Source organism: Leguminivora glycinivorella, chromosome 22 (genome assembly GCF_023078275.1).
Source record: "Leguminivora glycinivorella isolate SPB_JAAS2020 chromosome 22, LegGlyc_1.1, whole genome shotgun sequence".
NCBI classification, from domain to species: Eukaryota; Metazoa; Arthropoda; class Insecta; order Lepidoptera; family Tortricidae; genus Leguminivora; species Leguminivora glycinivorella.
Window position 1 is genome coordinate 7,672,351 of NC_062992.1, and position 118,636 is coordinate 7,790,986.

General features: G+C 38.4%; 3 protein-coding genes across 4 annotated transcripts in view; 1 reads left to right on the forward strand and 2 right to left on the reverse strand.

Annotated features, from left to right (window-relative positions):
* Positions 1–21,862, reverse strand: part of LOC125238000 (facilitated trehalose transporter Tret1-2 homolog) — a 23,899-nt gene extending 2,037 nt beyond the window's left edge. The window contains exons 1-6 of the mRNA XM_048145269.1: positions 21,555–21,862; positions 17,375–17,586; positions 15,622–15,795; positions 7,507–7,656; positions 5,624–5,756; positions 2,741–2,958 (exon numbers count right to left, since the gene is read on the reverse strand). Of these exons, the coding sequence (XP_048001226.1) occupies positions 2,741–2,958; positions 5,624–5,756; positions 7,507–7,656; positions 15,622–15,795; positions 17,375–17,586; positions 21,555–21,618 (951 nt within the window). The 5' untranslated portion in view covers positions 21,619–21,862. The remainder of the gene's footprint in view (positions 1–2,740; positions 2,959–5,623; positions 5,757–7,506; positions 7,657–15,621; positions 15,796–17,374; positions 17,587–21,554) is intronic.
* Positions 21,863–49,180: 27,318 nt separating this feature from the next.
* Positions 49,181–73,504, forward strand: LOC125237827 (facilitated trehalose transporter Tret1-2 homolog). The gene is made up of 9 exons (XM_048145025.1): positions 49,181–49,269; positions 65,687–65,913; positions 66,257–66,323; positions 66,588–66,844; positions 67,947–68,079; positions 69,928–70,061; positions 70,791–70,886; positions 71,902–72,081; positions 72,436–73,504. The coding sequence occupies exons 1-9, from the start codon at positions 49,197–49,199 to the stop codon at positions 72,736–72,738; spliced, it is 1,470 nt and encodes a 489-aa protein (XP_048000982.1). The 5' UTR covers positions 49,181–49,196; the 3' UTR covers positions 72,739–73,504.
* A 3,299-nt stretch (positions 73,505–76,803) lies between these two features.
* Positions 76,804–104,236, reverse strand: LOC125237768 (mannose-1-phosphate guanyltransferase alpha-A). 2 transcript variants are annotated; one of them, XM_048144944.1, is made up of 9 exons: positions 104,075–104,236; positions 103,386–103,584; positions 101,318–101,486; positions 98,549–98,760; positions 95,388–95,484; positions 92,705–92,863; positions 91,739–91,859; positions 79,178–79,321; positions 76,804–78,326 (listed from the first exon to the last, which is right to left on the reverse strand). In XM_048144944.1, the coding sequence occupies exons 1-9, from the start codon at positions 104,142–104,144 to the stop codon at positions 78,226–78,228; spliced, it is 1,272 nt and encodes a 423-aa protein (XP_048000901.1). In that variant the 5' UTR covers positions 104,145–104,236; the 3' UTR covers positions 76,804–78,225. The 2 variants fall into 2 exon arrangements, with proteins under 2 accessions (XP_048000901.1, XP_048000902.1); XM_048144945.1 differs by having other exon boundaries at positions 104,026–104,129.
* Positions 104,237–118,636: the final 14,400 nt, after the last annotated feature.

A 118,636-nucleotide genomic window follows, 5' to 3' on the forward strand; every position in this document is an offset into this window, starting at 1 on the left:
GGTATAAAGTAAATGAATTGACCGTGACGTCATTCCTCAGTATTTCATAGTAATTTCATATTAGCAAATCGTTTTGACAGTTCTTAAAAAGAAGCTGATTTCACTAGTAGGAAACTAGCCTATTCCAATAAGGCCTAGTTTACCCTTTGTCAAAGCGGACCCCAGGCTCCCATGAGCCGTGGCAAAATGCCGGGATAACGCAAGGAGGATGATGAGTCTGGTATGTCAGATTTGAAAATCAAGGATCTCCTACAATCATTTTGACTTACGTGATGACTTTTTATTTACTTACTCTGCTGAAGAAATTTTCAATCTTCAGCTGAGTTTTGAGACGCAACTATAGGTAAGAGTGAGTGGCAAATATCTACATCTCTTTCTTGAATATACATCTGTTTCAAAACTTGCAGCAATAACTTGCACGTCTAAATGCGGCTTCACTTAATGCAGTGACTAAAGCATATATGTAACTAGGTTTTTCCCGCGGCTTCGCTCGCGTTAGAAAAAGAAAAAAGTAGCCTATGGCACTCTCCATCCCTTCAACTATCTCCACTTAAAAAAAAAACCGGTCAAGTGCGAGTCGGACACGCTCACCGAGGGTTCCGTACAAACTTTCAATAGTTGAATCATCAAAATGTTATTCATAGAACTCTACAGATTTGACTAAATCCCTCAAGACTCAATTAATATTTCAATCAAGTAATATTTCAATATACAATTTTATTGTTAGACAACGTCCAAATAAAATCAAGACTATTCGACTTCAATAGTTTACGACTTACGACATGTCGCAAGGACGCTCCTGAACCGACCTCATTATATCAGGAAAAACGCGATGTAGGAAATGAGCGTTCAACGTACAGCGACATCTATCGGCAAATTGAGTAAACTAATGCGCGCGAGCTAGTATGGAGGATGATTTTTATGGAATACCTAATTGTTTATTGCGTGAACCGATTTTAACCATTTTGCCTCTATTTGAAAGCAGGTAATTTCATTGTTATTTTGTTAAAAAATACAGGTACAATAAACACCCGCAAGGGTGTTGAAATTGAAAATGTAAATCTGAAAGGTTTTTTATAAATAAAAAAAAAAGTTTTCAAGATACGTGTACGATTTTATTTTTCCTGTAATATTCATTATAATAGCCATGTTTGGTGATAAAATTTCATAAATTTATGTTGGTAAACTTCGGAGATTAAGGGGGGGGGACGGTATTTTTTTTTACATTTTCCTTCAAAAAACATTTTTTTTCCACAACAAAAAAATTATAAAAAATAGTTTTGATATGTACAGTTTGAGCTCTTTCTAACGATACCCCACTTGACCTAGTTACTTGAAATTTTCAGTTTGCCCCCCTTTCATTTTGGCTATTTTCTATCATTTATATTAATTAATTAAAAAAAAAATCTTTCAACTTGTAGAGGTTCACAATGTTTATAACTATTCCAAATTTCATATCGATAGCATAAGTAGTTCTCGAGATATTTAACAATGTGACAGACGGACAGACAGACGGACAGAGTCGCACCATAAGGGTTCCTGTTGTACCTTTTTGGTACGGAACCCTAAAAATCACATCAATTCGTCGCTCCGTTTTGCCGTGAAAGGCGGACAAACAAACAGACACACAAACTTTCCCATTTATAATATTAGTATGGATGGGTGCTTGTATGTAGGTATCTGTATGCCGTATTGTGTCGTGTTACGTATTAATAGAAACTGGTTTTATATACATAGGTATTTCAGGTTTTATACATTTGGTAGCGAGCACATTTGTCCGATCAACCAACCATGACAAATGTTGTATAAATGTATGAAACTGATTGCGTCACAACACAACGCGACAGATACATGTGCAGACAGACGGCTTTATTGTATGCAGTGGGTCCCACACTGTTCCTGCCCTAGTAACAACTTCGGACGCATAGTTTTGGATTAGTCGGTAGTGACCCTGCCTGCTAAGCCGCGGTCCTGGGTTCGAATCCCGGTAAGGGCATTTATTTGTGTGATGAGCACAGATATTTGTTCCTGAGTCATGGATGTTTTCTATGTATATAAGTATGTATTTATCTATTTTATGTATATCGTCGCTTAGCACCCATAGTACAAGCTTTGCTTAGTTTGGGGCTAAGTTGATCTGTGTAAGGTGTCCCCAATATTATATTATTATATTATAGTTCTTGAGAGCGAAGCATGAGACCCTCTGCATCGTAAGTAATAAATAATGTGGTTAGGATTAGGATCCGACACTGTTCCCGCCCAGGAGCCGATTTTCGAATCTCGGCCATTCGATTTCGTGAGACCTGATTTAGATGGCGTGCGAACTCGCATGCGATTTCAGTTACATTGCGGGCTGCTGAGATCACATACAATTTTGCACAGCCATCAAATACCGCAATGTAATAAAACTCGTATGAGAGTTCTCGACAGAATCACCATCACCACAGAACCATCAACACCATCAGAAGAAACTCTAACAGAATCGAAAACGAGTGGTCATTTACCACTAGTTTTAAAATTACTAGCCATCCTTTTTCAAAAATAACATAACGTCGTTTTCCACAGACTTTCGAACGGCGAATTCGTGCGTTACACATTCAAAAATCGATCCCCTGGTGAAGACTTTCGAAGCGTAGTTCTTGAGAGTGAAACATGAGACTGCATCGTAACTAGTGCAGCATAGTGACAGACACTAGTAAGGTTTTTTTTATCGACTTGACACTAGTGAATACTGTCTTACCTTTCTCCCAAACTTCTCAATAGACACTGTAGTAAAGAACGATCCAGCCAACTGTAGGAAACCCATAAGTAGCGTCAGCAGGTTAGGGTCCCACACCGTTCCAGCCCTCGTGAAGACTTCAGATGCGTAGTTCATGAGCGCGAAGCATCCAGAGAGGGTCTGCAGAGCCATCAGCATGAGGGTCACTCGGAGAGCGGAGAAGGTGGCCTTGTCGCGAACTGGGAAAATAAGGGATAGTTAGAAGTGAAGAGATAGCCAGGTTTTCCCAAGGGTCTGCAGTGGGGCCATTAGGTTTTATGGCCTTCAATAGTTCTTACAATAGGTACAATACACTTTTCATCACACTCGCACACTAAATGTGCTATTGCACGCAGGCGGAGCGTGAGTTATAGAAAAATCGTTCTCCTTAGGGAGTTAAGAAATTTCTAGTACTGTATTGAACTCTTTCTTACCTTTTCGCACATTTTTTATAATGCAAGTGTGATGAAAAACATTGTGTGTAGCTCGGAAAGTATGAATACTACTAACTCGAGTCTTTAAATCGCTCCGGCAAGCCGTCGCGATTTAACTTACTCTCGTTAGTAATATTCAACTTTCTCCCCTTGTTGCACAATGTACTATTATAGCACACCTCACATAGTTAACAATTAATGCAAAAGAAGCACGAAACAAAAAACAATTAATCAGTCGGTCTTATCGCTTCCAGACAACCTTTGGGAATCTTCAAAAGAGTAGTGACATACTTTTGGTGACTATACTTACTATCAGACGAGCATAGCTGGGCATTAACTCGTTAATCCGTTAATCGTTAATTAACGAAGTTAACATTTTGGTTAACGGATTAACTTTTAAGTTAACTTTAAAAAATGTTAACGGATTCGTTAACTTCCGTTAAATTTATTCGAGTCCGTTAATCGTTAATCCAGTTCCGCATGCGCCGAGTAAAACTTGCTCTGACCGCTACTGTAAAAGCCCGGAGTAAGGCGAAACCTAGGATTTTCACGTAAATTCACAGTGTACAGACAAGTTGGTGCCTTTGGATCACTTGTTCGAGACCTGCTAAAGTTTATTAGTCCTACTGCACCCATCACTAACTGCGAAATAGAATGTAAATCATCAGGCATGACACACAAATCGCGCAACCGACGTATCAAGCCAAAGTGCAGAGTTCGGCGGGCCGCGCTATCTACCAAGTTACCACAACTTCGATTAAGGAACCTAGGCACCATGACTGCGACCGCATGATTGACCCAATAAAACATATAAAACCTAGAATTTACCGAACCAACGTCGATATAAGTCCAAAGAGAACAATATTTATTAACATTTTGGTTTTACCAATTGGCAGCTGGGATTTTTTAAGAGATTTTGGCGAACTCCGGGCCTTTTATTAAACTTACGCAAATACTAAATAGTTGAGTAGAGTTTTTTTATAGCGATTAACGGATTATCGATTAACTTTAACTTCCGTTAAATTTGTTGAAATGTATCGCTTTAACGATTAACGAAGTTAACTTTTAAAGTAACGGATTAGCGATTATCGAAGTTAACTATTTGATTAACGGTGCCCAGCTATGCAGACGAGCCGTATGCCCATTTGCCACCGACAAGTAATTAGTATCATAAAAAACTATTTCTAAGAGACAAGGATAACATATTTACAAAGTTACAATTATATTTGGTGTTATTAATTAGTCATTCGTTTGACCTACTCACCGATCAAAAAAATATTTGGAAAAGATTTTAGAAATAGACGCTTTCGCCTAGAATTAAGATCATGGTTTGTATACTGACAACTATAGATCCTTAAATGTTTGAAAATATAACATAAGCGTTGTTATTATTACAATACCTAACTAAAGTACGTAGGCATAATACCTAGGTACTTAGTTTAAGAACTACAGATTAGCGTATGTTTTATCTAACGCCTATATTTCCGAGATTTTACCTATCTCAATACACACAGAAATATTATTCTTGCTGTAAAAGCCTCAAGGCGATTCAACTCAGATTCCTATTAAAACAAGGCTCACTTTGCCGTAAACTGTAATTTACAACGGATGGATGTAATTATAATTCAGTGTAATTTCATAATTATCAGCAAATAATCGTTGGATTAATGTTCATGTGTCTACTTACTAGAAACTTAACGTAATTACTGAGTGTACTGAAGAAGTAGAACGTTGAACTTTGATTAATTGCAGTAAATCTTAATGTAGTCTGGGAGCCGATTTTTGAATGTCGACCATTCGATTTCGTGAATTTCGTTCAATAATATCTCCATTCTACTAACAGAATCGAAAAGAGTGGTCATTATATACCACTACATTTAAAATTACTAGCCGACCTTTTTTTTCAAAAATAGCATATTACTTGTGGTCGGCGCAGCATGTGTTCTTCCATACCTAGCTCTATCGGACGTCATCTCATCATTCATTTGCATTCGTTTCATATTATCTTTATCTCTCACACAGTCCATCCACCTTTTCTTCGGCTTTCCAATTCATCATCATCATCTTCCTTGCGTTATCCCGGCATTTTGCCACGGCTCATGGGAGCCTGGGGTCCGCATTTTTGACAACTAATCCCAAAATTTGGCGTAGGCACTAGTTTTTACGAAAGCATGTGCCATCTGACCTTCCAACCCGAAGGGTAAACTAGACCTTATTGGAATTAGTCCGGTTTCCTCACGATATTTTTCCTTCACCGAAAAGCGACTGGCAAATTGGCAAATATGAAATGACATTTCGCACATAAATTCCGAAAAACTCATTGGTGCGAGCCGGGCTTCGAACCCGCGACCTCCGGAACGAAAGTCGCACGTACTTACCGCTAGGCTACCAGCGCTTCTTCGGCTTTCCAATTACCCCTCATAATACTTACTAATACTGCAGAGCGTGACCCTGGGCTCATCATCGAACCGCCTGTGCTCCTCCTTGAGTTTGTGCACTTCATCAAGGACGGACGCTTCTCCTCTGTTGAGGCTCCGAAGCCACGCTATCGTCTGGGTTGCTTTCTGAAAAAATCACTCATTGGAAAAAATACATCATGTTTTTTTTTATAATCAGGGGGGCGATTTTTGAATCTCGCATACGGGCTTTTGTCACTAAAATACCGGTTGAAAACGGTGACTTGCTTATTATTTTCAGTGACAATTTTCGGAATTCGAACGCGTGAGACTCAAAAATCGGCCCGCAGGATCAACGACGATATATATTACCTACCGGGACTGACATTCTCGTACAAAAAACCTCAGAGGTACCTCTGAAATGGCCCACAATCCCGAACAAAATCTCATTATTGACATGACATAATAATTTTAGAATTCGTAGAAAAATAAACCTTTGAAAAGACACTCTTGCCTATAGCAGGGGCGGCTCACTCCGCCATTCTATCGCAGCGCTACAAGTACATGCCGCTTCAGTGGTGACGACCTTCGGGCGGCGCAATAGAATTCAATGTCGGCTGCTCGCGTGCGGTCCGTTTGTTAATGTAGGTAAAAATTTTGAATGGCGGCGTTTTGTAAACATCAAAGGAGTGAGCCTTCTATACTTGTACTATTGTACATATATTCTGTGCCTATAGTACCACAGAACTAAATGTATAGTACCTATTATTAATAGGTACTACTTTTTTCTGTTACAAATTGCATACATCAAAATTGGCGGTAATCCTTATTGCAAGCAAGCTATGAAGGAAATAGACTAGTCGGTAACTATACGAGAGGCGATTACTAATTGTAAATAAACAACGATAATATATCTAAAAAGGAACCTAGTTACCATGTGATAAGGTATTCAATAGCCCAGTCAGTGAATCTTCCTTTTAGAATTTTTAATCTCTATTTATAGCGTATTGCAAAAGCACTAGACGTGGAATTGCATAAACTTACTTGTAAAGTAGCTATTATGACTATTATGAGTAATTAATACATGTAAAACATGTCTTTTTTCAAACATAATACGAAATATTGATGTTATGTGCCTTATAAGACGACCGGTCTGTCTCATGCAGTCGGTAGTGACCCTGCCTGCTAAGCCGCGGTCCTGTGGGTTCGAATCCCGGTAAGGGCATTTATTTGTGTGATGAGCACAGATATTTGTTCCTGAGTCATGGCTGTTTTCTATGTATATATGTATGTTATCTATTTAAGTATGTATATCGTCGCTTAGCACCCGATAGTACAAGCTTTGCTTAGTTTGGGGCTAAGTTGATCTGTGTAAGGTGTCCCCAATATTTATTTATTTATTTATAATTGGGCGTGAAGTATGACGTTTTAGGAGCGGCTAGGACAAGAGGTCGATAACGGAATTTCATACATTTCTTGCAGGAAGCCGGGTTACAGATAATTATTTGTGACATAACATCTAGGTATATAGCCATAAAAAAAACTAAGGGGCTTTACAGACGGGCCGACTGCAACTGGTACAATACTGCCTCGGTAATAGGCTCCCCACAGACAGTCTTAAAAATTCATAATCTTAAAAAAAACTTGTATGCAATCTGACAGTTCAAACTGACACTGACAAGACACTGACAGATCTGAACTGTCAGATTGCATACAAGTTTTTTTTAAGATTATGAATTTTTAAGACTGTCTGTGGGGAGCCATACTGGGTCGGTTTGATTTTTGTGCGTTTTGTTACAATTTTTTTAAATTTATTCTTTCATTTTCTGTTTTTTTTTTATGCTTCTGTGTGGGATTGTCAATGATTTGATGATATGAATTTATCGTCCCATACAAAATTTATATTTGGCGTCTTTACCTTCTCTCTCCCCCGCTTGAGCAAGTAGTTGGGCGACTCCGGCATGAAGGCGAACAGTAGCGCATGGAGGCCCGCCACGGCCAGGTAGACCGCCTGGTTGTGTGTGTACGGCAGCCAGGTGCCCAGCCCGTAGACGAAGATCACGCCTAGCTTCAACAAATGCAGGTCCAAGTTAATTTTGAAAAATAATTAGTGACTCAGTTGTAAAAGGCTAGTTTCCTACTAGTCAAATCAGCTTCTTTTTACTGTCAAAACGATTTGCTAATATGGAATTACAATACTATGAAATACTGAGGAGTGACGTCACGGTCAATTCATTTACTTTATATCTTTCTCTTTGACTTATTAAATAGAAATTATGTTTTAACATAACTACTGTCCATATATTTCTTCTAATTATGTGGTGCTTTATTTCGTGCACTGCATAATAGTATTTTATGCAACAGGCGTTTAAAGGAGATCAAAAAAGACGAGTGGCGTGGGTAACAATTTGAGGCGAAGCCGAAAATTGTTATTAAGACGCCACGAGTATTTTTTGACTCAGTTAAACACCGTTGCATATAATACTTTTTCTACGACCATGCGCTTAGTTTTTAATAGTTTTCTTGAATAACTTTCGTGAAATTCACACTGTTTCCTGTATTTTGACGCAAAGGTTTGCACTGTCAGCTCAGCTGCCCAAAGCCTTCCCGCGCACGCGCGCTGTATCGTTATAAGGCGTTGCCATGGTTACAAAGCCAAACAATGCGTTTTCAGTTTTTTCGATACTGCGCGCATGCGCGGAAAGCCGGCGGACGCTGGCTTTGAGGAATAGACTTTTATGTAGGGTTTTAAAGATCTATACACGACCCTGTAAATGACGAATAACAGTTCGGGAGTAGAAAAAATATTTTTCCCCTCACTAGCTCGGAAACACGTGTTTTGTCCTTTGATACCAGCGGGTAAAAACGCATTTTATCCACTAGTGGGTAAAGTAATTTGACCTTGAATAAAGTCAAATTAACTGCTTTAAAATTGATAAAAGTAGGTGAATCTAGTAATAAAGATGATTTATCACCTGTGGAACTACTGGAAGCAGTGATAAACGCACTTTTTGCGTAGTGAGGGGAAAAGTTTTGTGTTACACTCGGGTGCAAATGTATTTTACTTCTCGTGTTTTATAAAACTCGCAAGTTCAGGATTCTATTCTCGAACCACTCGCTTCGCTCGTGGTTCAACTATAGAACCCTTTCACTTGCTCGTTTTTCAATTCCACACTCGGCGTTAAAATACAACTTTGCCCCCTTGTATTGAAATGAAACGAGTAGCCGTTGCAATGAGACTGATTTATTTTTTTAAAAAACATCACAGATAGTGACAACATCATGTGTAGGTTACACATATAGAAAACAGATGGCGCTAGTAGTAGTTAACTTAGATTATTCAGATACATATTTTAACACCTCCACTTATCAAAATAATCTAAGCACAGTTTCCAAAAAACAAACAAAATAAAAATTATATCTAACTATGCTAAACAATGCTCTGAATGCCCATTGCTTTTACAAAATAATTGTGCTTTACACTGCTCAAACCTTTAGTTAAAATGTCTGCGGGCATTTCAGATGTTGACAAATAAACAATTTTAACAAGATTGTTAGCGACAGCTTCTCGAACAAAATGATGACGAATATCTATATGTTTTGTCCTCTTATGGAACAAAGGATTTTCAGTCAACTTTTGAGCTCCTTGGCTGTCATTGTATATAACTATTTTATAGTCACATATGACAATTTCTGAAAGCAAATTTTTTAAATAAATTGCCTCCTTGACTGCTTCCGAAATAGCCATATACTCCGATTCAACCGAGCTTAAGGCCACTGTTTGCTGCTTTTTACATTCATAAGAAATCACAGAACCTGATAATTTAAAGCAGAAACCAGTGTATGATTTTCTGTCAATGTTATTTGAAGCCCAGTCAGCATCAACAAAACCTTCTAAATTTTTGTTATCATTTTTAAATATCAAGCCAAAAGATTTAGTTTTCTGCAAATATTTTAATATTCTTTTTGCATGTGACCAATGAACTGCTGAAAAGCTATTGTTAAACTGGCTCAAATAACTGACACTGTAACTAATGTCTGGACGAGTAAGTACAGATAGGTACATTAAACTTCCTATCAGCTGTTGATAAGGGTATTGTTTACAAACTTCCTCACATTTTTCTAGTTTTAAATTATTTTCTATTGGAGTATCCACAGAATTACAATTTGACATGTTAAATTTCATCAAAATTTGATTAACAAATTGCTCTTGATCTAATGAAATACTACCATCATCATACATTTTAACCCTCATACCTAAACATTTTTTCACCTGACCCAAATCCTTAATTTTAAAGTTTGACATTAAATTCTTTTTTAAGTCATCTGTCAACACTTTACTATTTGAGAATATGAAAAAATCATCTACAAATACAGTTATAATAATCTGCTCATTTTTTACACGCTTACTATACAAACAGGGTTCAAGCTTTGACTTCACATACCCTAAGCTCAACAAACAATCATTTACCCTTTTATTCCAAGCTCTAGCAGATTGTTTTAAGCCATATATAGCTCGCTTTAATTTGAGCACTGAATTTGATTTACAATTCAATTCTGGCGGCACTTGCATGTATACATCTTCATCAAGATAGCCATTTAAAAAAGCTGTTGTTACATCAAGATGGGTAATTTTAAAATTTAATTTAACACTTAAAGCAAATAACAGTCTTAGTGTTGAATATCTTAGAACTGGTGAGTATGTTTCTTTATAGTCCACACCTTCTTTCTGGGTAAAACCCTTTGCCACTAAACGAGCCCTAAATCTCACTTTGTTATCACTTTCAAGCTTTTTCTTAAACACCCACTTGCACTGTATCACTCTATCTGCTTCTTTAACATCAACAACTTCCCATGCTTGATTGTCTGCAAAAGCCTTGAGCTCTTCTTGCATAGCTTCTTGCCACATCTCTTTCTCTGGACCTTTGATAGCATCCTCATAAGTGATCTCTTCACCACATGTCTCGTCTACCACACATAGGTTTGAAAACCATATCTGTCTACTGGCTTTCTGACTCTCTTGCTATTCACTATGGGACTGTCTTCCGCTGACTGTGATACATCACTCTCATCTTGACATAAGGTGGAATCTGAGTCATCTGATGTCACTGTATCCGAAGGCAATGATTCCCCAACATAAGTCGAATCATTTGGGTCTATGAAGGTACTCTCTACTTCTGATTCCTCCTCCACTGGCTGTGGCTCTAGTTCCTCCACACTTTCCTGCATTACCATCTGAGCGGTGTCTGTCTCTTTTTCCATAATAAACACATCTCTGCTCGTAGTTATCTGCTGTGTTCTTGGGTTATATATCCTGTAACCCTTAACATTTTCTGGGAAACCAAGTAAAATATGTTTCTCTGCTTTCTTGTCCCATTTTAATCTTTTTTCCTTGGGAATGTGCACCATCACTGGACTGCCGAAGACCCTGACATGGCTCAGATCTGGTTTTCTTCCTGTCCACTTTTCAAATGGTGTCATATTTCCTAAGCCCGAGGCCGGCGACCTGTTCTTCAAGTACACTGCCGTATTCACTGCCTCTGCCCAGAACTTCTTCTCCAAATTAGCCTCAAACAGTAAACACCTTGCTTTTTCTGTGGCCGATCTCACATATCGCTCTGAGATTGCGTTTTGTTCTGGCGTGTAGGGGTTAGTTCTCTGATGAATGATACCTGCCGTCTTCAGATAACTTTGCATCTCTTGCGAACAATATTCACCGCCATTATCGGTCCGAAGCATCTTAATTTTATTTCCAGTTTGAGTTTCAGCCATGCTCCGAAATTCTTTAAAACATTGGAGAACTTGATTCTTCTCCTTTAGGAAATACACAAAGCACATACGGCTTGCATCGTCTATGAACAGTACAAAATATCTTGCCTGGCCAATTGATTTAGTCTCCATAGGTCCTGCCACATCGGAATGTACAACTTCTAATAAATTTTCTGACCTATGGTTGCCCAAAGGAAAAGGTAATCTCGCCTGTTTCCCTTCACAGCACACTTCACAATTAGACTTCTGCAAATCTGGCTTGTCTGTGTAAGATACACCAAGCACTGCACCATTCTTCATCTTCTCAAGGTCATTTGAGTTAATATGTCCCATTCTTTTATGCCACTGCCTTGAATCTGTTGTATGTATAGCTGCCGCTGCTATCACCTTCTCTGGCTTCACAGTATTTAGCCTGTAAACGCCGTTTTCCAAATCGGCTACACCAATTAGCACATTCTGTTGATTACGGATATAACACGCTCTTTTTCCAAATGAAACTGCGTTTCCGCTTTCTATCAACTTGCTTATTGATAGTAAATTTGTAGTGAGTTCTGGAATGCATAAAACATTTCGCACAGGTATATCCATCTGATAGTCGTTCACTTTTGTTGTGACTTGCGTTTCACCGGCACAAACAACTGGCATGGTCGTTTTGTTTGCAACAACTATGTCTCCTATCTCGTTTGCTTGTCGTGTGTGCAATAAGCTTTCTTTATTCGCTGTCATATGATAACTGGCCCCCGAATCCACGTACCAATCTTCTGTACTAAAGTTGCCGTTAAGAAATGCAACACTAAATGCACCAGCAACCTTTTTCTTCGTTTCTGGACATTGATTTTTATAATGAAAAGTATAGGAAATTAGCCTATTGTATGAAACATTGTGTTTTACACTCGGTGGCAAAATGTGTTGAACCTACGAGCCTTGAAAGCGTCGCAACGTTCAAGATGCCACTTTTCGAACTATTCGCTTTGCTCGTGGTTCAATATTGAGATCTTGCGCTTGCTCAATGTATACACGAGCGGCTAGACAATAACTTTGTCTCCTTGTAAAACAATAAAAATAAGAAGGTCAATGAACGAAATCTTATTGCTTAGGTAAGTATCTTCCTTATTTTTACGAGAATTGAGGGTCTCTCATAGGGTTGCAAAAAACGGTTTTTTTTCTGGCTTGAAAAAAAAAAAACATGAAAAAAAAACAGTTTTTTTTCTGGAGTAGTATGTTTTTTTTCTAAAGTACGAAATCTCAAAATTTGCAAAGTAGTTAATACTCCTATACGGGTTTTTAGACTTAGGCTCCCCACAGACAGTCTTAAAAATTCATAATCTTAAAAACCGGCCAAGAGCGTGTCAGGCCACGCTCAGTGTAGGGTTCCGTAGTTTTCCGTATTTTTCTCAAAAACTACTAAACCTATCAAGTTCAAAACAATTTTCCTAGAAAGTCTTTATAAAGTTCTACTTTTGTGATTTTTTTCATATTTTTTAAACATACGGTTCAAAAGTTAGAGGGGGGGGGACGCACTTTTTTTTCCTTTAGGAGCGATTATTTCCGAAAATACTAATATTATCAAAAAACCATCTTAGTAAACCCTTATTCATTTTTAAATACCTATCCAACAATATATCACACGTTGGGGTTGGAATGAAAAAAATATCAGCCCCCACTTTACATGTAGGGGGGGTACCCTAATAAAACATTTTTTTCCATTTTTTATTTTTGCACTTTGTCGGCGTGATTGAAATACATATTGGTACCAAATTTCAGCTTTCTAGTGCTAACGGTTACTGAGATTATCCGCGGACGGACGGACGGACGGACGGACGGACGGACGGACGGACAGACAGACATGGCGAAACTATAAGGGTTCCTAGTTGACTACGGAACCCTAAAAAAACTTGTATGCAATCTGACAGTTCAAACTGACACTGACAAGACACTGACAGATCTGAACTGTCAGATTGCATACAAGTTTTTTTTAAGATTATGAATTTTTAAGACTGTCTGTGGGGAGCCTTAATGTTAACTATTAAACGAATTTAATCAAATAACTTTGATTTCTGGTCTTATAAAAGTAACATTTACGAAATCTGTAGTTGGTAGTTATCACTATTTACTGTTGGCAACACCACCGCTACACGCAGCATCGGGGATTCCCCAATAAACGTTTGTATACTGAATGTTAATTGAATTAAAATGTACGTTATTGTTATTGAAACAGGTTACAACTTACGAAAAACCGTTTTTCACAATTCTGAAAAAAAAAAACATTTGTTTTTTTTTCTATTTACAACCCTAGTCTCTCAATTCACCACTAATGTATGTGTAGCTGAACAAATCAAAAGTGGACTTTTCTGGCCAAATTTTTTATTACGTACTTATATAGAAAAGAAAAGACTACTCGGGATCTGTTTTGTATGAACTTCTACAGATACTGGAGAATTTTAGGGAACCCGTAGGGAATCGAGTTGTATCAACGCCCCGTCACTGCTAGGTATATACCTAATGAAAAAATCACTTTCCGGACCGGTATTCAAAAGGTCGCACACTGGTTCGAGTCCTGCCGGCGCCTTGTGTATTAAATTGAATTCATATCGAATGCGTGTGAATGAGCCCCTTGAGTATATTTATTCAGCAAATAGACCTCAAGGTTGTCGGTTACCGAGATTCAATGAATCTCAATGTACTCGAGTGGTAATGATAGATCAGAAATGATACTGCGATTTGTCTACGGTTAACGGGAGTCAATAGATTAGATTAGATTAGATTTCTTTATTTCATGATAAAAATTACACTATAAATTTGTTACATGCCAAAGTTATGTTTATCTTCTCATCATGATCGTCAAAAATTACATTATGAATTGAAAATAATAAAATGAATAGTTTCTCCCAATAAGGATCGTCATTTACAAAGAGAAATACACAATGCACAATAAAATTAACAAATGAAATAAAATCAGAAATGAAATACACAAAGCACAATAAAATTAACAAATGAAATAAAATCCGAAGTCAGTGTAATCAAATGCATGCTATCACAAATTCAATTCCATGTACTCATTTACAGAGTACAGAGGGTTATCTAACAAAAGGTTTCTCAATTTGCGCTTAAATGCTTCGTCACATGGCTCATTCCTAAGATCGGCAGGTAAGTGTTCGAAGTAAGTAGGGCCGATGACACGCGGGTTCTTTTTTGAAAGTGCCATGCGACGGGGGACTGTTCTCAGACGGCCTGTAGCTCGAAGCTGTTTGCCCGGACAGGCAATGCGAGCAAATTGAGATATATTTTGCTTAACAAATAACAGTATATCAAACATATATTGTGAGTAGTGCGTCATTATACGTTGAGAAATAAAGAGCTCTCTGCATGGGTGCCTGTCTCTTACACCAGCAAGTATACGTATTGCGCGTTTCTGCATTATAAGTACTCTTATTGTATCTGATGAGTTTCCCCAGAGCAGTGATCCGTATGCCATGATAGAGTGGAAATGCGCAAAGTACACCTGCTTTAAGGCTTCTGCGGAGATAAGAGGCTTCAGCTTTCTCAACGCGAACGACGCACCACCCAATCGATCACAAAGATTGTCAACGTGGCACTTCCAATTCAGAGTGTTGTCTATCAGGAACCCTAAAAACTTACTCTGTTCACACATGGGCATCGGAAAATTAGTCATGCATGATGGTGGTTGTACCTTTCGACCGGAAAATAACATTATATTTGACTTAGAATAATTGAGTATGAGATCATTTGCTGAAAACCATGACTGCAATTGGTGGCAAGCATCATTAATTTTTAAAGCCAACTGGTCATATGTACTTGCACCAACTAATACATTCGTATCATCCGCAAACAATACAGGCAAGCCAGCTCCAATATTCGATGGTAGGTCGTTCACAAATAATAAAAACAAGGTATCAAGGTAAAAATCTTTCGGGTTATTCAGGCCCACGGCGTATATATATTATCTGGTTTTGCTTCAGAAAGTACTTATATACGTATACAATTCTGAGAGTCATTAGGTAGCAAGAGAGGCTAGCGGTCCTCTTTAGGAATCCTCAGCCACCATGATGAATAACTCAGCGGCAGACATGATAGCATTCTTCTTCTAAGTTTAGGGAGAGAGTTCTAGGGGTAAAAGTAGTAAAACCTACCTTGCTGACACTCGTAGTAAGGATGTCAGCAGGGTTACTATCCAGAAATCTATTCGGACTTTAGTTTTTAGCGTAGACCGCGTTCGTGCGAAGAGGTCTCTAAAAGTACGTACCTTGCAAACAGTCATAGTAAGGGAAGCCAGCGCTCCTCTCCAAGAATCCTCAGCTATCTCTTTCACATACACAGGAACGACCACGAAGCACCCCGCCGCAGCCACGCCGGCGAAGGCCCGAGCTGCGATCAGGAGGGGGGCGGAGAGAGTGGATAGTTTGATAGTCCATGATATCTGGGAATAAAGAATACTTAGGTTAGCAGAGGTCAAAAAATAATAGGTTAGGGCAGGGATCACCAATTACTTTCTTCCAGGAACCTGATTGTAACAAGACGACTATATCAGTCTGTTCCGGACGGCAGTACAACGAACGAAACGCGGTACATTAGGTCTGTCAGCGGGCTGCTAATTCTACCTATAAATGCGCGAGTAGATTAGAACTCCGTATCGATGACCGGACCGCGGTCCGTGGAGACCCTGGGTTAGGGAATGTTGCGCAAAACTGTATGAGGATCGTTCTAGCATAAACGGACACGGAGTTATATGGTTATGGTTCTATAACACTAGTACATATTCAAGAGACAAGGAGGCGATATTAAGCGCGCGAGCAAAAAGTGAGCGCGAATAAGAGAGGGTATAGGTAATTCTAATGATTAAAGCAATAGCAAAGGTCGGCAACGTATAAGTGGCTCCCCTGATGTCGCTTATGTCCATGGGCGGGGATGACCTGCTTCCCATCAGGCTCGTCTGCTCATTTGCTGCCTATTTCATAAAAAAAACGTGTCTTCTTGAGAGAAATCAGAAAAATCTAAATACAAAAGTGTACATTTTATACAGCCCAAAATCTGACTAAGCCTGAAAAAGAAGTTCATTAATTTCAATTACACGAGCAAGTGTGTTGAAAAACATACCTATTGCGTAGTTAGGTTTACAAAATGTAACAAGTGTTTTTCTTTCAATGTAAACAATCCAATAACATAGGTGACATTGTAATAATTATTGGAAAACAATATGATTATGCTAAGTAATTAATTCAATGCAAATATGTTAGTTGAATTAGACCTTGCATTGCATGTTGTCGCCTTATGTTCTTCGATAAGTGGTTATTATGCCAATATTTGTTGTCTGGATGTCCGAGCTTCGCACGGAATTCGAAAACTAGAAGATTCGCGTTTTCCGGGACCTAAAACTAAGCTTAAGCTACGAGTAGATCGATTTCTCTCCCCCGAATACGTCCAGATAACAAATTACAGCAAAATCGTTAGAGCTGTTTCCGAGACCGCCGGTGTATATAAATAAATACATATACAAGAATTGGTCGTTAAAAGGTATTATATTATTAAATAGGCAGATAAATACTTTTAGTAGTTTTAGTTACGTCAAATATATATGAAAATACATTATGCAATGCACTTCTAAGAACGTGTTGCCGACTGTAATATCATACCACACTCTATGGTATCCATAGAATTATCATTTCAGACTCGAATTAACGTAAATATATGTACCTACATTCAAAGTGTTATCGATAGAGTAGGTAACTAATAAAAGTATGCTTACCCCAATAGATGGCGCCGTCAGTCACTTGATATATCCTTCTCTTTCTGTTAACAGGGACTTACTTAAGACAGAAGAGACACGGTCATAGTACAGATCTTCCTTCCAAAGCGGTCACTAGAGTAGCTAAAGCACGGTATGCCGCATATAGCCGCTAGTCCGATAGCCGCCTTTTTGCCGCCGCTAACCAAGAGATGGCGCTGTGAGTCACGAGTATAGTTATTTCTATTAGTGTTAGTGTCCAGTAGAAACTTACACAAGACAGAAGAGACACGGTGATAATACAGATCTTCCTTCCAAAACGGTCGCTAGAGTAGCTAAAAAACGGTATGCCACATATAGCCGCCAGTGGTAGGGCCGCCGCTAGCCAAGAGATGTCGCTGTCTGTAACACCGTTGGCCTTGAGGTGGAGACGAGTGGGTGACAGCCAGCCGATTTGAATACCGTAGGTGAATGTTGGGATGGTGGCTGTGAACAATTAATTCAATGACAGTAAGTAAATAAAATATTATATCGGAAATTCTTGCACAGATTGACCGAGTCCCGCGATAAGCTCAAGAAGGTTTGTGTTGTGAGTACTCAGACAACGATACATATAATATACCTACAAAAACTTAAAAAAACATCAATAACTCATGAATATCTGAGCTCATCGCACAAATAAATGCCCTTACCGGGATTCGAACCCAGAACCACTGCTTGGCAGGCAGGTCACCAACCATTTTGTAACCCTGGCACTTGGAACTAGTTAAAATACTTGAGATTCCTAAAACTGGAGGCCGATTAATTAAATTTTGAGCGCAAGAATTGGTCAGTCAAAAATGCGGGAAAAAAGAAAAAATAGGTATATAAAATTAGCATATAACAATACGCCCATGAACGTTAAATAACTGCCTTGAGTCGATTTGAGTTCCCCATCAATTAAATGAAATCACAATTATATAATATTTCTAACACCGTAGCCGAATGGAATTTCTGCGACGCGAAACGCCACCGAAACGCCGCAGAAATGTAGTTTGCCTCTAGATAGCTACGAAAGAGATATTATCGTGAGCGTTTCGTGAACGTTAGTGCATTCGGTTACGCACACTGAATACGCTTCCAGATTCGATTAAATGCTACTCAGCTTGCCATATCGCGTCTCGTTTCTCATTTTACATCACATGTTGCAATATCTACTTCACGCAGTTCACGCTGTTTGTACTGTGGGCTAATGCTATTTTTATTAACCTGTTCAAATAGAAACTGCAACACAACAACATACATACATACATACAATCACGCTTGTATCCCATAAAGGGGTAGGTAGAACACATGAAACTACTAGTTCTATATTTGCGTTGAAAAAACTACAACCTCTGATATCAAGGAAGTCGCTTAAAAACGTCTATTTTTCACACTTTCACTCCTTGATGTCATACGGTACACTGATTTGGGGAAATTCAACAGATGCCAAGAGAGTATTGATTCTCCAAAAACGTGCCATCCGTTTACTGGCTGGGGTTGAACAAAGGTGCCACTGCAAAGAACTCTTTAAAAAGTATTCCATAATGACGCACTTTTCCCTATACATATTTCAAGTTTTGATGTTCGTAAGAAGAAACTTGTCTACGTTCAAACGTGTCGAAGTTATAGGCAAACAGATAAGATCGACGGGAAGACTGCGAACAGTGCCGCGTCGCATGGCACTTTCATGCAAGAATCCACGAGTGATAGGCCCTACCTATTACGAACGCCTACCCGCCGAATTAAGAACTGAAATCTCTGACGAAGCATTTGAACTTCAACTGAGGAACTTTTTATTGAAAAATCCATTATATTCGGTAGATGAATATATGGAATTAAAATTGTAATAATTTACTTGACATTTTGAACTATTATTATTACCAATTGCTCATAATTTCATTTTAATATGACGATCATTATGAGATACCTAACTATTAGACTTTTAATTTGACTTGTGCTATATTATTTATTTAGTTTTTAATGACGGTGGTTTTGAAAACCACATTTACAAATTGTTAATTTAATAATTTCTATTGTTTTTGAGTATTATTGACGTTATATTATTGTATCTTTGCATGCCAAATTATTATAATTGACGATCATAATGTAAATTCATATAGGTTAACGTAGAATAATTTATACTGTAATTTACCATTATGAAATAAATAAACTAAACTAAACTAAACTACTAAAGCTTCAGTGCCACTCTTGGCAAATAAGGGGTTGAAAGAAAAGGAAACTGTGACATTGCAGTGACAGGTTGCCAGCCTCTCACCTACGCCACAATTTAACCCATATCCCATAGTCGCCTTCTACGACACCCACGGGAAGAAAGGGGGTGTTGAAACACAACAAGTTTTTATTTAACAAGTTTCCGTTAACTTTAAGGAAACGTTCTGTAGGTCATCATCGTCATTCGCCTGCCCTTATCCCAGTCATTTGGGGTCGGCGCAGCATGTCTTTATCTTCCATATCTCTCTATCACCCGTCGTCACATCATTCATTTGTTTTCGTTTCATATCATCTTTCACACAGTCCATCCACCTTTTCCTCGGTTTTCCTCTCCCATTACTTCACTTGGTCTATTCTAGGCTCCAGAGGGTGTCACGACCCCCATGACCACCCCCCTGGATCCGCGCATGTCCTTGGCACTAGCGTCAAAGACTACCCGAAGAGAAGTGCTGATCGACGAGGGCCTCAACACTCCATGGTGGAGTATGTAAAAGAACCCCCCACATCCACCTTTCGTCCGTATCTTCTAGCCGAAGACCATAAGAAATGAGTATTTGTGGAGCATGCGCCGACGACCTCCGATCGCACAGGAAGTGGCTAAGCGGAAATGGATCGGTCATACCCTTCGAAAAGGAGCTACCAACAGCGCCAGTATCGCGTTTCAGTGGCGGCCTCAAGGAGGAAAGCGAGCCCGCAAACGCCCCGTACACACCTGGAGGCAGAGCGTAGAGAACGAGCTGCGGGGGTTCGGACTGAGTTGGAACGAGGCCAAGGCGGTGGCTCAAAATAGAAAGGCGTAGAAGGATCTTGTGGAGGCCCTATACACCTATGGGGTGCCCTAGGACAATCAACAACAACAATACATCCACCTTTGGGGGGTCACATTTCTCAAGGTGGCGATAGCTTTCGTAGTCTTTCAAGAAAGCTACATAGTTCTTTAAGAAGTCGGGGTTACTTAATAACTTCAGCTCCAACGACAAAAATCTCTTGAGAGCGATAGCTCGAGAGCCCGACAAGATAGATATATTAGAAGTAACGACAAATCTACCTTCTGTGCGACAAAAGTTAGAGAGAAGTATGCACAGCTGATCCTCCTTCGCCGAGAGATGGCGCTAAACACATTAATGCTCATTAGAGTAGGTACATATATTTCTAGCCCAATCTTTAGAGTTAAATGAGTAACATGAGATTATTTTAACCATTGAAAGTTTGTACGGAACCCACAGTAGGCGAGTCCGAATGGATTTTTTTAAATTTTATTTTCTCTGTGTTTGCTGATTATAATTTATTAATTTGTCACGCTTTTGATCTTGTTTTGATACTACCTTGATCGAACTTGCTAATTGTTAGATTCAGATTAAACTTGACGGTGATAGCTGTCAGGTTAAAAGTAAAAGAAAAAACCTCGACATAGTGGACCGATTTTCATGTCATGAAACATGGATGAACCAAAGAATAATAATTACTAAGAACACTCCCGACTAATTCAGCTTTCAAACAAAAAACCTATATCTAGATCGGTCCATCCGTTCGGGAGGTACGATGCCACAGACAGACACACACACAGACAGACAAACAGATACGTCAAACTTATACGACGGGGCGTTTTTTTCGTTGGGGGTTAAAAATATTAAAAACAAAAATGTCGAAACTAGTTTATGTAATTATTTATTCATTAACTATCAGCACCAGCAAGGTACCTATACTATACCCACAGCTGTGAGGATATTTACATACAAATTTTGGTATGACAGATATCTGCGTCAATCCATACTTTAATATTATATTATTATACCTAAGTGGGAAAGTGTGTGTATCTGTTTGTTTGTCACTCTTTCACGGCGAAACTTAGCGAGGAATTGACCTGATTTTTTAAGTGGAGATAGTTGAAGGGATGGAAAGTGACATAGACTACTTCTTGTCTCTTTTTAACCCCCTCACTGCCTTAAAATGGGGGGTGGAATTTTGTATGGAGCATTCCACAATTTTCGAATTTCACGCGAGCGAAGCCGCTGGCAACGGCTAGTGCTTATAAATTTTACAATAAGTTCACTATTTTTAATTGGCTTTTCCAAACAAATAAACAAAAACAAGTCTGATTGTTACGATAAGAGCCAATTAATACGGTATGTAGTATTAGGTATACCTTCGGTACACCTGTTCAATAATTTTATTCGTTTAAAAAAACTTTCTCTTACCTAACAGTGCCGTTAAAATTTGTCTCCTAGCACTGCTTTCGACCGGAGGCCGCTTTCTTTCCATGGCTGTATGATTTGCCACTGACCACCATTGATGACGGCCGATTTAAAAACAAACACTGCACTCGATACTTTTAGAGGTTATGTTGCGTAAACATAACTTTTCACACTATTTACATTAAATACAGCTTTATTACTTCAAATCAATTATTAATATATTTATTTAGAACATTTAAAAGTGGAGTTTAGTTATCACAGATTGATTTTTTACTCGTAGATTTTTTTAAAACGAACGTAGACTCATATAGACGGCGCGAATCATACTGAAGAGTGACTATAGCGTTACATGTGTTTTATCTATAAACACAAACGCTCGAGTCATAGTCATTCATGTGTGTAGTCTTTCATGGTTTAAATTTGTATGTTTCGGATTTTGACAAACTTTTTGCGCTGATACCATGACACTGTACGTGTACTGGTTTTATTGTAAGTTAATTCGTTATGTTGAAATGGTTTAATTTAATGCTAATACTTATTGTTTGAAATTGTTTAAGTTAAAAGTATCTATTTCCTTTTCTCGGGCTTTTCTACATTTTATTAAACATAATACCTACTTATGTTACCGTTATTTACCGTATACGTTACTGCGTAATCTGCGTATGCAATGGACACATGTATTATAATGTTTATAAGAAAGTTATATACTATATTTTCATGGAACTCGCACAGTAAATATACAATTGCACACAGTCAGAGCGGGAGTTATAGAAAAATCGTTCTCCCTAGGGAATTATGACTTTTCATGTAGCATGATTAACTTTTTTTTATCGTTTTTCATATATTTTTTGTTGCAGTGTGACGAAAAACATTGTGTGTAACTTGTGGCGTAGGTAATAATATTCCAAACTCGAGTCTTTTTTGAAATATGTATTTAACTTCCGCTTCCTGTTGCATAATATACTCGTAGCTAATGTTAGAGTTATTAATGCCTACATTATTTTGAAATGTACGTACATATAACGTTTCTTTTATTATATTTGTATGATGGAAATAAATTTAATAATACATATAGATTTCTTTTAATTAATAACTATTATTGTCTGTCTAATTAAATATGTATGAGCATTTTATGCATAATTATATTGTTGAGGTATTTACCACCACGTCAACTCCGATATATCTGGTTGCAACTACACCAGCCATATATTTAGGACCCCGTGTCACCCGTGTGGTGACGGGTGACGGGTTAAGGATTTGCCCACCTCTTTCCTCCCATGGCGTATGTAGAAGTCGACTGTGGGTTCAATTGTGGGTGCAATTCCTTTTCTTTCAAGAGTGGCACTGGAACTTGAGCATATAGAGTATATTGAATAGTATGGTATAGAGTTATCAGTCAAGGTTTTCGAATGCAGCGCCATCTATTATTAAGTTACGACAACCTTTTTATGTCACTTTCCATGCTTAAAGTTCCTATAGCACATAAAACATTTGGACCCTTTAGACATGGAACGCCACATATTTATGGCAGGATATTTAAGAGCGTTAGGTATAACATTTCGGCGTCGGGCGAAATTAGGTATTTTACCCGCCGCGCGAGCCCAATATGCCGACCCTTTCTAGCACGTCTTATCACTCGCTCGCACTACAATAATGGACAAAACAATCTTGATCCTTCCTTTGGAATTTTGATAACAACCACAATCTCGATATAAACTTTTGATTTCTAATAAACATTATTTTGTACGAAAAGACTAGAATATAGCGCAAAATAATATTAATTACGTTAAAATTTATTTAAAATTTTAAAGTAATAATTATAAACTGTGATCATATTTAAGTACTTTTTTTTTTTTATTTAATTCATACATATTTATAGCATAATACAAAGGCATAATATTTAACATAAATAACCATTTAAATGAAGGAATGAATGAATTTAAGGTGGCACCCATTGAAGAAAAACTGAAAGAAAAGCGATTACGCTGGTACGGTCACGTGCTCAGACGGTCTTCTGATCACATGGTACAAGTGGCATTGGATCTGCCAACGACGACACGCGGCCGTGGAAGACGCCCTGCTACTTGGCTGACAACGGTCCAAAATGACCTGAAAAATACAAATATAGACGCCAAAACTGCAAAAAATCGTACAGTGTGGAGAATGAGGACAAGGAGAGCCGACCCCAGATAATGGGAAAAGGCTTAGGTGGAAGAAGAAGAAGAACCATTTAAATGAAATAAAATAAAAATTAAATTAACCTAAATAAATTTTTTAAGTACTTATAGATCCCATCCCAAATGTTTGCTTTTGTTATATGATAAGTATTAGAGTAAAGTATATATTAATATGATGATAAAATAAGTCAAATATAATTCTAATTACTTCAAGGTGGTACTCAGGGTCTGATGATGGAGCCAGATGGTGGTCACCTGTACCAATGAACCATATGACTAAACCACTTCGTATTTGGGCTCATTGGGTTCGTCTCAACAAGACCTTTGACAAGAGATGGTACTCAGGGTCTGATGATGGAGCCAGATGGTGGTCACCAGTACCAATGAACCATATGACCAAACCACTTCGTATTTGGGCTCATTGGGTTCGGCTCAACAAGACATTTGACAAGAGGTGGTACTCAGGGTCTGATGATGGAGCCAGATGGTGATCACCAGTACCAATGAACCATATGACTAAAACACTTCGTGTGTAGGCTCATTGAAATCGTCTCAACAAGACCTTTGACAAGAAGTGGTACTCAGGGTCTGATGATGGAGACAGATGGTGGTCACCAGTACCAATGAACCATATGACTAAACCACTTCGTGTTTAGGCTCATTGGGTGTCTCGACAAGATCTTTGACAAGAGGTGTTACTCAGGGTCTGATGATGGAGAGAGATTGTGGTCACCAAAAATCAACTCGCATATTTGAATAACATAAAAAAACGAAGTGGTTCAGTTACATGGGTTTATTGGTACCGGTGACCACCATCTGGCTCCAACATCAGACCCTCAGTACCACCTCTTGTCAAAGGTCTTATTAAGAAGAAGTAAGAACCCAATGAGCCTGATTACTAAATGGTTTAGTTACATGGATCACTGGTACTGGTGACCACCATCTGGCTCCATCATCAGACCCTGAGTACCACCTCTTGTCAAAGGTCTTATTGAGACGATCCCAATGAGCCTAAAGACGATGTGGTTTAGTCATATGGTTCATTGGTACTGGTAACCACCAACTGGGTCCATCATCAGACCCTGAGTACCACCTCTTGTCGAAGGTCTTGTTGAGACGATTTCAGTGAGCCTACATACGAAGTGGTTTAGTTCCATGGTTCATTGGTACTGGTGACCACCATCTGGCCCCATCATCAGACCCTGAGTACCACCTCTTGTTAAAGGTCTTATTGAGATGAACCCAATAAGGCTAAACACAAAATGGTTTAGTCATATGGTTCATTGGTACTGGTGACAACCATCTGTCTCCATCATCAGACCCTGAGTACCACCTCTTGTCAAAGGTCTTGTTGAGACGAACCCAACGAGCCTAAACACGAAGTCGTTTACTTACATGGTTCACTGGTACTGGTGACCACCTTCTGGCTCCATCATCAGATCCCGAGTACCACCTCTTGTCAAAGGTCTTATTGAGACGATCCCATTGAGCCTAAATACGAAGTGGTTTAGTCATATGGTTCATTGGTACTGGTGACCACCATCTGGCTCCATCATCAGACCCTGAGGACCACCTCTTGTCAAAGGTCTTGTTGAGACGAACCCAACGAGCCTAAACACGAAGTCGTTTACTTACATGGTTCACTGGTACTGGTGACCACCTTCTGGCTCCATCATCAGATCCCGAGTACCACCTCTTGTCAAAGGTCTTGTTGAGACGAACCCAACGAGCCTAAACACGAAGTCGTTTACTTACATGGTTCACTGGTACTGGTGACCACCTTCTGGCTCCATCATCAGATCCCGAGTACCATCTTGATGTGTCTTATCATCTTGACCGTATTGTAATTTTCACATATTTATCATCATAACGTTGTAATACTTTAACATTCAAACATAACAAAATATTACAAAAGCAAATATTTACGGATCTAGGATCAAATTCGTTGGTCGCTGTTTACACACACACAATGCGAGGATAGCCCGTGTATAAACAAGGCGTCCGACCCACACAACGATAAATATTCTCGACGTTTGCGATGAAAACTCGGAGAGCGAAGCAACATACGTCTCACCTTCTCGAGCTCCGGCGCGGCACTGAAATCGCAGGCGTCCGTCGCCGGTAAAATAGCGACAGGAAGGCTAGTTTTCAAAAAATTGGCAAAAAATCATGATAAAATATTATAACGACAAATGGATAACAGCAATTTAAGCACATTGTGCAGATTATTTATATACTAAAATAACTTCGATAACATGTAGATTTTCGGAGAAATGATCACTTGTTTCGATGTATTTTCAAGACAAAATTGAGTTCGTTTTACTTTCAATTTCTCAATTTCAAAGGATTAAATGATAAATATTGTTTAATGGGCCTAAAGTACAAGATATTAGAAATTTAAATTTACCGCATTTATGAGAGTGCGCTTATCAAATTGTACATAATAAGAGCTCCGAAATCTGTGCTTCGCGCGGTTTTTCCTAAACGAGCATCAGAAAAAAAATCATTACTAATTGAAAAAGCTTTTCTTCCATATGTTTTTTAATGAACCGACAGTTAATTAGATTTTCTAACTGAAACAAGTACTTTTACTGTCTTTTAGTATGAGTAAAGTGTACAATTTTGCCGATAAATATTGTACATTTTACAATATATCGCCTTTTTTTGTCATAGCGCTCTTAAATAGGTTTGGTGTTTTCATTATGAATCCGAGCCAAAAAACGAACGAACGAACGAACAGTAGGTACATTTAAGGTATTTAAAATGTTGTCACGAATTTCCTCAACACTAAATTTATCTACCTTTTCGAACTTATTTTCCAAATTAACATCAAAATGTATAAATGACATAATTATAATTAACCATAGAATGTCGTTCGCTAGTTTGCAGGTGGTACAGCGCCATCTAGCGAAATTTGGACATCAAAAAATACTTATACATTTTACGACGCCAAGTCGTTAGCCACTTTGTAGGGTAATAGTGACATCTAGTGAGAACTTGCACTACGGTATATTTTTACGCGCCAGTTTGCGTTAAATTGCTTTTCACACCCTCTATCGTTAACTTCCCTAAACATATCCTAAGTACATAAGTACTTACTAATTCCTTTAACTGAAAACACCGTGAGCTTATACATCAGGCCCCGACCTCCGTAGCCGAATGGAATTTCTGCGACGCGAAGCGCCTCCGAAACGCAGAAATGTAGTCTGGCTCTGTCGCGCCAATACGTAAGAGCGATAGAGATAGATAGCTACGAAAGAGATATTATCGTGAGCACACTGGGTACAGAATTCATTTGTAATTTCTCCATGCAATTTCGTAGCTCAGTGTAGGTAGTAGGTAATGCGCGGTGCTCCGGGGGAGTACCCGTGCCTAAACGCCCACGCGAATGGGGGTGCCTACCCAACTGGCGCCCAAACTGCATTTTTTTATACTACGTCGGTGGCAAACAAGCATACGGCCCGCCTGATGTAAAGCGGTCACCGTAACCTATGGACGCCTGCAACTCAAACAGTGTCACATGCGCGTTGCCACCCCATTAGAAACTTAGGCCGCCCGCCGGGGTGTACGTGGTGGAATGCTTACGCCGTGGCTTGCGTGGGCGACGGTCGCGCGATGGTCGCGCGACGGCGATGCGATGCATACGAAATCAAATCTTATCGATATGGAAGTATGAGACGCGACGGCGCGGCGAGCGCGACCGTCGCCCACGCAAGACACGGCGTTATAGTGACCCTGCGACTCTCCACCCAAGGCGGAGACGGAATTCGTTGGTGGTTTTAGACGGTAGTCCTACAATGCTTAGTCCGTCATCGCCCCTGGTCCCCCGGACCGGATGGCATGCGTAAATGCATTTCCCCCAACGTTAAAAAAATAGTACATTACTACAGAGGCGGGCAACCCCATTTCCCGCCGAGGTATTATATAGTGCTTTTCTCAAACATGGTATGAAATAAATAAAGTCTACTGAAAATAGTAACTTTGGATGGCTGTATCTCCTAAACGGTGCGTCGTAGCGCAAAAATAATCGAATTTTCGTTCCCCTTTAATACCCCGTATACGCCTATAAAAAAACAAAAAATTAAAAAAAACCAAAAAAAATTGTTTTTGTATGAAAACGCACCCAAAATCAAATATTGTCTAGGGCCCGTACCAGTCGCAGTCGGCACGTCTATAAAGCCCCTTATAGTTTTTTTTTTAATTGGCTAAATACCTGGATGTTATGTCACAATTATCTGTGTTTGGAAATTAAAAAAGAAGACTTTGCCGGCCTTGGCCTGCAAGGTTTGTATGAAATTCCATTATCTATCAATCGTCCTAGCCGCACCTGCAACGTCATACTTCGCTGCCAATTATAAGGCACATAACATCATTTTTTTTTTAAATTATTTATTTATTATTTTATTTATCGTATGGCGATACAATACACACTGTAAGGGAAGGTGAACTCCGGAGTTGTCGCCCCGCCGCCGGGGCTCCCCTTCCCCCCTACACCGCGCCCCGCAGTCGCCGCAGCACAAGAGTGAGCTCGTCCATTTGCCCGCGACCCGCCTCACGGCGCACACGCACCGTCGTTAGAGCCTTTGAGATTACGATTATAAAAATTAAATAATTTTAGTTAAAGTTTTGTCTCATTTCTGAACCTCTTTAACAGTTCAGAAGTGCGATCGAGCTTACTTTTAATAAGTAAACATCACCCGCCCACTACCTTCAAATATTTTTATTGTGGTTTGTGATGGATGAAGATTTTGAAGAATCACGTTCGCGCTCGCGCTCCAGGCAGCGTTCGCGCTCTGGGCGACATTCGCGACGTAAATCGCGTACCAGGCGACATTATAGTAAAAGTAGAAAGTCGATTAATATTGATATTGATTTAGATACAAGGCTTAACAAATTAGAACGTTTGATGAAAAAAATTATAAGTTCAAGTTCTCAAGGCTCGACGACGGTGGAAAATAAATCAAAGAGACAAAATAACATAACCTCCGGCATTTCAGTTACAGTAGACCCAACAAATGATGGCGCTTTCTTATCAACTACGCCACCGATAGCAAGGTCTATCCCCGAGCTTGGCAGCGATGGCGCTGTGTTGTCGGCGGGCGGTTTGACGTCGTCGGGGGCGTACGGGCGTACTGCCACCGCCGCCGCCCGGTGCGCGGCAAGACAGCCTGTCGCGGCTTCGTGCTCGAGAGCGAGCTGCAACTCTTTCTCAGTTTGTACACAGGACCCAGGTCAGATGAACAAATTACTATCGGGCTCTGATAATATACCTGATTTTAACGGTGATGCATCAAGTGACATGACAGTTCAATGTTGGAAAAAACTGTTACTAGGAACAAAATGTGATCAACCAGATCATGTCATAACCGACGTCATTATTTTTACGTTGAACGATCCTTTGTTGACGACCGGCGCGCGGGGTGCCGCTTGCCGTGATACTAAAAGTTTATTGAAGTACTTAACAGATTCTGGTTTTGATTGTTCAAATAAAAGTAAGGCTAGTTCAGTTAGCAACGATGCGGGTAGATCTTACACAGGGCGAAAACAGCCTCAGCGCGATGACGTCACTTGCTATAAATGCGGTATTAAAGGTCATATCTCTTCGAGTTGCACAAAAACTGATGTAAAGCAATGTGATCGTTGTTCTAAATATGGGCACGTTAGTGTTGATTGCAAAGAGCACAGACATTGTACTAGTTGCGACAAGTGGGGCCACGTTGCTGACAACTGTTTTCGCAAGAAAGACAACGCTATTAAAATTGTTTAACACTTTCGAAACCGGGCTCTACGCGGCGCTACGACATTTTCGCTACATACGGGGAAACCCATGTAATCGGCTACGCTTCTACGAGCGGTGTACCCGACAGTCGGGTTCTTGGTAGCGAAAGTGTTAAAATATAAGATGTTGATGTAAATGACAGAAAATATCACAAAACTGTTTGATTAATCAATCATGTTGAGTTAATGGCACACGTGAATTTTGGCAGCACTATTACTATGGCGGTCGTGGTCGTACGGGTTTGCTGTTAAAGTTAGTAGTTACCTTATGACACCTTTTATTTTCATAACTCGTATTGCAGTAGATCAAGAGTCAACTACAGCGTTATTTATGCAGTCAATCAGCTGATAATAGTAGAAATAGGTTAGATGAGTACCGTAGTACTAATCTGTCATCTGATGAATTGATGATTGGATATAATCAATGGTACAATACAGTTTTCTTCTCAAGGTGTTAAATAAGTTCTGTTTAATCTGTTATGAACCAATTATGATAATTAAGGACACTGTGACGATACAGTTATTGTGCGAATTCCTCGTGGTCGTAACAGCACATTTTATAGGTGCTATGTTTAATTTATTTATATTAATGTGTCGGCAAACTTAATGCTTTTCTATTCGTGCTACCAGTCATATAAAATGTATGTCATTTCAAGAACAAGCTGAAGTTAAACTATTTTTTTTGGCGGTTTACTAGATCAAGTATTATTTTACTCAGTTATTTTTTGTGCATATTTGCATAAGTTGCATAATACCTGCATAAAGAAAATTATGAGCTGAGGATTGAGAATGCTCGGTTACATATTGTCATTATTTCAGTGATACTCAGGTATAAAGTGGCATTAAATATTAACGGTTAATGACTATATAAGGCAAAGTCCGAAAAGTTTAGTATTTTCATCTTCATTTTCAGTTCCTTGTGTAGACACATTTTCACATGAAGACAATAGTTTCTATTATCTGCCTGTACTCGAAACAAAATATTTTATACGCACGAAATAATGCGTCAAATAATATAAGAAAACATGACCAGTAGTTATTTTTAAACCCAATTTATTAAGTCGGATGGAAAGATATAAAGTAGATGAGTTTACCATGACATTACTAAACTCGATTTCATATTAATTCCTTAGCGAATTGTGCAAATTAGTTTTGACAGTTCTTAAAAAGACGCTGATTTGACTAGAAGGTAAGTAGCCTATTCCAACGCTGCCGATAAGATTCGTAATACCGTTGTAATGATTAACGCGTTCTGGTTTTACAATTTAACATTAATGATAATTATGATTTAGTTTAAGTTGAGCGTAAAATAGTGGCGAAAGATTAATAGTGAGAATAAATCGATTAATATACTGGTTCTTATAAGACTATACGGGAATCGATGATGATCGACACTAGGTTGAACTCTCGTGGAAGTGTAGTGTTACAGCCGCGGACAAAGCAAAACCGTTCATAACTAAAGAGAATTCTGGTTTATTTAAAATATTCTGAAAATTGAGTGATATTCTCTGCCAGTAAAAAAAAAAAGGTATCAGGTAGATTGACCATTTGAATTTCCGAATATAACGTACAAAAATATCGTAGCTGTCTTTAATTTACAAGTGGTCATAAAATAATTCGGTTTATAATATCTTGTGATCTAATAGTAAACTATTATGATTAGACAATTATGACTTTGTTGTATTTTGTTAAACACGTTGAAGTGTTTATTTGTTTAAATAAGATTCTTATATTGAAGCAGATTGTGTTATTTCTTATTAAATCATCCATCAACGAAATAAATAGTAATGCGATACTGACATACGCATACTTGAAGTTCACGTCCGATATTAGTTAAATGTTTAATTTACTAATTAAAAAAAAAAGTGTCTGATATTTACCACTTTTGATTACAAGTTTTGGAGTTATTTCATCAATAGAACCGTAGCTTCCAGTTTCAGATTGCAATGAAGTTCTTGACGTAATATCTTGTGTTTTATTAAAAGGCTCAGGATCATCAGATAGATGGAATAAAAGCCTACGAAGACATTGGTTTAGATTGGATTACCAGATTGCAAAGTGTTTTCTTTTTTGTCTAGATCTCGTAGGCTCAGTATCATCAGATAGATGGAGCCTATGACCAGCAAGGTTAAGACCAGATAGGTTTGAGATCTTAGACGAGATCGAATAAGTCCGCCTCGTGAGCGAAGTCAGTTAGACAACGTTCATGGCCAGTTAGGCTAAGGTCAGTCAGATTTGAGGCGGGCTAGACAGATTTTTGGATAGGTCTTTGATCAGAAAGATTAGGATCAAATAAGTTAAAGAGATCACAGACGAGATTCAAGAGTTCGCCTCGTGAGCGAAGTCAGTTAGACAACGTTCATGGCCAGATAGGCTAAGGTCAGTTAGATTTGAGGCGGGCTCGGTGGATTTTTGGATGGGTCTTTCATTTGTAACGTTCCTCTGACTTCCACTATAGGTATTATATGAATTTCAGGTAATCCGTGGGCGTATTACCATCAGGATGGTCGACTGTAAGGGAAGGTGAACTCCGGAGTTGTCGCCCCGCCGCCGGGGCTCCCCTTCCCCCCTACACCGCGCCCCGCAGTCGCCGCAGCACAAGAGTGAGCTCGTCCATTTGCCCGCGACCCGCCTCACGGCGCACACGCACCGTCGTTAGAGCCTTTGAGATTACGATTATAAAAATTAAATAATTTTAGTTAAAGTTTTGTCTCATTTCTGAACCTCTTTAACAACACATAATATTATTTACATTTAAACTTAAAATTTAGAAGTCTGCAGGTACAAACACGCAGTTTGTGTCAGGTTTTTAAAATCCTCAGCTGGTCCATTGTATCTGGTAACAGGGCACTCAAATACCATGTGATTAATGGTCTGCTTTAAAAAAAAGGTAATACCTAGCCAATGTTACAATTGCTTGCGCTTCGTAAGCGTATCGTAGTTTTGTATTGGTGCGACTGAGCCAGACTGCGTTTCGATTTAATACGGGACGGACAAAGCCCATACAAAAAAGTGTACCTAACCTACCCCTGAAATGTATGGGCCTTTTAGGCTTAAAACTAGAGTGTGCTGTTTCGCAGCCTGGAAGTGGCCAAAAACATATTTTCCCTAAATATTTTTGCGTATTTTATTTTTTTATGATGACCATTTTCTTTATTTTAATATCATGATATCACGTGTACACAATTAAAAAAAAAATTGTAGGCATAATTAGTGTAGTTATGATAGTATTTAATAGGTGGCGCTAAAAAATTGAGGTACAATTCTTAGTATGAAGATTGTAAACCCTATATAAATCATCCTTGGTAACGTCAACCATTCCGCTAGACCGGCTGGCACTAACATGCTTCTACGTAATTCGTTTTTGCGAAAATGACTCATAACACGTAAATGAAATAGGATACTAAATTAGTCTGCTCCCGATATAGAGTACTCAGAATCAATAAATTTAAATTGGCGGTTTTTCCTGTAGGCATTCATTTAAAACAATATGTGTCGATGTCAAGAAAAAGGTACCACATTACCGCTTACGCATAAGAGCGTTTTCATACTGCTCCGATATTTGTCACCTTTCCATGATCGTTATAACGTATTCTGTCACAATAATATATTATTTGCCTATCTTCAAAAAACTTACCCAATTGAGCATTTCTTTATTTTTTGGCATTTTTTTTATCAAGGCAAGTACAACCAAGTCACTCCAAATAACATTCACCCTACGAAAAGGAGACTGCCCGCCCGTAACTCTACGAGGAGAGACTCTACCCAGCGAATGCTGTGTTAAATACCTAGGCCTACACCTGGATAGGAGACTTACATGGGCCAACCACATCAAAGCAAAGAAGAATGAAGCTAACATACAATATAAACGGTTACTATGGCTAATTGGAAGACAGTCTCCTCTGACACTTAGCAACAAACTTCTGGTTTACAAATGTATCATAAAACCTATATGGACGTACGGTATTCAGCTCTGGGGATCAGCCAGCAACTTTAACCTCGAGATCCTCCAAAGATTCCAGAATATTATTCTCAGAACAATATCTTGTGCACCCTGGTTTGTCCGAAACAAGGTCCGAAATAAAGAAATACATGGTTAGTTGATGACGGGCTCAGATCAGAAGATCATACCATCCCATTCCCATCCCATACATTCAAATGCGACCGCCTAAGAATGCGCATACACTACACCACACATAGATGGCGCCACAAAAAATGCCTTGTTGCCATCGATTATTTGTTGATTGACGTTAAGTGTCACTTTCGAGCCATAAATCTATGTAACTCATATGCTCATAAATGACAATGCACATAAATGATGAATGTAAGCGTATTATGCCTTATTTATGTTATACAGTGACTGTTCTTAATTAGTGGACCACGACTGTACGAGTGTAATCGAAAGCTACAAGACATTTTTTTTGTGGCGCCATCTAAGTGTGGTGTATTGTATGTGCGTTCTTAGGCGGTCGCATTTTAATTAAATGTATGGCATGGTCATGATCTTATATTTTGTCTGTGGGTATACCTCCATATTTGGACGCCTGTAGAAACCAGATGCGCAACAGATCACATGCTGAAATTTGCTTTACTATGACATACTGCCGACTTGCTTAATTTCTTAGAATGCTTAAATTATTGGTTCTGTGAAAGTTTACAGCCAAAAAATAAATAAAGGGGTTTTCTGTTTAGGAATACATTTGGCAATGTGGCATCGTGTACCGTGTGTCGTCTCGTTTTGTCACACATAAAGGACAACTTTGAAAAAAATGGCCCAAGTACACGATGGTGTAAATAATTTTAGTATTTTTTTATTAATATACTGATCGGCGATTGACTCTAGTCACACATAATGGAAAGTGAAGACAACCCTCCAAGATGAAGCTCGTCGATTTAGTAATAGCATGGACGATATATACCGGGACTGACAAAGTCCATACAAAAAAGTGTACCCCTGAAATTTACCTATGGGCCTTATAGGGATAAAACTAGATGGCGCTCTTTCGCAGCCTGGAAGTGGCAAAAATCATATTTTTCACAAATATTTTTGCGTGTTTTTTTTTAACGGAACAAATGACATATTTCTTTTCCCCTCACTAGCTCGGAAACACGTGTTTTGTCCTTTAATACCAGCGGGTAAAAACGCATTTTTTCCACTAGTGGGTAAAGTAATTTGACCTTGAATAAAGTCAAATTAACTGCTTTAAAATTGATAAAAGTAGGTGAATCTAGTAATAAAGATAAATTACCACCTGTGGATCTACTGGAAGCAGTGATAAACGCATTCTTTGCGTTGTAGTTTCCTCGCTATAGTAAGGGGAAAAGTTTTGTGTTACACTCGGGTGCAAATGTATTTTACTTCTCGTGTGTTAAAAAACTCGCAAGTTCAGGATTCTATTCTCGAACCACTCGCTTCGCTCGTGGTTCAACTGTATAATCCTTTCTTTCACTTGCTCGTTTTTCAATTCCACACTCGGCGTTAAAATACAACTTTGCCCCCTTGTATAACAAATAACTATTTTTTAATATCATGATATCACGTCAATACACATTTTATTTGTAGGCATCATCAGTATAATCATCCTTGGTTGGGCTTATTCACCCTTGCTTTAAAGAGACCGAGGCCGTATTTTTTAGGGAAGATCGATGGTGGGAGCGCAGTACATTCCTCTGCAGTCCGCATCACAAAAGACGAGGTAAGTAATTTTGTGCGGACAAACGGAATACTAACCACATACTCGTACAGGTGCATTGGTTCCCTCCTCAGATAGAAGGGGAAGGAGGGATTAGGTCGTGAAGTTCTTGCAAAAATATTTTGCCAAGCTGTATACATATCTTTGGCACTTTGGCTGTTCTTGATCCTCCATTCATTCATTCATTCACAGCAGTGATTGCGGGTCGCTAACCCTGGCTATTAATAGTAGTAGTAGTAGTAGTAATACACTTTATTGTACAAAGATAAGAACACACACAGTAAAGAAAAAAAGAACACACACATCATTTGTACAAAGGCGAACTTATCCCATTAAGGGATTTCTTCCAGTTAACCTTAGAGCAGTTAAAGGGGAATTGGAGATGGTAGACGTTCCTAAGCTAAACCTATACCTAACCTACAAACTACAGCAATATAGACGTTATATCATATAAATAAATACGTTATACATAATTATAATACAGTTTTATGACTACCCTACATACATACACAATCTACCTAACCGCAAACATCTTTTAGTTTAAATATCCAACTATTATAGGATGCAAAAGGTACTATTTATGACCCTTAGATAATTTCTCACGTACCGCATCTTAATCGTTTCCGAGGATATAATATGACGGTCTCAGGCAACAGGCGTTATGGAAATCGAATATCGGTTGCAAAAAACATATGTCTACATAGTAACATAATTATGTCTACTAGGGATTCTACAGATGGGCCATTTTTTGTTGTCCACCCCACTTTTTTTGCAACATGGGTATTTTTTTACGCGATTCATACTCAGAATCGAGAGCTCTTTCGATCCTGGGGCCGATTTTTGAGTCTCACTGTCACTAAAATACCGGTTGAAAACGGTGAATTGCCTATTATTCTCAGTGACAATTTTCTGAATTCGAACGCCGTGAGACTCAAAAATCGGCCCCCTGATAGGAGAAAAAAAATGTCCGAAGATTTCCATACATTTTTTCTAACCTTCCATTCCGTTACCGCCATACAAAATATATGAAAAAAACCGGCCAAGTGCGAGTCGGACTCGCGCACCGAGGGTTCCGTACAAACCTGCAAGGTTTATAAAGTTCTTTTTCTTTTCTTTTTCTTTCTTCTTCTTCTGTGCTGTAAGCTATTGCTTCTTACCAAATTTCGAGATTCTATGTCAACGGGAAGTGGTCTTTAGGTTTTAATTCCCTTGCGTGTAGTTGCGAGTTTCAAAATATGCGGTATCAATGGTTGTACTTTTGCGTTTTGCGTTTTTGCGTTGACTTAGAATTTTTTTTTTCACGGGTTAAAGGCAATTAGATCTAAGAATTTGATATGAATTTCAACTTGATAGCTCTACGCGTTCATGAGGAAAAAAGTAATAAGTTTATATTTATTAAAAAATATATATTTTGTAATGTAACTAAAAATTTAAGGTTTTCGGAATTTTTCCTTTATGTGTGCTATAAAACGTTGCTTCATGCTAAATTTCAAGATTCTAGGTCGACTGGAAGTACCCTTTAGGTTTTGATTCCCTTGCGAGTACTTGCGAGTTTCAAAATATGCAGCTTAAATTGCTGTTTCTTTTGATTGCGTTGACATAGAAGTTTGATTTTGTTACAGCTTAAAGGTATTATAGACCTGAGTATTTGGTATGAATTTCAATTTAATACCTCTACGCGTTTATGAGGAAATGGGTAGTAAGGTTAAAATTATTAAAAAAAATATATATTATGTGATGTAACTAAAAATTTATGGTTTTCGTAATTTTTCCTTTATCTATGCTATAAGACGTTGCTTCGTACCAAATTTCAAGATTCTGAGTTCACGGGAAGCACCCTTTAGGTTTTGATTCCCTTGCAAGTGTCGAAAATTTGCGGCATAAACGGCTGTATCTTTTGATTGCGTTGGCTTAGAAGTTTGATTTTTTCACAGCTTCAAGGGACAGTAGACCTGAGTAATTGATATAAATTTCAGCTTCATACCTCCACGCGTTCCTGAGAAAAAGGGTCTTGACAGACGGACGGACGGACGGACAGACGGACAACAAAGTGATCCTATAAGGGTTCCGTTTTTTCCTTTTGAGGTACGGAACCCTAAAAATGGTCACGGAATGAGGAAAAAACCTTGAGACACTTTTTTTTCCCCTATTAGGATTGAAAGAGCTCGCGATTCTGAGTGGAAAACTCATAAAAATTTCCAAATCCAAAAAAAAAGTGGGGTGGACAACTTTGAAAAAAATGGCCCAGATTTGTCTTGTTTACTTAAATGCAAATCTGAAAAGTAGACTACTTAGGGTTCCATGGAATTTAAAAATTCTATAATTTAATGTTGAGCATAGCAAATAGATCAAGAGCCCAGGCCCGCCAGACCTTCCTCAAATTCTCAAGGATGAAACTTTGGGACAATGTAGAGTTCACATCGGCGTTTAATGTGTGCATATTTTCTAGTTCGGCCCATCGGCCAATTTTTTGCTATCAAGTGATGAAGGTGAAAAAAAAAAGTGCTTACTTTCCTTAAATTCTCAAGGCTGATTTTTATATATGTGTTAGAGCACGTTGTTAGAAATTGGTTATCATCAATGCCAGACCGTTTCCGCCGGCCATAACTTTTGCCAGACGCGACAAAGTTGGCAAAAAACGACTCTAACTTACCTCATTTTCTCAAGCCTGATTTTGATATATGATACGCAGGGACCTGTAACTAGACCGTTTGTAAGCAGCCAGACCAATCGGATGGACCCAACCATCCGCCAGACCGACTTAAAGTTTCGATATGAGCATTAGTAGAATTGAAATATTCTGGGTCTATCAAAAGCTAAAAACTTGAATTTTCTACATTAAGCTACGTGTATATTGTATACTTGACGTAATAAGCGACTTTCAAAAATTTTACTTCTAAGGAAATAAAAAAAATGAAAGTTTATATGTGGTGCAAGATTAATTTTAAGCTATGAATTTTATTTACACTGCGTAAGTACATGTGTATTTTATTATAAATATAACTTTTACCAGACGCGACAAAGTTGGCAAAAAACGATTCTAACTTACCTCATTTTCTCAAGCCTGATTTTGATATATGATACGCAGGGACCTGTAACTAGACCATTTGTAAGCAGCCAGACCAATCGGATGCCAGACCGACTTAAAGTTTCGATATGAGCATTAGTAGAATTGAAATATTCCGGGTCTATAAAAGCTAAAAACTTGAATAACGAATTGAATTTTATATTATAAATAACGTAAACAAGGAAAAAACAAATTGGTACAATGCATTATAAATTAAATATTCAATTCAAAGAAGTAAACATTAAACAATCAATGTTACAACGGTATATAACTAAACGAATTTCCTTTCTCCTACAAAACATGGTAACATACCTAAGTGACGAACTTTAGAATTACAAGTTTAGGAAGTTTAAACATTTGTACTCAATACGAACATCATCAACCCCGTTATAACCCATGTCGGAGATGCTGAATTTTCAGACACGAATAAATTTTTGGCATTCTTCAAATACATGTATTCAATTCAATTCAATTCAATTCAATAATTTTTATTTCGGAAAAAATCCATAGTGTTAGTGTACATTCCCTTAAACCTATGTTAGTTACATTTACATATTATTTATTACATCTAAAAAAAAAAAAAACTAAAACTATAATAAATTATACACTTGGCCTCTGGATTCCATATACCGTATAAAAAATTATATATTCCATATTCCGTATGCCGTTATAAAAAGTTTAGAATACTTTACGTGTGTACACAACATATACACTTATACTTTCCACCTCATTTTAACTGAACTTATGTAAATGTTAAATAACTTTTGTAGTATGCGAGGGATTTGACATTATATGCAACATACACATAGTGCCTTTATACATAGTGTGAGGTCCCTCGCCCACAAATTAAAAAGGATCGATCTTAAAACTAATTTTAAACCACCTTGTTCGACGACCGAAAAAAAGTTTAATTTACTTTTCTTCTTTAAATTTATAATAAAATACACATGTACTTACGCAGTGTAAATAAAATTCATAGCTTAAAATTAATCTTGCACCACATATAAACTTTCATTTTTTTATTTCCTTAGAAGTAAAATTTTTGAAAGTCGCTTATTACGTCAAGTATACAATATACACGTAGCTTAATGTAGAAAATTCAAGTTTTTAGCTTTTATAGACCCGGAATATTTCAATTCTACTAATGCTCATATCGAAACTTTAAGTCGGTCTGGCGGATGGTTGGGTCCATCCGATTGGTCTGGCTGCTTACAAATGGTCTAGTTACAGGTCCCTGCGTATCATATATCAAAATCAGGCTTGAGAAAATGAGGTAAGTTAGAGTCGTTTTTTGCCAACTTTGTCGCGTCTGGTAAAAGTTATATTTATAATAAAATACACATGTACTTACGCAGTGTAAATAAAATTCATAGCTTAAAATTAATCTTGCACCACATATAAACTTTAATTTTTTTATTTCCTTAGAAGTAAAATTTTTGAAAGTCGCTTATTACGTCAAGTATACAATATACACGTAGCTTAATGTAGAAAATTCAAGTTTTTAGCTTTTATAGACCCAGAATATTTCAATTCTACTAATGCTCATATCGAAACTTTAAGTCGGTCTGGCGGATGGTTGGGTCCATCCGATTGGTCTGGCTGCTTACAAACGGTCTGGTTACAGGTCCCTGCGTATCATATACCAAAATCAGGCTTGAGAAAATGAGGTAAGCTAGAGTCGTTTTTTGCCAACTTTGTCGCGTCTGGTAAAAGTTATATTTATAATAAAATACACATGTACTTACGCAGTGTAAATAAAATTCATAGCTTAAAATTAATCTTGCACCACATATAAACTTTCATTTTTTTATTTCCTTAGAAGTAAAATTTTTGAAAGTCGCTTATAACGTCAAGTATACAATATACACGTAGCTTAATGTAGAAAATTCAAGTTTTTAGCTTTTATAGACCCGGAATATTTCAATTCTACTAATGCTCATATCGAAACTTTAAGTCGGTCTGGCGGATGGTTGGGTCCATCCGATTGGTCTGGCTGCTTACAAACGGTCTAGTTATAGGTCCCTGCGTATCATATATCAAAATCAGGCTTGAGAAAATGAGGTAAGTTAGAGTCGTTTTTTGCCAACTTTGTCGCGTCTGGCAAAAGTTATGGCCGGCGGAAATGGTCTGGCATTGATGATAACCAATTTCTAACAACGTGCTCTAACACATATATAAAAATCAGCCTTGAGAATTTAAGGAAAGTAAGCACTTTTTTTTTTCACCTTCATCACTTGATAGCAAAAAATTGGCCGATGGGCCGAACTAGAAAATATGCACACATTAACCGCCGATATGAACTCTACATTGTCCCAAAGTTTCATCCTTGAGAATTTGAGGAAGGTCTGGCGGGCCTGGGCTCTGGGTCTAAAAGGATTCTTTGAGACATTTATGGGACTGACAAGACATAATACTTACCTAATCTATAAAACTGTTATCTACAATTTGCGTGGGAACGCTACATGTAAACAATGTTGTAAGAAAGGAACTAATCGTGTAATAACAGGGATATGACCATTTGTCTGTTTAAAAATATAATGTAAGCAAATCAGACATCGGTTTAAGCAGTTTTTATATCACCGTGGGTTCAATTTAGGTAAGTCCCAAATTATTTTTAACCCCCGACGCAAAAACGAAGGGGTGTTATAAGTTTGACGTGTCTGTCTGTCCCGTCTGTCTGTCAGTCTGTCTGTCTGTCTGTCTGTCAGTCTGTCAGTCTGTCTGTCTGTCTGTCTGTCTGTCTGTCTGTTTGTCTGTCTGTGTGTGTGTCTGTCTGTGGCATCGTAGCTCTCGAACGGATGAACCGATTTAGATTTAGTTTTTTTTGTCTGAAAGCTGAGTTAGTCGGGAGTGTTAAATTCTTAGCCATGTTTCATGAAAATCGGTCCACTATGTCGCGGTCGGGGGTTTTTTCAAAATTTTAATTTTGTGGTTATTATTAGTCGTACATACGTAGGTATGCTAGCTAGGGTGGGTCACTCTAGCTTGTATGGAAAAAAATAAAGTATTATATATTTTCATTGGGAACAGTTACAAAAACTTGTAAACTGATGCAAATACACAGTATTTCAAATTATTTTGCAATTGGAATTCATCTTTTGCCTCCGGATCCACTTTGAAGTTTTCATATATATATTTTAGTACTTACATTTTGTGTGGTGTGCGGAGTATATCTACGAGTATGTATTCTCTTCTAATTTTAAAATTTTGCTATAAAGATATACAATTATTGGCATCGTAATAGCATGCTAAAGGTTCATAGAAAATAAATTAACAAAAAAAATCTCAAAAATTTAAACCTTTTTTACACCCTACTCCATACAAAATACAAAAACTTCAACTGAAATCCGGAGGCAAAACATGAAACATAAAAATTAAAAAAAAATTGTGCACTACCTAATTACCAAAGACATACCTATATAACTCCGTATAGACGGATCAAGTCTAAGAAAACATTTTTTTACGTTAACGTACCTCAGTACCATACAGAAAAAGGTACGGTGGCCTAGATGGCATTACAGTACACCTTTGGGGTACGCTCAGCTAGATGGCGCTAATATTAATATTTGACATTTTAACACATATCAATTTAACAATATGGGCCAAATTGTCAAAACTGAGGTTCACAAGTTTTAAGCCTGTGTCAAGAGATGGCAGTCTATGCACTGTGATTACACATTTTACTTCGACGGTAACTCTCTATAATACTCGATCCTCTTTGCTAATTACAAAATGACACCTTTTGTGACTGTGCCCCCTAACGCCGTGTCTTGCGTGGGCGACGGTCGTGCGACCGTCGCGCGACCATCGCCGTCGCCTCTCATACTTCCATATCGATAAGGTTTGATTTCGTATGCGTCGCATCGCCGTCGCGCGACCATCGCGCCACCGTCGCCCACACAAGCCACGGCGTAAGAAAATAAAAAAAAGTAAAAATGACCCACCCTAAGGTATACTCTTGTCAGAATAGTCGTGGTCATTGGGGTCATTTGTGCTGCCCTTTTTCTCACTTGTAGCTTGTAGCGGTCCACACGCACAGATTTAAGGGTGACCCAGTGAGAGCCCTCACTTGGTCTGTCCATCGCATTGAGGGGCGCAGTCTGAGTCTTGTAACAGTCACGGACTTTAATTGTTGATCCACTTTAGCTCATTTTATACTGGACACTTCTTAGCTTAACTATGAGATTTCCAGTATAAAATGAGCTAGAAGTGGATCAACAATTAAAGTCCGTGACTGCCACCCACTCTTCCCTGAACAACAAGCCTCTCCATGGCGTGTAACGTGACCGACGTATTTAGCTAAGGGTGCGAGATTGTACTTAAATATATTTATTCAAAAGACCTCGGTACATGTAAAACTAACTTAAAAATGCTAATTAATATAATACTACTCTATTAAAACTAACATTACTATAAAACTAAATTCTATTTACAAAACTCGTTCCGGGCCCTCTCAGATGCAAAGGTGCCCATCACACTCGATGCGTTCCCACGCTGAATTGCGATAGACAGCCTTTGCATCAAAAAGTACTTCTTCTTCTTCTTTTCCTGAGCCTATTTCCCATGTCTCTTGGGGTCGGCCCTCCTAGTCCTAAGACGCCATTCTGGGCGTTTTTGTGCGCAAAAAAGTACATTAACAAAATAATTTAAAATGAAAAGAGGATTCTATGACATTCTATGTATGATATTCTATGACATTTCTTAGGTTTGAAAAACTGCGACAATTAACATGAGGGGTATGTATGACGTGCTTTAAGTCTATGTACATAGCTGGGCATTAACTCGTTAATCCGTTAATCGTTAATTAACGAAGTTAACATTTCGATTAACGGATTAACTTTTAAGTTAACTTGAAAAAATGTTAACGGACTCGTTAACTTCCGTTAAATTTCTCCGAGTCCGTTAATCGTTAATCTAGTAGGGCACAGGCGCCTTCTGCGTTGCGAAAAACACGTTCTGAACGCTACTATAAAAGCCCGAAGTACGGCAAATCCTAGGTTTTACCGATGTCGATTGCTAAAAGTCCGAAATATTACCTAAAAAAGTATTCTTCACGTGGATTTGCTTTTACTAACTTTGATTCGGTGAATCCTAAGCTTTACCATGGCGACTGTTGTAGCAAATTCGAGCCTTATTTACGACCACATTCGCTTCCCTAGCCTCTACCGCCCAAAGTGCCACAACAGTCACCGCCAGCATCTCTCCTGACACAGCTCTTGGCAGTAGCTCAGGCGATCACTGCCTTCCACGTGCAGCCTAGAGTTCAATAGGCTAGCTGTACTTCGGCCTTTTACAGAAATATAATACGTTATAGTGGATACTGATGCAACTAAATATTTAAAGAAAAGTTATTTTTTTTCACGTGTTAACGGATTAACGATTAACTTTAACTTACGTTAAATTTGTCGAAATGTATCGCCTTAACGATTAACGAAGTTAACTTTTTTAGTAACGGATTAGCGATTAACGAAGTTAACTATTTGATTAACGGTGCCCAGCTATGTCTATGTAACTCTTTCAACAAAGAATGACAAATGTGTCCAATTGTGGTACGATTAATAGATATATTCGATACTATTGTATTTGCGCTGTTTCCGGGTGACGGCTTTCATAGAAATAGAAAATATTTTTTTAATGTTAGTTTTTATGACGTCATAAAATTAGTGAGGCACACCTGTAACGTTACACATGACATAGGTATATACTCACGTCACGCATGCATGAGTTCCCAAACGGGAACGGGTTAGACAGAGCACATGAAGCTGTACGTTTCAGAGCCACTCTTGGCAGTTAAGGGGTTGAAAGAAAACATAGATAAGATAAATAAATAAATAAATAAAAATAAATATTAAAGGACATTCTTACACAGATTGAATGAGACCCACGGTAAGCTCAAGAAGGCTTGTGTTGTGGGTACTCAGACAACGATATAATACTCGTAATATGTAAATACTTATACATAGAAAACATCCATGACTCAGGAACAAATATCTGTGCTTATCACACAAATAAATGCCCTTACCGGGATTCGAACCCGGGACCGCGGCGCAGCAGGCAGGGTTACTACTAGGGCTTGTGATATACGTGTTACACGCGGAACCGTAGCTACGTAGCCTTAGCACCGGCGGTGCTAAGATCCCGTACTACACGGTCACGTCAAAGATACGTATCCGTTTCTGGATTCGGCTACGTTCCCGCGAATCTCGGCTTCGGCTCCTCTCCGCTCGGTTGTTGAAAGAGAGCTTGTAAGTGTCGGACCCTTCGCATTATGTGTTATACTCGTGGTCTTTTCATTGATTTGATTCCAGATGTTTTTTTAAGTAATTACATATTGGTATTATTCTGTTCTCTGATAACCAGACATTATGAGTTTGTACAAATTAAAACAGAGGTGGTATTGGTGGGATTTTTGAATCTCACCGGTGTCTTGTTTTGTATGCAGCCGATAACTATTTAGTACGAAATAAGCCACCCGATGAGAATCAAAAATCGCACCTCAGGTAGGTACTAAGGTACCTACTTGGCGATGTCGATGAATATGAAAGTCCATCCAAATAAAAATATATTAATATCTCTAATTAATATTTACTCCCTAGTAAGAAATGCTACAGGTAGACCAATGCAACAATTTAAAAGTATTTTAAGTGAAATAATAATATACACTGTTATTCATAAATATTATTACTGGCTGGACAACCGTCTTTCGTCGGTGAAAATACTAAGAAATAGTTGCACGTGCAGATAAAGATAACAAACAATAGTTTGCGGGCCATTGATAATAATTACCTCCAAGCAGCTTTGGGATTTACCTGTTAAGTACCATGTGTTCCTATTGTTTGTGAAGTTAAGTGAAAGCAAAAATAACAAACTATTTGACTACTTCGGATACTACCAACTATAAGACGCTGACTGTAAATGTTAGATTATTTAAAAAAAGTTGATTAATTACAGTCTGTGTCATGTGAAGAATTAGAATTTTACCTATTTTTTTATATGTTGATTATACGCGAATTCTTTTAATACACATCTTTTACAATTTGTACTGGTCTATTATTTTTGCCTCCAACATAATATTTGCATCTTATTATTTTTGATCACTCTTAAAACTTTATTTAAAATGCAAAAATATGGAAACTGAAATTAAAAACTCGCCCCTTGCATTACATTCGGGGGTCTTAGTGACACGCATAAAATCTACACTAAACGTCACGCTCACGACTGGATCCGATCTACGTATAAATAAGATACGTATCTCCGTGTACACGTAGCTACGTATCTTAATTACACGTAGCCGAATCACACGGAGCAAACGGAGCGGATCTCCGTTGCCGAGTAACACGGCAACGGAGATTCGGCTACGGGTACACGAAACACGGTCACGACCAGGAGCACTAGTTACTACCGACTGCGCCAGACCGGTCGTCAAGACAACTTTATGTTTGCGAAATAAATTATATTTATTCATTATTAACGTTAGGATTTATAAACTTTTATTATTGTGTTGCAAGAATGAAGTAATAAATTCAGAAGTGTGTGTTTAAGATACAAAATCGATAATAATTTAAATTCTTTATTGAATGGAATAGGCAGTAAGTACGTTGCCAAGTCAAAAGTACCTATACTAGAGATAATTGAAAGCAGTATGACGAAAAAAAAATGTAATTCATACACCGTGTTTTTTTGTTTTCCGTTAAATTCGTCACGTAGCTAGGTTCATTATCAGGAACCACCCTCTATATCATTTTTAGTTAAATTCGCAAAAAAAAAAATTTATCATGTTCATACAAAATAAATGAATTTATTAGTGTGAGAGACCCTTAAGAATAACATTCAAGTTAGTGTCAAGTGAAGTAGTCTGTGAGGAACGAAAATAATCTAATTTCACACAGACTTTACTCGACAACATTTTATTCTGCATTCGCCATGTTACGAATTTTCCATGATTTTCAGTAAAACTAGAAGAAACAAAAGTGACAGACTTGCCATCCGGCGAACTGAATTCATCTCAACATAAATAAGTCGGTGGGCTCCTTTAGGCCTAATACGATACACATGCTTGTAGCTTGGACAACTGGCATGCCAGCCGCGTACAAAATTAGTGGCATGCAAGTATTGTGTACGTGGCTGGCATGCTAGTTGTGCAAGATGCAAGCATGTATATTGCAGGAAGACGGCAGAGATGTTAACTATTTGAAATAAAAGCATTTCAAATAGAAATACAAAATACCTATTTTGTATTTGGTATTTTAAATACTTTTATCTAAAACTATTTTGTTTTTTATTTGAAATACTTTTTAGTACAAGTATTTTGCATTTTCTACCACTTCAAAATACAAAATGCTTTTTGTCACTTTTTGACGTAAGATAGATAGTACCAAGCGCGTATTCTATTTTTTGTCTGTCTAAGTTATGTAGATGACCGGGACAACACGTTCCGAAGCGCTTTATTTAATGTTTTACAAAAACACACTTTTTTTCTGTGCTGCCAACATAGTGGTTCCTATAATAATGAAGGTTCAACAAATACTTAAGCGATTTGTTGCTAGATCCCAAAGCACCCTGACCGTGAACATCGAAAAATTGGGGAAAATCCATATTGATTCATATAGGTACCTAATGACTGTAGGCATTTATATTTAGTACAGCTGTAATGTATTGTGCTTAATTAATATTACATACAATTTTTTTTTTTCATATTTCATACGTATTGCAATATAACTCTTTCATTCGATTTTTATAATATTAGGTAAAAGACATGGAGACAGTCCATTTTTGGCTTCACTTTTTAATGTGTTAATTTACAGAGCCAGGTTTCTGGGCTCTCTGGTGAAAAGTTTTACCTTATGTCAAAAAAAATTTCAAATACCTTTTTGTAAAACTATTTTGTATTTTTATTTGAAATAGGTAAAAAACCAAAGTATTTGCATTTTGTATTTAAATACATTGCACTACCTATTTTTTAACATCTCTGGAAGACGGTCGCTCAGGACAAAAAAGGTGTCGAAAGATCCTGCGGAGGTTCTATACGCATAGCTGGGCACCGTTAATCAAATAGTTAACTTCGTTAATCGCTAATCCGTTACTAAAAAAGTTAACTTCGTTAATCGTTAAAGCGATACATTTCGACAAATTTAACGTAAGTTAAAGTTAATCGTTAATCCGTTAACACGTTAAATATTTAGTTGCATCAGTACCCACTATAACGTATATTTCTGTAAAAGGCCGAAGTACAGCTAGCCTATTGAACTCTAGGCTGCACGTGGAAGGCAGTGATCGCCTGAGCTACTGCCAAGAGCTGTGTCAGGAGAGATGCTGGCGGTGACGGGACTGTTGTGGCACTTTGGGCGGTAGAGGCTAGGGAAGCGAATGTGGTCGTAAATAGGGCTCGAATTTGCTGCCCTATCACTACAACAGTCGCCATGGTAAACCTTAGGATTCACCGAATCAAAGTTAGTAAAAGCAAATCCACGTAAAGAATACTTTTTTAGGTAATATTTCGGACTTTTAGTAATCGACATCGGTGAAACCTAGGATTTACCGGCAAATCATAGGATTTGCCGTACTTCGGGCTTTTATAGTAGCGTTCAGAACGTGTTTTTCGCAGCGCAGATGGCGCCTGTGCCCTACTAGATTAACGATTAACGGACTCGGAGAAATTTAACGGAAGTTAACGAGTCCGTTAACATTTTTTCAAGTTAACTTAAAAGTTAACCCGTTAATCGAAATGTTAACTTCGTTAATTAACGATTAACGGATTAACGAGTTAATGCCCAGCTATGTCTATACGTCTCCAGAATGCCCTAGGCCGAACAAGAAAAATGATCACTTGATCAGGACATTATAATACACATTTTAAATTTTATTTGGATCATTCTATATACGAGTACGTAGCTTTTATCGGTTCTTAGGTAACATATAATTTTTAGATAAGGTTAATTAACCTTTTAATTAACTATAAACATATAAAAACTGTACTGTACGTAATTTATTTTTCCCCTCACTAGCTCGGAAACACGTGTTTTGTCCTTTAATACCAGTGGGTAAAAACGCATTTTATCCACTAGTGGGTAAAGTAATTCGACCTTGAATAAAGTCAAATTAACTGCTTTAAAATTGATAAAAGTAGGTGAATCTAGTAATAAAGATGATTTACCACCTGTGGAACTACTAGAAGCAGTGATAAACGCATTTTTTGCGTTGTAGTTTCCTCGCTATAGTGAGGGGAAAAGTTTTGTGTTACACTCGGGTGCAAATGTATTTTACTTCTCATGTGTTAAAAAACTCGCAAGTTCAGGATTCTATTCTTCAACTATAGGATCCTTTCACTTGCTCGTTTTTCAATTCCACACTCGGCGTTAAAATACAACTTTGGCCCCTTGTATAACAAATAACTATTGTGCCATTATTGTGCAATAAAGTGGTTTACTACTACTACTACTACTACCACTACTAAAAACAACAATAATTTACTCTGATAAATGTTTATATTGTTTATGCCATGTTTGTGTAATATTTAGACTACTAATTCTAACTTTATAATGAATCCACCAAAACTAAAAACTAACTAATTATCACAATCATGACTAACTGGCTAATGACTTACTAATAGGACTTAACCCTTTCCAACTACACTCCGTTAGATGACATAAAAACTCCAAATCGGAAAATCAAAGAAAATTACACTGTTTATTTTCCTGCTTCCGACAGATATATAGTTGTTGTATCTTAGCTTTATTGTGGCAAAAGCTTGACCAGTCATTAAACGCTCTCACTCGTTGACGGAATTCAGTAGCGGACGCGCGCGGCAATTGTTTGAAATTCGAACACATTTTTTTTAAATTTGCGTTTCACTCGCGGCCAGTCCTTTTTAATTTTTTTTAATTAAAGTGGGCTAGGCTAATAAAAAAAAAAGTGTTTTAAGAAAAGTAAAATGTTAAAGTATACGGTGAAGAAATATTGTTCGGAAGGGAGCAGGATTAATCAAGTTGTCATGGCTTCTTTAAGTAAGTTTTTTTAAAATATAAATTAGTGAAAAAAAGATAATGTTTAAAAATATTCAAGTTTCATAATTTAAAATAATATTATATAGTTAAATCGATTCACACGGCGAAGAATTATCGCGCGAAAATCAACATAATATAATATTAATTATTTTTTACCCAAATATAATACAAATCAATCTGAAATTTAAAAATAAACGTTATATTTTATAGGTAAATAAATATTTGTAGGTTGTTTAAGGGATGAAAAGCACTCATTTCTGTAGAGGTATAGTTTGGTGCACAAACGTAGAAAAAGTTCCAATATACTGAGCTGACTGGAAAGTTGCTGTTCAGAGGATAATAACTTTCGAATATTTGGGTATTTGATGTAGGTAAATATTTTATTAGGTACTCGTATCAACTGCGGATACCTATCTAATTTTCACACTATCGCATGTCTATCAAATACTTCTGTTTGACGCATGACGCAAACAGGTATACAGTCCGCCTGATGGGACGCGGTCACCGTAACCTAGCTATCTTACGCAGGCACGTAAGAGAAAAAGTAAGAGAATAAAGTAACCTATGTCATTCTCCATCCCTTCAACTATCTCGACTTAAAAAATCACATCAATTCGTCGCTCCGTTTGGCCGTGAAAGACGGAGAAACACACATACACATGCACACACTTTCCCATTTATAATATTAGTATGGATTTATTTCGGTTTATAGGTAGAGTGGTGTGTCAAACACACTGTGTCTACAAACAAATACAAATTAAATACAAAAATATTGAGATAATCTTGCCATATAGACTATAGCCGGTCAACCAAATCTTGGCACTGAAAAAAGGAAGGCACGCGTTTCATGATGACAATTGGCCGCTGAGCCCTACATTTTTAAAATTTGCTGCCTTTTGCTTGCCAAGATTTGCTTGTTCGTCTATATCTATTCTTAGCATATTAGGTAATTATTATCTGTCTTCTAATAACCTAACCACAAATTTAAAATTTAAAAAAAAACCTACGGCTATATGTTATGGACCAAGTGATAAATCGGGCACTATACATAATGCCCGGGCATTATGAATAATGCCCATTGTGAGTGGGCAGTTTGATAATAACTATTCAAATAATTAAATTGCCCGGGCATTATACATAATGCCCATCCTCTGTTGGGCAAAGTAATAATAACACATCGAATAGCTGAATTTTGCCCGGGCATTATACATAATGCCCATCCTCTGTTGGGCAAAGTGATAATAACATATCGAATAGCTGAATTTTGCCCGGGCATTATACATAATGCCCATCCTCTGTTGGGCAAAGTAATAATACCACACCGAATAGCTGAATTTTGCCCGGGCATTATACATAATGCCCATCCTCTGTTGGGCAAAGTGATAATAACGTACCGAATAGCTGAATTTTGCCCGGGCATTATACATAGTGCCCATCCTCTGTTGGGCAAAGTAATAATAACACACCAAATAACTGAATTTTGCCCAAGAATAGAGATTTTTTATTTTATTTACACAAAGAAAATTACACAGTATGAGAATCCATACTAATATTATAAATGGGACAGTGTCATAAAGTCGGCGGCCTGCTGAACGGATCACCGGAATCTGGCTACCGCAGTCTCACCTCTCGACAACCTTTCAGCCACTCTTTAAGTGTTGCACTGTTGTCGCACCGTGTGTGCGGCCGTTTTGCAGGGCCCACTCAATGAGTTGGCAAGTCACCGCCTGTCTTTTACAATTGTGAGACTTATTGTCAGGTGCCCGATAGTTTCCTCCCATAGCCCTCTATCCAGTTCATCCAACTTATAAAACAATAACCCATGACTTTGGCTCCCATTGTAGCACAAAAGTGCTGCACTGCAATAGTCTTTGCACCTGGCGGGGACCATCTACGGTTGTATCATATCATATTGTGCGCTCGGGGTGGTATCCGCCACGTGTATCCCTTGCCTTTAGATTAAAATGTCTTAAAAGGCCTCTGTGCTGTTGGCTTTGGCCCCCACGCATGCCTCCCAAAGGTCCACGCATGTCCACGATCCAGAGATATGCAAAAGACACACCGAATAGCTGAATTTTGCCCGGGCATTATACATAATGCCGATCCTCTGTTGGGCAAAGTGATAATAACATACCGAATAGCTCAATTTCGCCCGGGAATTATACATAATGCCCGTCCTCTGTTGGGCAGAGTAATAATAAAACATGTAGCAAAGCCAATAGATGGATTGGCGCAGCTTCAGCAGACTTTCGTGCCGATCTGTTCAAGAGACTGTATGCAGTTTCATATCAAACTACAAAGGACACCGTCGCGAGCCGCCTGCAATGCCGTAGGACCTCTCGATGTCAAGGATGGCTAAGATAGGACTTATAATCAATGATTTAGAGTTAAACGACAAGTCCGACATAGGCCGCAGATCAGAGCTCGCTTCGAGCCTTAGTGAGACATAGATGATGTCGGGGGAGGGCGAGAGCCATAAGGCAGAGCTACTGGTAAGCGCTATCATAAAAGTGTCCTTTCACGCATGGCAAAGATAGTGAAACGCCTAGTTTGTTTAGTAGGTATGACCAAGTGTCCCTTTTTCGCTAGGAGAGGGATAAATAGCACTTTAGGTGTCAAAAAGCAATTGTTAATAAACTTAGATGATGAACTAGCTCTGCAGAATGCGTACGTAAATGCATGCTGTTCCTTTAAAAACATAAAAATCACTATATGTATGCCTTTCAGATTTGAGGAGTTCCCTCGATTTCTCCAGGATTCATCATCAGAACTGGGTTCTAATAAAAATGAGACCAATCTGTATGCATATACATTCAATCAAAAAAAAATGTCTAAATCGGTCCAGTAACGGCGGAGATATCGTGGAACAAATAAAAAAAAAAACAAGTTGAGAACCACCTTCCTTGAGATTTAAGGGCGGCGGTTAAAAAGTATGCTTATTCAAGAAAGCGCAATTTATATTTCATTATTTGTTAGGAAACACCCAGTATACTTATTAAACTTATTATCAAATTGCCCAACAATCACGTAGCAGTACCATAATGTCCGGGCAATGTGATAAAAATGGCGTTCATGCAAACTAGTTAAACTTATTATCAAATTGCCCAACAATCACGTAGCAGTATCATAATGCCCGGGCAATGTGATAAAAAATGGCGTTCAGAAAAACCTGTTAAACTTATTATCAAATTGCCCAACGATTACGTAGCAGTATCATAATATTCATAATGCCCGGGCAATGTGATAAAAAATGGCGTTCATGCAAACTTGTTAAACTTATTATCAATTTGCCCAACGATCACGTAGCATTATCATAATGACCGGGCAATGTGATAAAAAATGGCGTCTAGACAATGTTTAATCACTTTGCCCAATACAGCTAGGCATTATTCATAATGCCCGGGCATTATACATAATGCCCTTATTAATCACTTGGTCCATAACATATACATGTAAATACAAGCTCTTAGTTCGTCCTGTACAGCGGTGCAGAGTTAGCATAGACGGTAATATACTATCGAAATAGATGGAGTGCACAAAAAAATAGCAGATAGATGCAGCAATTTGCAGTTGTATCTTAATCTATATAAATATTAATAAAAATATAGTTCATTCGAGAGGAATTAATGAATGAAGTATGTATTAAATCGAAGTTTTAATTTAATAAATTGATTATCCAATCTGACTGGCACACGCTATTAAATTATTTCCCGAATTTTACATTAAGATATGATGCATCAGTTAATTGGTATGACAGGTAGGTATAATAAAAAGATCGTTAATAATATCGATTTCGAACGCCGATAGTTATTGGGGAAATAAACGTATTTCTAATACCTATTATGTCACGTGCGTATAATATTTGGAGCTATCTTTTATTTCTGTAAGAATTAAAAACTTACAAGAATATAGGAAGTTCTGAGGTTAAATGTTGTTCAGGTTAGGAACCTTAAAATGTAATGGTCTCCTTGCCTAGCCGTAGTAGGTAAATGGACTAATATATATAAAAATAGATGCACGCTTTATTTATTTAGGCTTGGTTGATTTGTGTAAGGTCGTCAAAAGATATTTATTTTCCCCTCACTAGCTCGGAAACACGTGTTTTGTCCTTTAATACCAGCGGGTAAAAACGCATTTTATCCACTAGTGGGTAAAGTAATTTGACCTTGAATAAATTCAAAATTAACTGCTTTAAAATTGATAAAAGTAGGTGAATCTAGTAATAAAGATGACTTACCACCTGTGGAACTACTGGAAGCAGTGGTAAACGCATTTTTTGCGTTGTAGTTTCCTCGCTATAGTGAGGGGAAAAGTTTTGTGTTACACTCGGGTGCAAATGTATTTTACTTCTCGTGTGTTAAAAAACTCGCAAGTTCAGGATTCTATTTTTCTCAAACCACTCGCTTCGCTCGTGGTTCAACTATAGAATCCTTTCACTTGCTCATTTTTCAATTCCACACTCGGCGTTAAAATACAACTTTGCCCCCTTGTATAACAAATAACTATTATATTTCTAGCATTGAACATGTTAAAATATTTGTGACGTTTTCAAGCAAAAAAAAAAAACCCCGACCGCGACATAGTAAATTGATTTTCATGAAACATGGCTGAAAACACTCCCGACTAACTCAGCTTTCTGACAAAAAAAAAACCGGCCAAGAGCGTGTCGGGCCACGCTCAGTGTAGGGTTCCGTAGTTTTCCGTATTTTTCTCAAAAACTACTGAACCTATCAACTTCAAAACAATTTTCCTAGAAAGTCTTTATAAAGTTCTACTTTTCTGATTTTTTTCATATTTTTTAAACATATGGTTCAAAAGTTAGAGGGGGGGGGACGCACTTTTTTTTCCTTTAGGAGCGATTATTTCCGAAAATATAAATATTATCAAAAAACTATCTTAGCAAACCCTTATTCATTTTTAAATACCTATCCAACAATATATCACACGTTAGGGTTGGAATGAAAAAAAAATTCATCTCCCACTTTACATGTAGGGGGGGTACCCTAATAAAACATTTTTTTCCATTTTTTATTTTTGAACTTTGTCGGCGTGGTTCATCTACATATTAGTACCAAATTTCAGCTTTCTAGTGCTAACGGTTACTGAGATTATCCGCGGACGGACGGACGGACGGACGGACGGACGGACGGACGGACGGACGGACGGACGGACGGACAGACAGACATGGCGAAACTATAAGGGTTCCTAGTTGACTACGGAACCCTAAAAACTAAATCTAAATCGGTTCATCCGTTCGGGAGCTACGACGCCACAGACAGACACACACACACACAGACAGACAGACCCGTCGTTTTTGCGTCGGGGGTTAAAAAGTACTTACGTACCACATTGTCGCTTAAGTTAAGGACGCTCGGACAGATCCTTTGTATACAGATACGAGCAAATTTCAACCTTACGGTAAGCAACAAGGGCGACATTTTATTTGTAACCGTCACATTTTTCGTCCCAGAGGGGACCGATTTTTGAATTTCGAACGCACGAATTCGCCGTTCGAAAGTCCGTGGAAAACGACGTAACGCTATTTTTGAAAAAGGACGGCTAGTAATGTTAAATCTATTGGTAAAGATTACTCGTTTTTGATCCTATTAGTAGAATGTAAATCGCTAGTAGTGGAGATATTATTGAACGAAATTCACAGAATCAAATAGTCGACATTCAAAAATCTGCCCCTCGGGGGACAATAGTTATTTGTTTTACAAGGGGGCAAAGTTGTTGTTTAACCGCACGTGCCTATATTGATACCTGAGCAAGCGAAAGATTCCAATATTGAACCGCGAGCGTAGCGAGGGGTTCAAAAAGTGGAATCTTGAGCGTTGCGAGGGTATCAAGGCACGAAGGTTAAACAAACTTTGCCGCCGAGTGAAACACAAAATTTTTCAGCACACCAACACGAACCAAATACTGACTACAAACATGAAACTAAATCAAATCCCATCAATTAACCCAAAATGTATGATTCAAAATCATCAATTACAGGAAAATTCTGCCAGCCAGCTTAAGACATCAAGTTAAAATTTGTATGAAATTACTTTGCACTCTTGTGGATAAAATGCAATTTTGCTATCTGTTTTCGAATAGCAAAGTAAGCCTTTACCAGTTGGTGTGGTGAAAAATATCTGAATATGCACTCTAAGAGCGGTTACAGAATTCGCCCGATCCTACTCTCATAGCCGTGCTACTACCGTACAAATATATATATATATATATATATATGGCCTTAGCGTCTATTTCAGACGATTTATGGTGCAATTCAAATTCAAATTCAAATTCAAAATATCTTTATTCATGTAGGCCTAGTTACAAGCTCTTATGAATAGTTCATTACATATATATTATGATCTTAATCTAACCTAATTATCAGAGCAATTTATTGTTGTAAATTATTGTTCATAATAATATTGAGTCTATAATATACAATTTCATATAAAAATAATCGTTAAACAAAAAATATATAATTAGGTATATGTATATATAAAAATACATGTCTAGAATATTTCTAGGAAAAATCCAATGTCCAAAAAAATACAATATTAATTTCATCAACAATAATAATAATAATAAACGTAAAAATAAGAAACCATTTCGAATAACAATTAATCCCACGTTGTTTTATCATTCATGTAGTCTTGTGTTGTATAATAAGCTTTGGAAATGAGTACACGCTTTACATGATTCTTAAATTTATTAATTGACAAGTCAGTAATATGATTCGGAAGTTTATTATAAAATCGAACACAATTACCCATGAATGATTTTTTAATTTTACAGAGCCGTGTGAAGGGCACCGCGAGTTTATGTTTATTTCTAGTATTTATATTATGTACATCACAGTTTTTCTTAAAATTACAAATGTTTTTATGTACATACATAATATTCTCATAAATATATTGACAATGCACTGTCATTATATTAATGTCCTTAAATTTATCTCTAAGTGAGTCTCTATGGTTCATTTTATATATTGCTCGAATAGCCCTCTTCTGCAGAATAAATATGGTATTTATCTCTGAAGCACTGCCCCAAAGTAAAATACCATATGACATAATGCTGTGAAAGTAACTAAAATAAACTAATCGAGCTGTTTTCACGTCTGTTAACTGACGGATCTTGCTCACTGCAAAAGCTGCAGAACTAAGTCTATTCGAGAGGTTAACAATATGGGGACCCCACTGAAGTTTAGAATCTAAAGTTATACCAAGAAAAACTGTACTATCTACCAGTTCTAATTCCTCATCCTTCACAACGACACTTGTTTGCTCATTCCTTACGTTACTATTAGTGACAAACTTAATACATTTAGTCTTTTTTTCATTTAATAATAAATTATTAGCATTGAACCAGTTCACTACTTTAGAGATAGCATTGTTTACATCACTGTGAGCTTGTTGCTGTCGTTTGAGTTTGAAAATAAGTGAGGTGTCGTCTGCAAACAATACTATATCATGGTGGGTCTTTACAAGGAATGGCAAGTCATTTATGTAGATAAGGAACAGGAAAGGCCCCAATATTGATCCCTGTGGTACACCCATAGAGACCAATGACCCAGTTGATCTCTGTCCATTGACATCTACCCTTTGTATTCTACCATTTAAGTAGGACTTGAGTAAATCTAGTGCTGATCCTCTGACTCCATAATAATGTAGTTTCCTGATCAATGTTTCATGACAAACACAGTCGAAGGCCTTAGATAAATCACAAAAGATACCTAAAGCATCTTGTGACTCCTCCCAGGCATCGAAAATATGCTTAATTAGCTCAACACCAGCATCGGTTGTCGAGCGACCCCGTGTGAAGCCAAATTGCTTATTATGCATTAAATTATTAACGTTAAAATGTCGTACTAATTGAGAAAGAACTAATTTTTCAAATATTTTACTGAAAGTTGGCAGCACAGATATTGGTCTAAAGTTAGTGGGGTCAGAGTGGCTGCCGGATTTAAATAAAGGAGTTATTTTGCTATGTTTCATTAGATCAGGAAACTCGCCGCAGTCAACACTGTTGTTGAATATAACTGCTAAGTCAGGCGCTACAACCTCAACTAAGGATTTTACGGCATGGACGGAGACCCCCAGAGGTCACTAGTTTTTTTGACATTAATTGATTTAAATGCCTTTACTATATCTGAGGTACAAACATGTTCAAAATAAAGGTCTCTACAACACTCCGGAACGTTTTCCTCTAATAATGTGACGGCAGATAAGGGTGATGAATTTAAATCCTTAGTTGTGAATGCTGGTATCTCGGTGAAAAATTTTTCGAACTCTGTTGCTACTTCAAAATTGGAATCTATAATTTTGTTATCAATATTCAGTTTAATATCTTTTACTGCGTGTTTCGAGCGACCAGTTTCCACATTAATTACTTTCCACGTTGCTTTAATAATGTCAGAGCTATTTTTTATTTTATTACTAAGATAATTTCGCTTAGCGATATGACAATCTATCTTGAACTTCTTCGAATATTGCTTAACATGTTCTTTAAATTCATCACTCGTATTAAACCGCCGTTCTTCATACAAGGCATACAATGCACGTCTTCGTTGATGTAACTCTGCAGTAGCCCACTCACTAAAAACTGATGCACCACTAACTACGACCGATTTTGAAGTAAATATTGCATTATAATGTTGCAGAAAAGTGTGAAAGAATGAATTATACATACTATTAGGACTCATATCGGAAGACAGGGAGGGTAGCGCCTGAACCAAACTTTGCTTCATTCGTTCCACGCGGTCGGAGGTTACTGGTACAAAAGTTATTTGTTTTCTCAAAGTATTTTTCCTTAATGTCTCAAATACTATCAATTGGCCTAAATGGTCTGATTCTAAGTTGCTAATTACATCTTTAGTAGTAGGAAAAATATCAGTGAAAATATTATCTATACAGGTTGCACTAGTGGCAGTCACTCTAGTAGGCTCCATAAAAATATGATTGAGATTACATGATTTGAAAAGATTCAACAATCTGATACTTATTGTTGAATTTTCCAAGATATTTACATTAAAGTCGCCGCATATAAGTATTTTTTTACTAGAAGATGATATTTTAAGTAGCACAGATTCCATAATTTATTCAAAAGTTTCAAAATTACTTAATGGCGGCCTATACACACAGACAACAATAAATTGCTCCAATTCTACAGCACTTAGTTCTATAGTCCGTTCAACAGACATGGAAACAATATCCTTACGTTCCTTAAATTTTAACTGGCTATTTATTATAATTAACGACCCACCATGTATGGAACTATGTCTGGTGAACGAACTTGCCACCTGGTGATTATTAAATTGAGGCATTAATTCATTGTTTTTTAACCAGTGTTCAGTAATGCATAAAATGTCTACATAAAATTCGTTCATGAATAGTTCAATTTGTAAATCTTTTCCTCTAATACATTGAATATTTTGATGCACCAGGTGGATATACTTTCCTTGCTCACAGTATTGATTCTTATAGTTACTTAAAATTAAATTGCCAGAGACAGAATCTTTTGTCTTAGAAGCTAGTTTAAATCATTGGTTATGACTGGAACCAATTCCAAGTTCATACTTTGCTGCTCAATAGGAGCAGAGTTGTCTGCCAAATTCTTGGCAGAAATGTCAAATAAATAGGATAGCGATAAAGCTATTTGTCTTTTATAATAATTTGAAAGGTAACATTTACCTTTAGTCAAAAACACCATAGGTATATGGTATTTACTAACAAATTTGTTAGTGTCAATTATGCAATGTCCGAAAGACAACCAATAACCGTACAAATAGTTCTACGGTTATCACGGATCTTTTTTATATACTATTACGTCGGTCGCAAACAAGTATACGGTCCGCCTGATGGAAAGCGGCCACCGTCATGGACGCCTGCAACTCAAGGAGTCTCACGTGCGCGTTCCCAACCCATTAGAAACTTGGACACTCTTTGTCTGTGTTAAGTACACAGCAAAAAAGAGTGTATAAGTTCCAAGCAGGGTTAAATGGGTTGCCGACGACTCAAAAGACAATAGACGGAACAAATTAGTTCCGTAGGTTTTTTTTTTATACTACGTCGATGGCAAACAAGCATACGGCCCGCCTGATGTAAAGCGGTCACCGTAACCTATGGACGCCTGCAACTCAAACAGTGTCACATGCGCGTTGCCACCCCATTAGAAACTTGTACATTCCCTTTTGCTGTGTTAAGTACACAGCAAAAAGGAGTGTACAAGCTCTAAGGAGGGTTCGGGTTGCCGACGACTCAAAGGACAATAGACGGAACAAGTTAGTTCCGTAAGTCCTCCCGTCATCAGCACACCGCACCCTCGTTGAGCTCTGGCAGCCTTACTCACCGGCAGGAACACAACACTATGAGTAGGGTCTAGTGCTATTTGGCTGCGGTCTTCTGTAAGGCGGAAGTACTTCCCTAGTTGGGCTGTATTCTAGATTCGAGCGAGACGATATCCGTGCTGTGCCCTGTGCCCTACCACACAAAGCGGAATATCATTCGCTATGCCCTACCTCCTACAACTTTATTTTCACTAATTCGGATCGGACGTAGTTAGATAGATAGATAATAGTTATTTGTTATACAAGGGGGCAAAGTTGTATTTTAACGCCGAGTGTGGAATTGAAAAACGAGCAAGTGAAAGGATTCTATAGTTGAACCACGAGCGAAGCGAGTGGTTCTAGAATAGAATCCTGAACTTGCGAGTTTTTTTAACACACGAGAAGTAAAATACATTTGCACCCGAGTGTAACACAAAACTTTTCCCCTCACTATAGCGAGGAAACTACAACGCAAAAAATGCGTTATCACTGCTTCCAGTAGTTCCACAGGTGGTAAATCATCTTTATTACTAGATTCACCTACTTTTATAAATTTTAAAGCAGTTAATGTGACTTTATCCAAGGTCAAATTACTTTACCCTCTAGTGGATAAAATGCGTTTTTACCCGCTGGTATTAAAGGACAAAACACGTGTTTCCGAGCTAGTGAAGGGAAAATGATTTATTGTCACAACATGGTCGTTACAATCTATACCTTATGATATATCTTAAAATTATATATGTAACCTATACAATACAAGGAAATTTAACTTACAATCTAGGTATTCGTGACAAGTGGACAGTCTCAGCTACGTACTGGAGCCTCACCTTTCGGCGTGGTTTCAGCGCTGATTTTCAGCCTGCCCGGGTTGAGGCGGTGACACAAGACGACTACTAAGTACTTACATATTATTTAAAAAAAAAAAAAACAAGAATGCAAAAATTTAAGTTTTCAATTACTTACAAAACCTTAAAAAAAGATATATTTTTAACATGAAATTAAGTAAATACTTAGATACACTATAAACCGCGCTCTTACGCCTAATAGAGGCGTGTTCAGTTATTTCTGATCACCTTGGCCGCTTTGATATATCTGATGGTGACTGAACGAGAGATTTTAAGAACTCGTGCGTCTGTCAAACAATACGTCATTAAAGTAGGTATTGTTCCTCGTTCTTGTGAAACCTACAATGGAGCGGGCTGTAGAGATATTCAGAATCACAATGTGGAATCTGAAAGCAGTTTACTAATTTAGGAATTTAATCCAGAAAATATGAGGATGATATAAAGAATAATTAAAAAAAATAACCAACATAAATAAAATTAAATGACGGTCTCCTAGCCTCGAATATTTTTTTGTCAGAAGTGGAGGTAATCCTCATTGGAATTGGATACTGTCAGTTCGGTATTCGACAGTATGCCCGACTAGGGTTGCAAAAAAACGGTTTTTTTTCTGGCTTGAAAAAAAACATGAAAAAAAACCGTGAAAAAAAACAGTTTTTTTTCTGGAGTATGTTTTTTTTCTAAAGTACGAAATCTCAAAATTTGCAAAATAGTTAATACTTTTATACGGTTTTTTTGACTTAATGTTAACTATTAAACGAATTTAATCAAATACTTTAATTTCTGGTCTTATAAAAGTAACATTTACGAAATCTGTAGTTGACAGTTATCACTATTTACTGTTGGCAACACCACCGCCTCTCCACGCTACACGCAACATCGGGGATTCCCCAATAAACGTTTGTATACTGAATGTTAATTTAAAATGTACGTTATTGTTATTGAAACACGTTACAACTCACGAAAAACCGTTATTGTCGTATTATTTGTTCATCTGAAAAAAAAACCATATTTAGAAAAAAAACCATGGTGCTCGGTTTTTTTTCATGTTTTTTTTCACAATTCTGAAAAAAAAACATTTGGTTTTTTTTCTATTTACAACCCTATGCCCGACTCTGCTACGCTGGAGATCCGTCTATAGGCTAAGCAGACTGCTTACCATCACAAGTGTGAAGTATAAATCAGTCATCAGGGCAGTCAATTATGTGTTATAAGTAGATCCTTACCAAGAGTTTGCCATTGACATATTAGATAGCAAATAAATAGATAAATAAATAAATACATACATACAATCACGCCTGTACACCATAAAGGGGTAGGCAGAACACATGCAACTAGGTACTCATGTTTGGGGTTGAAAGAAAACGAAATTGTGACATTGCAGTGAATAGTGCCGTTTGTACTATGCCTACCATCTCCAATTCTCCTTAAATTGCTCAAAAGTTAACTGGAAGAGATCCCTTAAAGGGATAAGTTCGCCTTTGTACTAGTGATATGCTCTTTTTTGTGTGTTGTATTATTTTCTGGTACAAGAAAGTGCTTTACTATTACTATTACTACTACAAATTGCCAATCTTTCGCCTAGGCCACAATTTAAATAAATAAATATTGGACACCTTACACAGATCAACTTAGCCCCAAACTAAGCAAAGCTTGTACTATGGGTGCTAAGCGACGATATACATAAAATAGATAAATACATACTTATATACATAGAAAACATCCATGACTCAGGAACAAATATCTGTGCTTATCACACAAATAAATGCCCTTACCGAGATTCGAACCTGGGACCGCGGCTCAGCAGGCAGGGTCACTACCGACTGAGCCAGACCGGTCGTCAACCCCTATCCCAATGTCGACTTTTACGACACCCACGGGAAGAAAGGTGGTGGTGAAATTCTTAACCCGTTCATCACACGGGCAACCAGTTTATAGCTGTAAATACTCCTAATACCTTTAAATAAAATCGAGATGACCTGCTTTGGACTCATAGTACATTCTTCGGTCTCATTATTTGTCAATTAGCTGTATAACATCTGTTATAATATACCTAATTGTAATTGGGGTAGGTTAGTCACGCTTGTCGTAAAATACAGATTATTCAGGTCATACAAGTTTTACTACATTACGAAAAAACCTAGTCGCCAGTCTGTCGGTGTTTTACAGGTTACACTTCGGGGAGTGTGCTCAAGAGCTACACGAGCTTATTCCACTGTCCCCATTCTACCATCGGACTCTTAAACGCACGGCCGGTTTCCATCCTTTCTTGGTAGATATTCCGCGAATTAGCACGAAATGCTTTGCTTCTTCTTTTCTTATGCGCACTGCCAAGGAGTGGAATTCCTTGACGGCGGCTATATTTCCGAGCTCATATAAGTAACCCGGGAACCTTTAAATTAAGGGTGAGCAGGCAATTTCTGGGCGAGCTCACTCCATCGTAGGCCACGTCTTTGCCTTCGGCTAGTCCGTGGTCAAGAGTAAGCCCATTCATAATAAAAAAAAAACTACACTCTTCCATAGAAAATGTCAAAGTCACATTTCGGGATTGGGTTGGTAAATAAATAACCTGTATAAAATTTACTCAATGTGTAAATTCTATTGACGATGGTAAATAAAACAGAGTCCCACTGAGCTCATCAGACAACTAAGCTACCGAGATTTATCCATCTGCCCCTAAAATGATCGCCTCCCTTATATAAATGTAAACATTAAGGGCCATAGTTGCATTAACCACAGTTAAAAGAAACATCAAAGTCAAGCAGCAGAAGTTTTTGGAAAATCCTATACTTAAGTATAGAAAAAATTGTGACCGCTAAATTCGGTGACAGACGGTTTGTTGCACCCGCTCGCGATCCTTAGGCTGCAAATTATATTGTCATTGTTATGTTTTAACTAGATTAATGAAATTGTAGCAGTCGTTTACACTGCAAGAGGTTAATAACACGCTGAAAGACATTGATTCTGATTCATCCAGAAATGTCCTGATTCCCGCTGAACCTTCGAGAAAATGTCAACCGTACAAAATACCTAATACAGCTCGTGAAACAACATCTCCTTACAAAATGTACCGACATAACTGTGAAACAGCTGCATTCATAATTTGGTTTGCAATGTTTGCAAACAAAATTCCCAATACAGTTCGCCAGGTAACATCTCCGTACAAAATGTACTGGCGCATTTGCGAAACAGCGGCAGATATAATTTTGTTGCAATATTTGCAGTGCCCAATTGATCTGCCTATTAAGGAACCAGTGGAAACTGATCTAGCTTCTTCGTTACTTCCTTAATAAGTTATTAGAAGGGTCGCGCGGGGTGATGTATGCTTTTGCACGTGTTGTTGCATGAGGAAGTAGGCTTGACCATAACGCGAAAAAATGGCCACCTTCACTCTGTCTGCATCTTTAGATCAGCTTATTATGATAACAATAATAAATATGAAGGCGGGTGGGACAGGACTCTGGCTTGCCTTGGCTGGCCGTCCAGAGTGGAGTCGTTAAGGGCTACATGTTCCAGGGGTGGAAGTGAAAATTTGCATAAAACGCGAGTTGGTACAGTGGCTTAACGGCCACTGGGCAGAAAGTGGTGTACACCTCTCGACACTCTTGAGTTCTCACACCGGTGTTGCCCTTGAACCATCCTTTTTGTGGGGGCCCATCTTGTAGGGACGAGTCACCGCTTCGGCCCCGTGCACGCCTCCCAAAGGTCCGGAACACCATTGTTCCGTGATGGGAAAGACATACAATACAATTAATATTTAATGTGAAGTTTCAGCTCAGAAATTCGGATGTGGATCAAAAGCTGCCAAAATAAAATAAGAGCAAATAAAAACTTTGAATACTTCAGCTTGAAGTATATAGAGTTCAAGCCTTTCAAATAATCAATCAATTATTTATTAGTGATAACTACAAAATACACAAGTAAGAAAACAGAGACCTTTGGCTTTCTTTATCATCATCATATCAGCCCTTTATCGCCACTGCTGAGCATAGGCCTCACTTCTACTACGCCACATGTCCCAGTCCTAGGTATGCTAGTCTCATCTAATTGTGACCCGATATTTTTCGGATGTCGTTCACCCAACGAGCCAACGGGTGCCAACTCGGTTACATCTGTAAGCGCTTACTAAGCGGCCATCATTCCGTTAACATTTTAGTCCACCTGACATTACTTTAGCTTTCCATACTTCCTCAGTGATTCCCCGTTGCATTAATAGACTTTATGAATGGGACAATGTAGCATTGGAATTTGTTCCCTGCCAGATTTAATTACGTTGTTTTCCCGTTCGACTATAAGTGGCAAGTGGCCTTTATAGGTTAAGCAATTGCTAGTTATTGATGTCTGTGCATTTTCATTGACATTAATATTTGTTTGTAAACATGTTTTTGGAAGAGTTCGAGGACTGAATTTGACACGTGGTCAAATGGGTACAATGCAATTTAGGCGTGTTTGGGTCATACAATAGTACATGACATCCTTGTGTGTCCATATAGATTTTAGGCACACAGCAAGAATGTAAATGGAAATCTCTAGAATATTTTGTTTATTGAATTATTGTAAACAAATGCAACTTTTAAATTGCTTCAGTAGCGAGGCGTATCGATGATCGTGAGCCGTGTTTGACTTAATATTTAAATGTATACTAACTTAACTATCCACCTTACCTCAACTATTTGAGAATCCTTTCCAGCTTTTCGAGCGGTAATCTTATAGATAGTAGAGATGAGTTTTTGTTTTAAATACCTACGATACTAGCGTTTCGCGTCTTCCGAGCGATTTTTTACTCTGCCCGTCGACGTACTGTCCTGGATGGCTCATGTACTCACCCTCATCTGTTTTCCAGTGGTCCTCCCCGTGTTATCGTAACGTACGGCATGGCAGTGGGCTGGCCCTCCTGGGCCCGCGTCTCATCAACGATCCAAGCCTGTCCGTATCCACGTACTGTCCTGGATGGCTCATGTACTCACCCTCATCTGTTTTCCAGTGGTCCTCCCCGTGTTATCGTAACGTACGGCATGGCAGTGGGCTGGCCCTCCTGGGCCCGCGTCTCATCAACGATCCAAGCCTGTCCGTATCCACGTACTGTCCTGGATGGCTCATGTATACCCTCATTTGTTTTCCAGTGGTCCTCCCCGTGTTCTCGTACGGCATGGCAGTGGGCTAGCTCTCCTGGGGTCGCGTCTCATCAACGATCCAAGCCTGTCCGTATCCACGTACTGTCCTGGATGGCTCATGTATACCCTCATTTGTTTTCCAGTGGTCCTCCCCGTGTTCTCGTACGGCATGGCAGTGGGCTGGCTGTCTCCCATGGGTCCGCGCCTCATCAACGACCCGAGCCTGTCCGCGACCGTGTCCACAGACGTGCTGTCCTGGATGGCATCCGTGGTGTATCTGGTGGGGACGCCGGCCGTGTTCCTCTTCGGGTACATCGTGGACAACTGCGGGAGGAAGAGGGCGCTCATGCTCACTTCGCTGTCTATGGCTGTGAGTATATATATCTGGTGATTCAGTCCATCTAGAATACGCCTAAGTTTACCTTTTGCATCGGTTTGATTAGAACAAAAGATTAGAGAAAAGAGTGTCATAAATAGCCCGCTTGATGGTGTCTTCGTCCATGGACTGTTGAACACCTGCAACTTGCACACTCTCGTTGAGTTCTGGCAACCTTACTCACCGGCACGTACACAAAACTATTAGTAGGGTCAAGTGTTATTCGGCTGTGGTTCTTTGGAGGTGGAGGCGGGCTGGCATCACCACACTAAGTCAATGGAAGTTCCATACAAAGTTAGTTTGATAACACTATATTTAGGGATATTTTTGTTCACAGGTATGTTGGGGTCTCAAACTTTACTCCACATCTACATGGGCCCTCATCACAGCCCGAGCTATCATAGGTAAACTTTAGTCACATTTATAATGTTGAGGCTTTTTATAAGAAACCGATCATTAATTTCTACCCTAAATCATTATTTTCTGATGAAATTTGGCTTTTCTCACAACCGAACAATCATCACCATCTATCAGATATGAGTCGCTACCTACCGACGATACGTCCCGATCTCTTTCAAAACTTTTGGAAACTTACCCAATACCAAAATGAAATTTATTTGTCACCATTCAGGAATTCAGTGTGTTCAAGTTTCATTAATTTCCGACAGGCCTGGGAGTCAGTGGCTCCTACGTGGTAACCCCACTCTACATCAAAGAAATAAGCGAAGACTCCATCCGCGGAACTCTTGGAAGCCTGGTCGTCCTCAGCCAGAATCTCGGCAATCTTGTGGTGTATATTATGGGAGAGTACTTGAGCTACCATGCGGTTCTGTGGATCTGTCTGGCAGTGCCGCTGGTGCATTTGCTGGTGTTTGCCACGATGCCTGAAACGCCGTCTTACTTGTTGAAGTGTGGAAAGGTTGAGGTGAGATATATACCGCTTGACAACTAATACCAAGAACTTGTGTAGGCACTAGAGTTTAAGACAGTGATTTGCTATCTGACCTGCTAATCCTCACGATGTTTTTCTTCTCGGAAACGCAATCCGTAAATATCAAATACAGATAGTTTCATCATCATCCTCCTTGCGTTATCCCGGCATTTGCCGCGGCTCATGGGAGTCTGGGGTCCGCTTTGACAACTAATCCCAAGATTTGGCGTAGGCACTAGTTTTTACGAAAGTGACTGCCATCTGACCTTCCAACCCGAAGTGTAAACTAGACCTTCTTGGAATTAGTCCGGTTTCCTCATGATGTTTTCCTTCACCGAAAAGCGACTGACATTTCGCACATAAATTCCGAAAAACTCATTGGTGCGAGCCGGGGTTCCAACCCGCGACCTCCGGAACGAAAGTCGCACGTACTTATACAAATAAAGATAGTTTATATATCAGAATGTGTTTAGAAATTTAAGCTTACGTTACGGATTACAGAACTTAATAAAAATGCATTTTAACATAAAGCGACGTGCTGGGATTTGTAGGCATGACCTTCGGATTTAAAGTCGCACCCTATTACACCTAAAATTAGGCACTGGTCCTGCCAAAAGCAAATAAGCGATGAGCTAGATATTCGCTCTCTCTTTTATTTACACGGGAGCTACGATCTTTTGTTCGTTTCTCTATCGCCGATACCTCATCGCTTACTGGCTCCAAGGGTGGATTCAGCTTCGTACTCAGGGATGGGTCATCTGGTGAATTTGTATGACCAACCTGGGCTCCGTTTATGACCCCTATGACCCCGACCCACGCATGGCCGCGCCGGTGGATCCGCGCATGAGTTGCTCTTGGTAAGACCAGGGGCCCATTTCTCGAAGCTACAAGTTACAATTTAGAAGTGGTTGTCAATGTCTAATATGACAAGTTGGAAAGAGACTTCCGCTTGTAACTTGTAACTTTCAGTTTTGAGAAATAGGCCCCAGCTAATGCAGAAGAGTATTACGTACCTTAAGGTGTGTTAGTTCTTTAGATGGCATCATTCTATGACAGCCATGTTTCATTTCTGACAGCACTTGTAACATTTGTGCAGGAAGCTCGTGAAGCCCTGGGATGGTTGCGATGTCGCCAGAGTTCAGAATCAGTGGACAACGAGTTGAAGATGCTCCTTATAGAACTGGAGCAGAACAAGACAAACCAGTTCCGATACGCCATCAAAACTCTTGGTAAGTTGGCTTCACTCTGCGTCAGTCATACATTATTCAGCAATCTCCGAAAAGTTTGTAAGGTACATTTGGATTTTGATAAAAATTGGTAGGCTGATAGTCCATGATCTAACTTTTGAACCATAAGTTTAAAAAATAAGAAAAAGATCACAAAAATAAAAATTGTTTTGAACTGAAAAGGTTGAATAGTTTTTGAGAAAAATACGGGAAACTACGGAACCCTACACTGAGCGTGGCCCGACACGCTCTAGGCCGGTTTTTGTTAGTCGGTTAGGTCGGTTTTTGTTATTCGTATCAATGTCTTTTGAAGGTCTGTTAGTCAGGCTTATGTAACAAACAATGCCCCTTATTCCACTGTTTACATTGAATTTCACCGGAATTTATCCAGTAACTTATTGACAATACAAATTGAAATCAAATAACTTTCCATTTTATTCCGTAGACTATTACAAACAACTTTTTATTTATTTAGTGAAATGAGACCTTGAAACTTGTGGGTGTTTGACTGTTTGCGTTTGGCCCGATTTGAGTGATTGGAGACTAAGTTGGTATCAAAGTTTTTAATATACTTTTCACCTACATATGTAATCATTAAAATTAATATTTATTAAGCACCTATTAAGTAAGGTACAGCGGGGCAAATCTCGACTGGGGGCCAAATGTAACTGGTCCATCTTTTCCATGTTTATCAATGTTTGCATTATTAAATAGAGTGTAGACCGGTTATATATGTATAGTAGGCGTGTTCAGTGGATACATGTAGAACTCAACATCATAGTGTAATAATGGAAGACATGGATTAGTTACAATGGCCCCCCAGACGAAATTTGCCCCGCTGTACCTTACTCAAATTGACATCTTGTCCGCCATTACTGAATTAAACAGTAGGGGACAAACGTCATCATTTCATATAAGTTTGACGTTTAAAACCCTTGCTCAGTCTGTATTATAATATCAAAATCGATGTTGCATTAGCTAGGTTTTCTAGATAGGTACTTAAGAATACACGTGATGATCACATGTACAATAACCAAAACCAACATTATTGACACTAAATAAACACAAAAACACGTGACGATCAAAATCCCAATTTTATTGACACCACGATTTGTGCAAACAATTAGGGATAACCGCTAACAATGTTTGTCATTAAATTGGTGTTACAACACATTCATATCCTAGCCAACGACGCTAATGCTTCGTAAGCATCGTAGCTAGCTCTTCTTATCCCTCTTCTACTAGTATAGTGGCGCGATAGAGCAAGACTGCGTTTCGTTCATTACATAACGACATCACACGGCACTCGGTAGGCATTTTGTCGCTGTGACCAGTCCAGTATAATTTGCTTTCAGATTATGAAGAATTGCCACATATTTTGAGGCCATTGTGGCATGGAGGGTTGCAGGGTGAAAGTATAACGAATAATGGAAATGTACGTTGTACGTCCTTGTAACACTTCTTCGTAACAAATAGTTTGTAAAGATATAAGCACGATGGACCGTGTTAAATGAAATATGTACTTGTTTACTTGATGCTGAGGTTTTAGCTATAGGTGAGAAGTTGTGAGCTTCAGACAGGGTGGTGGCTTGGCCAAGACTTAATGTAGGTATGTGGATAAGTTCAATAGTTGTAAATACAATTATTGAATTGCCAGTTCAAGAAAATCAATTAGAGACGTTGAGAGATGCCTACATACCTACATATATGAATTGATTTTCGCTTTGTTCTGTCGGATAGGATACAGAAACTATTCACGAAAGCTGGCTCAGTTGTATGTAGTACAAGACACAATATCTTTGCTCCAGCCCTTAGATATGAATCTAATCTATGTCTTCTCCGTTTCTGCAGCATCAGACCGCATTGCCTTCCGTGCCTTCAGGATAGTGCTCACCATAACTCTGGCTCGGGAGTTGTGTGGCTGCCTGGCTGTCCTCCACTTTGCGTCCAAGATCTTCAGTGAAGCCAACCATAGCGGCAGCTGGGTAACTACCGTTTCAATTCAACTTCTCTTCTCAAAATACCTCTGACCCCACACTGATCATACCAAAATGACAACCTATGCCCCAGGCCGTCGCGTTTCTTACGCGTAATCGTAGACCGACATTCTATAACCACCTAAATAACATCCTTGATACAATTAGGTACTTGAAGATCCTGACATTCCTGACTACTATTTAATTAATTACTAAACCTAAAGACCTGTTCACCCGACTACTACGGCCAAGGTTCTAATGAAAACCATTAAACTAGTTTTCATAACAAACCGGACGGTTGCACCAAACCGTCCGTTACCGATGTAAGCGTTCCCTAATCTTTTTTGTAGGTATAGAAACTTCCATAGACTTCTGCTGCGTGACGTTGATGTGTCTCCTAACTGTGGTAGATGCATCCTGCCCGTAAAGTGTATCCGATCTTGACTCACAATAAAGTCGTCCATCATTTCTATGAGTGAAGATCGGGCAGTCAAAAGAGCCTACTTGGGAAGACCGAATGGACGCCGTCCTGCTGGTCACCCAAAATATCGTTGGGCGGATAGAGTGGAGGTTGACCTCGGCGTCGGCGAAAGATGGCGCGATACCGCTCAAGACCGAGCAAAGTAGCGTACTCTTGTGTTGGAGGCCAAAACTCATTTTGGGTTATCGCGCCAGCCAAGTAAGTAGTAAGTATCATTTCTATGAAAAATCTTCATCAATGAAATCGTACCATTTCAGGTGTTGACGGCCAACCAGCAGACGGCAGTTTTGGGCGCAGTGCAGTTGTTCGGCTCCGTCACCGCTTCCACCTTGGTGGAAAGGACTGGAAGAAAGGTGGGGTTAATCTTTCATCATTTGATGTTCGTTATTTTCGATGAACAAATTGCCAGTTAGTTCTTCATTCTTGGATGTGACAGTTGGTTGACTTTTGATGTAACTATACATTGTGTAGGTATTACGGGTGGAAAGTGAAGGATTACAAACGAGAGGCTGTTTTTTTTTGACAACTTACACAGATCAACCTAACCCCAAACTAAGCAAAGCTTGTGCTATGGGTGTTAGGCGATGATATACTTACTTATATAGATAAATATATATATACATAGAAAACATCCATGACTCAGGAACAAATATCCGTTGCTCATCACACAAATAAATTCCCTTACCGGGATTCGAACCCGGGACCGCGGCTTAGCAGGCAGGGTCGCGCTAGGCCAGACCGGTCGTCGTATTTGAAGCCCGAGGCCAAAGGCGGAGGGCTTTAATAACTCGAGTTTGTAATCCTTCAGCCGCCCGTGTTATTCACAATGTTTTTCATCACACTTGCGAAGTAATAACCAAATTTTAAACTATATGTATTGAAATACCTACGCTGACCTTTCGAACATTCGTCCGCCATCTTGTATTTTTGACAGGTCGTGGACGGTAAATAGCTCATTAATCGGTATGCAGGCATGTAATAACACGTTTTCGAGGGAGTGTGAGGGAGTGTGCCTGTGTGGTGACGGGTTAAGAATTTCACCACCCCCTTTCTTCCCGTGGGTGTCGTAGAAGGCGACTATGGGATATGGGTTAAATTGTGGTGTAGGCGAGAGGCTGGCAACCTGTCACTGCAATACCACAGTTTCGTTTTCTTTTAACCCCTTATTTGCCAAGAGTGGCCCTGAAGCTTTAGTAGTTTCATGTGCTCTGCCTACCCGTTTATAGGATACAGGCGTGATTGTATGTTGTTGTTGTTGTTGTTGTTGTTGTGATGAAAAATACATTTAAAGTTGTGGACCGATTTGTTTCGGTCAAAGGTTGACTCGACGCAGTACAATGATAATCTTTGTTTTTTTTTTGTTTTCAGCCTCTTCTGGGCCTGACCTGCTTCGTCTCGGGAGTATCCATGTGTCTCCTGGGCTCCTGGTTCGCTATTGGAGGCGGCGGCTGGCTGCCTGTAGCTGCGCTGTGTCTCTGCATCTATTGCGATGCTGCAGGGTTGCAACCTGTACCATTTGTGGTGATGACCGAGATGTTCTCCTTCCAAGTAAGTTTAACTGAGTATCTAAAGCCTTGCTTTATCTTTGGAGTTTCCATGTGTCTCCTAAGCCTAAAGCGTAAGCTAAACATTAGATGACACTGCTGGTACAGTCGAATTCATAAATATTTGTACATTTCTTCACCTTAACTCGTTGCAATAAGGCGAAAAAATGTACACATATTTATGAACTACATATGATGGCTATGTTAGTAGAATTGTCAAAACTGAGGTCTAAAAGGTGTCGAGAGATGGCAGTCTATGCACACTACACATTTTACTTTGACAGTAAATCTCTATAATACTCGATCCTCTTTGCTGTTGGTAACTTAACACTGAGCTAATCATTTCCATTATTTCCAGCTCCGCGGCACTGTGACCTCTCTAGTCATAGCCTTCGCCTGTGCCCTAGTCTCCATCGAGCTCCGATTCTTCCACCCACTTTCCGAACTGGCCGGTCTCCACACAGTCTTCTTCCTATTCGCTGGTGTTTGCATCGTCAGCACTGTGTATATCGTCATCTGCGTGCCAGAGACAAAGATGAAGACCATAGACGAGATCTACGCTCGGATTGGCGGAAAAAATCAAGATGACGGGAAAATTCAAAATGGCGGAAAAGATGGCGCCAAGCGGAACTGTGAAGCGCCTGACGTAACGCGGTTGTAGGTTAAATTTTAGGTTATTATTTATTGTTTGTTTAGGAATAAGTAGTTGTGGATATTGGTAATGTGATTACCGAATTGTATAGTGAATGAGATTTAATTTGTTTTTAGTAGAAGAAAATTTGTTCCGTTTAAAGTAAGAAAATGCTAAAGATAGTTTATAAAGATGGATTTTAAATGTTTAGCCATTATATTCAGGGTAATATTTAGTTTGGCAACATATTAAATTAAAATCTCTTACTGCATGTAATGTACCTAATAAAAAATAACTAAGTATGTAGTTTAAATTTGAACTTGAAATGCTGTCAATAGAGATGAATATCATTCCTCCATACGCAATTATTGTGTTGTGTATGTTTTAACCAAAATGTTTTACGTAATACTTTGATTGAATGATTAGGCGTTTTTAGATTTGAGATATAAATAGATTGCATCTGTCGCTGTGTTTGAAAAATAACTCCAAGATAGTAGGTACAGTCGGTCGAACATGTTTGTCATTAGAAAATTGCGCAAAATTCGAAATATCCCATGGGACTATAAAGATTCGCGGCCACATTAAAAAAAACTCTTTTCTAATGACGGAAATGGCTTGACAGACTTTGACTGTAGATTTTTCGTCAGTTAATTAGTTTATCGGACATTTCAACTATTTGTTATAAGTTTAGAATCGATGTATTGGATAGTTATTGTAATGTATTGTAGATTATATTTACAATTAGCATTATTGTAAATAGCGAAGGCGTTTAGATAAAAATAGAAAATACTTAAAATGCGTGTTGACTTTTCTTAATGTATTACACAGTCACCTTATGTATTACATGTCATTAAGTACATAGCTATACCACCGCAAAATTATTTTACTGAAAGTCAATAATACTCATTAAGTATTCAACCACGAGTTGGGCCTTGTGTTTTTCCACGTTTTTGACCGAGCGAAGCAAAGGCAGCTTGAGAAATAATTAGGGCATGCTCCCGGTATTTCCCGGGAAATCCCGGTAATTTTATGGTGGCGAAAGAACCGGGACTAAAATTTATGAATCTGTGCTCCCGGTTCTTTTCCAAATATCATTTATTCATTTTTTAAATTGCATTTGCGATGGCATTTTTAGTATATGTAAATAACTAGTAAAGTTGAATCTGACAACATAAACATGATATTTATTGCAAATAGTGCAATTTGCAACATTGCTTGAAACCATGGTACTGTTGTACTTCCTTATATAACGTAAACAAACCACAGTAATGAATTGACAACTTTTCAAAATTTTCAATGTCCCTAAATCGAAAACCATTTCGAGATATACGCCTGTAGATCACAAATAGTACATTACATCAGAGGCCGGGAAAATGAGGATTTCCGGCCAAGTGGGTATATACGGCCGAGCGAGCGTGCGAGCGAGGCCGGATAGGAATACGAGGCCGGGAATCCGTTTTCACGCCGAGGCATGTATAGTGCTTTTCTCAAACATACAATGAAATAAAAAATGTTGTCGAAATTAAAAAAAAAGTTACTTTGCAGGCCTAGGCCTAAAAAATAATATGAAATCCCTTTACAGTCCTCTCGAGTTGTTGCGCCCAAAAAGCGATACTTCCCAGCCCATTTTAAGGAACGTAAAGACAATATTTCATTGCATGTTTGAGAAAAATATATTTTTTAACATTTTTTTCCTTATTTTTAGTAAAAAATTCTAAAAAATAGTTTAAAGGGGAAGTGTGTCGCTTAACTTCAAAGTCTTCAAACCTAGGTAAATCCATTCGGCTTTAAGGTTGAATATATAAAAAATATAATAGGATCTGAAAGATAATCAACCTTATAGCAGAATGTATTTACCCAGTTTTGAAGTTAAGCGACACAAGTGACGTTACATAGTTGAGTCAGACTATTCGGAGCTGCCACTATAACCAAAAAAATCTTCCGGTTGGGATGTCACTTGAGTTTGACTGTGACACTTATCATCGCTAGTAGTATGGAGATTAGAGGTAAGGAGCGAAAGCTTTTAAGTTTCAGAAGTGCAGATATAAAACCAGGTGGCGCTGCAATTGCAGGTACACAAGGGTTTGACACGTCATTTTCGACTGTTCTACTTTGACAGATTTCTCTTCTTATACTTCTCCACTCCATAGCTCGTAGTTATTCAATATTTGTTGACACTTGACAGTCAGACATCTCGGACTGTTTAAGCTGACTGTTAAAACTTTTTTTTAGGAATGATTTTGTCGTTTTCTTAGGTGTATGAAACAACACATGTGACGTCATAAAGCTGTGTCTTGACGTTTGTAACTTACGCTCTTTCTGTTCGAAGTAGTAATAAAAAGGGATTTTCGCATTAAAATAGCAGTTTTTGGGAAAAATAAAAAAATACGTGTATCTTTAAATATTGAGTTCATTCAAACCAAACAAAAGTAGTAGTCGAAAATAATTATGAAATGTTGTCAATTGTTTAGGGCAAGAATTTGTTAATTATTTCCAATTCAACATTCTTATTCTCTCAAAAGACACAGACAGACGGAGAGAGTCGCGCCATATGGGTTCATTTTTTCAGTTTTTGGTATGGAACTCTAAAAATACTAAGAACCGGGAAAGAACCGGGACTCTAGGTTCCAGTCCCACATAGAACCGGGAAATGAAATTCTTGAAACCATACGCTCCGGTTCTGCATGCCCTAGAAATAATGCTTGGCCGATCGTTTTTTTCAAAATGCCGCCACTCAGATCCACAGATCTAATTTTGAAAGGTGCAAGATTGAAAGGGTTCTTGCGAGTTAAGTTAGAAAGTTAAACTTTTTCTTAACCCGCAAGAACCCTTCAATTTGTTATACGGAACATTGCTCATTTTATCCCTCATGAAAACCTCCTCAATCTTCTCACAGCCCGGAAAAAAAAGAGTACAATATAATAGGGGCGCCACCGTTCACGTAAACAGTTTTGCACGTGGCAACTATTGAGTCACCTTTGTATGAGAAACGTAAGCATTCCTATAATAATAATTAAAATAAAACATTTCTACTCTTTTTTACCAAGTTGTACTACTTGTTACCTTACAGCACACCTCTGACACTGGTAATCAAATATATGAAAGAGGCGCGTTCCTAGCACACAGTCTCAGCTCGTGTAGGTGAACGCGTACTATGCTTGTATGAGTGAAATATTACAGGTCGACTGTTCGCGTTTTTGACAGGCGGTAACTGTGAGGTAACCGAGAGGGGGTGGGCGGCGCTTTCAGCGGGGAGCGGGAGTGGCCATACTGTACGATAGTACTCTTCATTATACTGTGCTTAGAGTATATTGCCATGTAGTTAGCACTTAATGGCTACGTATGGTACCTATTATGCCATCCAGTCCCCTGAAAACATTATCCATATCAGTTTGATTTTATAAGTAAAAGTTTTGTTATTGCACATATTTCGTATATTTAACGGAATAAAAAATAACATAACTTATTTACAATAGAAAAGATTTGCATCAACACCAATTATGGTACTTAAAAGACATTCTATGTTATTATTTCGGCAGATATTATGTTTAAATTTCAATTTATATTGAACTCTTCTGTGATTCTTTGGCATATCTACAGTCGAGGACTAAATGTATCTAAGTATACTTTAGAAATAAAATGAATTATATAAAATTTAATCTGTTTTACACAATGTAAGAATATATAGAGTATATAACAGTATAACTTGATTGAATTATACACTATAGATGATAAATTGTATATTTTTAAGTTACCTTATCACATAGGTATTTAAATAGTTAAAGACAGTTTTTTGTGCGAAAAAATGTTAGAGAAGGTAAAGTAAAAAATTTGATTATCTAAAAATTATTGATAAAATGAATTTATTGAACAGTTTGAACACAAAATATACAAATACATTTTTAAATAGATAAATAGACTTATAGATAAACTATCTAATTATGTAAATTCATATTTTTCAGTACTTTACGTTCATATAGTCTTATTTTAATATATACCTTTAAAAGGATTTCCTACATACATAATACATAAATAACTATATTTACCAATCAGTTGGCAAGTGAGAAATATACAAATAAGTAGATCAATTACAAGTGCGTTCAAAAAGTGTATTTTGTAACTCCATCACACTGTACTTTTTAACTTTTTTATACTCCATAGCTGGTACAGTCACCGTCATAAATATGTGATGATTTCTGTACCTTGTCGCTTTTAATCGTTTGACTATTTCGTATGACATTTCAAACAAGACGTTAATGTATCAACAAGGTATATAAATGGACTTCCGGTTCGAGCGGCATCTTAGTGGTATCGCCTCGTAAATAATTCATTTTTCTTTTATTGTTTAAAGTGTAATATCGATACACTATCGGCCGGTAGTCTACGTGCTCTAAATTTTTTATGTCTGGCTATCAATTTGCAAGTGCTAATTCACCGTACACTGTCTTACTTACCGTACCAAAATCACTAATTAATATTATAGCTCATATCACCTTGACACTGGCAAAATAGTCCCAAAGGACTGAAGCCATTTAATTTAAAAAAAACTAACTAAAGGTATATAAATCATCACTTATTTATGTCGGTGACTGTACATAGTTCACTCTTTGCCCTCCGCATCTTCGTTAAGCCAGAGCTTGACATGACAGAGCAAGGCTGAACTTTCAAACTATTATTTTGAGCCTTAGCGATCATAGGGCGGGTAACAGTTGTTCTAGATGTTTGTCGATACCTTTACGAGTAAATGTTGTTCTAGATTAGTTACGTTCAGCGGTTCCCAAACTCTGCATTCCCACTCGGTCAAAAAAAGGGGTTCCCAAACTTTTAAGCACAATCCCCTGTCATCAAAAATGTACACGCCATTAGGCTAGTTTCCCACTAGTCGAATCAGCTTCATTTAAAGAACTGTCAAAACGATTTCCTAATATGGAATTACTATGAAATACTGAGGAGTGATGTCACGGTCAATTCATTTACTTTATATCTTTCTCTTTGAGTTATTAAATAGAAACAAATGTTTAAACATAACTACTGTCCATATTTTACTTCTAATAATGTGGTGCTTTATTTCGTGCACTGCATAAAATATTTTATTTTAAGTATAGGAAACTAGCCTATTTATTTAGTCAGTTAATGAGTGATGTGTGGAATTGTCTCACGGCACACCTCGGACAATGGACATCAAATATATGAAAGAGGTGCGTTTCTACGCACACAGTCTAAGCTCGTGTATTTGAACGCGTACCATGCTTGTATGAGTGAGATATGACAGGTCGACTGGTTGCGTTTTTGACAGGCGGTAACTGTGAGGTAACCGTCAGGGGGTGGGCGGCACTTTCAGCGGGGAGCGGGAGTGGCCAGGCTGTACGATAGTACTCTTTATTGTACTGTGTTTACGGTCCCGCGCCTTCTTTATAATGTTGCTGCGTCCCCTCAGGGGGGCGCGCCCCACAGTTTGAGAAACCCTGGTTTAGTTGGTAATGTGTGTATTGTACTAACATATATTATACGATGTGTTTAGAGGATGATCTCGTGCTTGAAACTCCTGGTGAGATGCTTGTGGGGCAGCACTATTGTGTTCAGGAGTATAGTCTCTGCTGGTACCACTACGCTGGCTCCTAGAAAAAATTGTGAGTATTAGAAATATTTGTAGGCGCAGTTATACAAACGAACAAAAGATAAGCACCCCCGTGCAAGTAAAAGAGACACGGCTCACCGCTGGGCGAGTAACTATAAACATCGCCGTGTCTCTTTTATTTATGCGGGAGTGATTATCTATAGGAGGAGTGATTATATACTCTGAGTAGGTACTAACATAGTGGGTTAGGGATCGGAAACAATTCAAAAACATGCTCAGCTCCTAGAAAAGTTAACCCTAGAACTAAAATGTGTTTATAATAAAAAAAACGAACTCACTCGATCTTAACAGGAATAAGATCGTTAAATTGGGGGACTAATACCTTATTTGTAAACGGGTATTTTCTGTAAACGGGATCTAACTTGAAATAGTGATAAAGGGGTTGGGTGGGCTACCATGTTGAAAAAGGCCTTGTTCTCTACTTTGTTTTTAATTTATTTTAGGTTTTGTTGAACACTTGCCTATGTTAGAGTTGAGTCGTCTATCTGTGTTGAAGAGATCCTAATTTTCCATAGTCATCTAGAGTAAAGGCCTTTGGAACAGTCAGTCGCAAGTTTTTGGAACACTTACCTAGAATTCTGTGTGGTGACGGGTTAAGAATTTCACCACCCCCTTTCTTCCCGTGGGTGTCGTAGAAGGCGACTATGGGATATGGGTTAAATTGTGGCGCAGGCGAGAGGCTGGCAACCTGTCACTGCAATGTCACAGTTTCGTTTTCTTTCAACCCCTTATTTGCCAAGAGTGGCACTGAAGCTTTAGTAGTTTCATGTGTTCTGTCTACCCCTTTATGGGATACAGGCGTGATTGTATGTATGTATGTATGTATGTTACCTAGAATAGTGATTGAGGGGTTGAGCCTGCCGTCTGCGTTGAATAGAGCTTGGTTCTCCATCTTAGCGAACGGCTTGTTGGGGTCCGGATCAGAGGGAGTCCCTTCTATTCGGGACCACTCGCCCACGCTCGCGTTTTGACCCACTGCGGAAAAAGAATAATATGTTCAATTTCTTTACGACCGGAAGAAAACGGTTGCCACTGCTGCGAGCTTCTGTCCTAATGGAACAGAAAAAAAATTCTAACACAGTCGGGGTGTCAGACACTTATGGTGCGTTGTTCCATCCGCTGCTATTGATACTAACTGTACCTACAAGAAACTAAATCAGATGGTCTACCTAAGGCCTGATTTAGAACTCGCATGCGATTTTAGTTACATTGCGGGATGTTGAGGTTACATACAACTTTGCACAGCCATCAAACACCGCAATGTAACTTGTATGCGAGTACTTTTACAGTCTAAATGGGCTCTAAGAGATGCACCAAATATTCGGTCACTATCCGGTATCCGGCACTTATTTTAATATTCGTCCGAATACCTGATAGTGACGTTCTATCATGCCGGATACCGGATGTGCTATTTTTGATTGAATTATTTTGGGGTACCTAAACAAATTAAACTTAAAAAACAGTTACGGTTATAATCATAGCCCTTTATTATTAAAAAAATAAATACCTAAACATATATTTTGCCCCGAACGACATAATTATAATTATTATAAAACTAGTTTGCACTTAAAACGGACTCAGCTCGAAGTTCACTACGAAACAAGTGAAAACCTGCAGGACCGAATATTCGTCCGCCGGATACCGAATTTTCGATCGATGATTAGGCCGAATATTCGGTATCCGGTATCCGGCCAAACAACTATCCGTTGCATCTCTAGTCTACCTACGTGTTGCCTCTGGGACTCGACTGATCCAATGTGGATCGCGGTAAACCCTCAGTAGTGTACTATAGGCTACTTGCCTCCTAGTCAAATCAGATTCTTTTTAAGAACTGTCACAACGAATTTGAACGACTTGCTAATATGGAATTTATATGAAATCGAATTGAGTGACGTCACAGTCAACTCAGTTAGGTACTTTATACATTTCTACCTGACCTATTAAATAGAAATTGGATTTAAAAATAAGTTCTGTCCAAGTTTTTCTTATAATTAGCTAATGCTTTATTTCGTGCATGGTATAAAATAGTTTTTTAACCGTCGCCTCATATCTCAAGAAGGACGGTTATCAAGTCGTCTGTATGTTTTTTTTTTTGTTTTTTTTTTATTTTTTATGTTTGTTCCTCGATATCTCCGTCGTTACTGGACCGATTTTGAAAATTTTTTTTTGATTGAATGTATATGCATACAGATTGGTCCCATTTTTCTCAGAACCCAGTTCTGATGATGGGATCCTGGAGAAATCGAGGGAACTCCTCAAATCTGAAAGGCATACATATGGTGATTTTTGTGTTTTTAAAGGAACAGCATGCATTTAGGTACGGAACAGTGACATTTGGTGGAGTGGAACTGCTGATGATGGCCAGAACGGAACTCTTCAAATCTGAACGGCACGCTTATAGTGACTTTGGTATTTTTATACGAACAGCATGCACTTTCGTCCAGAACAGTGACATTTGGTGCAGTGGAATTTCTGATGATGGTCAGAACCGAACTCCTCAAATCTGAACGGCACGCTTATAGTGACTTTGGTATTTTTATAAGAACAGCATGCACTTTCGTCCAGAACAGTGACATTTGGTGCAGTGGAACTGCTGATGATGGCCAGAACCAAACTCCTCAAATCTGAACGGCAGGCTTATAGTGACTTTGCCATTTTTATAAGAACAGCATGCACTTACGTCTAGAACAGTGACATTTGGTACAGTGGAACTGCTGATGATAGTCAGAACCAAACTCCTCAAACCTGAACGGCACACTCATAGTGACTTTGGTATTTTTGTAAGAAAAACATGCATTTAAGTTCAGAACAGTGACATTTATTTAGTTAGTTAGTTATTTAGTTAGTTTGATCTCATTATTTATTTTGCTGCTACGACACATTTAATGTTTAATTTAATGTGTTTTTTTATGTCTCTTTTATAACGTGTAAATAACCTTTATGAATAAATGACTTATGACTTATGTTTGTTAAGCATATTGAGTTTTCAAGTCAAAGTTTGTCAAGCTTCGATTTCTTATAATATAATAATAATAATAATAACCCCCAAAGGGATCACCTTGACGTGGTGAGCGGGCTTACGGGTTGGTGGTACTACGAGAGATATGGTCCAACCATCTAGACCGCACCCCAATTAGGGAGATACAAATAAGCTTTCCAATGTCAACTAGGAACCCTTCCCAAACCAAGATCCCAACTTTCCTATCCTTCTTCTTCTTCCTTCCTATTGTCTGTCTGTATTTCTTCAATAGAGTAGTCATGAAGTTACGATCGAGATCTCTACGTCCGGGGCCGCTACCCGAGGGCGATCGTCGGGGCACACCTGGAGCCGTTGCTGGGTGTCACAGCATGCGATCCAACGGCGATGCGGAGTTGAGCAGGCGGGCTCCCATCGAACAATTTGTTACAGCCGGTCATCGAGAGCTGAGCAGGCGGGCCACCGATGTCGAAGCTACAGCCGATTTAAATCAGCAGGCCATGACTGATGTCTCATACCCATCATCACCAAGTTCATCAATCTATAGTTTGTTCCAATCACCCAGCTCATCTCATCACTCTGATAACTACCGTCCCCCACATTCACCTCTATCATCACCATCATCTTTTACGTCTGTAGATGTTGTGCAGGAGGCACGTGCCATTAACCCTGCACCCACTACAAACTCAACACGTACGCGAAAAAGGTGGACCGAAGAAATGAATAGGTTCATTTGGCGTACATATCTAATTACGAGCAGATTAGAAACACTTCAACGTGGATATTTAGAACCCTTGCACAGACAGTTTCAAGCGATGTTTCCTGATATGGGGCCGTCCATAAATTACGTCATTCTAAATTAGGGGGGGGGGTTTGGTCTGCGGATGACGGTAAATGATAGATGGGGGGGGGTGTTTCGAAATTGACGTCATTCTTATTTATTTATTTATAGTTTATTTTTCACGTACAAAAAGATTATTTCTAAAAAGAAATTTCTTCCAGCACACCTAGTAAGTGAGACTGCAAATGTGAGAGGCGGCTAAGGCGCATACAATACTAAAATAACTCATAATAAACATACATAAGTAATGCAACATAGATGTACACAAATACAGTAATAACTACAGATAAAATACTCTAACAATAATATTACATATAATACTAGCTGCCCGCCCCGGCTTCGCCCGTGGTACTTAAATGTATTATACATATAAACCTTCTTTAAGAATCAGTCTATCTATTTAAAAAAACCGCATCAAAATCCGTTGCGTAGTTGTAGTGTAAAAATAATAAAAGATGATTCTATAACCAAGTGTTTTAATCATATAATACCCTATTTTTCTCAAATCTGCAATGTTTTATTTTGTCAAACTGGTAATGACGTCAATTTTGGGAGAAGGGGGGGGGGGTCATATGATATGACGATAGGATGATTATAGGGGGGGGGGGGTCTAAAATCTGAAAAAATCGATGACGTAATTTATGGACAGCCCCTATGGATGTTTCAAGGCAGAGAGTTGGAGATCAGCGTCGAGCTATACTAAGTCACAAATTACTTTCACAAACTACCTTAAATGAAATTCGTTCAGAGGTTGAAGTCCATTTAGCAAATACACCAAGTCTTTTTGGCTCACAAGTACCAGCAGGTAAAACATTCTCACAATCTTTACAGACATCACAAATCCCTAAAAACACAAACACAACAGGAGAGCGAATGACCTGGACGCCTGACGTGAACGAGATGATTATGAAATTTTACTTTGAGGTAACTGAAGCAGAAACCAATATGACAGCTTATAGACAAAAATTACACGAAAAATTTATAGCACACTTCCCCCACCTATCGCATATATCAGAACAGCGAATCGCCGACCAAAGAAGAGTGATTGTCAATAATAAGATGTTAAGTACTGTACAGATAACGGCTATTAAGAACCAAACTCAAACCGAACTAGGAATGGCTAACAACCTTACAATACAGAATCCCCTTGACGAATTAGAGCCAATCACAAATAGTCCTATAGTCAACATTGCTACTCATAATTCCTTTGACGACCTTGATGCTGTACAACAAGATGAGGTAGGAAATCAAATAGATGCGCAAGTCCCAACACAACGTAATTCACCTACACGCAATATTTCTAGGAATAACAAACAATGCATACAACAGAATGTGATGCATATAAATGAAGATGAGATCCGAGCACAGTTTGAACATAATTTAAATATATTCAAAGCTATACACCCTACAGAAAGACCATACATTCCCAAATTAAAACTATCCCGAAAGCTTATGGCAGTAGTAAATTACCTAGATAAACATGTTATTCTGCAATACATTTCACACGAACTAGATTTTAATTCATTTCAGAATATTATTTACACATCTGCATACACAACTGCTGCCTACTTGGGGGTAAAAATGGATAAACCCGCCAGTGCTGGTAAAAAACTAAAACATAATAAACCAAAATGGCAAATAAGGTTAGAGTCTAGAATAAAACACTACAGAGCTGATATAGGTCGCCTTACACAATACATAAGAGGTAATAGAAGTAGAAAGATAGTTACAGCCGTAGAAAGGATAAAAACAACATATCATATGCATGCTACACACGAAAACCCAAATACACTACCAGAACATTTCCTAGACACACTAAAACAAAAATTAAATACAGCTGCCAGTCGACTTAAGAGGTATTTAACATGCACGGAGAGGAAATCACAAAACGGTCTATTTACAAACAACGAGAGTGGATTCTACAGAAAACTGTCAGCGCCAATAGGAGCACAACCAAATCAACCAGGTAACACTCAAATTCCTACTATGGACTCACTCCGCCAATACTGGGCAGACATATGGGAAAGGCCGGTGCAACACAACGAAGATGCAACATGGATCAACAATGAGGACACGAGCAATATACCTACCATACCAATGATGGAATTCGACCACATCCCAATAGACACATTTATGCAGGTAATAAAACGCACTCATAACTGGAAGTCTCCTGGTACTGACAACATACATAACTTCTGGTATAAAAAACTGACTTGCACCCATCCAGTTATTCATAAATACCTCAACGAGTTCATCAAATCTCCGGAAGCAATGCCAGCGTATATCACACAAGGCCGAACGTATATGTTACCTAAAGACAATGACACTGCAAACCCTGCTAAATACCGCCCCATCACATGTCTTCAAACTTTTTATAAAATATTGACCGCTTGCATTAGCGAAACTATATACAATCACCTGTCACAGCACGACATTCTCAAAGAGCAGCAGAAGGGCTGCAGGAAACGCAGCCAAGGCTGTAAAGAGCAATTAATTATAGATTCCGTAGCCATGAAACAAGCAATGAGAAATAAACGAAATATTCACACCATGTACATAGATTACAGGAAGGCTTTCGATTCAGTACCCCACACCTGGTTAGTTTACATTTTACACCGCTACAAAATCCACCCAACTATAATTGACTTCCTCCAAACAGCCATGTCTACTTGGCAGACAACCCTCACGTTGAAGACAGGAGGAAAAACATTACATACTGAACCGGTTAGTATTAGGAGAGGCATCTTTCAAGGAGACGCCCTTAGCCCGTTGTGGTTTTGCATGGCATTAAATCCTCTATCCGAACTTCTCGAGAGATCAGACGCAGGCTTTCAACTTAAACATGACAATACGCACTACAACTTGTCTCACCTTATGTATGTTGATGACATAAAACTTTACGCGAGTAATGTCCCGGGACTGTACCAACTTGCAGACATAACGCAAGAATTTTCCACAGATATAGGTATGCAGTTTGGAGTAGATAAGTGCAAAATACATTCGTTTCATAGAGGACAAATCCAGAATAACACGTACACCCTAAAAACTGGAGAAAGAGTTGACTACATGACAGAACAAGACTCATATAAATATTTAGGTTTCCAACAGTCCAGACAGATACATCAAAAGTATACGAAGCTCGAACTTACCCGAAAATTTAGACACAGACTAAACATACTCCTCAAATCCCACCTCAACTCACGTAACACGATTAAGGCTATAAATACTTTCGCAATTCCGGTTCTAACGTATTCATTCGGTGTCATAAGCTGGTCACAGTCCGATTTAAAGAAACTCCAACGCACAATAAATACAACGTCCACGAAATACAGAAAACACCATCCTAAATCCTGCACGCAAAGACTGACCCTACCGCGACGAGAGGGAGGAAGAGGCTTAATAGATGTTATCAACTTACATAATAAGCAAATTACCACCCTCAGGCAATATTTCCATACCAAAACCGAACAGTCACCGCTACACTCCTACATAGTAAACATTGATGACCGCTATACCCCACTTTTAAAAGAAAAAAATATCCAACGTAATGAACAGATTGTAACTCCACAGCAAAAAACTTTGGAATGGGCCCAGAAAGCGCTACACGGTAGACACCATGCTGACCTTGCTCAATCATATGTAGATAAAGATCAATCAAATACTTGGTTGAAGAGGGGTGAACTCTTTCCAGAAACCGAAGCTTTCATGTTAGCGATACAGGATCAAGTTATAGCCACCCGCAACTACAGGAAACATATAACTAAGGACTTAGACCGACCGACTGACTCATGTCGACATTGTAACAGTGCTCCAGAAACCATCCAACACATAACAGGTGCTTGTAAATCCATAGTACAAACAGACTACAAACACCGTCATGATCAGGTAGCAGCTATAATCCATCAGTATCTAGCCCACAAATACAAATTTATTGAAGTGCGTAAACCATATTATAAATATACTCCATCGACAGTTCACGAAAACCAGCAGTACAAACTGTACTGGGACCGGACTATAATAACAGATAAAACAATTCATTTTAATAGACCGGACATAACATTTTTTTGACAAAGACAATAAGACCATTTACTTAATAGATATAGCTGTTCCAAATACACACAATCTACAATCAACATCCAATGAAAAATTAACTAAATATAAGGACTTGGCAATAGAGCTCAGACGTCAGTGGCATGCAAGTACAGTCCATATAGTACCAATCATAATTTCCACGACTGGAGTAATTCCTAAAACGCTAAACAATAGCCTTAAAACTCTGCAGATCCCCTCTCAATTCATATACACACTACAAAAAGCCACAATCTTGAATACGTGCCGGTTAACTAGGAAATTTTTAACATCATCGACTATAAACGACACCCAATAAAACTTCTAAAATATTTATTGTGCTTGGCCATGGCCCGCATAATAAATTAACAACCCTTGAAAAAGGAGAAATATATAAATATCAATCAAATAATAATAATGAAATACTTTATTGCACTACTACAACGACAACAGCTAAACAAACAAATAAAGAACTTAAATAGTAGGTAACAACAGGCGGTCTTATCGCTAAAGAGCGATCTCTACCAGACAACCTTCAGACAGCGAGATAGTGGATAGAAAAGAGTTAAGGGCAGTGCAAATATAATAAAAAAAAAAAAAATGTAAATACCTAACTCAATATAAACTAAAAGCAAGAAAATAAAAAATAAATATAAGATTATCAATAAAATAAACTACATACAATCGTGAAGCGATAAAAATAAACTACTTAAACCTACACAAACTACATAGATACATATTGAACATCCAAGCAAGAGAGAGTAACGACCAGGTAGCGCAAACAAAAAATGGGAAGAAGACTAAGGAAGAGATAAAAAGTGTTCCTTTAAACGTTTTTTAAAAATCGTCAGTGACTGAGCACGTCTTATATCGATTGGCAAAGCATTCCACATTCTTACTGATTGAAAGGTGAAGGATTTGATGTAAAACTTAGTAGATGACCTAGGAGGAGCAAGAAGAAGATTTTGAGAACACCTAACAGAAGAGAGAAAACTGAACCGCTTTTTAAGGTAATCAGGAGTATTGGGGATGAATAAGGTGCTATAGAGAAGAGAAAGAATATGAGAGTTACGTCGCAAACGGATCGGAAGCCACCTGAGCTGCGACCGGAAGCTGGAGACATGGTCATATTTCCGCAGTCCGAAAATGAAGCGAATGCACACGTTTTGAAGCCGATCGAGCTTGTTTAACTGGTCTTCGGTAAGGTCAAGATAAGAAATGTCGGCATAGTCTAAGATAGGAAGGAGAAGTGATTGAGCCAGCGCAATTTTAGTAGCAAGCGGTAGAAAGTTTCGAAGTCGTCTGAGCGAACCCACAGCGGCAAACATTCTTCGACTAACTTCGGAGAGTTGCGGGCCCCAGGAAAGAGTAGGATCCATAAGTATGCCCAGATTCTTCACTTGAGACGAGAACGGGATCTTGACGCCATCGAATATTATAGGTGGCAGACTCTCAAATTTAACTTTAGCTATATTTTTAGGGCTACCAATAATGATAGCTTGAGTCTTCGAGGGATTAACTTTAATTCCGTGGCTTGAGCTCCAGAGCAGAATGCGTTCTAAGTCGGAGTTTGTGGTAAGGATCGAAGAGGGCAAGTCACCGATTGGGCACTGAGAATAGAGTTGGAGATCGTCGGCATACAAGTGATAAGAGGAGAGAAGATTACGCGAAATAGAATTAATAAAAATGGAAAAGAGAAGGGGTGATAACACGCCACCCTGCGGAACGCCTGCTAGCGTGTTGCACCACGAAGAACGAGTGTCATCAATTTTAACTCGTTGCCGGCGACCTACCAAGTAACTGTGGAACCACTGAATAGCAGAAGGTGATATGTTGAGAGTTCTAAGCACTCCTAACAATACATCGAAGTCTACAGTATTGAAGGCGTTTGTGAAGTCTAGCAATGTCAGAACTGTAAGCTTCCCGTTATCCATTCCGGCTCGGATGTCGTCTGTTATCTTAACTAGAGCAGTAACTGTACTGCAACCACAACGGAAACCAGATTGAAGAGGGTTAAGGAGAGAGTTTTTATTGAAAAATGAAGTAAGCTGATAGTGCACTAGGCGCTCTAAGACTTTGGAAAGAAATGGCAAGATAGAGATAGGCCTAAAGTCAGGGAAGGAAGACGGATTCGGTTTTTTGGGGATAGGAATGATATCTGCGTCTTTCCAAATGTTAGGGAAAGAAGAAGAAGAAATGGAAGAATTGAAGATGCCAGTAATTACAGGGACAAGAAGGTCCAGAAGTGGAATGAACATGTTGCGGCCCACACAGTCGACACCAACGGCATTTGAGGAGATGTAGCGGATATTCTTTTCAACGTCGCTATTTGTAAATTCTGTAAAATAAAAGGGAGAAAAGTTAGGAGTGGGTAAAGAAGACAGAGAATTTAGAGTTTTAGCCTTGTCAGAGCCAGTGAAGACAGCAGAAGAAGAGAAGTGCAAATTTAAAAGATTTATATCTATGCTATTAGGGACTGGAGTACTGCTAGATTTACCAACTCCGTAAGACTTCAGCAGTTTCCAGACTTTAGCAGGTTCCCCCTTTTCCACAGATTGATGAATGTGGTGCCGCTGTGCATCGCGACACACTGTGCTGCAGCGATTGCGTAACGCATGGTATTTGGACTTGTTCTTGTCTGTGGGTTTCAACTTAAACTTACTCTTTGCCGCATTCTTCTTGGCAATCAAGGCTCTAATCTCACCAGTCAGCCAAGGAGCTGGTAGATGTTTAATTTTGATTGGTCGAATAGGAGCATGGACATCGTACAGTTTAACTAGGAGGGAATTAAAAATCGCTACTTTCTCATCAACGGAGCCAGCGTCAGCAACCACGCTCCAATCAATTTTACAGGCATCATTACGAAGCTTATCGATGTCTAGCCTACTGAAATTGCGCTGAAAAACAATTTTAGGTTTAGATTTAGGAGGACGAATTTTGTAAGAAAGGAAAAGTAAGTCGTGATAAGAAAAGGCTTCAGCAGAGTGTTGGCTGTATTTAGCAACATGAGAAGGAGATGAGACGAGGGTAAGATCAAGAAGCGAAGGAGTGCAGTTTGGAAAGTAGTGTGTCGCATTGGACGGTAGGATTACAAGATTACAAGCTTCCACGAGAGATTTTAATGATTTAGAACGGAAATCGTTTTTTAAAAGGCATGTATTGAAATCTCCCATGATAACATGATGCTCATAAGGAGGTATTAGGTCTTCGAGAATCTTTTCAAAGGAAGAGAAGTAGTCGATGTTGAGAGAGGGTGAGTAAAAAACTCCAACGAGAACTTTTTTGTGTGAAATGTTTAACTCTATGAAAAGGTGTTCCGCAACATTTGGGCAGTAGGTTGAAGCAGTGATGATGGTATAAGGAATATGAGATCGAAGGTAGATAGCCACACCACCACCACTCTTACCGATGCGGTCATTTCGAATTAAATGAAAACCAGGCAAAGAATAGGAGGTCGAAGGCAAACAAGGTTTGAACCATGTTTCCGAGACAAGTATAGCGTGAATTCCAGAAAGATCAAACGTGGATAGGAAGTCGTTGTAATGAGCGGGAATACTTTGCGCGTTTATGTGTATAATGTTTAGATTTTTAGGAACATCTGCTAATTGGCCATCCAGAACTTCACGGAGAGGGGGTGGCAAACTATAGAAACTACTATTATCAGTCGAAAAAGATGTATAGTGGTCAGAAGATAGATCGCTTTCGCTTACTGATGTCATCAAATATAAAATAAAGAAAACAATAATAAATATAAGTATACCTATATATAATAAATATGTAACTGTAAAATATATTATTGAAACAAAAAAAAGATAAACTATTATTGGCACTAACCAGAAGGGTTACGCCAACCTCGCTAATCTCGCTATCCACCAGCAGTTCATACAATAAGTCTTAAAAAATAAACAAACTAACAATAGAAAAAAAAAAAAGAGAGACATTACTTACAACTAAAACAGGATTAAGTCATAAGGCACTTAAGTCCACGCAAGAATCATTAAGAAAACGTGAAACGGAACGCGACATGAAAACGGAGACTTAAAAAAAAAAAAAAGAAAAAAAAGAAATGACAGCTGTCAATGTCACAACAGTCAGAATAGTACGGTAATGTCAGAAACAAAATAGAGTTTATTTTGTGATATCATGAATTTACAACCAACCTACGTTAGAAAATAAGATAGCTAACAATGAAAGCAAAGTGGGTAGAAAGAGTAAGATTGTTATCCTACCGAATCAAGTGATATAAACCTGTTATCAGAACCCCGGATATCAAAACAAACTCCATACCAATGAAATATACACTAAATACGTGGTTTTTGATTCCTCTTGGGCCTGCCTGCAGGTGGTTGGACTGTCGCAGTGCCTGTAACAGTAGAAGTTCCCTGATCACGGTCCGATGTCGCCGCTGGGAACTGCTCCACGTCCGCCACAGTAGTAACGCAGCATCGCTTTCCCGCATCGTCAAGAACATACACGCTGCCGTCGCGGGTCCAGCATCTCCGTATACCCAATCGTTCACGGGCAGCCATGAAGACAGCATGACGCGGCGCTGTGAGAAATTCTGATAATGTAACTCCGGACCCCTTGAAGCACTTCTTGCTGAACCAGACAGCGTTTCGCACAGAAACGTCAGCGAATTTCAATAGTATGCACCTAGACTTATTGTTGTGCGGCCTGCCAACTCGATGACACCGGCTTACATCATTCACCGAGAGCTTGCACTCTAGATGCCTATTCAGCCGCTCCACTGTGCTCGCCAGAGAATCGTCCTCGGCTTCAGGCACGCCATGCAGCAGCAGCATTTTCCGCCTTGAGCGCATCTCTTGCTGATCTTGTTGCTGTCCTAAGACATGTACTTGCTTCTGCAGAGCCGCCAAAGAGTCCAAGACAAACTCTCTGAAAGCAGCGAAGTCAGCTGACACTGAAGCAACGGTGGGACTGGAAGGGTCAGCTTTATCCATTCTTTCCTGGAACGCTGCCATCTGCTTTGTGAACTTTTCAGACATCTGTGCAATTGATTGTGTAACGGTCTCCATTGTGACAGTTTGAGGTTATACAATGTTGAAGTTATTTGAATTTGTAATGCTTTTGAAAGGAAACAGTGAAAAACTGCTGGTAGGTGAGATATATTACTTTTGCATTAATATACAACTAAAATTTTATATAAATAGTAACTTTAAATAATAAAAACGAAATAACTGCACAGAGGTGTTGTTTATGCTTTTTCTGCACCTACCCGAAAAATATAATCGGATTCATGAGGAATTGAGGAAACTCCTCAAACCTTAACGTTATACGTATATTCATTTGTGTTGCCATCTAATAATTAAAGCATTAAAAGCAGTTTTAAAAAATACTTACACATTTCTACATAATCCAACATTCACAAGTAGCTTTCACCAGAACCCGAAAGGCGACGGTTTTTTTTTCTTAAAAATTATTGACTGTAGAGTCTTCCCTATTATCAGATTTAAATATGTAAGTAACTAAGAGTGAGTAAACTTACCGACAGAGTACATGACGAGCGAATGTTCGCTAATGGTGGCGTTGTTCAGTATAATGGACTCCTTGATCCGAACACCCGCTTTTATTGTGACTCCAGCTCCGATGGACACGTTAGGACCGATCTGAAAAACAATAGGTTTTAGAAGCTTTCGGATGCAGGATGGAGAATATGGGCCAAATTGTCAAAACTGAGGTTCAAAAGTTTTAAGCCTGTGTCAATAGATCAGGGATGTTGCGGATATTCGCATCCGCATCCGCACGCGCGGAACTTCCGCATCATTTTCAAAATCCGCATCCGCATCCGCCTCCGCAAAGATCAATACGGAGCATTCGCATGATGCGGATGTTGAACAGGTCGGTACAGGAACGACTTAGACGCGGCCCACGTGCACGGTAAATTCACCATTGACCAATACGAGTCTCGTTACACGTCTGTGATTCGTGGATCGCGGGTTGCGCCTATTGCAAAGTTGCAAACATCAACATGAATCGACAAGTTTGTGTCGTTTTGATTTTAGTCTCCTAGTGTGATTGTAGGGCGAAATATGTGAAATTGTAAGTGTTATCAAATTATATATTAACGTAGTGATTCTGGACATTTCTCGTGAGTGTTCTGAGACTTAATTTCATTAGTGAATTAAAACTATGGCGCCGCTGAGTAAAAGTGCTATTTGGACATTTTTTAAACCAGACGAGCATGATCGCGAAAAAGCCCAGTGCAAAATATGTCAAAAAACGTATTCTCGTAAAGGCCATACAACCACAATCCTCACATTCGCATCCGCATCCGCATCTGCAGATGTGGGTCTTGAAAAATCCGCATCTGCATCCGCATCCGCGGATGTCAAAAAATCTGCCTCCGCAACATCCCTGCAATAGATGGCAGTCTACGCACTGTGATTACACATTTTACTTTGACAGTAACTCTCTATAATACTTGATCCTCCTTGGTGAGAGTATGTATTACCACAGCAGAGTCGTCGACGCAGGCAGTGGGGTGCACGAACACATCAGGCAGTATGTTGTTGTTGTGTGTGTCGCTCTGTGTCCTGTGCAGCTCTAGGTAGTGACGGTTTGCGTATATGGCGGAGCCGGGGGTTTTTACTTGGGACCACCAGTTTGTTATCTGCAAAAAAAAACATAAATAAATGTTCACCAGTGGGCTTGATCGCTTTTTCTTTAGTGTATGGTATCTATTTCAGTTTATAAATAAATGTTATTAAATAAATAAAATAAAAAAAGCTTTGTTCCACGCATACTTAAAACACGAATAAAAATAAAAATTCGCGATAAAAAACCGGCCAAGAGCGTGTCGGGCCACGCTCAGTGTAGGGTTCCGTAGTTTTCCGTATTTTTCTCAAAAACTACTGAACCTATCAAGTTCAAAACAATTTTCCTAGAAAGTCTTTATAAAGTTCTACTTTTGTGATTTTTTTCATATTTTTTGAACATATGGTTCAAAAGTTAGAGGGGGGGGACGCACTTTTTTTTCCTTTAGGAGCGATTATTTCCGAAAATATTAATATTATCAAAAAACGATCTTAGTAAACCCTTATTCATTTTTAAATACCTATCCAACAATATATCACACGTTGGGGTTCGAATGAAAAAAAAAATCAGCCCCCACTTTACATGTATGGGGGGTACCCTAATAAAACATTTTTTCCCATTTTTTATTTTTGCACTTTGTCGGCGTGATTGATATACATATTGGTACCAAATTTCAGCTTTCTAGTGCTAACGGTTACTGAGATTATCCGCGGACGGACGGACGGACGGACGGACGGACGGACGGACGGACGGACGGACGGACGGACGGACAGACAGACATGGCGAAACTATAAGGGTTCCTAGTTGACTACGGAACCCTAAAAAATATAAAATAAAATAAGCTTAAAATAAATATGTGGGCCCCTTTCGGGTAAAAGCCTCCCTCCCCCAAGGAATAGGCTAGTTTCCTACACTTAAAACAAAATATTTTATGCAGTGCACTAAATAAAGCACCACATAATTAGAATAAAAATATGGACAGTAGTTATTTTTAAACATAATTTCTATTTAATAAGTCAAAGAGAAAGTTATAAAGTTCTCCTCAGTATTTCATAGTAATTCCATATTAGCAAATCGTTTTGATAGTTCTTAAAAAGAAGCTGATTTGACTAGTAGGAAACTAGCCTATTCCACTCCTAGCTGTTCATTTTGGTCCTGCCGTTGCCACTAATTCGTCCGACCATCTCCAAAGTGGACGGCCTCTGCCTCTGATGGAGCCCATAAATGTTATTAGTTAAACATAAATAAATAAGTGTATACAACTCCTGAAAGGAAATAACATAGTAACCAAAAAAGGACTACATATTAGTATCTTTCAACAAAAAAATAAATAAATACTATCTATAATTCGCACAGGATAGGAGCGAATGGCGGAATATTGTGTCGGAGGCCAAGATCCACTTCGGGTCGCTGAGCCATCGCAGTCAGTCAGTCTATAATTGGGTAGGTAAAGTTTTTTGAAGATAGGCAAATAATATATTTTTCTGATAGAATACGTTATAACGATCACGGAAAGGTGGCTCTTTTATTTTTATTTCGTGTAGACGTGTAATTTATTTAATATCCTTGTTTAAGTGTCCGAAATGACGTTTGTGAAATGTAGCAGTTGAGGTGACAATGCCTTTGCGCGTGCTGAATGTACGAAATTAGAAAAAAAAACGATGTCAACTGTCAGTGTCATTTACCTGTCATTGGTGTATTCAGAAAAATATATTGTTTACCTATTTAAAAAAAAACTTTATCTATCCAATGAGGAGGCACACTCAAAGGTTATCACAGATGGCGCCACCCTATTAGTCCATACGTGAGAGCGAGAAGATAATATGTTTTTTCTCTCTCTCACATATGAATGACAGTGACATGCCTAGACACTTGCACAGGCGCCGCCTGGCGGGATAAAATGTCAGTGTGCCTCCTCATTGTAATAGATTCTCAATAGATGCCTATAAGTTATGGACAGTCAGTGACGTCAATTGTTAATGGACGTAAACATAAAATATGAGGGTTATTAAAATTCTACGGTCAAAGTCAGATATTTTTTCAGTATTTTATGACTTTTACACCGTAACATAACGCTTTAGAATACGGGCGTTCAAACGTATATGCCTATATTAAAAATATAGATAAACATACTTAGTTTTCGATTTATTTTCCTGGTAGATATAAACAGTGGACCAATGTAAAATAGATTTATGTATAAGTGCTATTTATATGATTATTTGGAAATAATGTAAAAGCCCTAGTTTTTTAGCTACCAAAGGACACATAATTAAATTTAAACAACATTAGACACCATAGCGATTTAAGGATGTGCAATTTAAATGACTTTAGTAAAAAGGCGAGGCCGAGTTGATAGAGAATGGCCTCTACTCTATCCGCCCAACGATATTTAGGGTGGCGAACAGGACGGCGTCCAGTTGGACGACCCAAATATGCCCTCTTGATTGCTTTTAGTACCGTTTGGTAGCCGACATTTCGTAACTGACTACAAACCGGGAACCTTGATTACGTAACGGTACTAAACCCTTGGTTGCCCAATCTTCATCCATCCTAACGAGATGGCTAAGCCAAAAATATTGACTTTTGTAAATTGTAATTACCTGCATAGCATAAAGCGTGTTAGTGCCAGCCAGGGGTGCCAACACATCCTGCTCCCAAGACATATATCCAGGGTTGGGGGTACTCTGATTATTGCCACTGGAATAGAATAAGGAGCTTATTAAATCGTTTATGATAAGCGTGGTGAGGGTTCACTATTATCTTGCAGAAACTTTTTTCGCATATGTATGATTCGTATAATAATTCTTGGTAGAAGTCACATTTGGCAGAAACACCTAACGCAGAATAATTAATCATTTCGCAGATAATACCGAATCGTATGTTGGCATAATGTTGATGAGCATGCATCTTTGTCTTCTAGAGGAATGGCACTTTCGCAGATAATATTTTTGCATAATATTTAGGCGGCATAAAATTATCCTTCTCCTTTTTGATAGCGAATCGGTTGTATCAGGGTGCAAGATACCTAACACTCCTCCTCGCTTTGCTCGTCGTCGTACCTAACGGTGGCTCTGTGACTGTATTTCCTTTTTGTTAGCGTGTCATAATTCTGCTCTTGTAATAATACTATTAGAGCTCTACGATTATTATGGTACATAAAATTATGCTAAATCAAATTCGACCAAAGTAATGTTCTGCAAACCAATATTCTACCAAATGTGTGGTATGCGTGGTAGTAATAATGCCAACTAAGTTTTCTGCAAAATTACTATTCGACCGAAAGTGCTACTGCGAAACATGTTATACGAAGTGTGTTTCTGACCAAAATTATTCTGCCAGATGAGGGTAACCCGCGTGGTGATCGTATTAGCATCACCATGTCTGTCCCGTTTTAACAATGAGTAAGTGACGTATGACTCCATAGGTAAAACAAGCCGACCACGCTAACACCGCAGCTGCGGTGAAAGTAAAGAGAAACGTTTGTAGAAAATTATCAGGGTTTAACCACGCCATAGAGGAATAAGTCATATTCCGTAATCCAACATATTCCGTTTAGACAAAGTCCTACAGTTAAATCTATTTTTTCGGTTCCCGAGATACAGGCTGCGCCTAGTTTGGGGCCGACGGATATAACCTTAATGGCAAAAACGTAATTAAAAAAAAGAAAAAAAAAAAAGAAAATAAGGGAAGAGTTGTAACTCCATACATCATGTTATTTGTACAGGCATAGTTAAGTGACATCTAGCGACAATCACGCGTCAATCACGCGTCAAATAGTGTAAATTATCAGTACTGCTACTTGTCAAATGATGTCGCGACGATTGAAAAGTCTAATGCTCACTAATTTTTAGCTAATATTACAATAGTATTAATCAGTATTCTGTTTTCAATTCCTTCTGCTTGTAATACAAGTTGTAGACTGTTCTAATATTTTTGGCAGACAAGACACTGTGACACCTAGTATCGAGTAGTGGTACTGATAATTCACGCTATTTGACGCGTGATTGTCGCTAGATGTCACTTAACTATGCCTATACAAATAACTCGCATTTAATGATGTATGGAGTTACAAAATTACAACTCTTCCCTTACTTATGAACCACGCTAAGTTTTCATGCCAATTGGACCCACCCGCCAAGTGATTAAAGTCATTGTCAATTGAAATCAAAAGGTATTCACACAGTTTCAGTTGTCGATACCGACAACAATACATACATACAACATACATACAATCACGCCTGTATCCCATAAAGGGGTAGGCAGAACACATGAAACTAACTAAAGCTTCAGTGCCACTCTTGGCAAATAAGGGGTTGAAAGAAAACGAAAACTGTGGCATTGCAGTGACAGGTTGCCAGCCTCTCGCCTACGCCACAATTTAACCCATATCCCACAGTCGCCTTCTACGACACCCACGGGAAGAAAGGGGGTGGTGAAATTCTTAACCCGTCACCACACAGGCTACCCGACAATAATTTACGTATTAATAATAGATTGAAAAATGGCACTACATACTACATATGTGCCAAGTTTGTGTAAAATAGCAAGCTCAGAATCTACTGTTTTGCGGCTAATCCATACTAGTATTATAAATGGGAAAGTGTATGTGTCTGTTTGTTTGTCCGTCTTTCACGGCAAAACGGAGTGATGAATCGACGTGATTTTTTAAGTGGAGATAGTTGAAGGGATGGAGAGTGACATAGGCTATCTTTTGTCTCTTTCTAACGCGAGCGAAGCAGCGGGCTAAAGCTAGTTAACCTATGTTTCTTTTGTGTCTTCTGAATCATCTGTGGGTAGTTGTACAATTTAATCTAAACGAATAGTGGTAAAAACTTTTAAAAAACTTAGAAGCGCTGATGGCCTAGCGGTAAGAGCGTGCGACTTTCGACCCAGAGGTCGCGGGTTCGAACCCCGGCTCGTACCAATGAATATTTCGGAACTTATGTGCGAAATGTCATTTGATATTTGCCAGTCGCTTTTCGGTGAAGGAAAACATCGTGAGGAAACCGGACTGATTCCAATAAGACCTAGACCCTTCGGGTTGGAATAGGTCAGATGGCAGTCGCTTTCGTAAAACTAGTGCCTACGCCAAATCTTAAAATTAGTTGTCAGAGCGGACCCCAGGCTCCCATGAGCCGTGGCAAATGGGGATAACGCTAGGAGGATGATGAGTGGTTGAAATCTTAAAAGGAACGACACAGCAACGCGTTTATTTTCTTCTTTCTTCAAAGATGAATCAAATCTTTATTTTATATCTTATATCTTTAAACGGGCAATTCTTGTATATTTATTTATTTATTTATACTGACGATCTCGGAAATTAACCGCTCTAACGATTTCGCAGAAATTTGTTATGTGGGGGTTTTTGGGGATGAAAAATCGGTCTAACTTATCCTTAGGTCCCGGAAAACGCGAATTTTCGAGTTTTCATGCGTTTTTCTTCGCGCGCCATCTCGTGTGCAGTAGTTGTACTGTTAAGACAGAATTCTTTCGGTCGATGTAAGTACTATTTATTGCAAACACTAGATGGCGACACAGGTCAAGGCTAAAACGAATAGAAAAATACACTATTTGAGTTTTTGTGGCGAAATGCGCGCCATCTCGTGTGGAGTAGTTGTGTTGTTAAGGCTGAGAATTCTTTCGCTCGATGTAGGTACTATTCATTTTTGAACTAGATGGCGACACATGTCAAGGATACGAACAGAACCGAGCGAAGCTCGGTTGCCCAGATATTTTTATATTTATTCTAAATAATACTAACCTGTAATAATCAGCCTCTTTCCTCTCCAAAGCCTTCGCCATAGTCTGGAACACCCTCGGCGCGCACACGTAAACGCCGCAATTTATCAGCGCCGAAACGTAAGAGGCCGGCTTTTCAACGTAGTGAGTGACCGCTTTCGTACTGGACTCTCGCACCATGCAACCGTAGTGGATGGATTGCTGGCGGGTCGCTTCTGTGCCCATGATTGTGACCTTGAATTAAAAAAAAATTATATCACTGGTCAAACAAGTTTATCACTAGAAAAACTCGCAAAATTAGAATTTCGACGACGACGGAAACAAATATCTGTGCTCATCACACAAATAAATAAATAAATATTGGGGACACCTTACACAGATCAACTTAGCCCCAAACTAAGCAAAGCTTGTACTATGGGTGCTAAGCGACGATATACATACTTAAATAGATAAATACATACTTATATACATAGAAAACATCCATGACTCAGGAACAAATATCAGTGCTCATCATCGCTCATTCGAACCCAGGACCGCGGCTTAGCAGGCAGGGTCACTACCGACTGAGCCAGACCGGTCGTCAAATAAATGCCCTTACCGGGATTCGAACCCAGGACCGCGGCTTAGCAGGCAGGGTCACTACCGACTGAGCCAGACCGGTCGTCAAATAAATGCCCTTACCGGGATTCGAACCCGGGACCGCGGCATAGCAGGCAGGGTCACTACGCGCTAGGCCAGACCGGTCGTCACATATGATTAGTTTTGGTAGGTTATATGACCTCAATTAAGTTCGGCCGTCTAAAACTTCGTCTGAAAACAATTATTATCACCAAAATACCGAAGAAACTTAAAAAATGTCCTATGAGGAAAGATTGGAGTTCCTAAAGCTTACAAGCCTGAAGGAGCGTAGAGAGCGCGGAGACCTGATCGAGACATACAAAATACTAACCCAACATTATGACCTCAAAGATTTTCATAAAATGCTAGAACGTAATAACAACACCCGTCTGAGAGGTCATCAGTATAAACTGGTCTCTCGCAGGTCATACAACAATCCTCATAGACATTTCTTTAGTAATAGAGTGGTAAAAGCTTGGAATCAGCTCCCGGAGGATGTAATATCGGCCCAAAGTGTAAACGAATTCAAGAATAAGTTAGACAAGCACAGTGCTAATTCCACATAACACCTGAAACCTCTACCGACAACTGGATACAGGCTTTATCAGTTACTACAACTGCCTGCCTGCTTTACAAATAATAATAATAATTATTCTACTATGAGTCAGTTTTCAGGACAAAGAATGTTTGAAACAGATTGGTTACAACAACATATGTAATTTTGCGTTGTAGGTATTCAACAAACGTTAGACTTATATTGACCGGGATATAGACCGTGATTACCTTTTTGATTTTTGTCGATATTTCGACGCAGTTGCATGCATCATGATCACGGCAAACTGACGAAGGCGGGTGGATGTTAAAGTTGTATAGACAGCGCGCGATCTACCCTCCTTCGCGCGCGTCGGCTGCGTTCACTTTCAGCGTTACCACTGGTCGCGTTCACACTCGATGGTCTGTCCAAACACACTACACTCACAGTGTCACTACGTAAAACGGTCTATATCCCGGTCAATATAAGTCTAATGAAAATAACCGTGAATCATTCAAAACTCTTATTCAACAAACGTACCTGAAAATATTGGAGATTTCCTAGGTTTGCAATCTTTCAAGGTTTAGGTACTTAGTATAGGTATAGTATGTAGTGTGTCTACTTATATGTAGTGTACAGATCCTTTCTAATCAATTTTTTTTAATAGCCCGTTTATGTGTCCCACTCTCCCCGACTCCCCGTCCTAATCAATATGTGTGAAAAAACAAGATGACACTACATTATCACAGACTTACCAGTGAGTTTTTTTTTTTTTTATAAGTCTTACAGCTATCTTTACAGTTTCCCAATGTGATAGTGTATACAGGTTATTTACATTACAAACTAAACTTATTCTACTATGTACTACAATTAAATAAACCTCTAGTTAGGCCTCTCCATATGGAATTCCCAGAGCTGATTAAGTGGGAAGTCAGCACACACATCTCCATGCAGCAGGAAGAATGCTGTCGGGTTCCCCGCTTGGAAGTGGTATAATCCTCCACCGGTGCCCAGCGGCACAGTACAATAAAGAATACTAAGCGTACAGTATGGCCACTCAAGCTCCCCGCTGAAAGTGGCGCCCACTCGCCCTCGGTTACCTCACAGTTACCGCCTGTCAACAACGCGACCAGTGGATCTGTCTCACTCCTCACTCATACAAGCATGGTACGCGTTCAACTACACTAGCTTAGACTGTGTGCGTAGGAACGCGCCTCTTTCATATATTTGATCGCCATTGTCCAAGGTGTGACTCACCAGTGAGTTAGGCCTCTGGCCTCTCCATATGGAATTCCCTGAGCTGTTTAAGCGGGAAGTCAGCACACACTCTCCATTCAGCAGGAAGAATGCTGCCGGGTTCCCCGCTCGGAAGTGGAATAATCCTCCACCGGTGCCCAGCGGCACAGTACAATAAAGAATACTAGCGTACAGTATGGCCACTCAAGCTCCCCGCTGAAAGTGCCGCCCACTCGCCCTCGGTTACCTCACAGTTACCGCCTGTCAACAACGCGACCAGTCGATCTGTCTTACTCCTCACTCATACAAGCATGGTACGCATTCGCCTACACGAGCTTAGACTGTGTGCGTAGGAACGCGGCCTCTTTCATATATTTGATTGCCATTGTTCGAGATGTGACTCACCAGTGAGTTAGGCCTCTCCATATGGAATTCCCAGAGCTGTTTAAGCGGGAAGTCAGCACACACATCCCCATTCAGCAGGAAGAATGCTGCTGGGTTCCCTGCTCGGATCTGGTCTCGGAAATGGTAGAGCCCTCCTCCGGTGCCTAGCGGGGTAAATTCTTGCAGGTATCTGAAAGAAAATACAGGATGTGCTATAGAATATTGCATAAATTTGCAAGTATACAGTTTTATCATTATATTTTCATGTTTCATGATGGTCCTGCCAGGCAAGTATGGTCGCGCGATAAATGATAAAACATCAGGCTGTCTCTATTGCACTATTTGTAAGTTCAATAGGGACGGCCTGATGTTTTATCATTTATCGCGCGACCATGTTTGCCAGCCTGGGTTCAGGTTTCATCCTAGTGAGGGCATTTATTTGTGTGATGAGCACAGATATTTGTTCCTGAGCCATGGTTGTCTTCTATGAATTTAAGAATTTACTATACATATTATTTGTATTGTTGTCCGGGTACCTACAAGTCCTATAACACAAGCCTTCATGAACAATTACTGTAGGGTTTAGTCAATCTGTATAAAAATGATCCATAAAATTTATTTCTTAATTTTTTTATTTATCATAAGAAATAGTTTTGACAAAAATAATAGGTATCCTAGGTTTCTAATGTCAAACATAATTTAGTAAATGGGCTAATTCATGTTTTTGTTAAATAAATCTTATGAAAATAACAATTGGAGATATTATAGCCTAATTCTCTTGCCGACTTCCTACTGTTAATTTGTTATGTCAAACATTTTAGTTCTTAATAACATAACCACATAAATAAAATTTTGAAAAAACCCCCGACCGCGACATAGTAGACCGATTTTCATGAAACATAGCTAAGAACACTCCCGACTGACTCAGCTTTCAGACAAAAAAAACTAAATCTAAAGTGGTTTATCCGTTCGGGAGCTACGATGCCACAGACAGACACACACACAGACAGACAGACAGACAGACAGACAGACAGACAGACAGACAGACAGACAAACAAACAGACAGACAGACAGACAGACAGACAGACAGACAGACAGACAGGCAGGCAGGCAGGCAGACAGACAGACAGACAGACAGACAGACAGACAGACAGACACACAGACAGACACGTCAAACTTATAACACCCCGTCGTTTTTGCGTCGGGGGTTAAAAACCGATGAAGATTATGATGATAGTCTAATCATTCATTATAATCCATACTAATATTATGAATGGGTAAGTGTGTATGTCTGTTTGTTTGTCCGTCTTTCACGGCAAAACGGAGCGACGAATTGACGTGATTTAAAAAGTGGAGATAGTTGAAGGGATGGAGAGTGACATAGGCTACTTTTAGTCATTTTCCAACCCCCCACTTCCCTAAAATGGAGGGTGGGAGTTTGTATGGAGTATTCCGCAATTTGAGTGAAGCCCCGGGCAAAAGCTAGTTCATTATAATTTGTTCTTTCATTGTAAAATGTATTGTTATGGTACAATAAAGAATGTTTACATACTTAAAGACACTACATCTTTGACACAGGTGTGAAAAATTTAGTTGAATAACAACTATTTTCATTGTTATAATTTCTCGTTTTCATTGTTATAGGTACTTTATAAGCTAACAGACGTGTTGAATGATTCACAGTTAGTTTCACTACGTATTTTGACCGAGATACAGACTGTGATTACTGTTTTTAGCCAAGTTTCCGATATGTCTAATTTTCCGTTTCAAATACTAAGCCCCGACAGTACTTGATACTTAACAAAAGTAAGCCCTTTGTCTTTTGTTATCCAATTAGGACCATGTCAAATGGCCATGCATAGGTGCAAACTGCATACAACTATTAATAATGATATCATGCTGGGGTCTAAATACTATTTAATATACTGTATGGGGTCTAATTAATAATTATTTTGTAAACAACTACATTTTTTTGTAAATCTTATTGTAAACGTTTAATGACCATCTCAAGTGTTGTTGGCCCTTTGTAGTTGAAATGGAGCATTGGTAAAAGACCTTAAAGAAACCAGCATTTTTATTGAATACTAACCTAATAGCAACGGAATACTCTCTATGCATGTCTCCAACAAACTGAGCCATGTTCGCAGCAGTGTACGACCCAATGATGAGGATCTCTCGGACTTGAGGAAGCTTGACGCATGCAGCGATGTGGTGCTGAATCAATGGTATGCCGGCTATAGGGAAGAGAGGCTTTGGTGTGTCTAGAGACAGCGGCCTGAAGCGGGTACCTGAAATAAAAATATTTGCTTTAGAATTCTTATTGGTAACATATTACGAAAATACTTAGAACTCAGAGGACAATGGGGACTCAAAACACAGAAAATAAATTATACTTTTAGGTAATGTTTGTATTGCTTAATTTCATATTGACATTATATGATTCTACTAGCATGATACTTTAAGGAAAATACTTCTACACAATATATTGCATTTTGACAATGTAATGTTGATACTCAAGTGTTCTCTTTTTACAAATAATCAAAAGAACAAATTGTTTCATGCAAATACATGTACAGTTAAAGATTCCACTATGACAATTTATAGAAGCAAAAGATTACAAATTTCAGTATCATTGCTCGTTGATTTCACACTTATACCATGTTCTGTATTAAATGTGTGACTACATTTATGATAACTGTTAAATATCATGCTAAATAATACAACCTCACCCTTATCACATACAATATAACCGGTGACAAACTGATAAACCATTTATACCTTTCTGAGGTCCCCCTATAAGTATTACAGCTTTTAACATCGTTGAATTATCATACAGCGGCTTATCCATTGTGGTTTCAAGATTAATTAATGTAAGCAGGAATTTTTATTGCAGTTTTTAGTATTTTTTCAATGTTTACAATACACACGTCACATAAAAAACTGTCAGTGTCAATGGAAATAAAAATAAAGTGTACGTTCGAAAACAATAATTCTGTTACATCTTTAACACGAAAATAGTCTTAAAAAGTAAACAAATACTTTTAAATCAATTTCAAGAAAATTAATATCATATGTTTTAGTAAAATATGATGGTTTAGTGTAATAAAATAACATGATTACTGAGTAAGAATATTAAAATGCAAGCAATTATAATTTATTTGTTTTTGAACGAGCTATTAAGTGTCACAATGTCATTGGTCGTTTCGTATGTAGGGTATGTAGGTATTTGTTGTGCGTTGATTTTTGAAAAAAATAGGTCAATAAATTTAAACCCACATAAATTGAAATTAAAATGGTAAGCACAATTAATTTTAATAGCATCTGTTTAGCGAAGGTGAGGTAAAAGTGTGTATTAATAGGCGGAAGCTTGTTATTTTTTGGGTTTCGTATGTAGGTGTAGGTACTTACCGTAAAATGGAAAACGGAACCCTTATAGGATTACTCGCGTGTCTGTCTGTCTGTCAGGGCCAATTTTCTTCGAGTAGAACCGATTAACTTGAAATTTGGTGAACCTAAAAGACGCTATTGGCTCAAAGACAGCTATGTAAGTCATGTAACTTATATGGGATTGGATGGCTCGGTGGACCTGGATACTCACCCACGAGCTTATTGTGACGAGTCAGATGATCAAACCTACAGCCAGAGTTCATAAAGAAGATGAGTAAATCCATACTTCCATACTTCCATACTAATATTATAAATGAGAAAGTGTGTGTGTCTGTTTGTTTGTCCGTCTTTCATGGCAAAACGGAGCGACGAATTGACGTAATTTTTTAGGTGGAGATAGTTGAAGGGATGGAGAGTGACAGGCTACTTTTTGTCTCTTTCTAACGCGAGCGAAGCCGCGGGCAAAAGCTAGTCTCACTATATAGCTTGGCAAAAAAGAGTACATATATGGAACTATTTTTTTATCATACCAACACTTAACTATTCTCATACAAAAGTAGGTATTAAAATAGTTGCCACATGCAAAATGGTTAAATAGCCAATATTATTTTCTATTTTTTTTTGCGAGGCGGTGAGCTGCAAAAGTGCATGGTACATTTATCAATGAATTCATTCATAATTTTTCTATGAAATTTCGTAGCTAGAAAGAAGATGAGTAAATCTCAACATACAATACAAACCTTAGACACAGTATAATAAAGAGTACTATCGTACAGTATGGCCACTTCCGCTCCCCGCTGAAAGTGCCGCCCACCCCCTCTCGGTTACCTCACAGTTACCGCCTGTCAAAAACGCGAACAGTTGACCTGTCATATTTGAGCATTTCTTTTTTTTTGCCACTTTTATGAATTGTGATATTTTTGAAAAAAAAAAATACTATTTCTACTCAGAATTACTAGCTTTTTCAATCCTAGTAGTTAAAAAAAATTGTTCCATACGATTTTTCCTTATTTTGTTACCATTTTCCGTATATATTGTATGGGGTAACAAAAGAGGAAGGTAACAAAAATGTATGGAAATTCTGGGACGCTTTTTGTCTCCCAGTGAGATTGAAAGTACTCGTGATTCTGAGTACAATGGACCTAAAATTCCCTAAAACAATTAAAACAAATTTATTGGCAAAAAAAAAAAAAAAGAAATGCTCATTTCACTCATACAAGCATAGTACTTACGCGTGTAGGTACACGAGCTTAGAATGTGTGCTAGGAACGCGCCTCTTTCATATATTTGATCACCAGTGTCCGAGGTGTGCCTTAGATTAGTTAATCTCCTTTCATTAATTACGATTATTGGTGTTTATTCTTAATTGTCTATAACACTTTCAATTTTTGATCTAGTGTTTTAATGGTTTGAGAAGCAATAGGTATTGATGGTTTTCAATTGATTATTCGAAATACATTAACGTTAATGGCAATTGGTGTTCACTGATATTGATAATAAATTTCCCTTCAATTGTCAATGGTAAACGATTTTATGATATTTGCTGTTAAAAGGTTTCATTTCATTTGCATCCACGTGTGCTGAAGAGCAAAGAACTATTTTGTTCCCACGGGAGTTACAACTTTGTTTTAACTTACAAAGGAGTTATGGATTTAGTTTTAAAAATTTAGTGCCACCCGTACCTACTTCTAAATATAAAATACTTCAGAGTAGGTAAGGATTTCTCAATCAGCTAAGGATTTTTGTTGCAGTACCAGAATTTGACGACTAAGATATCAAAACATATAAAGTACATTTGTCAAGTATAAAAAGTGCATTTCTTTTTGTTTCACAGTAATTTCAGTATGTTTTGTATTTATTTAGTTAATTTCCCTCCGATAAATCATTAAACAACCTTCACTAAAGTTTTCGCAACATCGATAATTGTACAAACTCTCTTATAAAAGACGCGTTTGGTGTAAACTCGCTCTTACGATTCGTAAACAAATTCGTACCGAGTAACGAATGCATTGATCATCTTTCAATAGTCTGTGCCATTCAGCCAGACCGCGCGCGCCTCCGCGGTCTAAAAAAAAAACTTTAAAAATTAAATATTTAAAAAAGGAACAATGTTTTTAGTGCGCAGGTTTTTCTCTTTTAAAAATGGATCGAGATTCAATCAATACTTGATGGCTGTTATATGTAAGTTTCGTTTTTATTTTTTGGTTTTACATGTAATTTTATCTACCGTCTTTCTTGGAATTAGTTATGTAAGGAGTAAACAATAAAAAATAACTTTTTAAATATAAAAATCCCCTAAAAGTCTTACGAATTATTGAGCAAGAACTTAAATAGCATGCGTTTTCGTAGGTATATAAAATGTACCTATATCAAAAGTTTTTTTGAATAATTAAGGCAAATGCAGGACCGGACCGGTAATACCGGTATGGTCTACGTTTACAAACATGAATAATATTTACAAATGTTGTCCTTTTCATTGCTTTTCATTCATTGTGATCAGTAAATAAACGCAAGTGTGTAACTCGTACAAAAAAACGAAGCGATAGCCAGCTGTTGAGGACTTTGCGTAATACTTATATTATAATGGTATATCCTAATCTTAAAAAGAAGATTTTTGCCATAAAAATTTCCAAGATATCTACCATTTTCTGCAACTTGGCAACGCGCATGTGACACTCCTTGCGTTGCAGATGTCCATAGGTTACAGTGACCGCTTTCCATCAGGCGGACCGTATGTTTGTTTGCCAACGACGTAGTATAAAAAAATATATTAAAAAAAGCTCGTGTGGTGTCGCTTTGCCAATGGGCCATTTTATTCAAAGTTGTCCACTCCACTGTTTTTTGTAACATGGGTATTTTTTGCGCGACTCATACTCAGAATCGCGAGGTCTTTCGATCCTGATAGGAAAAAAAATGTCCCAAGACTTCATCCATAGATTTTTAAAGCATTCCATTCCGTTACCGCCATACAAAATTTATAAAAAAATGTTAACGGTATGGGAAAAAAATCTTGGGAATTTTTTTTCTCCTATTAGGATTGAAAGAGCTCGCGATTCTGAGTGGAAACCACGAAACAACTTCCAAATTAAAAAAAGTAGTTGGGGGGGGGGGGGGGGGGGCAACTTAGAATAAATGGCCCTAATACATGATGATCAATTAATTGATTACACAAAAAATTCAGTCATTGCTTTTTCTTCTATCTCCCTTATAAACATGTATAGTAGTTAGGTAGTTGTTTTTAAAGATAGCATTTCGCACGTTGTTGTACAACAACAAACTGGATAGGTACAATATACAAACTCGGTATACAAACAACAAATAGATCGGGTAACAGTTATTTCACATAGTCCAGGAAATTCACGGAATACCAATCATAAGGATTGACTAAGCACTTTAATACCTATATGTTGGTGAATGTCCTAATCCTAAGGCACCCCGTAGGTGCACAGGGCCTCCACAAGATCCTTCCACGCCTTTCCGTCTTGAGCCACAGCCTTGGCCTCGTTCCAGCTGTCCATATTCCCTCAGCTCGTTCTCTACGCTCCGCCTCCAGGTGTGTACGCGTTTGCGGGCTTGTTTTCCTCCTTGAGGCCGCCACTCAAACGCGATACTGGCGCTGTTGGTGGCTCCTCTTCGAAGGGTATGACAGATTCATCTCCATTTCCGCAGAGCCACTTGCTGGGCGGTCGGAGGTTGTCGGCACATACTTTTTTTTAAAATGAGGAACAGGTAAATCATTTGACTACAATTTCACCTGATGGAAAGTGCCGATGCAGTCTAGGATGAAGCATGTTTACCCAAAAAATGTCTTTTCACTCTTGATTTAAAAAGATCCAAATTATAGTGGGTTGGAAATATACATGCAAGAAGTGAGTTCCACTCCTTAGCCGTTCGCATGATAAAGCTAGATACTCCACAAATCCTCATTTCTTATGGTCTTGGCCAGAATCGGGGGTACTGAGATACGGAGGATCAACCGGAGCGAATACCTATATGTGTGTGGGTCTTATTATTAGGATAACCCACATATGTATTAACGTATGCGGCTATACAAATGACTAAATCTTATGGAATTGCACTAAATACAAAAAAGCAGGCTAAGATAATGAGGGCAAAAAACCTGTGATATCTTAGCCTGTTTTTTGCACTACAGTAAGAGCAAGTTCATTTAACTCGTGTACTGAGGGTTCCGTACAAACTTGCAAGTATTTTCATGAAACGAAAAACATGTTTTACCAGAAAAGACAAAAAGTTTTTTTTTTACGTTTTCCGTCGTTTTGTCTTCATTGTAATTATTCCAAGTCATTAAAATATAATTAAAGTCACTATGTTATCAATGATTATCATAAACTTCTTAGAAATAGTTGTTTATTTATTATGTAATGTATCTAGGTTAATATTTTCTACACTATCGCATTGGGCTGCCATGATTGAGCGTTTCTTTTTGTGCATTTTTTTATTTTGATATTTTTATTGAATTTTTGGTCAGTTCATTTTCACTGATTTAAACTTTCACGATTTTTACACGTAGTTATTTAAAATTGCAAACAGTAATACGCGATTGAGTCCCGTCTGAAATTTTAAATAGTTCATCTTCATTTTTTCATTTTCACTTTTATTCAGAGTCACGAGCTCTTTATATCTCAATAGGAGAAAAAGTGTCTCAGAATTTCCATAAATTTTATTTTTGTTACTTTCCTCTTTTGTTACCCCAAACAAACTATACAGGGTGGCCCATTCAAATCGGTCAGTATGGGAAAGTCTGAAACTGTAAGACATACGAAGATTTGTTCTTAGGAACCATGTCACCGATTTTGATAAAAAGAAAAACTGCATTCATACAATTAAAAAAAAACCGGCCAAGTGCGAGTCGGACTCGCGCACCGAGGGTTCCGTACAAACCTGCATTTGATATGAATTTCAACTTGATAGCTCTACGCGTTCATGAGGAAAAAAGTAATAAGTTTATATTTATTAAAAAATATATATTTTGTAATGTAACAAAAAATTTAAGGTTTTCGGAATTTTTCCTTTATGTGTGCTATAAAAGGTTGCTTCATGCCAAATTTCAAGATTCTAGGTCGACTGGAAGTACCCTTTAGGTTTTGATTCCCTTGCGAGTACTTGCGAGTTTCAAAATATGCAGCTTAAATTGCTGTTTCTTTTGATTGCGTTGACATAGAAGTTTGATTTTGTTACAGCTTAAAGGTATTATAGACCTGAGTATTTGGTATGAATTTCAATTTAATACCTCTACGCGTTTATGAGGAAATGGGTAGTAAGGTTAAAATTATTAAAAAAAATATATTATGTGATGTAACTAAAAATTTATGGTTTTCGTAATTTTTCCTTTATCTATGCTATAAGACGTTGCTTCGTACCAAATTTCAAGATTCTGAGTTCACGGGAAGCACCCTGTAGGTTTTGATTCCCTTGCAAGTGTCGAAAATTTGCGGCATAAACGGCTGAATCTTTTGATTGCGTTGGCTTAGAAGTTTGATTTTTTCACAGCTTCAAGGGACAGTAGACCTGAGTAATTGATATAAATTTCAGCTTCATACCTCCACGCGTTCCTGAGAAAAAGGGTCTTGACAGACGGACGGACGGATAGACGGACAACAAAGTGATCCTATAAGGGTTCCGTTTTTTCCTTTTGAGGTACGGAACCCTAAAAAAGTGTACCCAGCTGGGGAATCGAACCCGGTTGTTTTGAAAAAATAAACTTACACTATTTCTATTCAGATATCGTTTGTGTAGGTCTTAAGCAGTAAATACCTCTAAGAAACATAATGTCTAAAATGAATAAAATGCATTTTTTTCACATACTTTAATTTATCATAGTAGGTGTTCAAAGTGACCACCTATGACCAGATATGGAAAATGGTAACACAATAGGAAAAAATCGAATGGGACACTTTTGTACCTATTAGAATTGAAAAAGCTATACCTAGTTACGGAATCTCTCTTTGCACGTGTATCCTATGAAGTTTTTTTCAATAGGTAGGTACATAATATTACATATGACCCTGTGAAGTTTCGATCTGACAAAAAATGTACTACTTTGCCAACTAGTTGGAAAAAGGGACCATATGTAAATGTACTGAAAAATGCTTTTCACCAGTTAGGTACGGAACCCTAAAAACAGGCCACGAACCCGATCTTTTTTTTAAATGTTTACCTCTAATACAGGTTGCATTTCTCAGCAGGTTTGTATTATTTACTTTCGATATTTTCATTTATATGTATAGAGCCTGTATTATTTTTTAGTCATGCTGTTTAATATGGCTGTTCTTGATACCTTAAAGCTCGGCCACACTAGCGCGTTTTGAGAGCGCAGCGTTAGCGGAGCGCAATGATGGCGGTGCGCCGGACGGAGCAGATCGCGAGCGTTTTTAAAGCGGATTGGCGGCGCATGCGCCGCCGATCCGAGCGCGTTCTGCTGCACATGGTATCTTTTAAGCCTATATTTTGCAACTGTAAACTTCTAATAAGTATTGAATGACACATAAGAAATCAAAACAACATTTTGGAATAAAACAATTAGCTAAATGGTAAACATTTAATCCATACGCAACTATGGGAACAAATCAAATTATTTTTAATATATATTTATTTGTGTTTTTTAAGTAGTCACACTACTATTAATATAAATTAAAAAAATCGAAATAAGATTAAAGAAAAATCCATATTTAGACAAGTCCGCTCACAATGCGCGCTGTGTTATGTGTGACCGCGCGAGCGTATTCAGAGCGGATCGGCGGTGCATGCGCCCGCATTCCGCTCCGCTGACGCTACGCTATCAAAACGCCCTAGTGTGGCCGAACCTTTAATTAGAGGACTAATAATTTTGATTATAGGTACTTTATTTTATTGGATTTGTTTTATCAAGCAAGTTGTAACACGTAATATGCATAATCTCGTACTATTACATTTTAAACTGACCTCCAACGTATCATAATAATAATATAAGGTACAGCGGGGCAAATCTCGACTGGGGAGCAATTGTAACTAATCCATTTTTTCCATTATTACACTATGATGTTGATTTCTACATGTAGGTATCCACTGAACACGCCTACCATAATCATATAACCGGTGGACACTCTATTTAATAATGCAAACATTGTAAAACATGGAAAAAATGGACCAGTTACAAGTTTAACCCCCAGTCGAGATTTTCCCCGCTGTACCTTATGCAGGTTGTGTGTGTGTATGTTTATACATACATACATACATACATACAATCACGCCTCTATCCCATGAAGGGGTAGGCAGAGCACATCAAACTACTCAAGTTTCAGTGCCACTCTTGGCAAATAAGGGGTTGACAGAAAACGAACTGTGTGTGTTTATTTGTTCTAAAATATTGATAAGTACCTACACGTGGAATGTCTTAAGCCATTCCACGCGATTCCATTCCAAGCCATTCCACTGCCATTCTAAGCGGTTCCAAGTGAAACTCCATGTTTTCGTTTGTGAATTGTGCCAATCAATATTTAAATTTAAATTCTTTGCTAAATTTAGAAGAATCGGAAAGTAAACAAATATGCGATTAATAATATTAACTAAACAGAAATGCTTTACATTTTAAAACCAAGTGCATGTTAGCTAGTGTAAAAGGTCCTTAATAATTATACAGGATGATTTTTATTATTAAATTAAAACGGGACTTAATCGCGTAAAACTTACGTTTTATATTTAACCCGACGTTTCGGACATGACATTACGTCCGTGGTCACGGGTAGACTGGCTGGGAGTTGTATCAACATCTTCTAGCTGTACGAGTTTTTCGAACTACCCGCACTTGATTGTCATCAGTCACTTTTACGCTAGGGTTGCCACTCTGCCTACATACAACACTCACGACATCCGATGGTATGGGACGGGAAGTTTTCTCACGTTTACACTTGCCAATCACTGGATTCCACGAAGATGAAATCCCTTGCCCTTCATTTTGATTGAAATTACGATGTTTCCTGATTTCAATCGCTTCACGTACTTTCCTGCTATAGTAAAGACGTTCAGTTGAAAGGACTTTGGGATTATGCAGTTCAATCCAGAGGTTCGGTCCTGACTCTAGCAAATGCTCGGCAACCGCAGACTTATTTATTTGTCGTTTTTTGACCGCCGCGATATGTTCTTTGACCCTTTCCGCTATGGTGAGTTTGGTTTCTCCAATATAAGAACTACCACAGCTACAGTCAGCTTATAAACGCCTGGCGTCTGATATGGAATAACATCCTTTGCTGACCTTAGTTGCCCCGCCACCCTCGACAACGGCATGTACACAGTCTGTATCGAATACTTCTTTAGTATGGTACCAATCTTGTCTGTCACTCTCTTGACATAGGGCATAAACACACTTGACATAGTCCCGTTTTAATTTAATAATATGAGTAAAGATCGTGTTAGTTTAAATCAGGATGATTTTGTTGAAATGTCTGAAACATCAATTTTTTTTACAAGCTTTTATTCAACTTGCTTTGTTAGTAATGTAATGTAGTTTGGGTCAAAACGTAGAAGCTATTAAAGACCCGGTTTCCGATTCAGCTGAAATTTTGCACACATATGTAAATCACGTGACAATGCAATATTATGGTATCATGGAGCTGATCTGATGTTGGAGCAGAAAAGTGGTCATAGGAACTTTGTTATGTAACGTCGTATCCCCATCGAGTAAGGGGTTTTTAGAAACGTCTCGGAGCTGACTGTTGAAAGAAAGGTACAGTCGGCTATAAAAGCTTGTGCCAAAATAGAAATTTTTGCAAAAAAAACTTATTTGTGTTATCAATTTAGGTACTTATACGTAGCTAAACCGTGACAGTCGTGTGAATGTGTAAGAAAGAAAATGCAACATTCTCAGTATTCTCACACTGTCTCCGGTGTCATTTTGACACAAACAGATTTCTTGACGATTTAAGCGTCATATTAACTAGGCGCACTTGTGTGTAAGATGCCTAAAAATTAAAATTTTGAAAAAAACCCCGATTCGCGACATAGTGGACCGATTTTCATGAAACATGGCTAAGAACACTCCCGACTATATAACGCCGTGTCTTGCGTGGGCGACGGTCGCGCGACCGTCGCCGTCGCGTCTCATACTTCCATATAGATAAGGTTTGATTTCGTATGCGTCGCATCGGCGTCGCGCGACCATCGCGCGACCGTCGCCCACGCAAGCCACGGCGTAACTCAACTTTCAAACAAAAAAAAACTAAATCCAAACCTGTTCATCCGTTCGGTTCGGAAGCTACGATGCCATACCGACAGACAGATAGACAGACAAACAAACAGACAGACAGACAGACAAACAGACAGACAGACACGTCAAACTTATAACACCTTAAATTTATCTTAACCTTAACTAACTAGTTAACTTTAAACTTATTTTTACTCTGTGGTTGGTATGATTGCTGTATATTTTTGGTTTGTTACTATATATCTGGCTGGCTTCTTACCTGTGTGGTACTGCATTTGTTATTGTTAAATGTACATATTCTTAGGATAAGCTCAAAAACTTTGTAAATGGAGCAGGGTTCGGGTTGCCGACGACTCATATTAAATATAGATGCGACCAAAGTGCTAAAAATATGTATCCACAAACAAACAAAGTTGTGTAATCATATTTTTGACACTTTTTCCGTATCTATATTTAATATCTTGACTAGGTAGGACTGCAAATTTCTGGCGTTCAAAGGGTTACTTTAGTGCCCATCGTCGCATGTCACATAAAATATCTGATTGCTAACTTAATTTGTTAAACGATCTGTACACGATACCGGAAACTATTACAGCTCAATAAGTGCAATTAACACGATTCTGCCATTAAAGTTAATTTTATTGTTCCGTGTTTATTCATTAGGGTGATACCTACGTATTTACTATTTTAAATCCACATAAAACATAATTTTCCTTTAATAAGTTTGACGTGTCTGTCTGTCTGTCTGTCCGTCTGTCTGTCTGTCTGTCTGTGTGTGTGTCTGTCTGTGGCATCGTAGCTCCCGAACGGATGAACCGATTTAGATTTAGTTTTTTTTTGTCTGAAAGCTGAGTTAGTCGGGAGTGTTCTTAGCCATGTTTCATGAAAATCGGTCTACTATGTCGCAGTCGGGGGTTTTTTCAAAATTTTAATTTTGTGGTTAGGTTATAACACTTTTCTATGAGAACACCAGGCCCCGTAGCCGAATGGCATTACTGCGACGCAAACGAAAACGAAACGCCGCGAAAGATAGTCCGGCTCTGTCGCGCTTATACGCAAGAGCGATAGAGATAAATATCTACGAGCGTTTCGTTCGTAAGCGTTTCGTGAGCGTTGACAGTTCCGTTCAGGCCCCGTAGCCGAATGGCATTTCTCCGACGCCAAACGAAAGCGATACGCCGCTGACTCTGTCGCGCCAATACGCAAGCGCGATAGAGATAGATATCTACTAGCGCTTCGTTTCGTGAGCGTTTCGTGAGCGATTGTGCCATTCGGCTAGCCACCCAGCTACGTACCCTTAGCCGAAGCCGTAGTTAATTCTTGCTATAATAGAACCGTTTTTGAAAAAAAAAACCGAGCACCCCGAAGGGTCCCCCGAAAAAAACGGATATTTAGGTTCCTGCCGAAGCTTGAACCACTAATGAGATTAACACCTTCATAACTCGGCCCTAATCGAGTGAATTCCTCGACTAGTAGCGCCATCTGGCGCGCCAGTCAAGTACTAGTGTCGCCCGGTTACCAGCGCTCGGCTGCTTTTTCCTCAGTACCTTTAGCCGGCAAGGCCCTTAAGGGTGGTTCAAGCTTCGGCAGGAACCTAAATATCCGTTTTTACCCTTCGGGGGAAAAACGGTTCTATTTAGGTGTCCGTGCCTTCGCTTGAACCACTAATGAGACGTGTTTAAACCTCTGCCGGCGCTGGTTAGGGCGTACTGTGACTGATATACTTTATTTATACAGAAATGTCATAATAAGAAATAGGAAGGTATACAAAGGGATGTTTCAAAATTTAGCCACTAAGGTTTCATGAGTTGAAACTGACTCCACACAGCACAGCACAGTTATCCATTATGACTCTATGATGGTGGTGAATCACTTAATTTATGTATAACATAAAACCGACAGGAAGCCAGTAGTTAATAGATCGGTATTACAATATTTACGGAAATAAAACCTGTTATTTCAATAACATTTTTGTGAGAAAATATCTGTAGCAACCCAAACTCTGAAGAGCTTCCCCTTCATCAATGGGTGTTACATCAACGTCGGCTAAATTTGTCTCGCGTTTCCCTTACAACAGTCCCTAGTCAGAACAAGATCATATACATGTTTTTTTTTTTGTCTTATAAATTCACCAAGATACTAGTCTTCTTCTGCTTAAGATAACTATAATTATATCATGTAACTATAATACACAAATTATATCATAGCACTGCCATGAGCATTATGACATTATGTTTAAATTTTTATTTTTCATGTAAATTGATTACTGTACCATAAGTAATGCGCCTATATGTATCTCCGAATATGCACATATTATTGTTAGTATACTGAGTAATAAGCAATATTGACATAGCTTAAACATTGTCTTACATAGCCCACTGCCAAATGTCAACATTTCCCATAGCATAATGTGTTATGAATTCTGTATATGAAATATACATTTGCCAAAACAATTGAAATGAACGTTTGAGTTGGAAGAAATTGCACGCTATCATATGTTAATTTGTAATTTATACCCACATCACGATAATGTATGCGTTACTGCTGGACTGGTAGCAAAACTGCAAATAAGATGATAATACATTTTCGGCTTCTGACTGAATTGACAATACCATGGCCATGGTTAGCTAAGGATCCATATAATAAAAGGTAAGCTCCTACTCAAAGTCTTTACGAGAACGGAAACTATGCAAATTTTTCCTATTAAATTAAAATGGGTCAACTGAGCAAAAAGCTTTCTGATACAAGCGATTGAAACGAATCAATGATCTAATAAGTCACACATACTTAGGCGAAGATCAAATGAAGGCAATTATTTCTAATTGAACTGACTTTGATACTTCCATGAATATACATGAATGTTAATGCGGGAATCCTCTCTACACTGTACGCGTCAAGTTTATTTAGTCTTTTACTATGTCTAGCTAGTATGATTTTTTCGATATTTGAAATATTTAATTTGTGTTTGAATAATTATGAATATGTGATGCATAAATTTTTAGGCTTATCATTTTTATGACTTATGTGCTGACTAGCCGAATTAATAAAGGCAAAATTGTACGATTCGTGAGCTAGTAATTCTAAAACATTACGACTTATGGCTCTTTAGTCCATTTCGATATTCTAATAAGAATGTAAGACGACAGATAACTCTTCAAATAAGGGTTAATGATGTACGATTACCCATTTATAATAAAAATTTAGTCATCAGCTTAAGATAGTAAATAGTTTTCTTTTCAGAACTTTCGTAATTTATCACCAAATTGCAAAGCAATATATTATATATTGCTCTTTTGTGCGAATAATATAAATGTCTCACGTTTTTTATAAACTGATGTATACATATAAACATACGGGTTAATATTTACTGTATTCTGGCTTATTTCCCAAAATTCATATGCAGCGGGACTTCCCACAAACAAGATGCAACTGTTATGTAGGGTAATACCTGATTCTACAATTATATCGAGATGACAATTATTTATTTATCGTATGGCATATAATTAGAATTTTCTTAAAAGTTGTACGTGCACACGGATGTAGCATGTAGCGCCACGGACGATGACAATGGTATTTACACTTGCCTGTCATCCGAGACCAATAGGTCAAAATATCGTAGCTATAAGTACTGCGTACCTTAAGCGCTGAGCTTTTATTTTTCATTTAGGTTTCAAGACCTTACTTCTGATAAATATAGTTCATCAATATCTATTTAAACGGCAATAATTTTAAGTTTTCTGTTACCACTAGAAACCCATTTTGCCTAGAATCTGCGCTCCCTTTTATGAGTGTCCTAACAAATTCTTGTATGTCAGGTATATTAGGAGTCCGAAGTCTTCTAAATTAAGTCATAAGCGCAGTAATGTTATAAACATCATATTTCTAGTTCCTTACACTAAATTCAATTGGGACCGGGACTCGTCCTCTGACCTTATGAACCGTTTTTGAATAAGTTGTGGCGTCTCCTCTGTTACTGACAAATAGTCGCGCAGTAAAATTCTAATAAATGGCGCTTAGTAAGCAACTGCGGAAATGCGTATCGATCCTACAACGCGCTAATGGAGTTCCAAAAGTTAATTGTATATATACAACTTCTGTTAATCTCTCTAGGCCCCAGAAACCTATTCAGAGAACATTTGTCAAATGAAATAAACGGGAACTTTCTGTTAGTAATACCGCAGTAGCGGGCGATAATTTTAGGATGCGAGCGCCTCTTTATTTGTAAGAGGAAACTGTGTTCTAAAATCGAAAGAGATTCATCCTTCATTCCGTTTAATTTATTATTTCAGAAACAGGCCTCCTCATTCAGTGACTACCTTTCAACATGTTATCCATAAGAGTGCCTTAGCAAATTGTGAAAATCGGCTTCTCTCGGAAAATGTATTGCCCTATTGGTTTTAATGAGCTTAAAGTGTTTTCGATATATCATACTCATACAACAAATAAGCACTTTGAATACAATTTACCTACACGGTTTATTGCTTTGTTTTGTGTAGTTGTTTAAGTTTAGGACCAACTTCATTTACTTCGGTCAAGAGATGTAAGCCATAGTTCTTCGCTGTAAATAGTTTGAGAATATTGTTCGGTCGTCTCTTTAATCTAATTCGTTAGTTATTTATAGAAACATAGGATTCGTAACATTACGCCATCGAACTGGGCAACCGATAAATCCTTTTACGACGAGAGTCCGTCCTGAGTAACAATGCAACAAGGCATACTAAAATGCTATTGTACTAAATAACATATCCTTTAAG

What these genes read in the sequence shown, in the direction of transcription:
- LOC125237827 (XM_048145025.1), top strand. Translation starts at nt 49,197, where the DNA reads ATGTTAAAGTATACGGTGAAGAAATATTGTTCGGAAGGGAGCAGGATT. An exon ending in AGTTGTCATGGCTTCTTTAA is followed by an intron (nt 49,270 to 65,686) that starts GTAAGTTTTTTT and finishes TTTGTTTTCCAG; the next exon opens with TGGTCCTCCCCGTGTTCTCG. An exon ending in TCACTTCGCTGTCTATGGCT is followed by an intron (nt 65,914 to 66,256) that starts GTGAGTATATAT and finishes TTTTGTTCACAG; the next exon opens with GTATGTTGGGGTCTCAAACT.
- LOC125237768 (XM_048144944.1), bottom strand. Translation starts at nt 104,144, where the DNA reads ATGGATAAGCCGCTGTATGATAATTCAACGATGTTAAAAGCTGTAATA. An exon ending in TATAGGGGGACCTCAGAAAG is followed by an intron (nt 103,585 to 104,074) that starts GTATAAATGGTT and finishes TTTTTATTTCAG; the next exon opens with GTACCCGCTTCAGGCCGCTG. An exon ending in GCGTCGACGACTCTGCTGTG is followed by an intron (nt 91,860 to 92,704) that starts GTAATACATACT and finishes ATTGTTTTTCAG; the next exon opens with ATCGGTCCTAACGTGTCCAT.